This window comes from Paralichthys olivaceus, chromosome 19 (assembly GCF_024713975.1).
Source record: "Paralichthys olivaceus isolate ysfri-2021 chromosome 19, ASM2471397v2, whole genome shotgun sequence".
Classification (NCBI taxonomy): Eukaryota; Metazoa; Chordata; class Actinopteri; order Pleuronectiformes; family Paralichthyidae; genus Paralichthys; species Paralichthys olivaceus.
This window is the reverse complement of record NC_091111.1, coordinates 19200967-19334119: the sequence shown is the minus strand read 5'-3', so window position 1 is coordinate 19334119 and position 133153 is coordinate 19200967. Positions and strand designations below refer to the sequence as shown.

General features: G+C 43.2%; 5 protein-coding genes and 2 long non-coding RNA genes across 14 annotated transcripts in view; 4 read left to right on the top strand and 3 right to left on the bottom strand.

Annotated features, from left to right (window-relative positions):
- Nucleotides 1–13835: 13835 nt before the first annotated feature.
- Nucleotides 13836–85643, bottom strand: hivep2a (HIVEP zinc finger 2a). 6 transcript variants are annotated; one of them, XM_069515277.1, is made up of 18 exons: nt 85110–85539; nt 78151–78207; nt 63155–63208; nt 51222–51295; nt 31977–32038; nt 30639–31889; nt 28523–30405; nt 28021–28281; nt 27599–27767; nt 27428–27506; nt 25518–27237; nt 25253–25410; nt 20720–20895; nt 20104–20205; nt 18036–18906; nt 17746–17836; nt 16761–16880; nt 13836–16634 (listed from the first exon to the last, which is right to left on the bottom strand). In XM_069515277.1, exons 6-18 carry the CDS (start codon nt 31621–31623, stop codon nt 15945–15947), a joined length of 7305 nt encoding a protein of 2434 aa, XP_069371378.1. In that variant the 5' UTR covers nt 31624–31889; nt 31977–32038; nt 51222–51295; nt 63155–63208; nt 78151–78207; nt 85110–85539; the 3' UTR covers nt 13836–15944. The 6 variants fall into 6 exon arrangements, with proteins under 6 accessions (XP_069371378.1, XP_069371380.1, XP_069371379.1 ...); XM_069515279.1 differs by lacking the exon at nt 63155–63208 and having other exon boundaries at nt 85110–85643; XM_069515278.1 differs by lacking the exon at nt 78151–78207 and having other exon boundaries at nt 85110–85379.
- A 7626-nt stretch (nt 85644–93269) lies between these two features.
- On the top strand, nt 93270–102927 carry aig1 (androgen-induced 1 (H. sapiens)). Of its 2 annotated transcripts, none has more exons than XM_069515352.1 (6): nt 93270–93572; nt 95760–95915; nt 98262–98363; nt 101775–101890; nt 102106–102272; nt 102459–102927. In XM_069515352.1, the coding sequence occupies exons 1-6, from the start codon at nt 93432–93434 to the stop codon at nt 102476–102478; spliced, it is 702 nt and encodes a 233-aa protein (XP_069371453.1). In that variant the 5' UTR covers nt 93270–93431; the 3' UTR covers nt 102479–102927. The 2 variants fall into 2 exon arrangements, with proteins under 2 accessions (XP_069371453.1, XP_069371454.1); XM_069515353.1 differs by having other exon boundaries at nt 93284–93572; nt 102464–102927.
- adat2 (adenosine deaminase tRNA specific 2) lies at nt 101627–107845 on the bottom strand. Of its 2 annotated transcripts, XR_011239405.1 has the most exons (8): nt 107711–107845; nt 105537–105848; nt 105124–105228; nt 104853–105003; nt 104644–104750; nt 104482–104554; nt 102052–103420; nt 101627–101906 (listed from the first exon to the last, which is right to left on the bottom strand). XR_011239405.1 is itself a non-coding variant. In XM_020108315.2 (7 exons), exons 2-7 carry the CDS (start codon nt 105795–105797, stop codon nt 104337–104339), a joined length of 726 nt encoding a protein of 241 aa, XP_019963874.2. In that variant the 5' UTR covers nt 105798–105848; nt 107711–107845; the 3' UTR covers nt 104247–104336. The 2 variants fall into 2 exon arrangements, 1 of the variants encoding a protein (XP_019963874.2); XM_020108315.2 differs by lacking the exons at nt 101627–101906; nt 102052–103420 and adding an exon at nt 104247–104365.
- pex3 (peroxisomal biogenesis factor 3) lies at nt 106619–112118 on the top strand. Its single transcript, XM_069515350.1, has 12 exons — nt 106619–106846; nt 107741–107872; nt 108048–108129; nt 108418–108461; nt 108578–108699; nt 109022–109088; nt 109177–109231; nt 109435–109573; nt 109645–109715; nt 109795–109917; nt 110055–110151; nt 110479–112118. Exons 1-12 carry the CDS (start codon nt 106774–106776, stop codon nt 110560–110562), a joined length of 1089 nt encoding a protein of 362 aa, XP_069371451.1. The 5' UTR covers nt 106619–106773; the 3' UTR covers nt 110563–112118.
- Nucleotides 112119–116398: 4280 nt separating this feature from the next.
- Nucleotides 116399–117981, top strand: LOC138405615 (uncharacterized). Its single transcript, XR_011239410.1, has 2 exons — nt 116399–116741; nt 117169–117981. It is a non-coding gene; the product is annotated as an uncharacterized lncRNA (long non-coding RNA).
- Nucleotides 117982–121078: 3097 nt separating this feature from the next.
- LOC138405616 (uncharacterized) lies at nt 121079–123938 on the bottom strand. Its single transcript, XR_011239411.1, has 3 exons — nt 123801–123938; nt 121347–121451; nt 121079–121214 (listed from the first exon to the last, which is right to left on the bottom strand). It is a non-coding gene; the product is annotated as an uncharacterized lncRNA (long non-coding RNA).
- A 6120-nt stretch (nt 123939–130058) lies between these two features.
- atf3 (activating transcription factor 3) overlaps nt 130059–133153 on the top strand; it is a 4420-nt gene continuing 1325 nt past the window's right edge. The window contains exons 1-4 of the mRNA XM_069515356.1: nt 130059–130303; nt 131658–131916; nt 132034–132141; nt 132300–133153. The exon at nt 132300–133153 is cut by the window's right edge and continues 1325 nt beyond it. Of these exons, the coding sequence (XP_069371457.1) occupies nt 131659–131916; nt 132034–132141; nt 132300–132614 (681 nt within the window). The 5' untranslated portion in view covers nt 130059–130303; nt 131658 and the 3' untranslated portion in view covers nt 132615–133153. The remainder of the gene's footprint in view (nt 130304–131657; nt 131917–132033; nt 132142–132299) is intronic.

Here is a 133153-nt window from a genome sequence, read left to right as displayed (position 1 = left end):
AAACATCATAAAAGTCATCAAATAGTAACTGAAAAATATCATAAAAGTCATCAAATAGTAACTGAAAAATATCATAAAAGTCATCAAAGAGTAACTGAAAAATATCATAAAAGTCATCAAAGAGTAAGTCAAAAACATCATCAAATAGTAAGTCAAAAACTTAATCAAATAGTGAGTCAAAAACATCATAAAAGTCATCAAAGAGTATCTGAAAAATATCATAAAAGTCATCAAATAGTCAAAAACATCATAAAAGTCATCATAGAGTAACTGAAAAATATCATAAAAGTCATCAAATAGTAACTGAAAAACATCATAAAAGTCATCAAAGAGTAACTGAAAAATATCATAAAAGTCATCAAAGAGTAAGTCAAAAACATCATAAAAGTCATCAAAGAGTAAGTCAAAAACATCATAAAAGTCACCAAAGAGTGAGTCAAAAACATCATAAAAGTCCTCAAAGAGTAAGTTAAAAACATAAAAGTCATCAAAGAGTAAATCAAAAACATCATCAAATAGTAAGTCAAAAACTTCATCAAATAGTGAGTCAAAAACATCATAAAAGTCATCAAAGAGTTATGAAAAATATCATAAAAGTCATCAAAGAGTAACTGAAAAATATCATAAAAGTCATCAAATAGTAACTGAAAAACATCATAAAAGTCATCAAAGAGTAACTGAAAAATATCATAAAAGTCATCAAATAGTAACTGAAAAATATCATAAAAGTCATCAAAGAGTAACTGAAAAATATCATAAAAGTCATCAAAGAGTAAGTCAAAAACATCATAAAAGTCATCAAAGAGTAAGTCAAAAACATCATAAAAGTCATCAAAGAGTAAGTCAAAAACATCATAAAAGTCATCAGAGTAACTGAAAAATATAAAAGTCATCAAAGAGTAAGTCAAAAACATCAAAGTCATCAAATAGTCAGTCAAAAACATCATAAAAGTCATCAAAGAGTCAGTCAAAAATATAAAAGTCATCAAAGAGTAAGTCAAAAACATAAAAGTAATCAAATATTAACTGAAAAATATAAAAGACATCAAAGAGTAAGTCAAAAACATCATAAAAGTCATCAAATAGTAACTGAAAAATATCATAAAAGTCATCAAATAGTAAGTCAAAAACATCATAAAAGTCATCAAAGAGTCAGTCAAAAATATAAAAGTCATCAAAGAGTAAGTCAAAAACATTAAAGTAATCAAATATTAACTGAAAAATATAAAAGTCATCAAAGAGTAAGTCAAAAACATCATAAAAGTCATCAAATAGTAACTCAAAAATATAAAAGTCATCAAATAGTAAGTCAAAAACATCATCAAATAGTAAGTCAAAAACATCATCAAATAGTAAGTCAAAAATATCATAAAAGTCATCAAATAGTAACTGAAAAATATCATAAAAGTCATCAAATAGTTAGTCAAAAACATCATAAAAGTCATCAAAAAGTAAGTCAAAAATATCATAAAAGTCATCAAAGAGTAAGTCAAAAACATCATAAAAGTCATCAAATAGTAACTGAAAAATATAAAAGTCATCAAACAGTAAGTCAAAAACAAAAGTCATCAAATATCAACTGAAAAATATCATAAAAGTCATCAAATACTCAGTCAAAAACATAAAAGTCATCAAAGAGTAAGTCAAAAACATCATAAAAGTCATCAAATAGTCAGTCAAAAACATCATAAAAGTCATCAAATAGTCAGTCAAAAACATAAAAGTCATCAAATGGTAACTGAAAAATATAAGTCATCAAATAGTAAGTCAAAAACATCATCAAATAATAAGTCAAAAACATCATAAAAGTCATCAAATAATAAGTCAAAAACATCATAAAAGTCATCAAAGAGTAAGTCAAAAACATCATCAAATAGTAAGTCAAAAACATAATCAAATAGTCAGTCAAAAACATCATAAAAGTCATCAAAAAGTCAGTCAAAAACATAAAAGTCATCAAATGGTAACTGAAAAATATAAGTCATCAAATAGTAAGTCAAAAACATCATCAAATAATAAGTCAAAAACATCATAAAAGTCATCAAAGAGTAAGTCAAAAACATCATAAAAGTCATCAAAAAGTAAGTCAAAAATATCATAAAAGTCATCAAAGAGTAAGTCAAAAACATCATAAAAGTCATCAAATAGTAACTGAAAAATATAAAAGTCATCAAACAGTAAGTCAAAAACAAAAGTCATCAAATATCAACTGAAAAATATCATAAAAGTCATCAAATACTCAGTCAAAAACATAAAAGTCATCAAAGAGTAAGTCAAAAACATCATAAAAGTCATCAAAGAGTAAGTCAAAAACATCATAAAAGTCATCAAATAGTCAGTCAAAAACATCATAAAAGTCATCAAAAAGTCAGTCAAAAACATAAAAGTCATCAAATGGTAACTGAAAAATATAAGTCATCAAATAGTAAGTCAAAAACATCATCAAATAATAAGTAAAAAACATCATAAAAGTCATCAAAGAGTAAGTCAAAAACATCATAAAAGTCATCAAAAAGTAAGTCAAAAATATCATAAAAGTCATCAAAGAGTAAGTCAAAAACATCATAAAAGTCATCAAATAGTAACTGAAAAATATAAAAGTCATCAAACAGTAAGTCAAAAACAAAAGTCATCAAATATCAACTGAAAAATATCATAAAAGTCATCAAATACTCAGTCAAAAACATAAAAGTCATCAAAGAGTAAGTCAAAAACATCATAAAAGTCATCAAATAGTCAGTCAAAAACATCATAAAAGTCATCAAATAGTCAGTCAAAAACATAAAAGTCATCAAATGGTAACTGAAAAATATAAGTCATCAAATAGTAAGTCAAAAACATCATCAAATAATAAGTCAAAAACATCATAAAAGTCATCAAATAGTAACTGAAAAATATCATAAAAGTCATCAAATAGTAAGTCAAAAACATCATAAAAGTCATCAAAGAGTCAGTCAAAAATATAAAAGTCATCAAAGAGTAAGTCAAAAACATTAAAGTAATCAAATATTAACTGAAAAATATAAAAGTCATCAAAGAGTAAGTCAAAAACATCATAAAAGTCATCAAATAGTAACTCAAAAATATAAAAGTCATCAAATAGTAAGTCAAAAACATCATCAAATAGTAAGTCAAAAACATCATCAAATAGTAAGTCAAAAATATCATAAAAGTCATCAAATAGTAACTGAAAAATATCATAAAAGTCATCAAATAGTTAGTCAAAAACATCATAAAAGTCATCAAAAAGTAAGTCAAAAATATCATAAAAGTCATCAAAGAGTAAGTCAAAAACATCATAAAAGTCATCAAATAGTAACTGAAAAATATAAAAGTCATCAAACAGTAAGTCAAAAACAAAAGTCATCAAATATCAACTGAAAAATATCATAAAAGTCATCAAATACTCAGTCAAAAACATAAAAGTCATCAAAGAGTAAGTCAAAAACATCATAAAAGTCATCAAATAGTCAGTCAAAAACATCATAAAAGTCATCAAATAGTCAGTCAAAAACATAAAAGTCATCAAATGGTAACTGAAAAATATAAGTCATCAAATAGTAAGTCAAAAACATCATCAAATAATAAGTCAAAAACATCATAAAAGTCATCAAATAATAAGTCAAAAACATCATAAAAGTCATCAAAGAGTAAGTCAAAAACATCATCAAATAGTAAGTCAAAAACATAATCAAATAGTCAGTCAAAAACATCATAAAAGTCATCAAAAAGTCAGTCAAAAACATAAAAGTCATCAAATGGTAACTGAAAAATATAAGTCATCAAATAGTAAGTCAAAAACATCATCAAATAATAAGTCAAAAACATAAAAGTCATCAAAGAGTAAGTCAAAAACATCATAAAAGTCATCAAAAAGTAAGTCAAAAATATCATAAAAGTCATCAAAGAGTAAGTCAAAAACATCATAAAAGTCATCAAATAGTAACTGAAAAATATAAAAGTCATCAAACAGTAAGTCAAAAACAAAAGTCATCAAATATCAACTGAAAAATATCATAAAAGTCATCAAATACTCAGTCAAAAACATAAAAGTCATCAAAGAGTAAGTCAAAAACATCATAAAAGTCATCAAAGAGTAAGTCAAAAACATCATAAAAGTCATCAAATAGTCAGTCAAAAACATCATAAAAGTCATCAAAAAGTCAGTCAAAAACATAAAAGTCATCAAATGGTAACTGAAAAATATAAGTCATCAAATAGTAAGTCAAAAACATCATCAAATAATAAGTAAAAAACATCATAAAAGTCATCAAAGAGTAAGTCAAAAACATCATAAAAGTCATCAAAAAGTAAGTCAAAAATATCATAAAAGTCATCAAAGAGTAAGTCAAAAACATCATAAAAGTCATCAAATAGTAACTGAAAAATATAAAAGTCATCAAACAGTAAGTCAAAAACAAAAGTCATCAAATATCAACTGAAAAATATCATAAAAGTCATCAAATACTCAGTCAAAAACATAAAAGTCATCAAAGAGTAAGTCAAAAACATCATAAAAGTCATCAAATAGTCAGTCAAAAACATCATAAAAGTCATCAAATAGTCAGTCAAAAACATAAAAGTCATCAAATGGTAACTGAAAAATATAAGTCATCAAATAGTAAGTCAAAAACATCATCAAATAATAAGTCAAAAACATCATAAAAGTCATCAAAGAGTAAGTCAAAAACATCATCAAATAGTAAGTCAAAAACATAATCAAATAGTCAGTCAAAAACATCATAAAAGTCATCAAATAGTCAGTCAAAAACATAAAAGTCATCAAATGGTAACTGAAAAATATAAGTCATCAAATAGTAAGTCAAAAACATCATCAAATAATAAGTCAAAAACATCATAAAAGTCATCAAAGAGTAAGTCAAAAACATCATCAAATAGTAAGTCAAAAACATCATCAAATAGTTAGTCAAAAATATCATAAAAGTCATCAAAGAGTAAGTCAAAAACATCATAAAAGTCATCAAAGAGTAACTGAAAAACATCATAAAAGTCATCAAAGAGAAAGTCAAAAACATCATAAAAGTCATCAAAGACTAAGTCAAAAACATCATAAAAGTCATCAAATAGTAATTGAAAAATATCATAAAAGTCATCAAATAGTCAGTCAAAAATATCATAAAAGTCATCAAAGAGTCAGTCAAAAACATCATAAAAGTAATCAAATAGTAAGTCAAAAACATCATAAAAGCCATCAAGGAGTAACTGAAAAATATAAGTCATCAAAGAGTAACTGAAAAATATCATAAAAGTCATCAAAGAGTAAGTCAAAAACATCATCAAATAGTAAGTCAAAAACATCATAAAAGTCATCAAAGAGTAAGTCAAAAACATCATAAAAGTCATCAAAGAGTAAGTCAAAAACATCATAAAAGTCATCAAAGAGTAACTGAAAGAGATCATAAAAGTCATCAAATAGTAAGTCAAAAATATAGTACAAGTCAATGTATCGTAAATTATTGAAATATTGTAAAACTCATCGTTTAGTAAGTCATAGGACCATCAGGTTCCTCCTCATGCTACGAGCAGTGACGAGGACAAAACAGAACACAGAACTAGAATCAGAGAGAAACACCACACTAAAGATTCAGTGTGTAGAAGGTAGTGACCTCTAGCGGTGAAGTGTCATGTTGCAGCTGAACACCCCCACCCCCCTTTCAAACAATACAGAGAGCCTGTGTTAGCTTCAGTTGTCATAAAAACTCAAAAGACGTCATGTTGTAAATCAGACTACTGTAAAAAAACAACAACATGGCTGCCTCCGTAGAAAGGACCCACTCCCAATGTAAATGTAAAGAATTTAAATATAAAGTATTTACATACAAAGGGCTGATTCTAGAGTAAAGGAAACAACAATTTGTAAAAAAATATATATTTTAGATCTTTTCACCTTTAATAACTTGTATAATTCTAACCTCTGTTGTAAAAGTTGTACACTCTGGACCTTTAAAAGTTTCTGTTCCCTCCACAGCAGCGGTTCAATCATTTCCACTGATTTCCACTGAGCTGAGTTTAACTGTGACATTAACAGTTATTGTGTATAATAAGATTATTACACCTCTGGTGGAGCAGCTCAAACTTTCCCCGGGGTTAAAGAGGGTGAACTTGTTTTATACCCGGGTTATAAACTGGACCAGGTCACAATAAACCTGGGATATTAAACAAGATAGCCCTCTTTAACCCCTGGATAGTGTGGAGCTTCTGACATGTGGCGGCGCTGCTAAAGATACAATCAAACTAACTAACTAACAAACTAGAGAACTAACTGACAAACTAACAAACTAAACACACAATCTTGCCTCCTCCTCTGCTCCTCCTCCTCCTCCTCCACTCCTCATGGGATGTTCTGTCAAACCCGCTCACGGGGGCTCGAGCGTATGATATTACTTCCGAGTGGGTCACAGTGGGAGGAGGTGGAGGGGTGTATGTCAGGTCACTGGTTTAATTCATGTTAACTGTTGTTTAATTGTAATGAATTAATAATAATGTGATAATTATGATGATTTGTTGTGTTGACACATTTATCTTAATGTATTTTATCTTTATATTTTATATATTGTTCATATGAATCCATTATTATTATTAATAGTTAAAGTAAGAAAGAAAAAGTTTCTTATTCCTCATGTCCCCTCCTTCAGGTTCACAGAGTTCAAACCTTCATGTCCTCACACCTTTATTTCCTCACACCTTCATGTCCTCACACCTTCATGTCCTCCACCTTCATGTCCTCACACCTTCATGTCCTCACCCTGTGGACAGAGAGCTGTGGTGAAGTCTTGTTGTTTACTGGTTAAAAAGTGAAGAAAATGTTAAAATTTGAAATTTTTAAACCAAATTGAAACTTTAATCATATAAAATCATAATAATTCACTGAGGGACAAAACTAGAAAATGCCCTCAACTAAACCTGACAACACACACACACACACACACACACACACACACACAATCAATTTAGCTTATGTCTGCAAGACAGGACGAGGGTATGTTGGTTCATAAAGAGGTTACTTTTATAGCCTTGGAGTTTGTGTGTGTGTGTGTGTGCTTGTGGAGTTGACAGATTTAAGACTGCATCAATTTAAACTGTGCACACACACAGAAACACACACAGACACACACGTGGTCCTGAGTGACAGCGGTTGTTGCTGCTCAGCGAGGATCAGAGTGTTTGTGTCAGGATCATAAATCCAAACACTGACGTCAGCTCCTCTGCAGCTGAAGGTGAAAACAAACTGGTCTTCACACTTTAAACACAGAATTTGAAAGTTTGTTTTGTTCTTGTTGATCGAAGTGAGATTCTAGTCGATCAATTAATATGGTGGAGGCAGCGTTTAAGATCTACCACCACCAGGGGGCAATGCGGGTGAGTTGGCTTCACTTCAGAGGAGCTGTAATGTCCATCTTTAGTGACATGAATTATATCATTTGGCACCAGGGGGCAGTGACTCCTATAAACACAATATCTAAACTAAAATAAATAAAATTACAATATTGCTTAATTTTTTTCGTTTAGGTGGAATGAATAAATACTGGAGAAGACAAATTTAAAACCATCATTTACACGAGGCTCTGATCAGGGACCATATGTTACTCTGAACTTTAAATAGAGCAGCAGCTTCAGATATTTTTAAGCGAGTGTGTTTTTGGCCGTGACTCTGGACTGGCGCCGTTTTACCTCGGCTGTGATGAACAGTCTGGAGGACGCGACGCTGCCAACTGGAGGACGCCCAGATGGAGAGCGGCCGAGAGACACCACTCCAGTATATGGTCGTCATTCAAATGTCTCAGTAGAGACAGACGTCACAGAAAGACGTTCAGAAGTAAATCAGGAACCGTTCATGTTCACATGTGAGACCAAACCAGTGCTGCACCAACAAGCTAAAGTCTAAATTAGACAGTTTGAGTAAAGAGCAGTTCAGCAGAATTCTTCCCAGCTGCATTTTCAAACCGGCCTTCGAAAAATAGCAAACACTGGACCTCATGAAAGCAAATAAACAAAGTGAGGTTTCTGTGTGGTCAGCCAGAATCTTTAAATAGACTGAGAAGACATATGTTGAACGTGCAGGGGGCAGGTGCAGGCGCTGAGGAGACCCAGAGGGAGGAGCCTCCCAACAAGCCTCAACCTGCATCCTGCTGCTTTCGCATCGTCAGCAGATTATCCTGCTGCCTCCATCTCTGGAAACAGACGGAGATTCTATCATCTGTCTTTCTGCAGGAGGGAAATGTCACAATGAGCCCGATGACGTAAATCAGGGGAATAAAATGATAAGACAAACGTCCCCGTAAGTTGTTTTTGTCGCTGTGAAGAAGGGAAGGGGGCGGTGCTGAGGTGGGAGCTACTATTAAACTGAATTTATTGATTTCTGTCAAATCAGTTTATCTGTGAAATGATGAAACATCAGATAAAAATGTTTTTGAGACATCGTGTTCACAAGAATGAGACAAACAGACAAACAGGAAACTTGATGCCTCCGGCCACCGGGTGTCCTCTGCACGGAGACATGAAGAAGATGTTCAGTCCTTTAACATGTCAGAAATATGCACAGTGTGTGTGTGTGTGTGTGTGTGTGTGTGTGTGGTGGGGGGGTCGCATGCATTAGCTCTAACTCTCGCCACAAACAAGACGAGACGTTCCAGTAAACAACCAGCAAACAATTTATCTGTGCACACATCTGGTTCTGGTTTGACAAGGCTAACACACACACACACACACACACACACACACACACACACACACACACACACACACACACACACACACACACACACACACAACAGTTTTTCTGTCAGATTTTCGTGTTCTCAGTTTTTCTTTTGTTCTGATGAATTAAAGTTGATATCCTGTGTTTCTGTTGAATCTCAGTGTCTCGGGGACTCAGGCGTCTCCTCGGCCTCCATGTTTCTTGATGCTCTTCCAGGAAACGGAAGGAAAACATTTGTCATTTCTTCCAAGCGACCACATCTCTGTGTGCACTACCTCTGTCAGCCGAGAGGGGTCAGTGTGCAGCTGTGCTCGGCTCCTCTCCTCTTTTTTTCCCATCTCTCTCTTTTTCCTTATTAAAATCATAATAGACAGAAAACGTCTCCTCCTCTCGTCTTCTTTTGTCTCCGGTTAAAATGAACTTGGAGTTTCCATTCCTCTTCTTTTGTTTCCCCTCCTTCATTTTTCATCTTCCTCTTTATTTTGGAAAGAACAGGAGGAAGATTTTCTCCTTCTTCTCTCATCTCCATCTTTTATCCTCCCAAAGACATTCCAGATTTCTTCTCCTCTTAACCTGGACTCCACTTTTCTTTCTCCAGAATATAATAATATAAATATATGTATATTATAGATATAAAAAAAAATATATTAGACTCTAAAACGATTTTAGTTTGGCAAAGGTCAAAGGTCACTGTGACCCCACAACACTGTACATCAATAATTCAAGAGAAGTAAAACTTCTTCCTCGACTGACGAGGCTGACGTGGTTGGAGGGTGAAAGGTCAAAGGTCAAAGGTCGGTAGGATTTTACAAAACAGCGTGAACATCAGGATTAAGTTTGAAGAACGTTCTTCACATTAGGATCAAAATATGAACTGATAAGATTTTCCGGGCTTCTTCACACCAAGTTTATTTATCGCTGTCTCTCCGAACGTGAACAAAAAGAGTGAGAAGTGATTTCTGTCCTTTCAGTCTGCATCACATGTTTGAAAGGACTCTGGACAGATGAGGACGTAAACGGTTATTTGACTTTAAATATTAAGTCTGAATTCTGCTTTTTCCTCTTCTTTGTTTCTGCCTCTCCTCTCGTCTTCTGACCTCCTCTAAGTTTAGAAATGTTCCTGCTGGCATCTCCCATAAAAAAATACAAATTGAGCTATCTCACTTTCCATTTGGACACACACAAACACACACACACACACACACACACACACACACACACACACACTAATTGCACCTCTTTTTTCCTGGCTGCTAAAAATGGAAACTTGTTTATTCCAATGAACAGATGCCTCCATGACACACACACACATTTGTACGTGTGTTAGTGTGGACACTACTAGTCTGTCTAACTCTAACTAACTCTAACTCTAACCTGAACCAGGTGTTAACCCTCAGACAGCTCGGTGGGACAGAAAGTGAGGACCAGACAAAATGTCCCCACTCTTTAGGTTGCAGGCTCAAAACGGTCCTCACAAATGTATCTGTACAAGTACACACACACACAGACCACCCATGGCTTGTGTGTGTGTGTGTGTGTGTGTGTGTGTGTGTGTGTGTGTGTGTGTGTCAGTCAGCTGACTCGTCACTCTGTTTGACGCGAAGTCGTTTTTCTCTCCAGCAGCGGAGGAAAGTGAAGAATATTGTGCGAGCTTCTGCTGAGTGGGAGGAAATGTGCAGGTTTTTAAAGCCGCGGCTCGGTCGGGGACAGACTGAACCACTTTCAGGCCAAATTGACCCTTTGTCAAGTCTCGCCTCTGCTCGCTCTCCCTGGTTACGGTTGCTAAGTGGGACAAACAAATGGCCTCAGAGTCCGTTTCCACTGAGGACACCTGTTGATTTAATTGAGTCATATTTCTATTTAGCCTCGTTCGCTGGAGCTTGAAAATAATGTGGTTTCAGTGTCACCGGTCGCCTTGAAACACCAGCGACTGTATTAATATTCAGAGAACAAGTGAAAAAGCATGAAGAGATTTCACGTCTGCTGGAGTCGAGCTGGTCGACGTGAATCAGGCTCAGTTTTCTTAACGGATCAAACACATGTTACAACGTTCAGAGAAAAAGAGAACGTGTGCATGACGAAGGATCCGTCAACACAAACAAGAAACAAAGAGCTGAGGCCTGGTTCACTTCATCCACATGAGTGACCGAACGATTAACTTGACCTTCGACCTTTTGGATATAAAATGCCGTCCTTTCCCTCCGAGTAGAGATTAGTCAGAAAATATGTCTAGATATATTTGACAGGTGTCGTCTCGTTGGGTCGACGTTACCCGTCTGATATCATGTCAAGTATTTTTCACCAGGACAAAACTGAAGTTTTCTTTTCCTAGAAAACGTTTCTTCTTCTTCTTCTTCTACTTCTTCTTCTTCTTCTGGTCCAAAACAAAACATTAATGTCTCTTGGGTCAAAACTTAAACTTGAGTTTCTTAAAGCCTTTGAAAAGGATTGAGGCCATAAAACAATAATAGGAATCATCACTTCCAGAAAGCGTCAGTATAATCCACTTGTTAGAATATGTCCTAAAGTTAATTTTTCTAAATGCACTGGAGTCAGATCGTCCTCGGTATCGACTGATGCACAACAATGATCTCAGATCATCTCTGAGTAAAAAGGTGAATATGAAAGTGCAGCAGATTCCAGTTAAATGCAGAATGACATTTTCTAAACGGAGCCAGAAGAGTCTCAGTGTTGATTATAGCTCGGAGCAGCAGAGCAGCTAAATGTGGTGTTCCCTCCACACACACACACACACACACACACACACACACACACACACACACACACACACACACATAAACACGGGGAGTCCCACCACAGCCAGTTTGTTACTAACCATTAAGTCATGTAAACAAGTCGATTTGGGTGACACACGACCTGAAATGAGCTTTTTTTTCCCAGCATCCCTCTGTCCCGCATCCGTCGGCCTCCCGCCTCTGACTGTGCGGCGACCGTCGCGTGAGATCGACAAATAACTCCCAGTTGTGAAATGATACACTGAGGGACGTCGCTGACATAATTAGTGGCTGCTAAACGCTTCACGAGACATGATGGTCTGAGTGTGTGTGTGTGTGTGTGTGTGTGTGTGTGTGTGTGTGTGTGTGTGTTACAAGGAATGTGAAAACACAACCAGCAGAGAAGATATTTTTAGGAGTTGGTGATTCCCCATTCAGGAAACGTCTGTGACCTCCAACAGCGACTGGATGTTTTCACCTCTGTACATTTGTTGGTTTGTCTGTTTGTTTGTTTGTCTGTTTGTTTGCTGCAGAAACTCTGACAGTTCTTTCAAAAACAAAGTTATCAAGTTGTTAAAATGTACAAAATAAGTCTTTATGGTATTTAATATAATATTCATATTTTCAATCTAATTTATTTCTTACTAGATTTCCCATTTGTGCTGCTTTGTCAAATTGAACTTCGTCAACAGGGCGTCAGTACAGGTTTATCTTGTCTTATCGTCTCGTGACATGTTATGTGTTGACGTGTCTTTACGTGTCTCATCATGTCCTGATGCGTCCTGTCCTGTGGTCGTTTTGTTGAATCAACTCCTGCACATGAACCTTCATCTCCCTTCATCTTCCTCAAGCTCCAACAGATTTAGAAACTGAAATTAAAGATATTGAGTTACACTCTGTTCTCGATCTTCTTGATTTTTACTGTTGATATCAACAATAATCTTCTCAGATCTCAACTACAATCACAAATGGTTTTGAAGACATATAAATATATATAGACTGAATAATAGACAAGTAACTTACTGATTGATTGATTGATTGATTGATTGATTGATTGATTGATTGATTGATTGATGGGTGCTGGTTTTTCTTGAACCAAAAATGTTCAGTTACAGTCTGCATACTCTAAGAGTTATGCTCAAGAGTACACACATAGAAAAACAGGCTCAAAGGCAGTGACACACACACACACACACACACACACACACACACACACACACACACACACTCGTCTCAGGGGAGATTTCCATATGCTCGCATCGCTGAACCATGAAAACTACACTCACACCTCACACACCAGTGATGAAAGCGATTCCTCCGAAGACTAATCAGCACCAAAAATAACTCGCTTGATCACCGTCTAGCAAAAGGCCACGGGACTCACCGACTGGAGGACAGACTGACAGAGTAAATGTAAGATGACACCAACCCAGTTGTGTCAAAAAAGAAAGAAAAAAAACAGAAGAAGAAGTCGACAGGTAGACATATGTGGGACATGGCTAATGACAGGGAGTACATTAAAATTAGAAATGAGAGGGAGGGAGGAGGCAGAATAAAGACGCTCATACAGTCAGAGTCATATGTGCTGAAGACTGATCAGCTGACCTCGTTCAAACACTGTGATGAGAACACGTCTGACTCCATCATTACTGCAGCTTCGCTTTATTTCACACAAAAAACTGATAAATGTAAAAACATGGAGCGGAAAACAGATATGGTTTATATGAAAACCACACCCACAAGAAACAAGGGAGAAATGAAGTCTTCAGCACAGGTTTTATTGTAGTATAAAAATCTACTTCAAATACTACAAACTACAAGTATTTTCTAATAATAACTCATACTGTCAGTAAAGGTAATACTGGTATTTGATTTGCATTTATTTATTAAGTTTTATTTTCTTTTGATAGGAAGAAAAAAACCGAGTTAACGCAATAATTTCCGAGGACATGATATGAAAGATCAAAGCTAAGAGGATTCCTTTTGATGCGTGAACGTATTTAACGTATCGATGAACCTCCAGCGATCAGAAATATACAGAAAACTACTGATGTCTTTATTGTATTAAATGTAATATTTATATTTGGAATCTTTTTCATTTCTTACTTAATTTCAAATTGAATTTCTTCTTCAGGGGATCAATTAAGGTTTTGTAATTTCTTCATATTGATTAACACATATTAACGGCCTGTAAATTAAAGGGTTACCACATTGATTAGTGCTGTTTTAAAGGTCAAATCCTGATATTGCTAAAATGAAATATGAAATCAAAGCTTTATCGTCACTGAAGAATATAATCAAATGAGACCAGAGCCGAGAGCCGCTGCGTCCGTGCGCCACCATCTTGTTTTTCAGAGAAGAAATAAGCACAGACAGATAAATTACTGTATTTATATTTATTTGAAAACAACAATCCATTTTTTCCACTTCTACTGCGATTCCTTGTCGACTGGGGTCATACATGATATTTGTATTAATTCCACGGAACACCATCACAAAAGTTACCCTTTTATATGCACATTTACCTTTTTTTTGTCCTTTTTTTGTATTGTATTGTCGTCATTTCTATACAATGACTTGTGCTTTGATATTCTTGAAAGAGAGAAACAGACTTTTTTTTAAAGACATCGTTGCCGTCATGATAAGTGTATATAACAGAGGGAGGATCCAAATAGAAAAAAGTGGTAAGAATAAGAGGATATACTGGTCGAGTACACACCGATACAGAATACAGAGATACACACTCACATTGCACCTGCCCGACTCCACCAGGACTGTGAAGAGAGAATCACCACATCCCCTCCTCCTCCTCATCGCTCCCTTCTTCTCCTGGTTCTAGGATGGTTGTTAAGTACAACTGGTGTTGCCTTGCAACAAATACACTCCCTGCTGGTGAGCAGAGCTCTGGAGAAATATTGCTTAGCTACAAAATGAAATGAAGGAGCGGAGGAGGGAAAACGCAGAAAGACCCAAATGACTGTGAAATGAATTGTTCAGGGTTCAGAACAATTCACTTTCATTTTCAATGAAAGTTTGCTGCAAAATAAAAAAGATCAGCTCGTGTTTAGAAATATAAGGTGCATTTGTCAGAGAGTTTACTGAACGTGTTTGTCTCCAGAAACGAAGTGTTCGGACACGATGAGAAAAAGAAACGTGGGGTTCGACTGGATACTGGAATGTTTCCCCCTTTTAAAGAAACTGTTTTCATTCAAGCAAAAGTCCCGTGACGGAGATTGGAGCCGTTCAGCGGCTGGTGTCGAGGCAGGAGGGTTAGAGGGAGTGAGAAGAGGAATAAAAGGAGGAGGAGGAGAGCAGAATGCCACGGTGCAAGAAGGCATGTTCGTTCACTTAATGCTGAGTCTGTGCCTCGCAAATAAAAAAGAAACAGAAGAAATAATACCACGAAAAAAAACTAAAAAACAAAAAGAAATCACAACCAGGGACGAGAAGAGAGCAGCAGAGAAAATGTACAAGCTCATAAATACATAACCTTAATGTGAATGTCATTCTATATGATAAGTGCAGGGAGAGATAGATTCTATATGTTGTATGTATTCATATGCTGGGTAAATATTCATCTTACTTCTATGTGTATATACCTCCAAGCAGAGGGTGCTCACTTAGACGTATATAAATAGGTCTAACATATAAAGCCATATTACAGTGTATATATATATATCCTCGCCCTAATTTCAGCGATAGCAAAAAACCCATGCTTTACATAGAAAAAGGCATCCACGACATTTAAGAAAAAATTTACAATTTATGAAACATGGTAACAATAATAAATAGTATTATATAGAATTGCCGCTGTACACAAAAAAAGCCATTTTTTTAAAATTTCACTCATATAAAAATATGTTTTAGTGCAACCGTACGTAATAGTAATATCCATAACTTCACATCGCTTGTCCAGACTTTTTAAGGTGTCCAAAAAGAGAGGGAGAGAGGGACAGAGGAGGAGGAGGAGGGAGGAGGTGGAGGGAGGAGTTTGCATTATTACAAAGCTGATATTATTGTATTTACATTTACCTTCCTGCTTCGTTTGCTTATCAGAATATAAGCAAAAAAAAAAAAAGGTTGAAAGAAAAGGCACACACGTAGCCGTCCAATCTTTTGTTTCTGACGTACCGTTTTTTTAACCCGACTCCTTTCTTATCTTTTATTTTTTATCTCGTAGAGCTCATGTTGTTTCCGTACATGTGTAACCGTTTGCAAATCCTCTTTAAATAAGAAAGTGTCAGATAGCAGGCCCCGGTTAGAACAGACATGTGAACAGCATGCTGCAGAAGTTCATCCATGTTCTTTGTATGTATCTGAGAGAGAGAGAGAGAGTGTGTGTGTGTGTGTGTGTGTTGAATTAGAACAAATGTGTGTGTAAAGTGTGTAAAGGTCATTTTCTCTCTCTGTTGCACTTCATCCCTTCCTATTATCCAAAAACAAAAAAAGAAATCCACAGCTCCTCCTCCTCTCCTTCTTCCTCTGCAGGTCTACGACACGTCTTTGCTCCTCTTTGTGCTTTCGACCTCTCCATCTCGCTCCAGCCTCGGAGGTTTGGACGCCGCCGAAGGCTGGAGGGCGTCGGCCGCAGGGCTGTGAGGGTGAGGAGAGGAGGTGGAGGAGTGAGGGGAGGAAGGGACTGAGGGGTGGGGAGGCCTGAGCTCCAGGCCGCTAAAGTGCTGAATCCCAGGAGGAGATGGCGAGTGGTGAGGAGACGGCGGCGACATGGAGACGGAGGGCGAGCGGCGCTGCTGATGCTGAGAGTCGGGGGACGACGCAGAAGGGGAGGAGGAAGAGGGAGGAGCCCTCCCTCTATCTTTACCTTCATCCACCTTCAGTCCTCTCTCCGCAGGCTCCTCGGAGTCGATACAGAGTGACGCGATGGCGTTGGTGCATGTCCGGATGCCCTCCTCCTGCTCCTGCCTCACTCCCCCGCCGCCCCTCTCTTGCGAGGACGGGTGAGGTGACGACGCCTCTCTTACCCACTCTCCTCCTTCCTTCTCGACAAAGGAGGTGAAATGTGGGGGAGCAGCCTCGCTGGTGGTGGAGTCCTCTGAGGTGCTCATCTGCAGCATCAGGCGCGGTGCACCCTGCTGAGCGAGAGGGGTGGTGACGGACGTGTGGACGGAGTGTACCATCTGGATCCCACCGATGGGGATCATCGGGTAGGGCGAACGCACCTGGAATCAAAATTAAAAAGTTACATGATTGAAACTAAAAAGAATCACTCACACACACACACACACACACACACACACACACACACACACACACACACAATATAAATAAGATGTGAATGAAATAACCTGGAGTTGAGAATGAAGAGGGAGGTGACTGAACAGGACTTGGTGAGGTGGGCTGGACTGGTTGCCATGGTTACTGGCCTGGCGCTGTTCCCCTGGCGATGGCGAGTCTGGACGATGTTCCTGGAAACACAAGAGGAGAAATAAACCGATGAAGCACATTTGATTTAATAATAAGTTAATTCTTCCACAAAAAAACTTTGACGAAAACTCAGATTGACTTTTTAAATCTGACGTTGACATTCAAACAATAATTACACAAACTTGTTTTGATAAAAAAACGGTATTTTTGGCTTTGTGATAAAAAATATCATAAAAATGAGTCTCGATGAACAAAAGCAGAAATGTGTGGTCGAAGGTGTCGGGAGAAAAATAAACAAAAAGAACGAAGCCTCAGTCGAACTTTTTGAGTCAGAGAAAAGGTTTTTAAAACATGAATTTATTATTTGAAGAGCAGACGATAATCAGTTGTTTAAAGTCGGGAGCAGCAGCAGGAGCCAGAGTTTGAAGTGGAGCTCTTAAGAAGAAAAACAGCCGCGTTATTAACCACACCACCGCCGGCCAAGATCCCATTACCACCAGAACCCAGCAGCCCCATCTTCAATCATCCCTTCGCTCTGACGCTCTATCTCGCTCTGACTCGTTCTTTATTCCCTCATCCTCCCTGAATGTTTCTGCTCCGTCTGCCAAACGCTTTTCTTCTCCCCACTTTGTCCGTCGGTTTCTTTCTTTCCGTCATCATTTTTAAATTTTCTGCATCGGCGCTACTACTTAATGTCACAAAGTTTAGAGGATCACAGCTAAGAACTGAACATTAACGAAGAACATTTGATATTTTGATATTTAATTCTCTGTCGTTCTTTTCTAAAGAAAAAAAATACACATCAATTATGGTAAAATAAAATAAAGGGATGAATAACAAGAACAGAGAAGAGAAAGATGATAGAAATGGAAAGAAAGAAAATCAAACGAGTGAACTGATTCTTACCGTCTCCATTTCTGCGCTGGTTCTGCGACGTCCCAGAGAAACGAAGTCTCCCTGACCCAACGTCCTCAGACTCCTCGCTCCGCTCTGCTGGCTGCTCAAAGACACAACGAGTCTGTTTGATCATCTGCTAAACTTTACAGGAATTAAATAGAATCATAGATATTTACAGAAATACTGCAGCCGCCATTTTAAATAAAAACAACAAAACAGATTGAAGGGGTTCAAAGTACAGAGGAGAGGTCTTTGGTGCAGATTAACAGTATTTATTCAGTCGGTCAGGTCGTCCTCACCTTTGCGGGTGAAGGTGTTGGTGGAGTCCTCTGCGAGGGGACAGAGGCCGGAGCACCCCCCTGTGGCGGCCACGTGGTGAAAGGTCACGCTTAAAGTCTCTTCCTGCCGGGGACGTGGGTCGAGACAGAGGGGAGAGCAGCGAGAGGTGTCCCCTCCTGGGGGACAGGTCTCTACGGTATCCACCCGCCGCCCCCAGGTCTCTCTTGGGGGAGATGTGTCGCAGAGGGGAGACGTCCCGCCGGGGTGAGAGGTGTCTGGCACGGGGCGAGAGGTCGCGACGTGGGGAGAGGTACCGGCGGGCTGAGGGCGAGGAGGACGGGGAAATGGGGGACGGGCAGCCGGAGTGGTCCAGCCCGGGTGAGGACAGGCGGGAGGAGGGGGAGGAGAGGTCAGGGGAGGGGAAGGACAAGTCTTCATCCATCGAGGAGGAGGGTGGAACCAGCAGCCTACTCCCCAGCGTCCTCTGCAGGCCGCGCTGGTACTCGTGACCAAACTCCCTCGCTGCCGGGTCACTGGGCGGAGCCTGTGATGTGATCTGGATGCTCGGCACGGTGGTGAAGTAGCCGAACAGCGGCGGCTTGTTGGTGTTTCCCAGGAGGTCGGACGTGTGATGAGACAGATGAGGAGATGGGTGGGAGGCGGCCACGGCTGTGACGGACAGGGCGGGGAGGCTGTACGGCTGCGGGCTGGTGGAGCGTGAACGAGTCTTTGGAGTGGAGTCGCCGTCGTAGTCGTCCTCTTCGTCGTCTTCATCGTCCACCTCATCGCCATCCTCCTCGCCGCCGTCTGAGTCATCAGCATCCGAGAACTGGTGGTCCGCCATCGCCCCTCTGGAAATCTTCTCTGACCTCTGACCTTCGTCTCCGCCATCTACGAGAGGACAAGGAGGGAAAGAGAGGAGGAGGAAGAGGAGGAGGAGGAGACAAAGGGAAGAGGAGGGAAATAAAAAGTGATGGATGAGCAAAAAGACGAGGGGGAAAAGAATGTTGAGGAATTTGAAGTGGCAGAGAGGAGGAAAGAAAGGCAGGGAGAAAAGAAAGATAAAATAAACAGAAACAGAAAAAAGAGAGGAAGAGGGAATGTGATGAATGAAGGAAAAGAAATAGGAGACAGCCAAAAGGAGAAGAGAAGGAAGGGAAAATGAAAAATAAGAGAAAACATGAGCGAGAAAGAAAAAGAAGTTTAGACGTGAAATAAAACCACATTTTCTCTCCAGCTCCAAACAATAAAAAGTAAAAGACAATAAAGCTGCAGCCAAACGTTTGTGTTGGCAGAAGAACAGCGTCACTTTATTCTGAAATAAAATAAAGCTGCTCGTCTGAAAACTGAGGAACAACAAAAAAAAACCATTTGTTTGTTTGTTGCCTCCGAACAGAAAGAGTCAAAGGAACAAACTGATCCAGACCCGAGGATTCATCTGGGAACTCAAAGCTTCACGGTTCTTTTCAAACTTATTTACTTTTGATTTTATTTTCTATTTCTCCTCCAGCCGCCACTGACAACTGTTCACGCCTCAGGAGCTTCGCACCAAATGAAATCTGGAAAGAAGCCAAACGACTTCATTTGTCTTCAGAGTCTGTTCGGTAGTCGAGTTTGTATGAATTTATTATTTGTGAATATTTCATGGGAAATCCCGTTCATCCCTCTCAGCCCACAACATCTTCCCCAGCAATCATTCTCAGATTATTTCCATATCAGCTGATTAATGGGATCCTGGAGTCCGCGAGCCTCCCGCTGCGTCTGAGGCGATGAGCGATGAATATTCCTCTCGTCTCTTGATGGAAAATAAAATTGTGGCTTCACAAATTGTTCCTTGGAGATCATGGAAATATTTTAATGCTGAATAATGAGAGAGAGTGATGCTTTGATTGATTGATTTTTTTAAAGCTTCTTATGTGTCGAGCGTTTGACACAAGAGTTGTCAGGATGAGCTCTGCTTTCCATTTCACTTCCTGTCCCCGTACGACCGCACTGAGCCTGGAGGCTGCAGATCCCGGAGTGTGTGTGTGTGTGTGTGTGTATGTGTGTGTGTGTGTGTGTGTGTGTGTGTGTGTGTGTTTTATTTACCTCCATCGTCCACCTCTGTGTCCTCAACCGACGACATTGAGACTCCCAACTCCAGACACTTTTTCATATGAGCCTTTGACTTCATGTGCTTCGTCAGGTTTCCTACAACACACACACACACACACACACACACACACACACACACTTTAATGACTCTTGAGTGACGACTCTTACTGGAGAGACGACAGAGGGTGAGATGGAACTTTTGAAAAAAACAAATCACATATAATTTCTTCATGATGTGATTTAATGACTCAACCTGGTCTGAACTTCTGAAAAGTCGCTGCTCGTCAGATAACGGCTTTTTAATAACGATCAGATATCAGCGCGTCGGCATCGTCAGCCTCCGGTCCGACCACCACGAGCTCTCTGCATGTTTTATTCACTTACTTTTATATTTCTGGATTTTATTCTTCAATTAAAACCTCGATAATGAGTTTTTTCTACTAAAAATAGCTTCGTAAAGATGCTATTCCTCAAGAACCTGATTAGTCTTGTTCAAAAGAACGTTTCAGGGCAAATTTATGCGATGATGGATCATTTTAATTTCCTGAGGGGAATGTAAAACTCATGTTGAGACACGGTACTGGGCATGGGCCGGGGACTGCAGCCCTACCTTTCGTCTTGAAGGCGAAGTTGCAGAACTTGCAGACGTACGGCCGGACGTCGGTGTGCGTTCGGATGTGTTTCTTCAACATGCTCGGCTTCTTGCAGCGGATACCACATTCCTCGCAGATGTACTTCCCTCGGCCGCGACCACGAACGTAAACATAGTCCTCGTTGGATTTGTAGCTGGAAGAAAGAACAGAGGACACTAAGTTTTTTAAATGTCTGTTTGATTGTCAGCAGAATTGCACAAAAACTACCACACGGGTTTACACAGAATTTGGTGAAAGGATGAAACATGGTGCAAGAAAGAATCTGTTAAATTTCGGGTTTGATTCCAGGAATTCTAATAACACATTTTAGAATTTACACCGTCCATTGTCCTTGAGTTTAGTCACAAAAAGTAAATATGTCCACTTTAACGCAAATTTCTAATGTTTTAATTTAAAGAAATAAAGATTAGAAACAGACCAAACTGAATTACAATGGTTTGTTAGTGTGTATATACTCTGGATATGTGTGTGAGTGACGGCAGGAGGGATGGGATGTATGTTGAGGGGTGTTCTTTTAGGTTTGTGTGTGTAAATTGTGAAATTCGATAAAAAAAACTTTGAAAGAAAGAAACAGACCGAACTAAAATTAACCGAGTTCTGTTTCTTTATCTTTATTATTCGTTTCCCTTCATTATTATTGACGACTGGAAACAGATTTAATTGTCTGAGTCTAATACAGTCGGCAGCTCCGCTCCAGCAGTTGGGAGTCATTTCATTTCACCAGATTTTATTCTCTCCCTAAAGGTGAATAAAACACAACACATCCTCAGCAGAAGCACCAACACAGAAAATAGACAAGCATCATCATCATCAGCTCAGGTTGCTGATGGAGAAAGAGAGAGAGAGAAGCTATAGATCCTCATCTCTCTCTCTCTCCGCAGAGAGGTCAGAGGTCAGGGTCAGAGGTCAGAGGTCAGCCGCCCTGCAGCTGGTACAGATTCACAGTCATGCTCTGGGACTCAGATACTTGCTGACGCAGAGGTTCTGCTTTAATAAAACTGAAAGCTGGTTTTCTCTCTGCTCGACTGCAGCGAGCGTCAGAGAGAAACGCCGTGAGAAATATCTAACTCAGAGTTAACTAGCAGCAAGAGAACGCTAAAGGAGGAGAGGAGCAGAGAGGATACGACAGGAAACGCCCTGAGATGAAAGTTGTGCGTCTTTAAAATGCGATGTGACGCTGCTGAAGTTCAGACACGTCGTCGGATGCAGGATGAGATGAACGAGGGAAGAGAGAGAAACAGATTAAAACGTTTCCTACTGAGAGTCTGAGAGGAAAAAGTCTGTAAAGGAAATGAAACAGTTTTATTACAAGAATATTTTTAGAAATTACATCTCGGAGCTCATGGTAACAATTCAAATAACCAATTCAAATTAGATGCAGGTATTTATTGTATATAAATCTCCCTGAATCTCCGGTGAACACACAGAAGTTCAAATCCTATGTGTGCATCTTATATAAAAATAAATCTATTAATTCTACTTATTGCTGAATAACTCTGAATAACTGTCTTTAGTTTTCTTTATTTCTACTCTGTGTTTATCCTTCTTGTCTAAAATAAGAAAGAAAGTCTTCCTTCCATTCCCACTTTTTATTTTACAGGACTTTAAAAACTAAAATTCACCATCAGACATGATTTTCTTTCCCAAATGAAGCTTGAAGTGAAACTGCGTCTGAACGAGTCTGTCTGTCGTGGAGCGAAGTTACCACCGGTCAGATCCTGCTTCATCTTCTCTGTTCTCCGCCACAGAAGCTTCACTTTTCTTTTTAAACGCATAGAAAAAAAAGGGATATTTCCTTTGTGGTGAAATGGTGAAAACGGCTGGTGAATTGTGTCGTTTCCTGTCCTGTCTGCAGCGGCTGGAGGAGAGTGTCTGTAATGGCGAGGTCGGGCCTCGTGTGTTATAGGAGGTGGAATATCAGGTACATCAAACGAGCCGTCTGCACCAGCGAGGGGAAACTTGTGTTTCAGCTGCGCAGCCGAGTGGGAAATGCCTCTGAACCAGTCGAGACGTTTACACAGCTGCGACCAGTTATGAAAATGAATTATGATGATGATCATTTTGTTTTATTCCGTTTTGTTCACAGCACACGGTAAAATCATGAAGCAGATTCGCTTACCGATACTTTCAAGGCCGGTAATGGATTTGGTTTCTCTGCCAATACTTGTACTTTATGGATTTCTGTCATCTGAAGAGGTTTCAATCCTGCTGTGTGTTTTTTAATGAGCTTTAGTGTGTGTGTGTGTGTGTGTGTGTGTGTGTTTATTACTGATGTGCATCATGTTTATGTAAGTGTGTGTTTTCCTGTTTGTATGCTTTTATCCACTTATTGCTTCTAAAATGTCCTTCGGGGACAAAAGTGAATTACTTCACTGTCTGCTGCATTTAATAACGCCCTGTGTGTGTGTGTGTGTGTGTGCACCGTCTGTTCCATTCAGTAGCCTTGCTCTCACTGGCTCAACTGTAAGACTATAAAACATTACGATGCAGGAGGAATCTCTCACTATGGAGGTTTGTAGATTTTACTCCCTCATAGCTTTTATTTTATTTTATTTTATTTGACCATATAATGAACATTTAAGGACAAAATATGTGTGACTTTAATCAAATCACAGTTAATATTCAGGTTGCCCTGAAACGTTTCATGCTCTGATGTTATGATTATTAGTATGAATGCTTGATGCACAGTCCAATGACGGAGTCGAGGAGGAGCTAACAAGAGGACAGAGACAAAATATTCCAATAATCAAATCACCACAATCTGAGAAATAAAGAATAATATTGAATGATCTAACCGTATAAAGAAGTCTTTTTGTCCTGCACCACAGTAAATCAACTATATACTAATATAAATAATAATGAGATGATCCTCAGACTCATCAGTCATAAAGCAAGTTAAAGGTTAAATTGAAGTTATGGACCGAAACTTTAATAATGCTGATGTCACTCTAAAAAAAAAAAAAGAGGTACATAAAATAAAAACCAAGTCCAACGCCTCCGTCCCTCTTTAAACATTAGAGAAACAGTGTGAACAAGCTTTTAAATGCAACTAATGAGGGACAGATCCACTTCACACATGTCTATAAATTGAGAGAAGAATAAACGTCCAATTACAGCGAAGCTCAAGTCGTCAGCCTGCAATGGGTCTACCAGCCTCAGACTCTTGGCACATTCTGATTAATCGTCATTAAAACAGATGTCGTAAAACTTCGTATGCAGGTCACGGACGTTCGTTTTTATTTTGTCTGGCTGTTCGGATTAAGAAAGGGACTGAAAAGTTGTGTATGTTGTGAGTCGGAGTCGGAGCAGCAGCTTTAAAGGTCCAGTGTGAAAGATTTAGGTGAAAGGATCTATTGGCAGAAATTTAATGTAGAATAATCCTCATGATGTTTTCACTAATTCGTTTCATCTAAATTGTATGAATTGTAGTTTTCTTTATCCCAGAAAAGACCCTTTATATTTACATGGAGGGGACCCTCTCTACGGAGGCCACCATGTTTTTTACATTAGTCCAGACTGGACAAACTAAACATCGTCAAACTATCATGTTTGGAAGGAGAGGGTGAGGTGAGGGGTGTTCAGCTGCAACATGCAATTTCACCACTAGATGTCACAACATTCTACATACCGTACCTTTAAGTTCAGGTAGCTCAGGTTCTGATCTAGCGTCAAGTTGATTTCATTGTGATTTATTTCTGTCCTTGTTATGAACTGGATTTCTCTGCCTATCACTGTTTAAATGTTTTCCTCTTGTTTTAATGTTAAATTCTTAATTCTCCCTCGTGAAGCATCTCGTTAATCTGCAGCGATGAGTTCTAGATGAAAATCTTTCAATAAAAGATGAAACTGAAGCTACCAAAAAATAAGGAGGAGTAAAAACTTCTCTCGATGCTGAACTGGTTGTCTGATTCAGATATTACTTTCATCATGGAGCTGATTGATTGACTCAGTAAAGTACCTGTAAAGTTTAGAATCAGATATCTGGCTTTCTCAGTTTCACCTTGTAATCGTAACAATGTCAGATTTCAATCACTGTCAAAATCTGACCAGTTAAAAAAAGTCTTTTTCCGTGCACCAGATGTCACTGAAGCTCCTTTTAAGACCTGGTGCTGACACCATACGAGAGAAAACTATTAAAACTAGAATGTCACTTTAACCTCCATCAAGGACCAATAGTCCTATAAATTCAATCCACACTCATAGATATTAGTTTCCTAAACATGCGTTAGTATTTTTCATCAAGATCCATGAATGATTTTCTGAGAAAATGTCCAGGGTTCTTCTCTGACCCACACCACAACCTTCCACCTCCAGGTTCATGGTATTTGATCCGGTAGTTTTTGTGTGATCTTGCTTACAAACCAACAAGCAAAGGGACCGGGGGGGGAAAATAACTTCCATTTGTTTGGAATTAACGGGGACAGTCTTTGACCTGGATAACCGCGATTTAGCATTTGAACTCAAATAAAAGTGTCTGAAATTGAACGTACCCTCCTTCGAAGATCTTGATCCGGGAGGGTTCGGTGGCGGACTGTTTGGCTGAGACCTCCTTCTCCACCTGCTCCTCCTTCGAACGGTCCCACGACACCACTCCCTTCATCTTCCTCCCGAAGTTACAGACATCAACAGGCATCAGCTCTGGTTTCAACTGCAGAGACGGGAGAGGGAAAAGAAAAAGGAGGGAGAGGAGTAGAAAGGTAAAGATTCTTTCTCACTTGTGTGTCTCTGTGTTGTTTTCTCTAAATTTCTATTTACCTGATCAAACCTCAGCTTCCAGGCCACAGACGACACCAGCTTTCCAGAGCTGGGTGGAGACATGGCTGATGTTGTGTAAACCAAATCTGTGTTCCTCCTCTGTTTGGACCTCAGCAGGGCCAGTGCAGCCTTGGTGCTGAGATTTAGAGGATTGGGATTGTACGAGTTCACACACCATGAACTGTAGACAGACCCTCGCAAAGCAGCCTGGGTGCTGTTGGGTTTGGTGTATTTCAGGAAACACCAGCTAACTCTGCTCATAGTGCGCAGACTAGGGAACTGGAAATACTGCTGCACATCAGCCATGTCCGTGAGTAGCAGCGTCTGGCCCGCTGTTCCAGATAATCCTGCACTTTGGTTAGAAGCGAGCTGAACCAGCACGCTGACAGGTGTTTTACTGGATGCACATGGCTTTGTGTTGTCACTATCTTCTGCATCATTTGAGGAGCCCATAGACTGTGGGCTAGAGTTGGGCTCTGGAGCTGAATCATCCACATCAAGTTCCTCTGGGGAGTCACGGCCACCTGATCGGTCTGTGACAATCTGGAGAGGAGGGGTGAAGCTCTCGGCTCGGGGTACATCAGGGAGGTGGGGGGCAGAGGAACGGACGGGAATGGCAATCTTTGTGGCAAAAGGGTAGTCGCTCGGTGGGGAAGAAGACATCCTTTCAGAGTCATCCATGGAGCCATCACTCTTCAGATGGGCTCGGCGACCTCCGGTCTGCCCTTTATCGGTAGTGCTGTTTTCAGTTCCACTTAGCTCCACAGCGCTCATCTCCTTTACAATCTGTCCATACATCCTCTCCTCCTTCACTCTTTTCTGCTGCTTAGTCTCAATGAAGAGCTCCAGAGAGCTGGTAGGGGAGAGCATGCGCTTGCTGCCGCCAATGCCTGACCCCGAGGCGTCTGTGGTTGAAATGGTGCCTGATGTTAGTGACAGTGGTATCCCTGTGTTTAGCCGTTGCTCCGGCAGAGAATCTGGAATCTTCCAGGGAGGGTAGCGCAGCGCTGAGCCTTCCGTCTTTCCCATGAAGTGTGACAGGTTGAAACCTCCTCCAATTCCTCCTGGTGGTTTGCCGGTGCTCGCAACACCAACCGGGGGAGACATGCTGCAGTTGTCAGCACCGCCTGGACTGGTAGCTACCAGCTGACTAACACTTGTGTACATAACACTACCAAATGATGGCACATGGGTTTGGATCCGTACAGGAACCAGCATACCAGGCAGCGAGGCCTGTGATCCCAAGTTCTGGGTTGCAAAAACAGGTTGGATCTGCTGCAGAAGCATGGAGGTGGTGGTGGTGCTGGGCAGAGAGAACTTAGAGGAGAGCAAGCCAAGGTTTTGCTGTTGCTGGGACAGAGGAGAGTTTCGGGATGAGAAAGAGGCAGGGTACATTTGAGAGCTGTCATTTTCGGATTTTCCATCATGTGACTGTTGATCATGGATTTGCTGCTGGGAGTGGAGTGGTGCGTGTTTGTGTTGTGGGTGTCCAGCGAGGCTGCCTGGTGATCTGAGGTGGAGTTTTTGGAGTTGCTGCTGGGCCGGCTGCTGTCTGGGCATCTGTCCGGCCTCCTGAGTCCAGTAGAGACCTGGTTGCTGGAAAGAGAGGAAGGGGGGGCCACTCTGATACTGCTGCATCATTTCTTTGTTCATGACCTCATGACCTGGATGTTCTCCTTCAGATGACGAGCCCTGGGCATGAAGACGGTGCTGTTGGGACCTTTAAGGAAGAAAAGGTGGAATATTCTTAGTATTATACTAAATGTAGCTAACAACATTGTACTAATTGAACCAGGAGATTATATAGTCCAGGGAATTGTTGAAATGGTTGTTGAATTTTGTTAATTCTTCCACAGCTCAACAGGCAATTAGTAATTTAGAATTGCATAGGAAAACCCAGACTTTCTTACCTGCCATACAGTGGTTCATCCTGTAGACTGTCCTCACTGATACTCTGATGGAGGAGATGCTGGTGGTGTTGATGAGATCCTATACATGTAAATAAAACATATTAATGGGAAAATTAGATTTTAGTTTTTTAAATAATCAGATACAATAGATAATGAGATATGAAACCTTACCACCAGTGCTACTGCCAACTCTCTTGGTCCTGTTGGCTACATCAGTGCTGCTGTGGGGGGATCCTGTTGGTCCAGACCAAGCCCCATGTTCCAAACTCTCCTGCTTGATTGACATCTCTGTGCCCCCTGGCTCATGAGCGACTGACTCTGGATAAACACTCAGTGACGCCTGTCAAATGTGGGTGTAAAAAGTAGTATGTCAGTTGTGAAATAAAATGTTATGATACTAAGTGTGTAAGACAAAGAACGTGCGGTCAGGATGTCACATTGATATTATTATTAATATTATTATTATATAGGAAGTATGGATGCAAGAGGTGGAGTTGCTAAGAAATTAGAGTATAGAGGCCAGACTCCACCTTGTCCTTTATGCTCATATTTAAGAACAATAATCCATACAGCATGAAACGTTTTTATGCTACCTGTCGGACAAGATATCCACGTCGTCGTTCCTTCATTGCAGAGGCACTGGAGTAAAGTTCTCCCTGTCTGGAGGACGACAAGCTTCCATAGTCAAAGGACTTGCTACGCATTTCAGGCAACTCCGTGGGCAGTGTGCATGGTGCCTGCTCTGATGAAGACCTCCTCATCTCTCTCTGCTGGTGGTGGCTGGAATGACCACTGCCGGGTACTGTCAGGAACTCAGACTGCTTAGCTCCGCCACTGCAGGCCAACGATTCATCCTGGTTCACAAAATTGCAAAGAAAAAAATTAAGAATTCCTCCCATTTTCTTTGGCCTATTTGTCTTTTACAAGTGCCATATAACAACATAGTGATGGAATCATCGAGTCTTTACAAGTACATAAAAGTAATCATAATGAACCACAACCATGGTGGGACCAGTGCAAGGAAAGTTTGCCAGAAATAAACTGTACTAAAACTGCTGGTAAGGCAGTTCAAATACTATACACATAACAAGTTACCTGTTTGATGGGTGAGACAGACTTGAGGCCTTCATCTCTGTCAAAGGACATGGAGAAGGAAGAGGAGTGGGATAGGTTGCTCTCCTGACTGGGGCTGCGAGAAAGGCTGGTGCAAGTTGACTCAAAGCTCGATTCCCCAGATGAGTGCTCCATGTCCGTCAGACGCAGCCGCTTCTTCTTGGGTGGGAGCTTTTCTGAGGGCATCTGGGAGAGCGTGTCACTCCTCTGTGGCAGCTGAAACTCCTCAACATGTTGGGGCTGCTTATCTGGCTCCTTGGTTATTGGAGCTTCTGTGTCTTTCTCAGGTTTGTCTGGCTCCTCTGTCACCCTGATCTCAGGAACTTGGATGTTGGGTTGTCGGACTAGTTTGTGTGGGATGTGATAAGGCTGACCAGGGGAGGCTGCAGCTGATGATGATGAAAGGGAGGCCAGGTCACTGTCACTTTGCAGCTGCTGCTCCATGCTCTCTGCCAGTAGGGCAGATTCAGGACTGAGAGCATCTTCAAAAATCTCTGTGTCCGACTGCTCAGAGTACTGGCTCGGTGGACCTTTCTCTGAAGTCTGATATCCTGGATGCTCAAAGGACTCCGACTTCTCAAAGGAATTTGGCCGGCTGAGGGAGTTGGTGTGTTGGATGACTGATATGACATTCCCAGCTGCCTTCCTGCACTCAGAGTCAGTAAACAATGCAATGTCCTCAGAGCACATGCTGGCACAGGTATCAAAGCTATCCGATTGGCTGTGAGCACTGAGAGAGCCCTTCCCTAGTGGAGTGGCTCTCGACCCATCAAAACTACTTTGCTTAAACTCATAGTCCCCTATCATCTCCACTGAACCACTACAGCTACTGTCACAATGTCCAGGGCTGTCCTCCTCATCGCCAACACTTGTCTCTTTCCTCCTTTTTCTTGTGGCTATTTCTGACATGCTAACTTTAGTACCATATGGGCTATAGGCAATGTGCTCTGGGACTCCTGGGCTGCGCTCACCAATCTTAATACCTAGAGATGAAGCTAAATTCTTGGGCATGTGTCCATAGCCCTCAGCCTCTCCTACATGGGCTTCAGCAGCTGAATGTTCAAAAGCAGCCTGTCTTCTGAGTCTGCGAAGCCCTTGAGGGTAAAACACATCATCTGATGACATCATCTCATCAAAGGAGTGGCTGCCCCGAATACCTGGTGGGACACTGAGGTTAGGCGGGGAAGAAGTTGGCATAGAGTTACTCCTTATTAGGGGCCCAGAATCGGATGGAGGCTCCAATAGGCCTGTGCTGCTTTGACAGGGTCCTGTTGGATACTGCTTGGGATCTCCAGAGATCCCTACATCCCCTCTGAAACAGATATGATCCTCAGCTATCTTCCCCATCTCCAGAATAGCACCAGATTGTTTTAAACTAGCCAGGCTAGCTGGGTCTGCCCCTGCCATGCCTACTGTGATAGACTGTCTGGATCTGGAGTTGGGTCGGTAGTACCAAGTCCGACCAAACATAATCTCTTCGTACGTCTTGACATTAGAATTTGGAGGGCTTATCTGCTGCTCTGCACTCTCAGAGCGGGAAAAGTAGCCAGAGTCTGTGCTGCCTTTGCTGTGAGGACTGAGGAGGTTAAGGGACTGGGACATGGCACACTCAGTGTCCTGGCCTTTTTTCTCAGTCAGCCTCAGGGCCAAACGTTGTTTGATGGTGGGGGAGTCGTCCAGAGAATGCGCTCTTCCGCCAACCTGTGATGCCAACATGTGATGTGACCCCTTGATGTCCTGAAAAGGTGGGCACTCCATGCCTGTGGAAGGGACTCCCCCAGACTTGGGGACAATGAGGATAGGCACTTTAATAGATCCCACAGGCAGCTCTTCAGCCGAGTCTGCATATGCTGGTTCCACACCACCTATGCAGTGAGAGTAAGAGTGGAGCATGATAGAGAATAAAGTAAAAAATACAAGGTAAAGAATGAGTTAAGCTGCAGTCACAGAGTATTCAGTAATGCAAAGAAAGGTCCATATTGAGCAGTACTGATGCATCAAAAAAAAATTGACTGAACATTGATTTCACTCAAGTGAGTGATACTTGCTAGAAATGTGGCTTTATTGATTTTTTCCTAATTTGTGTTGTTGAAATTACCTGTAGTCTTGTCAGCCTCAAAGGAGATCTGAGGGATGGGGCTGTCCTTGTCCATCAGCATGGTGGAGCCCTCCACACATTCCTCGTCAGTGTCGGTACTCTGCTCTCCATCTGAGTGGACCTCTGTCTCACCCACTGGCGAAGCCTGGTCCATGTCCCCACTGCGGGCCACAGCGAGCTCTGAAAATGGTACGAGTCCAGCCTTGATGGCGTGAGCATGGGACTTGCGATGCTTGTAAAGGTTGCTCTTTGTTTTGAAGGAAAAGCCACAGGGTACACATGGATATGGCCTTTCTCCAGTATGTGAGCGGATGTGTTTCTTTAGGACGCTGGGCTTGGCGCAAGCTCGACCACAGTAGTGACATATGTACTTACCAGGCTTTTTCGGCTTTTGCTCTTTTTTGCTGTACCCCTCCTCTCCAGGTTCAGTGCCTGACTGAGAATACTGTCCAAAGGAGCTGGGTAGACTGGGAGATTTCTGTCGGGGAAACCTCCCAGCCCCATGAGGGTGAGTATGTCCCGGATGTCCCACAGGGTATAAGTCATCTGAGGGCAACTGGCCGGCAAATGGCCAGGCATGTGGCTCTAGGCCAGGTTGAGGTTTGGCTCCTGAGAGGAAGCGCTCAGTTTGGGGGTGCTGAGGGTATGGCTGGCCCAACTGGTAGGAGTATCCCCTTGGGAACCCCTGAGCAAAGGGTCCTTGGGAGTCTTGAGATGGTGGGCCTCCTATAGCTCCAACTGCAGAGGGTCCAGATAGCAGCTTTCCAGAATTACCTGTGATTGCGTACTTCTGCTGAGGTGCTGATCCCCCGGTGGCACCACACGGCAAACTCTCACGGTGTTTTGCCTCTGGGTCAGCAAAAGTGCTTCGTTTGGTTGTTGCAGAGGGCTCGGACACCCACTTTCTTTGCAGAGGCACCTTCTCCTTCACTGCTTCCCTATTTGAGGATTTGTGCCCAACGGCAGCTGATTCACGTGCCTCCATTTTTCATGAAGCTCTTCTATGGGTGAGAAGAGGGAGAAGAGAGGGGATGGTGGGGGAGTTGGGAGGGCAGGTTCTGGAGGGTTACCAGTTCCCCAATCTACCAGACATGATAGCTTAACCTGTGAGGGGTGCCGGCAAGTTCACAGAAACAGAAAGGACCCATCCATTGACATAAAAATGGAGCTTTGGTGGCATCAGAAATATTTCTCTCTTTTGGCCATTTTGTGAACCGGCTAATGTTGTGCGCTGAAGGATCCTTGAGTGATCTGGAGAAGATAGAAAGACACATTTGAGGAGTTTTGCAGTGGAAGAGTGTAAATGAAACACAACATCATCAAAGTATAAACACTAACCTTTCTTTAGGTAAAGGTGCTTGTCGATAGTCTTTCTGCTGCTTCATTCACTTTTCAGAGACCTGCAGAAACACAAGAGAGAGATACTTAGTTTTGTTGTCAAAAAAATCACCCGTTCAGAAAATAATCAGGAGATGGCACAGTAAAAGATCTCTTTTTATTTTGAAGTCATTTACAATAACATGATATATTGGAGCACACCACCTCACACGACAACACACCGAGAAGTTGTGTGAATGTAAATGTCTTTGATTGCTCAGTTAGTTCCTTCACACTGGAATCCATCTGCGCTTTTTGCCTTTTCCATCTATTCCTCCTGCCTCTCTCCGTCCCCCCCTCCTTCCTCCACTCAGTGAGTCACCAATGCAAAGCAAACCCACGCTGTTCCTAAAAAGACACAAAGGCTTATAAATAGTTCTGTGGAAGTGACGTGTGAGTGTCATAATGTGTGTAGGCGTCCAAAAAGGCCAAGTCGAAGTGCAGTCATCACTGCAAGCACCTTTCCTTCCTCTCTGGGTGTCACAGCTCTATATAACTTGGTTTGCACTCCGTCACACACACACACACACTTCATGCAGCACCACACACACACACAATAGTTCAAAGCATTTCAACTGCACTGTGAACATGTAGCAGATGCAGTGTATATGTGTGTTTCCATTGTTTAACGTTTCTTTACCACACCAACACCTGAAAGCAAAAGCGCATTCACACACGCACACACACACACACACCTGCTGAAGTTGCAGTTTTACTTTTGTATTTCCTCATCTCGGGGTTTAAACAACCTCCCTGGCATTCTGATTGCGACACACACACACACACACACACACACACACACACACACACACACACACACACACACACACACACACAATGTAGCCTCAGTGCTGGTAAGCAGGGCTCAGTGACGTGTGTGTCTAGGGGCCCAACGTGCGATCTATAAATAGCGGTTGAGGAAAACATGCTGTATTCTTAGCAGCAGGAACACTTACTTTGGGCTTGTGTGTTTTTTTTCATGTACCTCCCACCCACACACACACACACACACACACACACTCACACACACATGCACATACTGTACACACTCACAAACACAGACCACAATGATTATCTCAGACCTGGGTCACATTTCTATATTTTCCATGGTGTCGAGAGTGCAAGAATGTGGTATGAAACCCAGAGGAGTTTGTTAGAAACAATGGGTTTCCAGTTCTGGAATCAAACTCAGCATGATGCTGATTGGTTGTTCGGAGGGTCAGCTGACATAACTACATAAAGACAACCTGCGGTGAGGACCTGGAGGTGAAGTAGCTGCTAAAACAAAGTCAAGGCAGCCTCCAAACACAGACGTGATTCAATAACATAATTGGATTCCTCAGTATCACAGAGTCACGGCTTATGTGTCCTCATGAGGCAGCAGAACAAGCAGTGGTGCGGTAGCCAGGACGAAGATTAGCATCAGCGTTTGGGGTAAAAATGAGGCCAGGATGAGTTGAGAGTGAATCCAAGTTAGATTAATGTCAACATCTACTTTTAATCACCTGACAGCTTCATGATTCTCAGTCGAGTGTTTTTACTTCAGCTTTGCATAATGCCAGGTTTCACATCGTCCCAGAGGAAGAAAAGTGAAGTTACAGGCGGAACATAAAACCCCAAGAACATTTCACCTGACGAACTTTACACGTCTATCCTCTGACTCAGGATAATCATCGAGGCAACATCAACAGTTTGGTCACGCTGGGATTTATAAAACAAGTAACAGGAAGAAACCTAATGTGCTGATTCTGATAATCAAAACATCCTTTAATCCAAATTCACCGTTATCTACACTTTCGTGCTCCGATTCCAGATTGGATCAACTGGAGGGACTCGATGTCTGTGATTGGTTCTGCTGCCGTTACTCACCTGCTCCAAACCTGAAATCACCAATCGGGACGATCTACTACCACAGAGACGTAAAGACTGTGCTGGGCCGCAAGTCCTCCGGCAGCAGTCGCAGGTTCCCGTTCTGACCTGGCCCCATTCTACACTGTCCTCATAATGAAGGCAAAGTATATATATTCAGAGACAGAGTGAAAAATCCAGTTTGAATATTCATTCAGTGTTTGGGCCTAAGGGGGGGGGTTATATTAAGGTTTGTGTAGGTTTGCACAAGTTGTAAAGACTGAAAGTTAAACTCACATATCAAACTTCAACCTCTTGTCATTCCTCCTGATTTGTTGATGCTAAAGTCCTCAAACCTCTTATTCCAGTAATGGATGAACCAGCTTGTTGCCAGTTCTGTCATCGCTCACATCAGTACGACTATCTGAGCTCCCGAATCACAACCCAGCAACGAGTTGGACCTTAGAGCAGATAATTACAGGTTAAACTCCAGAGTAACCTCATGTAAAGTGACTGGTTTTGTAATGAAAGTGATGAATGGTCGCAGTCTGCAAAGTGAGTGGGAGCGTGCAGTGAATGGCTTACATAAATTTGTATTCATTCGTGCACCGACACAACCTGCCCCAGTTTCTGTGCGTAGGTGAGACGTAGCTACCGGCGATGTTTCTGTGTGCGAGTGTGTGCGAGCGTAGGAAGCGAGTGTGTATGGGAGGGGGCCGGCAGAGGGCATGACGAGACACCCAAGTTGTAGGTAGGTCAAAACAAGCAGCGTTCAGAGGCTGCGCTCAGAGGTAAATATAGTGAAGCACACAAACGCTTGAATACTCGCACAGAGGGACGTATGAGGACGTTTTAAATAACCTGAGTTACTTAACGTACAGGAGCAGAGATCAGTTTATTTTTTGTTGCGTGTGTGTCACTATCATGTGTCTGCAGTTATCTAATCACAAGAAGACGACATTACACAAGTTGGGATTGCATTAAAAACAACCCGAGGAGGCACCGGATTCACATTCGTGGGTTTACTGAGACGCAGATCGGTGACATTGATGCAAAACCTACAGGAATTCAAACTAATTAAAAAATAGCCCAAAGATTATATATATATATATTATAATTAAGAATTCAGTGCGATGGTCATAGACTTGTTCTAGGATCCGTTTTGTGTGGTTTACTGTGGCGGCCGTTCTGCACCTGTCCTGAGACACATTCATACAGTGTCTCAGTGTCTCAGTGTCTCAGTGTCCCAGATGTTTACAGATGTTCAACAGTGATGATACCGTTTAATCTCCGAGAACATTTACACAGGTATGTACCAGTACACATGTACCCAGACCCTGGAGGTATGAAAACTGTGTGGGCATTAATGATGCACTCAGAAGGCTGTGAGAGAGAGTGTGTGAGAGAGAGTGTGTGAGAGAGAGTGTGTGAGAGAGAGTGTGTGTGTGTGTGTGTGTGTGTGTGTGTGTGTGTGTGTGTGTGTGGTGCTGTATGAAGTGTGTAGGAGGCTGTTGAATCCTGAGGGCGGTCGATCTCTCTCTCCCTCTTCATTTCATCCAGCTTCACTGGGATGACGTTTGGGAATAATGTTGCCAAACGATGAGATAATAGATCAATATTTGTGCAAATCCCCTGTTCTCTTATTATTAGCATGTGTGTGTGTGTGTGTGTGTCTGTGTGTGAGTGTGTGTGTTCCACAACAGGATTGTGATGCATTCATTTAACACACACACGACAATAATCCCTCTCTCCTACAGTGTCTTGTTCAGATATGCACTGGATAAGCCTCTCATTTGCTTTCAGTGAAAGACCCAGACGAGGGCAGAGCTGGATTCTGGTACGACAGTGTGTGTGTGTGTGTGTGTGTGTGTGTGTGTGTGTGTGTGTGTGTGTGTGTGTGTGTGTGTGTGTGTGTGTGTGGTTGCTAGTTATTCTTAAATTGCCATGCCGGGGTGCCACATACCAACGGGAATGGTTGGAATTCCTGCGACACAAAAACAGAGGGAACATATCTTTGTGTGTGTGTGTGTGTGTGTGTGTGTGTGTGTGTTTCGTGTTTGTCGTGTTTCTCTTTAACAAATGCAGCATTTTCTACTTATGAATAAAACCACGAGCAGAACACAGAACAACTGTGTTTGGGTGAGATGATATTTTCTAGGATACAGACCACAACAGGAAACGAGAACATGAGAACACGAGAAAACAAAAGATGACAAAGGAAAGAAAGAACTAAAAAAGTAAAGGAAATAACAACACATATGAGGAAGTGAGTGTACCCTAAAGGAGAGAATGAGCAATGTGGAGGAGTGTTATCGAGGAAATATTGAGGATTTATTATGGTAAAGGTGTGTCAAGGTGTTGTTTAAACATTCTAAACACATGTTAATTACAGCGTCCACACAGATAGGATCAGGTTTTACCACCATCTTCATTACTCTCACACACACACACACACACACACACACACACACACACACACACACACACACACACACACACACACACACACACACACACACCCACACACACACAGAAAGGTGGGGTTCATATTTCTGAGTGGTAGGCGAAGTGTTCTGCTTCTTTGGGTGGTCAGAGTGTAAATTATTTAAACATGTTACTAATGGTTTCCATTCAGTGATTAACCACTTTATTCAGAGAGAGAGAGAGAGAGAGAGAGAGAGAGAGAGAGAGAGAGAGAGAGTGGGGAGGGGAGGGTCTTTGTTTGATCAGTTTCTGTTGATTTTGTCGCTCAAACCAAATCATCCCTTGTGTGTTGCAGTGTTTGACTGTGTGTGTGTGTGTGTGTGTGTGTGTGTGTGTGTGTGTGAAGAGGCCCCAACTGCAGCAGAGTTCAACTTAAAACACTTTAAGAGCGTCCCTGTGCCAGGCCAAATAAAACTCGAGGCCAATCTCAGCGGCCGCCACAGGTTTAATAAATAAAAATGCACTTGCTCAGCAGTTGCTGCTTTCTTACTTCAGGCCAGGTACGAGTTTAACGCATCTTTGTGTACGAAAGATTAAAAAATCATGTGTGAAGTATGTTTGTGTGGAAATTAGAAACAGCGGCGCTGTACAGCTACTCTGCCCTTGAGCAAGGCACCGGAGCTCAAGCGAATGCAACAGCAGGAGGTTGTGGTTTTAACCAGGAAACTCCCAGCAAGACACGGGGGCAACTTTACAACCCTGGTTTTTACAGAGGAGCAGCACATGTGGTTCTACCTGTAAAAATAAAGGTTCTCCAGGGAATCCCAGTGGTTCAGTGTCAGGTGTGACCCTGCGTCGGTGCGACTCCGTCCAAACCAGTTTTTATTTACACTCTAACAGCGTTTACACAGCAGGTAAATAAAACCCTCTCTGCTCCTCCACTTCTATTCCTGCTCCGGGCTTCCTACATATCCCACAAAGATTTTTCGACAACCACCGAAGAATGAAAGTAGCCGGCTGCCGTCACCTGTGGGTCACATGTGTAGGTGGAGCTCAGTTGAAATTCAGTGAGACGCTCCCATAACCCACTCTGTCTTTTGCCCGAGCTGCACTGAATTCTGGTCTATTTCTGCTCTCGTGGGTTCAAACATCTGCCTCTCAGCTCGAGAAAGACACAAGGACCATCTGGACGATTACCTCCGAGACGGACGTTTCTCAAGTTAGGAGAAAAAGCACAGAGTCCTTTTTAAATGAGGAATTAAACATAATATAACAAAGCAGGAGAAACAGCCCATTAATAATACATGAACTGTTGTTTTATCTGAAAAAGAAACAGGAACATCGATGAAATAACATTATCATCACATAAAACTCATTATTTCCCGTCTCGTCTCAGAGTCAGTGTAGAAGCATCGTCGCTCTGCCGTCGCAGGACTTAACTCGCCCGCTGTTCACGCCGAAGCTGCCGTGTTTTGTTTTAATTTCGAGCTGTCAATCGCGTGTTGAGCCGACGCATCACCGCAGACCTGAGAGAGAGCGAGTGTGAAGGAGACGGAGAGAAGAGGCTCTCCAGAAACCAGTGAAATGAAATCCAAGAGCCACAGAGATGAATCAAAAGTACTTCATGTGAACTGCACACACACACACACACACACACACACACAGACACACACACATACATACACACACTCTTACAGAAATATCCAGTAGCAGTAATTGACTTCCTACCTGCTGTAAATCACTGTCTACAAGCTGTCTGCTGTGTGTGTGTGTGTCTGTGTGTGTGTCTGTGTGTGTGTGTGTGTGTGTGTGCCCTCGATAGGGTATGTGTGTGGGAGGTGGCAGCACAGGCGGCTTTGCTGAGACAGGACGAGTGAGAGTGTGTGTGTGTGTGTGTGTGTGTGTCTGTGTGTGTGTGTGTGTGTGTGTGTGTGTGGGAGGAGGAAGTTGTTGGTGTGCCAAGGTTACAGTTCTGCTGCTGCTGCTGTTGAATTGCTGTTATAAAATCCACGGTTACACAACATGAAAAACTCAAACTTAACGCCGCTCTGTGACGGAGACGGGATCAAACTTTGGGATCGTTCACAAACTGTATTCTCGGAAAAAAGTTCAATAATCTCCAGATTAAGTTTGAGTGGTAGAATTCCCAGACGAGCTGCCGACAAAGTTGAAGAAGGTAAAAGTCGAGAAACAAGTCAAACTGCACAAATTCAACTGTAAACAGGACGATTATCATAATGAGCCGAAGCCAAACGAATCCAAACTTCAGGCAACTTGTGAAAAAAACTTTTTCAAAGTTGACAAAACAAAAAGGAAATTGAAAATGATTTGTTGAAAAATAATAGCGCCGTGATTTTTCCTTCCCACAGCCTCAAGTTTCACTTCTGTCACGCACAGATGCAAATACTGTCCCCTGCAGGCTTCCATAGGTAATCTGTGTCTGTAGCCAAGAACACAAGGTGTGGTTTCCAAAGAAAAGAGAAAAGGAGGAAAACTGCTGACTGACTGAAAACCACTGCAACAAACCCAACCAACAACTACGGTTCGAAAGAAAAGAAAGTTTGGGTTACAATCGAGGGCGGGACTCAGTTTAATTGGTCAATAAAAGCTCCAGAAAAAACAACGAAAATCTGATAAAGAAGGAAATATGACTTTTACACTTCGGCTGCTCTGAGAAAGAAAAGAGTTTTACTGTGCAGAATAAATATCACAGATGAAAGTCTATTTGTTTGTGGATGTTTTTACCTCTCGGACCCACCAGCGTGTTTTTCATAATGAAGACAATACAACTGAGCGAAACCACAGAGAGATGACTGGGTTCAATTCCATGTGTGTGTGTTTGTTTGTGTGTAGTTACAACTTTATACGACACACAAAACTCGAGCGTCACAAATAATTAATTCCTCTTTTCTTTCGGTGAGAATTAAATGAAAAATGTGAAATCCCCACATATAAAACACAGCAAGTGCACAAACCACGACCTCTAACTGCAGCGACTTGAGTGAGTCTGTGATGTTTGTGGTTCTCTCGTTACGCTTCGTGCTGTTAATGCAGAGTCGACACTTCCTGCATCTGCTCACACCAGCTCATCGGGGATTTACTCCCTTGTTTCTCCAGGAAAACTTTAATTGTGACACGTCTGAGGGGAAGTGTTGAGTTTCAGTGACGGAGCAGAGGTAGTCAAAACAGATGAATCAGTGTAAGAAGAGTGATTCTGTCAAACACAAAGAGGAAAACTACTGAAAGGTCGAACTCTGTGGGAATGAATCAGCTGTTGGGACAGAAATACCAGTCGCTGTTGAAATCATAACTTTTCAGTCAAAGTCAGCAGCAACAAGTTAAACAACAGTTCATTGAGCAGCTGTTGAATTAATCCATCTTCCAGAGTGAAGATGCAGCTAATGAATATTTTCACTCTTTATTCATCCGCTGATTATTTTCTTGATTAAATATGAAAACACATGATCTCTGTCTTCTGATTTTCCTCTTGTTCTATTATTGTATATTATTTATATATATAGTTGCAGGTCTGTTCTTCAGGAGACTCTTTTTTATTAAAGAGGTTTTTTTTTATTTAAGAGTGCAAATAAAAATAAAAAATAAAATCAGACACCTGCAAACTTCATGTGATGAGAACGATCATGTGATAAAAGATCCGGAAAAGTTGCTAAATGGACAAAGTTCTGATTCAGTCGACTCTTTCATTCATGTTTCTTCTTTCATCTGTTTGTTCCAGTGCACGCACACGCACGCTCACGCACACACACACACACAGACAGCAGTTAACATGGGAAACGTGATGTGTCCCAGTGCCAATTCAGACTTTAAAAGAATTCCATGTTCAATGTCGTGTCTCTTGGCACACACTCTTACATACAATACACTCTTACATACAGTACACACACTGTACACACACAGTACACACACTGTACACACACAGTACACACACTGTACACACACGGTACACACACTGTACCTACAGAGTTTTCTTTTCCAAAACAGCCGTTCTTCTGCAGCTGTGGCTGTTTGAGCAACATGTTTCCATTTAACACAGAAAGCAAAAAGAGACAGAGGAAAAGATGGAGAGAGGGAGAGGGAGAGGGAGAGGGAGAGAGAGAGAGAGAGAGGGAGAGATGGAGTAAAAGAAACAGAGGGGAGGGGGTGAGGAGGTAAGGAGGGGAAAAACAGGCGTCCTGTTGGTGTAAATTGCCAGTGGAAAAGAGAAGGCGGTCATATTTTCCACAGGCCGTTGAGCCAGCCTTGAAACTATTACTGAGTTAGCCCTGTGTGTGTCTGTGTGTGTGTGTGTGTGTGTGTGCGTGTGTGCATGTGGGGGGGGGGGGGCTTCATTACATTTTCCACAACAGTTTGCAAAATACACCAGGAAGCACGATGGACAGAGGAAGGAGGAGAGGGGTTTGTTTTGCGGAAGGTTTTCTGTTCTGCAGAAGTTCTCCTGTGATGCACCATCATCCAACATGTGTGTTTTCATCCAGCTGCTTTCAGACAAACGCAGAAGTTTGGGGTCTCTGAGCTGATGTGACTTTTATTTTTTCAGAACACGTTGTAATTAAATTCTTCAGGGAGTGATCCTCTCCTCTGGGATGTTTTACTGGCTGGCAAACACCCCTGGGTTATTTTAATTTGTTCTCCTGTTATAGGTTTAGAGATGAAGTGCCCTTGAGCAAAACACTGTGTACCTGTAATGCATCTTGTTTTGTTCAGACCTTCAGACTTCTCACTTTAGTCTGAACCTAAATATCAGTCTGTCCAAAAGAGTCTGGTTTTGTGTCTCAGACCTGTTGTGGGTCCAGGTTCCTGCAGACCTCCAGCAGACACTGGGGCAGTGTGTCAGAGTCACATTAACAAATAGAACTTCATCAGACTCTTCATTGTTCCCTTAGAGATCCTGTTCTGACCCGAAGTCGCGACCACAACAGTCTCTTCTCTTTCCTGGCTGATATAAATTTAGCCTCGATGCCTCTGGCTGCGGCCGCAGAGACGTTCGTGACGCAAACTGCAAAACCTCTGCACACTGGCGGCCATTATAGGACCTTCTTCATGCATTCATCCTGATTTAGCATTGTGCACAGTGGTGTTTGTGTTTTTACAGATTCTGAGTGTTTGAATGAAAGATGCACTCGAGTGGGAGCTTCCAGCCCACAGCCGCTCGGTGAAAGTTTGAGTCAAATTCAGGGCACAAGACTATTCCTGGTATATACGTGTGTGTGTGTGTGTGTGTGTGTGTGTGTGTGTGTGTGTGTGTGTGTGTGTGTGTGTGTGTGTGTGTTTACAGGCATCATGCTCACACTTACATAAGCTGTTTTCTTTTATCTGCATCCCTCTTCCCAGCATGCCTCCCCTTGTTTCTCCTGCTGTCCTTGTTGCCTCGTCTCCTTTGTTCTCTTGCCTCCTTTTTCACTCTTTTCTCCTCTTGTTGTCTCCTTTACTCGTCTGTGCGCCTCCTTTTCCTTTCCCTCTTTTTCATTCATGTTTTCCCGTTTCCGAAACCTTCTTTTGAATCGACTTTTTGTCTCTCATCTTCCTTCCCTTCCTCTTCTCTTCTCTCATTTCCTCTCCTCATTGAATCTCCTTTCCTTATCCTCTCCTCCCCTCTCCTGTGCTCTCATCTCCTTTCCTCTGTGCACGCCTCCCTTTCCTTTATTCTCCTCTCAACTCCACTCTTCTCCTCTCCTCCTCTCTTCTCCTCTCGCCTCCTTTCTTCTCCTCTCTCCATCGTTAATAAAACCCCTGCAGGCAGGTATTAGCTGCACTATAATGCTGAGTTAGTTTTCCTCTCCAGACCCAAGTTTTCCTGGAGGACATTTTTTCACAGAGTTGCATCAGAAATGTGCAATTTGAGACTCGCAGCAGCAGCGATAAGATAACTCAAGAACATGTAGGGCGGGTAATTACCAAAACTTTCACTTACAGACATCACAAACCAAACAGGATCCAATTAAGGCCTGTGTTACCAGTATTTATGTCAGGAGGGTCGACAGAGAACAGCAGCATAACCAGCGTTTCTGCCGCCGGGCACCGGGGGGCGCCCATTACAGAGGGTAATAAAACATGTATCAACTGTGGAACCAGTGTGTGTCATCCTGTTAAAGCTCTCAGAGGAAGAGTTTGGCACCAGCAGCCTCAATCACCTCCGTCACCTTCTTTTCATTCAACCTTTTTCATTCAACCCTGCGTTTTCAAGACGAGCGCCGAGTTCATAATGAAATGTTTTCCATTGAGATATCAGCACGAGAAGAACTCTGCACGGACGAGTTCAAACGGCTGACGCACAGAAATGTTAAAGAGGCGTTCGGCTCAGGAGGTAGAGCGGGATTTCTTTAGGCAACGTGTCGTCACATTGTCTCGAAATGATTTAATGTAATGTAGGAGAGATTCAAACGTTGTGTACAAAGTCATTATTGAGTAAATACGGACGACATGAAAAAGAAAAGTGGAAAAAGATTCATGAAAGATTTTCAATGAACGACGGAGCAGCTCGGAAGAAAAACTCCTCAGACTGGAACACTTACATGATTCCAACATCTTGTCTCCTGGCTCCTCATTTACAAGCAGGAAAATACACAGTGTGTGTGTGTGTAGTTTATTCTCGACACAATGGAGGCGGGTGGTTCAATGACTACTGTCCCCAACACCCGTCACACACACACACGCACACACACACACACTGACTGTCCACCCACGCCACACGGAGCTAATCTCTGTCCCCTCACATCCGAAGAGCAGCAGGTAGGTAGGAGGTGTGTGTTCTCTCTCTCTCTCTCTCTCTCTCTGTGTGTGTGTGTGTGTGTGTGTGTGTGTGTGTGTGTGTGTGTGAGACTGTAACTCGTACACTTCACCTGCACACACACAAAATGTTCCTGTTCCATTTCCTGCAGCAGTAGTTGCTGCTGATTTGCATCTCGCTCCTGTAATTTCCTCCTCTGTTTAAATTCAGCCTCTTTATTGTTGCGACATGTAAAACACATTTATGTCGTCAGAGCAAATAAACCTTCAGTAGAGAACTTTTTTCTAATGCAATGGTTTGAAATGTGCACAAAATGCATAGAAGGAAACGCGGCCACCGTTTATGTGAATGAGAATCTGACTGAAATCTTTCTCTACGTGAGGTGAGAGTTTAAACAGCGTCATCACTTCCAGTGGACGTTGTGCAGCAAGATCAGATGTTTTAGCAGAAATTAAACGATTGCTTATCAACGTGTCCTCATCAGGTTAAGTTGCACAATTTCGAGGCGACAAAGCTTCACAACCAACAATCTCGACTACAACATGAGAAGCAGCTCCAGTGTCACGTCCGTCACGTGTTCGAAACCTAAACGCCACGTCCGCTCGCTCACCGGGAAGTTTCCAGATGTTTTCCTGCTGTTTTCTCACACGGACTCACTCTGACATTTCACAGGAAAAGATCCAGAAAATGTCCAGAGACACTGACTCAGACATTTGTTCTCACATACAGAACCTGCAGAACACGTCAGGAACACGTGAGGAACACGTCAGGAACACGTCCAGACTTCTGTGCAGAACTGAAAGCAGCTCGTTTCAGAAACTTGGTTGCAAATGATCAACAGCAGCTTCATGTTGTTGATCTCCACAGACGCCATGGTAACCAGCTGAGCATCAATGACAGTGAATTGGAAATGTATTGATTTCTTCTATGATCAATGGTCACAATACAAAATGAAAACAACCAATTTATTCATCAATAACTTCTTCATTCACGTTTCATTACACAAACACACAAGTGAAAACAGACGCGCGCGCACACGCACACGCACGCACGCACGCACGCACACGCACACACACACACACACACACACACACACACACTGCTCTCTACCACAGTTCGGTCTCTATCTGTGAGGACACACACTCGGGGTGAGGACGCCATAGGAACAGATGAAGGCGCTGTCAGCAGCACCTGCTCCTCCTCCACAGCCTGCACTCCTCCCATGATCCTCTCTGCCCCTGTGTCTCCCTCCTCTCCTTTCCTCATGGACCACTGACTCCATTTATAAAAAAACGTCACCTTCACCTCATCTACTTACAAAACATGAAACGCTATAAAAAATATTCAGGGGAGACATAAAATATTAACATTCCTCCTTTTTTCTTTTGTTTTGAGCCGTTTCTTCTCAACGTCACATGTTCAGTGAGAGAAACGATCACATGACTCGGCTCCACATCGTCACACAAAGAACCGTCATTCAACACTGTGTGTGTGTGTGTGTGTGTGTGTGTGTGTGTGTGTGTTTCAAGCCTTTGTCTTTCTCTCTACAATCCTCCTTTGTTTTAATGTCTTGACCTCTCTCTCTCTCTCTCTCTCTTTCATTTCTTTCCTTCCTTCTTCTTCTCTGCTCACTTCTCTAAATCCATCTCTCCTCCTTTCTCACTTTCTTTTCTGTGATCTCTTCTTCTCTTTTCTTTCTGTTTATCAACTCTTTCAATTCCTGTTCATCATCCATCCCATCCCCTCTCTCAGGTTTCTGTTCCCTCCCTTTTTTCCTCCTCACCTTCTCGTCCTCTCCCTCCTTTCCGTGGCGGTGATCATCCCTCACCTTTCCTCCCATTTAAAGTTACACTTTTCTGTCGTCTCTAGTTTTAATTAATCAGTCGACTCGTTAACGAACTCTCCCCCTCGACCGTTAATTAATCAGGTTTCTGCCTTAATGAACAGTCTAAACTTGTTAAACCTGTTTCGCTCTTAATTAGCCCGTTAGCTCCGGGGCCCACGGCCCCGACAAGACTATTAGGCACTGTACTACGCCTCGATGGCAGTCTCCGTGAGTGTGTGCGTGAGCGTGAGTGTGAAGATTACCTCACTCCCTAATGGGGCTGCTCAAATATTTATAGGGCAGGAAGCTGAATGGGAAGAATGATAGAGCTCAGGGAGACAGCAGACACCGAGCGAGCACACGAGAAGACTGATGCTGCCTTCAAGTGCTGCTCGTACGCCTCCGACTTCCGACCAGGGAAGATGTAAAGATGTGGAACGCCCGAAGGGTCGCGACACGCCGCTCTTTCTCCTTAACCGTGAAAATGTGTCCACCTGCTGGATGTCACCTGAATCGTTGACTCACGGACAAACAAACATCTCATTGACTAATTGTAAATTTCTCTATACAATATATAGTATGACAAAAATGTATGTCTTACAGAAATATGACCATCTGGGGTCTGATTCATTCGACCCCTCAGTTTGTTTGTGTTCCGCCTGCAGAGAGTTCCTGTAGGTTAGTGAGGAAAATGTTCGGTTTTGTGGCCAAAAACTATGAAAATACGTTTATAGAAACTCAAATCATCCTTTATGAACACAGACGTTCAGAGCTGGAGCCGCTGAAAGGTCTCACTTTCCCTCCGACGCCATCATTTCCGACAATTACTGTCCCTCAACGTCGCCTGATTAAGTGTTAGCACGAAACCCCTTCTCACTCGACGCGGCGCACGGCAAATTGACCGTCAAACACTGGAACGATGTGCTGGGGACCTTCAGGGTGATTCATGTTCTCGCCGGACACCTTGGGGAAGTTGGGAAGTTTACAAAACACGAATGACGGTGATTTGCTGCAGTAATTTACTTCAAATCTGAGTGGAGTTGTTTTTTTCTCTTCCTGCAGGCGAGTGAAAGCCCTCTGCCAACAGAGTGAGCTCATTCCACTTGTTTCCAATTCTTTCTCACTGTGTCAGAAATCCTCTGGCAACACGTGTGAGGATCTTTAAAGAAACACAGGACGATACAGGCTACATGCATGTGAAGAAAAGGAAACAAAACGTGTGAAAACTGGAGCACGACAAAGAAACCGATGGTGAAACAGATGAAATGATCTCACCTCCCCCTGCTCCATTTGCAGATTTCCCTTTATCCTAAGACAAATGGGATTTTTAAGACTTATAATTAGATTAAATTACATGTTGATGCTTATCTTCAGGAATTCAGGATGCAGAACGACAGGAAAGAAACGAGAAAGGAGAGATGGAGGGAGGATGACGGCATGGATGTGGTATCTCGCCGGGGAAAGTTCGGGGCAATGACATCAGAGCGTCGAACACAAACACTGGGACGAGCACGAGGTCAAGGTGTTGTGTTACCGTGAGGAAAGTGGAGGAGGTATGGAAGGATGGAGGGAGGAAGCCAGAGTCAAGAGAGGGAGAGAGAGAAGAGAGAGAGAGAGATACAGAAAAAGGAAAAACAATAAGACGATGAATGATAAAGAAAGAAGGGACAGAATGAAGGTTAGAATGAAGTCAGTGTTGAGGGACTGGGTGGAACCAGATGGGAAACACATGCTGTGACACACACACACACACACACACACACACACACACACACACACACACACACACACGCTCCAGTGTGGGTGGAGTCTTGTGATGACCTCCTGACACCAGATGGAAGGATGACGCTCTTTCCTCTCACCCCCATGATTCTGTCATTCACGCCGTCACCGTCACCTCCTCGGCATTCTGGGAGTTTGAGTCCCCACAGCAGTGAGGCTGTGACTATAGGACGCTGCATTCAAGTCACACAGAAGAGGAGGTAAATAAAAGCTTCACGCAGGAAAGCAGAGTTCCTCGCGTGTGATCAGTTCAACTTGTGTGTCCGAAAATAATGAAAAATTCAGACTCTACCAGAAAAACTGCTCCTCTGATTATAAATACTCCACAATCTGACTCTACAACGAAAATGCTTCCAGTTTCATTTTACATTATTAAATTAAAAAGCAGAATACTTCCAAACTGGAGATGGGAGATGACGCAGCATGACACCAAAGCTCCCCCGCTTCCCAGGAAGCTGAAGCGTGAGCGGCAGTTTGTCTCCATGGCGATGAGGAGCTTTTTGACGCCTGAAGTTGTCACACCCCGACGACAACGTCAAAGAAATCTTCTGTTAAAGAGTCAAAGATCAAAGCAACGTTTATAAAGCAGAACGTTTTCTCTGCTGATGTGATGAATCTCTGGAGACGGTGTGTGAGCCGGTTCGAGACTTTATGGTCGACATATGAACGAAGGTCAGCGGGTAAAGCTGCACCGAACCATGTGGGCGTTAAAACAGATTCAATATGGACCATATCATTCCAGGTGAGGTATATATGAGAATTCACAGAAACCAAGGGTCAGACTCTGGGGGCAACATCTTCCAGAGAAGACAGAGGGTATCCAGGCCGAGGGGATAAACTAAAAAAGCTGATAGACGATGTATTTCATGTGAAGTGTTCAGCCTCCGTCTCCAGTTACCAGAAGCTTCCCCACACTCCCTCCAGAGTCTGAGTATTCACATGTTAAATCTGTTCATCGAGATTCAACAGCCTCAAACTGATCAATGCTGAAGTGACACATTTGTGTTTGAGGACTCAAAGACAAACTTTCTATGTTGGTTCTGCCCAAGGACACTTCAACATGTCAACAGGACGATCATCGAACCAGCAATTAGCAGTTGACTCATAGTCAATAATCTGTTTTTTGTGGGATGTAATAATCCACAGCAGGAAATTACTCATTGAGATTCATGTGAACTCAAGCGAACGATGTCAAACCACCGAAACAGACGCTTCTGCTGGATTCTGAGGCGTTACATCAGAAAACATAATTGACCGGACACGATATAAACCATGTGATCCAGTATCATCACATCAGGGTGTGTCTACATGGTGGAATCTGGGGTTTCCACGCGCGGCTACCGCTAACTGGGATTGTCTGGGTCGCTGCCAGCTGCTTCCTGCGTCAGGTGTCGTCACGAGAAGCCTCGAAAACCTCGTTTATATTCGGGAGGATTTTCCCCAATAAAATGTGGTAATTGAGGTTTTTCCTCAGGGAACTTTGCATCACTGCTTCTTCCTCTCTTCATGCTACACAAACGTAACACACAAAAGCAAGAAAGTTGAGATTGTCGTCTTTCCAGTTGTGCAGGTGTGAGCTCGACAGGTGTGACCAGCTGCGACAGGACGCCATGTTTGTTTTGACACAATTACAGATGTAGTTCTCTTTTGTCTCAATACGGTTTTTAAGTCAAACAGCTGACTCGTAATTTGTTTCAAGTGAGTCAGCGGTGGATTCTGGGAAAGGGTTGGGCGAAGATGACCAGGGCTGATGGGAAATACACACACACACACTCACACACACACACACACTCACTCACACACACACCAGTTCCAGATTGTTATGCGTTTTATTGCTTTGGCAACACAGCAGTGACAGTCGTGCCAGTGATGGATGTTTGAATGTAACCGAGGAGAGTGAGAGCAGAGAGCAAACACACACTCGTATAAAATATAAGTACTTTTCAAGAATCTCAGATTTCAAAATAAAAGCACACACAGAATGGGAAATGGAGAAGGAAAAGAGGAAGATACGAAGAGTTCAGCAGCTGTGTGGCCGTTATTTGTATTCATAACCAACCTTAACCTTTACCCTGAGCCCAACGTCAGGCCGGGTCAACTCCCAGAATGCCCTCACTCTCTAAAAATGTCCACAAATATGTTAAAAGTAGAATAAATACACGCTGTGTTTACAGATTTGTTACCTCATGGAAAAAGTGAAATGCAGATTCAAAAACATCATTTTCTGCTGTTGTGCAAACCACAAAGCCAAAGTGATATTAGTGGTATAAGATTATGATTACTACATGCTGATGCTGAAACCGTATACATCTCTAGAGTTCAGGCTCGGAGGTAATGATGATGAAGATGAAGATCTCCTGCCAGGATCCTGCCTCAGCTGCACGTTCATTTATTCATGTTTTCACCAGGGTGCAATAACAGAACTTAAATCAAAACCCGGGACTTGAAACTGGAGAGTTTCAGTTCTGATCATTTGAACTTGTGAAATAACAGATTGTTTCCTTCACGTCAAGAATCGTCACAACAGGCTGATAATGGGAAGTTAAGGGTCAAAGTTTATCACCTCAACAAAGAACACTTCAAAAATTAAAGTCCTGACCTGAAACGTTTGGTAACAGCTCCTGAAAAACTCCGAAACTTCACCACCATCTGGTTCAGGATCCAAATCACTGACACACTCAGCACAAACACACGGGAGGAAAACTCCCCTCCTCATCTTTACCACAGAAAACAGAAGTTGATCAGTTACATCATGTTGCATCAAGGTGTCGTCCTTTAAAAAGCTCACACAGCAGTTTTACCCAGTTGTTTCCATCGCTGTCACTTTTTCTGGAAACTTAACCGACAGCAGACGTCTGCTTGTTCTTCATGCGCAGCAATCTGCTGCTTTTTATGAGTTAATATTTTCAATGCTCTGAGCCAGTTTGAAGTTACCACCCCAGCTGTTTGCCACCTGTTTGCTTTGCGTGCATTTCCTGCTCCGCTCCGCATGCAAACATGTATTTCCACTTTACGTCGCTGCCCTGCACGGGGCCGCAAAAAGAAAACTGTATTTTTGCCCAATGATGTTTTCTCCCGTTGCCTCAGAGGAGAAGTCGCTGTCAATCACGAAACGTGCAGAGTAACTCACGTTCGCCTTCACCCCAGAATCATTCGGCTGTTCAGCAAACACTGTGGTGATTTGTAATTTGAAACACTTCAAACTGTTTGACATTCGTGTTTATTCGACTTTCAGGGGCACAAAACAAACTCTCGCGCTGCATTTCAGTGGTAAATAATTCTGTCTATTGTTTCATTTGATCGCATGTTTATGAATATGCAGCTCATTGTGAGCGTGGGTTGCGTTGATAAAAGCCACATTTCCCACCGGGGAGAGTAAAAAATCCTCGAAGCCTCACCCCCCCAAACTGAGTGAGTGCACGAGCGTTACCCAACTGGAGCGAGACAGCTGCAACAATATCAGACTGGAGAGAGGGAGATGGGGGGGGGGGGGGTGAGGAAGAAAGAGAGAGGGGGGGAGAAGAGGTCAGCAAGGTTCTATTTTTATCTCCCGCGAGTCGTGTCTCAGCTTGAATGGAGGCAAAGAAGCAAACAAGAATTGTGTTGAAAGGCGAGAGCAGGCAAATTATTTCATAACCTTGGCACACAGCAGGCTGCTGAAAGCCAGCGTGTGTGTGTGTGTGTGTGTGTGCGTGTGTGTGTGTGCGCGTGTGTGTGTGTGTGTGTGTTATCATGCTGCACTAGGACATCATCACAACCTCAAACTTCTCCAGAACTCCACATTATGCATCAACGAGAAGATGCAAAATTTACTGCTGCCCTAATTTGTTTTTCATGATATCTTTTTATATTTTGGCTCGAACCACTCGTTTGTTTCATTGTGTGTGTGTGTGTGTGTTTGTGTGTGTGTGTGTGTGTGTGTGTGTGTGGGCGGGCACGTACTTTATTCAGTTACAGCTTTCTAACAACGTTTTTTGTCCCAAAACCACAATGTCTGCGTCAAACCAGAATCATCAGAGTTGCTCAGATCAACTGATGGTGATTTAGTTCCCTGGAATGTGTGTGTGTGTGTGTGTGTGTGTGTGTGTGTGTGTGTGTGTGTGTCTGTGTGTCTGTTTTACAGCTGTATTCTTGCTCCATTTGTGGCTGTGGTCACATTGAAATTCTGTCCTCTCCTGCAGTTGTAACTATTTCAATTCAAGGAATTCTCTTTACAGCATCCTGGAGGCTGCAGCCGTCCTCCAGAAACGACAGTGAAAACCAACACGTGATAAACTACAGTACCGCGGACGCCAGCGTGACCAGGTCTACACAACACAACAAATACAACAACCCGTCCTGTGACAACAAGAAGCCAAATCCCTTCAGAAACTCCAGCACAGAGAAAAATACTGAAAATACCAGTTTACCCACCACAGCAACAGAAAACCTTGAAGTCAGTGTGCTGCAGGTTAGACACCGAAGTGACTGTATTTCCACTTAATCAAACAACAGCATCTGAACTGGGATCAGCAGCTCCACAGTTTGATCGAGACGCTCCTGTGAGTCGTATCAAAGGGGGGGGGGGGGGGCAGCTTACCTGCAGGTCCGCACGTGTTCAGGTGGATTTCAGCGGGAGTCCCGAGTCCCTGAATGTGGGCTCACGAGGCCGTCCTGTAAAAAAAACGTGAGAGAGGGTGAGTGTGACTTTTCTCAACACAAACAATGCACACGATTTAAACATTTTAAATTCCAGAAGATTAGAAAGTCTCAGCCGAAGGTATTACAGTACATTTACTCAAGTACTTTACCAGTTACTGCTACTTTACTTTCTACTTGTACTAAACAACATTTAATTTGTGTGTTTCTGAGGAAGCCCGGTCACTATCGCAACAGGAAACAAACAGGATGTGGTGGAGGAAGTGGTCACTGGGGGTGTGAAGCAGAACCCTCATCCTCACTTCCCACACACACACACACACACACACACACACACACACACACACACACACACACACGAGGAGGTACACAATGCATATTTTCTTGATGACATGAAAATAGAAAGACAGTGGAGGTGAAATAGAGGGAGGGTGTGAAAGGTAGAGAGCAATAGGTGGAAACCACAACTGCTATTATCATTATTATTATTATTATTAACAACACTACTGATTAGTAATTCATTATTAAATGAATTGTTGCTGCTCTCATTAATAAGTGTGAGAGAGGGGAAAGAAGAGAGAGAGAATAAGGGAGGAGAGGAAATTGTAAGGAAAACTGAGAAGGAAAAGAGGGAGTGAAAGACGGAGGGATAGAGGAGGGGGGCAGAAGGAGAAAATAAAGGGGGGGTTGAGAGAGATGAAGAGAGGAGGTCGAGATATGAGGCAAAGGGGAAACAGAGAAAGAAAGAGACGTGTGAGAGAAACGACAAGAAGAGGGGGTGAGGAGAGAGAGGAAGGGGAAGAGAATGAGATATAGAAGGGTGAGAGACAAAACGGAGACGGGGGGAGAGAGAGAGAGAAAACGTACAAGCAGGAAAGTTCCTTCAATTCATCAACATTTCAGACCATGTGGCAGAGAACGGAAACACACACACACACACACACACACACACACATACACACACACATACACACACACACACAGACACACACACAGAGACACACACACACACACACACACACACACACACACACACACACACACACACACACACACAGAGGTGATTTTTCCCCGAGTCGTCCTTTTGCTCGGGTCTGGAAAAAATATGACCCTGTTTTTCTGTTGTTATTATGTCTGTCAAAACTGTGTGTGTGTGTGTGTGTGTGTGTGTGTGTGTGTGTGTGTGTTTTCCGAATAGGAAAATAAAGTTGTCCCATTTTTTAATTGGTTGATGCCAAACAACATGATGAGACTTCATCTACGACGCAGCTTTTACCCATGAGTCAGTTCTGCTGATGTGAAACTGATCAGGTCTGATTATTGATAATAATTCCACTGATGACCTGAGGGTGAAAGTCATTGAGTCTAACGTGAGCGTGACATGCAGAGTATTTGTATCATCAGCGTGTGATACACGATTTAAAAGATCTGAATCAAATATTTTTTTAAAAACCAAAGCAACATGTTCTTGATTCATCAGTTATGTTTGTAGTTTCTGAAAAGAGCGAAAAATCTTCACAGTTCAAACCAAAAATTGTTGATTAAAAGTAAAAGTGTCGTTAAACAAGAGGTTTTCTTCTGGGGGACACGGACAAAACGTTTTAACCATCTTTGTCGATGAATCTAAAAACCTGAAAACAGCCGCTGTCTCTCCTCCCGATCGCCCGCTCGCCCTTTAAATGATCCATTAAAACCATGTGACTTTGTGAGTCACTCCTGCTGATCGCATTTCTCTCGTTCGTCGCAAAGATCAAGGTGCAGCGGAGACACAAGAGAGCAAAGTCGAAAACAAAGCGTTGTGGAATATTCCTCTGTTGATTTTCCGTTCACTGTCGTCTGGGAAGTCAAACGGCCTCCGGCTGAGGAAAAAACTGGGATTCTATTCTCATGTCTTCCCTTTTCCTCTTTGTCTCTGGTCTCTCCTGCAGTGAACTCGTCTCTTACAATCATCGGACTCATTCTGACCGTTTGATTCATTTATTCAACAAATCAGATCCTTAAAAATCTGGGGGGGGTTCATGTCCAATCTGCTAACATGGAGGAGGCTAGGTTTATGATCTATACCGCAGCCAGCCACCAGGGGGTGATCCAGATGTTTTGGCCTCACTTTTGGGATACAACACAGTGTGTGCATGTAATGAATGAAACAACAATTAACAAACTGATGCAGCATTCTGAACACTGACCGACAAGTCAACCAACGCTAACGTTTCCAACAAATAACGTCCACTCGATTTTCTCATCGTGTCTCTGTGGCCGCTTCGCTCGGACCGAAAAATGTCAGAGTGGCTTTTTCGGAGTTTTATGGTCGTACTGCAGCGTAAAGGAGGCGGAGCATGGAGAGGAAAATGCCCCGTTTTTATTTCACTGTTAAGCTGCTCATTAAGGAGCACACACACACACACACACACACACATAACCTCCCACCTGACACAAACACACACACAAACACACACACACACACACACACACACACACACACACACTGACCACAGAGGAATTTCCTAGTTTCATATAAAACTGATAATGGGATGTGTCCCAGCAGGAGTGGAAAATCAGAGGTGACTTACAAGCCTCCACATTCCAACCACACACACACACACACACACACACACACACACACACACACACACACACACACACACACACACACACACACACACACACACACACACACACACTGAGGTTTGAGAGAGCAGGAGACAGACAGAGAAAGTTTGGCAGAAGGGAAATCGTTAACTCCTCTAAGTTTCCATGTCTTCGCAGCAACAGGCCTCTTTGCCGTATTTCTTTGGTTTTGACGCAGAGGGAAGTGGAGGCAGATGGTCTGGAGGAGGCCAGAGGAGTCAGGAGGAGTCAGGAGGAGCCAGGAGGAGCCAGGAGGAGTCAGGAGGAGCCAGGAGGAGCCAGGAGGAGCCAGGAGGAGTCAGGAGGAGCCAGGCGGAGTCAGGAAGAGTCAGGAGGAGTCAGGAGGAGTCAGGAGGAGTCAGGAGGAGCCAGGAGGAGTCAGGAGGAGTCAGGAGGAGCCAGGAGGAGTCAGGAGGAGCCAGGAGGAGTCAGGAGGGTCTGAACATGTTGCTGCAACGTGCAGGGCAGTTACAGTTGGATTCAGACGGAGGATAAGAAAAGTCAAGAGGGAATGAAGAGAGAGAGATGGAATGAGAAAGTATAGAATAGGTCCAAGGAAATGAAATGAGGAGGAAGAGGAAAGGACGAGAGGCAAGACGAAAGGAGAGACGTCCATCCTTTATTCTCTTTTTTCAAAACATTTTCATGAATTCTTTACTTTTATCACTCCATCTTCCTGCCATCCCTTCATCTCTACCTCCTTCACTCCTCAATCCCTTCATTTACTTATCCCGTCATCCTCCCTCCATTTCTGCCTCTGTCTCTCCTCCATCACCACATACTTCCCTTTAATCATTTCTTTTTCCCCTTCATCAATTTCATCATCTGCACCTCTGTCACTCATCCACCCGTACACAAAATCATCATCCCTCCCTTTCTGCCTCTATCACTCCCTCTCCGAATCATCCTCTCGTCCATCTGCTCCTTATTTCACTTCTCTCGCCACATCGTGTTTTCATTTCTTCCTCTATCGCTCGGGTTACGTCTTTCCCTTCCGTCGCGTCACCTTCCATCTGTTTCTCCCTCATCACACCGTCCCTGATTCTCCTCCATCGCTCCCTCTTATCACTCACTCCCATTCCCAGTCACCCCTTCATTCTCTGCCTCCGTCACTCCCCATAACTCTTCTGCCCTTTTCCTCTCCTCCTCCGTCGCCCCCTCCTTGACTCCCTCGCTCCGCCTTCGGTTCATTAGTCTTTGATCGCTCTTTTAATCCCATCTCTCATTCTTTACCTCCACGGTCCCCTCTTCACTTTACTCTTTCCCTCCATCCATTCCGTTTCATCCCTCCTTACTTCCTCCCTCCCTCCATATGCATCTCTTCTTCTTCTGTCATCACTCCATCATGAAGCTCTGTTTGCCAGACGACCAGAGGCTATGATATGCTGCCACTACCTGCTGTGTGTGTGTGTGTGTGTGTGTGTGTGTGCGTGTGTGTGTGTGTGTGCGTGTGTGTGTGTGTGTGTGCGTGCGTGCGTGTGTGTGTGTGTGTGTGTGTGTGTGTGTGTGTGTGAGGTCCTGGCAGCGTCTGTAGCACAGAAGGTAAAAGGAGCTTATACCTGCAGCGAGAGAGAGAGATGAATGTAGAGTGTGTTGTAAAAAAATGGACGTCAAGTTGATACAGCCACCTGTCCTCCTCAGGTGTGTGTGTGTGTGTGTGTGTGTGTGTGTGTGTGTGTGTATTAAAGACAGAGGAAGCTTGTGTTCAGTAATGTAGGTCAGATGGAAAGATGGATGCGTGTCAAAGATGAAGAAGAAAACAAACAATGCAAAAAGCAGATTTTGACGGAGCGGCTGACGTCACTGTGCAAACAAATGAAAAAAGCAGGAGAAGCACATTGAAAGATTGAACCGTGTAAAAACACTGAGCTGCTGTTTGGTAGAAAAAGGAAGATAAATAGAAACTTAAAAAGTCATACTGCTTCACACGTGTCCGAACAATTAAAAGACTGAATCCTATTTCTTAAATGTCACATGTTTTGTGGCGTCACATCGACCTTTGACCTCCAGTCAAGATGGTCGCTGACGCGGAGGAGGAAGAGTAATGATGCTTTCAATGTCTCTGTTCACGGCTGCAGCTAATGAAGTAAAACATATAATCAATCTTTACAGAAACAGTCGAGTCGTCTCCGCTGCAGAGAGCGACGGACCGAGGTCTCAGACACATCTCAGCCGACTCCAGAACATCACACAGCCGTGCACGTTAACACACACACGTGCACAGCAAACACACACGTGCGCATACCAGGGGCAGAAGCAGCACACTTCACTGTCTGAGAATTTGTGAATGGAAAAATGGTTTAACACACTTGGCTGACCAGCAGGACTTCCTACGCTTCTCTCAGGGACGACTGGAGGGACAGTCTGTCTCCGTCTGTCTGTGCATCTATACGTCCACCTCTCTGTCCTTTGTCCATCTGTTCGTCCACTCGTCTGTCAGACTCCTCGTTTCTTTATCAGTCTCATCTCTCTTTTTTTACTGTCTCACTATTTTCCTGCATGTCTGGATGTTTTTCTGTCCGTCTTCCTCTCTGTGTATATTTCTGTCTCTGTATCTTTTTCCAGATTTTTCACTCGTCCATCTGAACGTCGCCTTGTCTCTCTGCCTGCTTCAGATCTCCCTGACTTCCTCTCTCTGTGTCTGTCTGCATGACGGCCTGTCTCATGTTTGTGTCTGTCTGTCACTTTATTTGTCTTTTCCATCGACAGTGTTTACTGAACTGTCTGTCAGTCTTTTTCCAGAGAACCACACGGACTGCTGCATTTTTTCCACCGTCTCTTTCTCTCCATCCGTCACAGAATCCAGAGCACCAAAGTTTTTTCAGAAGACATTCTTATCAATTAGAAATGTACAAACACATTCAAATGAAAAGTCTTCTGGTAAAACATAAAAATACAAACTTCTCCAAAGGTTAAAGGTGACGGATGATTGGTGAAAAAGAAAGAATTCAGGGGAGGACAAAGTATATTTTTCAAAATAAGGTTTTGATTCTTTCTAAGGCTCAAAGGTGATGAGAGAGAAAAGGAAGAAAGACGAGTGAGAGTAAAAAACAGAGAGGAAGCAGAATTAAAAGAAAAACTATAATATGTCAGACAAAAAGACGAACAACAATAAGGATGAAATGAGATTACACACAGTTTAAACTTGAGTGCGTGTGTGTGTGTGTGTGTGTGTGGACACTAGAGTTGGTATGCAAGGAAGGTCCCAGCAGCGAGGAGACATGAAACATAAACACAAACACACACTCACACTGAGTTCAACCTGCTTTCTTGTAAATCACTCTGTGTGTGTGTGTGTGTGTGTGTGTGTGTGTGTGTGTGTGTGTGTGTGTGTGTGTGTGTGTGTGTGGCACCCCTCGGTTAATGGAGGGAACTGACACCACTGTGTGAGACACTTAGCTGTCCAGTGTGTGTGTGTGTGTCTCCTAGGAGAGAGAGAGAGATAGAGAGATAGATAGATAACTAATGAAGTTGTTCATGTTGTTGTCACCCTTGTCACACACACACACACACACACACACGATTAACCACACGCTGTCACTCACGGCTGCTGCATCGCCACGACAACAGCAGACGAGGACATCCCCCCTGCCTGGTTGCAACAAATAACACACACACATTCATATAAACACAATCACACACAGACACACACAGGAAAGCACCCCCTTAACAGACTGAAAAACAGAAAGAGAGGAAGAAGAAACAGACAGCAAGACAGATACAGACAGATAGATGGACAGATAGACAGAAGGATAGACGGATAGATAGATAGATAGATAGAAGGAGAGATAGATAGACAGATAGATAGATAGATAGATAGATAGAAGGATAGATAGATAGAAGGATAGATAGATAGAAGGATAGATAGATAGACAGATAGATAGATAGACGGATAGATAGATAGATAGATAGATAGAAGGATAGACAGAAGGATAGACGGATGGATAGATAGATAGATAGATAGATAGATAGATAGATAGATAGACAGATAGAAGGATAGACAGAAGGATAGACAGATAGAAGGATAGACAGAAGGATAGATAGATAGATAGATAGATAGATAGAAGGATAGAAGGATAGACAGAAGGATAGATAGATAGACAGATAGATAGATAGATAGACAGATAGAAGGATAGACAGATAGATAGATAGACAGAAGGATAGATAGACAGATAGATAGATAGACAGATAGAAGGATAGATAGATAGATAGACAGATAGAAGGATAGACAGATAGACTGTGGACCAACCTGGCCAGCTCTCTCTGTCTCTGTCAACGAAAGCATGTCTCCGTTTTCTAACTCCCTTCTTCCATTTCCACGGTAACAGACACACGGACCGGCCGACCCACTCACACACACTTTCACACCTTATTCTGCGACACACACACACACAAACACACACACACACACACACACACGCACTCAAGTTTAAACTCCCATGATGTCCAGTCCTTCAGCAGCCATCCATTCATCCACCCATCCGCTCTCTGTCCGTCCGCCACTCTGTGTTTACATCTGAGTGTGCTCACTTGTTCACCAGGCAGACAGTCAGTGTGTGTGAGTGTGTGTGCCTGACGGACGCTGCTTGTGTGTGTGTGTGTGTGTGTGTGTGTGTGTGTAGCTGAGTGGGAGCCCTAGAGAAACACTCCTCTTGCCACAGGAGTAAAGCCCAGGCGTGACGCAGAGCCAGAAATAGATGGAGGGGCCCCGGCTGGGGGGGAGGTGCCGGGACAACACACACAGCACTTCTGCAAGGACTCGTACACAAACACACACACACACACACACACACACACACACTTATACTGTTCATATATATGCTGTATACATTACACATTTGAGAGGTGAACCAGCACTGAGACATGAGAAAGCTTTGATGGTACCAGTTGCATGTACGACAGTAACATGAAGCAGTGATGAAGATTGTGATTAACTGAAGTATTTTTACTGCTCACGTTCTGCTGGTAATATTTAAACTGCACACTTATGTACAGTAGGTGAATATTGATATCTGACAGTTAGCAGCATTACACAAAAACTACAGGACGGACTTCCAGGATCTTGAAGGATGTGGTACAAGTCAAAGAAGTTTCTGAGTTTCCCGGGAATATTTCACGGACCTTGATGAAAAAAAACACATTGCAGTATATTTGTGAACCTCATCGCTTTGCAGCTTGTGCCTGGTTAAACTCTGATGTATACACTATGTATTATGTATGTCTGTACTCACATATACACAGAGTATCATGAATTATGTACATGTGCAGCCTGCTCACTATAAATAGTCTTTCTACTGTTTACCCTTCTAAGACAAAAGTATTTTTCTTCATTACTTTTAAATTTGAATTATCGGTAGCGAGCGAATCATGGAAACTCGTCTTCTGTCAGTTTCTCAGTCAGCGTACGTTCATGTGTTTTCGGGGCGGAGCTTTGATGAGAGGGCCAGTCGGAGGAGGAAGGACGCATCGTAAAGTTTTCCGGGATTAACCAAACCCTTTGATATCGCATCAGCATAAATCCACAAGGTTACGGATCTAATAATTTCATGAAGCAGAAAACAGCCGTTTATAAATTTAAACAACAGACATGTCTGTTCTCTCCTCAGCTTTAACTGCACCTCCAGAGCTTTTCCTGTTGACGCTCTGCTATCACACAACACAGATTCATTAGCGTCCAGACACACACAAACACACACACACACATTCACACACACACACACACACACACACTGCTGGTTACGAAACAGCTGTTGAGTCGAAGGCTCTGCATGTATCTGAGCAGCGAGAGAGCAGCTTACATAAATACTTGATAATATCTGGATTGCTCTCAGTCTGAAAATATATAATCCTCCTTGTTAGACTCACTCAGCATGAGGGTGGAGCGAGGGAGAGAAGAGAGGAGGAAGAGAGGGATGATGGATGGAAGAAAAACTGTCAATGTGAAATGGATCCGGAGGCTGAAGCACGTCGTGGTTTTAACCAGATGAAACAGTGTGAACAGCTACAGCTCTGACAGCGCTTGTTATCTAATGTCACGTCATGTTCACGTCACCTCAGCAGAATAATCAATGAGAAGGTACAGAGACTCTTCCAGGACGGTCACCAGTTAGTTCAGCTCCTTCTTATATAAATACAACTTCCGTTGAATGAAACAATTGTACAAACGTTAATATTATCATTATGTGTAACACTGACACAAGTTTGTTGACATCAGTTCTCATATTGTGAAGGAAAATATATAGTCGATGTCAGAAACTCGTTCACGTTGGCATGGCCGTTAGGCAACACACCCTCTGGAGGGCAGCGCAGAGTCGAGAGTTTCTGATAACAACAAACGTGGCGACGGTGAACCAACGATTTAAGTCGATGAATGTTCCTGTGACTTTAGTGTCAAATCTGTCCATCAGAAATGTCGGTCTTTATCTTTTGCACGCTCTGTGTCATATCTATTTCCTGCTGAAAAGGAAGTGATGCCTTCTATGTTTCCGGTGTTTAAAAAGGGAAAGAGAAAGCGGGTCAGTGAAAACAGCGCCACCTACAGAAAATCAGAGCAAATGAAACAACTTTTGTCTGAACAGTGAAGGGTGCTATAAAAACAAAAGAGCAACCAGCTCTGAAACGAAGGTTTGTCAATTTAAACAAAATGACGTAAAGAGTCAGAAGGTCGAGGTGCAGATTTGGATCCTGAGAGAGAACGTAAAGAGACGTTTGTCTTTTGTAGCTGCTGCGTCCTCCTGTACTCACTTCTCTTCTTCTTTGTTAATGGGGAATATTAATTTCCTGTATTCCATCTTTACTGGATTAATATTTGATGATTTAATATGAGTCGGAGCGTCTCTTCCTTGTCTCCAGCCGGGCTCCGCTTCAGTTTTTGTCTCTCCACTGTTTTAAATGTGATTTCCTTCTGTCTTCTTTTCTCTTTGTCTATTGTTTCTGTCAGTCTTTTTTCTTTACTCCTTTATCTTCATCTCCATTCCTTCCTTATTGTTCTTCCTTTCCTTGTTTATTGTAAATATCGTATATATGTTTTATTTTCTTTCTCCCTCTCATCTCTCTCGTTCAGTCTAGGGTGGGTGACCATAGTGTGGACCAAAGGACAAATGCTCGAAGTTGAAGTAGACTTTTCGCACAATAGAAGATTTTCCCAAGAATTGTTTGTGGTACTTTAGAAACTTCTTATCTCGCTGCTGTACAATCGAGTGTTCAGCTGAGATTGACTCAGGATCTTTTACCTTGTATGTTCAGTCAGTGACTATAACCGGACGTTAAGGGCAGTTAGGTCCTCATCATACAGTTTGTTAGTCTCATCGTGTCGTTCCCTTCTCTCTCCTTCTGCACAACATTCAAAACTAAAGTCGTCTTATTCTACAGCAGCACTTCACTAGTTAACTGACAAGCATACACGAGTACTTGTGCAGACATTAATTTACATGCACGTACACATACCTGCATGCAAACAACCGTGAATGCCTGCAAGTGCCCACATGTGGAGCCTTACAGACACACACACACACACACACACATATTCAAATGCCCCCCCCCCCACACACACACACACAAGTGTAACAACATTCAAAATGGTAACACACACACATCTTCACATGCCTGCAAGCTTACTCATAAAATAACGAATAAACACACACACACACACACACACACACACACACACACACACACACACACACACACACACACACCTGTATAGACAACAGAGAGCAGCCGGTATAAGTGAAGCAGAGAAAATGCAAGAGTTGTTCTTTCCATAGCAAAGTTTCCCTGCAGCAAAGCACCATGGGAAACAGTGTGCTACGAAAACACCTGAGAGACCCTCGCCCAAAAAAGTCTAAATTGAAATACTTTTCTTCTTGTTGTATTTGACAGCGACTGCAGCTGTGGTTCATATTTATATTTTTTCAGGTGAACGTTGAGCTTCGTCTTTGTCGTTTACTTTTGTTTGACGATGTGAAAATATTTAATCAAAGTCAATAAAGCTTCATTTGAATGAAGAGAGTGAGAGAAAGGGAGCGGGACCACTTTAGCCCCTAAGCCACAGGGGGATCCAGTCAAGTGTTACGCAACCAAGCCATGCCAACACACACACAACCACACAAACACACACACACACACAGGCCAGCTGTCCCTGACTCCAGCAGTGAAAAATATCTCTCTTTTTGTCCATCTCTGCTTCCCTGTCTTTCTCTCTCTTCCTTTTTCTCTTTATCTGCCTCCGTCTCTATCTGTGTCTTTGTCAAAGCTTTTACACCACATGACCAAAAGTATGTGGACACACACCTGCCCCATTTAGTTCAAGTAAAGACACGGCTGTAGGAGTTTGGTGTGGACGGTACAGAGCTCGGACCTGAACCCATCCAAGACCTTTGGGACGAAGTGGAACCCCGACTCAGTGCCAAAGCTCATCCCTCAACATCAGCGCTGGACGTCACTGATGCTCTTGTGACTCAATGGGAGCGAATCCCTGCAGCCAGGTTCCAAAATCTGGCAGTTAAAGTGAAACCAGAGGAGCCGAGGCTGATTCAGCCGAACAGTCATCGGTTTGGACAAACACATATGTGATGTGTGTCCGAATACTTTTGACCGTACAGTGTATCTCATTTCCTTAAGTTTTATCTCTCCTCAGTTCTTCCTCTATCCCTTCACCCTCTTTCCTCATCCACATCTTCTCCATCACCCAGCACTTCACTCTCTCTCTCTCTCCCTATAACCATGTCACTCTACAGGGTCTCATGTAGCCAGCGGCACCTGTCGCCCCCTGGGGGTAACACACACACGCAGACAAACACTTGACTCGACTCTGTGTTCGTTGTTAGAAGTCGTGCAGTGTGTATAGGGGGCTTCCCACTTTTAACAATGGCAACACACACACACAAACACGCACCCGTATGCCAGCAACCTTCCCAGCAGGCCGAATGAAGACTGAGCACAATACCTCGAGTTCACCCTCATTAAAGACAATCCTGCCAGCCTCACACACAGACACACACACAGACACACACACACAGAGCAGTAGCTGGCTGTGCAGGTACAGCTGACAACAGCGGCTGACGTCAGCTCTTAAAGGTTACCATAAACTTCCCTCAGTGGAAAACACAGCAGAGCCAGGCTGATTACAAAAACTACAGTGTTTACCCCAAACGTCTGTTCATTAAAATTAACGAGCCAAACCTCAAAACACAAAGGTTATACCGGACCTTTAGTACAGACGATCAACACAATAATCCCACATACCTGATTCCTGGACCAGGGAAGGAACACCTGTGACATGGTGCCATAATCTCAGCCCTGAGGAGACAGAGAGGAGCAAATGAGGACAAAAGTTAATGATTCCTGTGTTCATGCTTCTGTTTTCATTACAATTGCCCAAATTTCCCCAAAGCTTCAACAATCACATCGCCGTTCTTAACATAAGATCGATGGTAAAAAGTTTACGGACTAAAGGTACACAAATCTCATTTTCGTTGATCTTGACAAAATTGAAACCATTTGCGCCATTTGAAAACTGGCACCAGCTTCTTTTGTACCACATTTAGATTTAGTTAAATTAGATTGATAAGTCTCATCATATGAAGCCTCACACGGGGCACCAAAACAAATATGTAGCATTTTGGCAGAGGCACCAGCACCTACTGGCAAGTTTTAATGAATTCACTAGTTATCAGTCTCAAACCCTCCAATGCGCTGATCAAGACATGACATATGGATCCTATGATCGTCAGTGTCAAAGGCAGCAGTGGGTCTGAAGGCACCAGGATAGTTTCCTGAATGAAGAACTGTCTCTGCACTATGATGTGGTTTAGAACCAGATGGGAACATTTCATAAATGCCATGGTTATTTAAAGATGTTTGCAACTGAATAAAAAAAACTCTTTCAAGGTGGTATGGAATTTGCCCGAGGTTAGATTTGATTTTCTTTTTGATAAGACGTTTAAAAGTAGCTGTAACACACCCCAACATCAGAGAACAGAACTATTGACCTGAGTATTAAACACCTCTTTGAGTATGTGAGAGTGAACTCCTCCTAGAGGGCGAATTGTAGGCCTCTGATAATAAGGCTAACATAAGATAATAAGAATGACACAGACTCAAAGTGATGGAGGTCAGCTGGGCACAGAGAAAGTCTATAGGGCGGAAAACTAGCCAACTCTTAAAGTTCAGAATAGGATAATCTCTGGGTAGCAGGTCAAAGTATAAATATGCATATTTTACCCTTTTGTTAATGGTGTTTACTTTTTTACATAATCCCTTTAAACACAAAAACAGTAATCATCTGATTATACAACATTAATCTATTATTATCAGTAATACGAGGTTGGACCTTGGTGATAGCCACCTGTCTCCCCCTCTATCTGTTTGTATTTCTGTCTGTCTGCTCAGCTGTTTGTCTCTGTGTGTCCTCCAGTTCAGGCTTGCCCCATGAAGCTAAAATTATTCGGGGCTGTCCCCACGGACGCTCCAGCTATGTGTCCGTTTCAGGGAAGCATACTTTGGTCCCAGGGACATCAGGAGTATCCAGTTTAGTGTTACAGAAGCAAACTACGCCAGTACACACAAACACACACACACACACACACACACACACACACACACACAGCTACTAGGTCTGTGCCAGGGTTAAGGGGCAGAGCCGTCAATCACAGCTGACTGAGCCAAACTAACCCACCAGCCTAAATCTGTGAGTCATTTTTACTGATTCACGAGCCAACTACATTCTAAAAAAAAAATGGTGCATCACATGACTGTTGGAGTCCAGGAACTTTACCAACATAAGAGTGTTAGATCAGAATCACAGTGAATAATGATCCTCTCCAGCCCAGATAAGTTTCTGGAAGGATTTCTCAAAGTACCAGCAAATTTCAGCCTCATTTGAGTCTAATCTTTTCCAACACACCCTGGCATCACACTCAGCACCACTTCCCTGATGTGTTTTCCAGCAAATTCTAGTAAAACTGCTTTTATCCATTTTAAAATGTGATTTGGGCGTCGTTTGTGCCTGTTCATCATTCATGTGTCATTTCGTCCACCTGCGAAAGAGAAGAAGATCCGTAGATCCGTGTGGAAATAAAGAAAAGAAGCTTTTTCTTATTTGAATCTGTGTTGAGATCCAGGAGCAAGATTTACAACTTACCAGGAGCTGTCCAACCTGGGCGGAGGCGCTCTATTATACCAGTGTAATGACATATTTGGGTCAAGATTGTGCTGATGGGATGGTTACGGTCCAACACCTAACTTGGCTCTGCCCAGAATGAAATAAATACACCTGACAACACCTTCAACGCTGAGTTATTGATACCGGTTTGGGGCCATCACACCTGCAAAGAGACCGAAGTTGAAATCTACGCTCACCAACCATATTTTGCTGCAAAGAATTTCTTGAAAACCACTGTACTTTAAGAGGTGGAAACAGCAGGGAACTTCATCGAGAACCTTAAAATTTACAAAATACAGGAGAATGGAACCCATCATTTCAAGAAACTCCAGGAAAGAAAGTAAATATCTGTGGAAATGTGTTTTATAAAACTGTTTTCTTTGAGGTCACCAAGATTTTATTTGTGCTGCCACAGAAGAGGAGGAGTGTCACAGGGAAATTTGTTGTGACAAAAACAATAAAAACACTAATCAATGAGCTAAATAAGCTTCATTAATCCAATAAGACTGGATTACGAGCGTACTCTCCCTTTAGAGACGGAAGAGACGCAAACATAATCATTTCCAGGACATGTGACTTATGAAATACATAATTATTTGCTGAAAAACTTGTGAGATAAGTGAAATGCATTGTGGGGAATGTAGTTTGTTTGTTGGTGTGCTCTTTGATGAAAACAATGAAAGAAGATTCAGACCCAGATGACGATCCGCTGACCAGAGCTCATTCTGTCAGACGTATATATTTTGAGGAGGAAGAATCTTTTTGGCTTCTTTAAAAAAAAGTTGCTGAGAAATTCAGTTTGTGTTACCTGTTGTAAATTCTGTCAGCTCTTCAGAAAAGCCTCAGGTTTTAAGTAATTGTGTTCGAACAATGTTGAGGTTTTTCAGCGAGTCCTTATTCGGCGTCTTAGGTCTTAATGGGTTAAGGTTAAGATAAAAACGTTCAGATTAACATCAGTAGTATCTGTTGAAAAACACGAAATCTGCAACGGAACCACGGTCGATGTAAAACTTCTATAAAAATGAAGCATTCAGTCATAACTGCAGCTCTGATAAAATCTAAAATGGAAATGTAATGTAAAGATCAAATTAAGAATCATTTTGTTGAGGAACTCTCCCCCTAAGCTGACATGAGAAGCTGCCAGCCTGGCTCTGTTTGTGTCAGTCCGTCAGCCAGCGCTTCGTTAACTAATTAGTGAGCTCGTTTATCTCATTAGGCTCTGATTGATCTGCCAGCTGATGGACTGGCAACCGAGCGCCCTGTGTGTGTCTGTTTTACGTCAGATGGAGCGAGCTAATCGATATTAACAAAGCAGGGAAGAGTTTAACTGTTACGCAACCTCATTATCTGGCAGTGACTGTGCAGGAGGGGGGGAAGGATTCCAGTGTTACACCAATGTCAGCAGAAGGGCAGCCTTTCCTGTTAGCTCAGATAGCACGGCGAGCTGGTCATCGGGTGATATCTGATGGTCAGGGCATGGCTGGATTCACACAACGTTTAACTGTGTGTGAGCCTGACACACACACACACACACACACACACACACACACACACACACACACACACAATGTCAAACACTGCAACAAGATGAGTGTCAACATGTTGATATATTTATTATTATTATGAATTTCCTCTGTGAATTGACATTTTCCATCATCTATGAACCTTCAGCTAAATCTGACTTCCATTGTCTTAATTTGTTGTTGCATTCACTCATTTTTTCCCTAAGTTGTTTTTGCAGCTCTTATTTTTTCCATGAAATTAAAAGAAGGAAAAAACAATAAAATAAAGGAGTTGCAGTCAGCAGATGAGTCAGCCTCCGCTTCCCGACAAAAACAAAACAGAGCAGGTTGTTTACCATCAGGACGCAGACTCGGAGGAAAACTTAAAGCGTGACGGGAAAGCTTCATTAAAGCAGCGTGGGAAATTTGTTGTTGTTGTTTTTTTAATTCAGTCTTTATTTCTCTGGGGGGGAATTCCACACATTCCCACCTGGGAGCTGCCCCATATATCCACCGCAGACTGGGACCTGAACCAGGAACCTTGAGGACAGCAAGCCTGCTTCTGTCATCTTTGCCCTTTACACAGCAGAAAATGGTGCCAAATAAAAAAGCTCAGTATCCACTGTTAAATAGAAACTTGAATTTAAAGATTCCAATAGAGAAAATACTCTTATTATTACTCTACCTCCTACAGTACTGTGTTCAACAGTCATGATCACAACATCACAAGACATTTCCCAGACTATTATCCATCTTATATATAATCTATGTTGAGCTCATTTTCTTTACTCATGTACTTTACACAAAACTAGTTTTCACTCTGTAAACGAACAGAACCATGGTTCAGTTTGATCCAGATCCAGAACTCCTCTTCTGGTCGGATGAAACTTTGGTGCGTTGGTCTGAGGAACCTTTTACACCTGAAGTCTATGTTCAGATTAAACTCTGAAGTCTGAAGGTCTGAACCAAACAAGGAGTGAAAGCCGGAGCTCAGCAGCTCAGCAGGAAGTCGATCTTGTTTGAAAGCTACCCCCCCCCGCTCCATTATGGTGCGGTGCCCTGAGCGTGCACACTTCTGATGACGTGCACTAATGAGGCTGGTCCAGGTAAACGCCATCACCCTTCATTATTACATCTGTATTGACTGCGGAGGAGGACGAGGAGCTTGAGGGGAAGTAGACGGGTTTTTAAGTATAAGACTTTACAGCAGAGGAATGGTTTGTGGATTCTGTATTTATACACACACACACGCACACACACATGCACGCACGCACGCACGCACGCACACGCACAGTGTAGTTTTGACAGCCTGTTCACCTTTAGATTTCCCAGTGACGCAACAGCTTAGGGAGGGCAGGGAGAGGCCAACTGTAAAATTCTGGCTCCTCCACACACACACACACACACACACACACACACACACACACACACACACACTTTCTGCATCACCACTGCACCATTCAGCATCAAATATGCATCAAATTATATAAGAGAAACTCTTATGTAACAGACTCGATCCCCTTCTCCAGCCCAGTGTGTGTGTGTGTGTGTGTGTGTGAGTGTGTGTGTGTGTGTGTGTGTGTGTGTCAAGCTGAGGTCTGTGGCTAATGAAGCCATCTTTGCAGGAGTAAAACACAGAAACAGAGAGGAGGAGGAAGAGGAGAGGAGCCAAATATAACTCCTCTGGTCCTGAGAGGCTACTGAGAGGAGAGGAGGAGACGAGACGAGGTGAAAGAAAACGAGGTGAAAGAGGACGAGGAGAGAGAGGAGAGGAAACGAGGGGAGAGGAGATGAGACGAGAGGAGAAGAAATGAGAAGATAAGGAGGGGAGGAGAGGAAACTAGAGGTGATATGAGGAAAGAAGGAGAGGAGACAAGATTCAGCCAGTTTCAAAAGTTCAACACACACACACACACACACACACACAGGCACGCATGCACAAACACGAACGCTGCCCAAAGAAATCCGCACCCCAACATAAACACAACACATATAGCATAGCAATCTGCCACCACACAGCCGCCTCTCTGCCCGACACAGCTCTGACATTTCTGCCCACAAACCCAACGGGAAACCTTTAATGGCCTGAGGTCGGCCTGAGAGGGAGATGGAGATAAATTACAGTGTTTGGTTTGGTGAGCGGAGAGAAAACTAACTGGGAGTGTGAGTGGGTTCATGTACAGCGTGTCTGACTCTGTGTGCGTCTGCATGTGTGAATGTGCGTCTTTGTGTGCGAACATGTGCATGAACCAAGCGTGTGGTGCTTCACCTGCGACGTCTTGTTTCTACATTTAACGTCTCCAGCTACATCTCATGTTTTCTTAAACCAGAAGTGACCATATTTGGAGGAGCAGGAGGTGGAGCCTGACTAATATGGAGGTTTAGAAGCACATACAAATATAAAGTCAAAATAACTTGTTTAAACTACTGACAGAGTCAATTAAGTAAATACATCAACAAGAAGATGAAGAAGCAAACACAACTTAAATATTATTCATTTACCTCTTTACTTAAGTCAGTGTAACTTATTCTACTAAGTAATTAATTTCACTCACTGTCTTTGAGTTGAATTTAAAGCTCTAGGTAAACTTAACAAGAAGATATAAAATAAACTTATATTCAGTCTATTGGTTATATAACATTTTTGAGAAAAATCAGCTCGTCATGTTTGTTTGTGACATTTTTGGTGCGGATCCAGAATTTCTTTTCCATTCCAAGATCTGTTGACTTCTCAGAGAATATGTTGATGAAGAAAATCAGTGAGTGATTTAGTGCAGATCCAAATAAAAAAGTGAATCTAGTGAATTTGAATGTGGTTTCATAAGGAGCCTCGTGGAGGAGCTCCAAGTTTAAAGTGTGGAAACAAAAACTGCATTTCCTGCTATGACAGGTCAAAATATTTTCCACGGCTCTATGAAGTCCCCTCTAAACTTTCTATATCAGGAACACATTTGTCAACGTGCCAAGAAAATGATCATCTTAAAGCCACTTCAGCCACGATTTAGTCTCTTAAGATGCTAATTGCCGATAATTTGCATATCTACCTGGCGTCAGTGGGTATTTTACAAATTTGTTTGCAATTCTGTCCACAAAGTAAGTGGACTCGTAATGTGCTTTACTTTCATGCCAGCCATCACGATTTTGGAAGGGACATCTCCTTATTTACATTTTCGACTTATCTGAATATATTTGCATAGATATTTCTGGCCCTCAGCTGAGCGCAGACGGCTTTTAACATCCAGTGGGAATTAGATCCACGGAGCAAATTTTACTGATGACATTAAGACTAACGAGAGAACACACACGCAGACGGCTGACAGCTGCTTCTGATCCTCCTTCAGTTAACACAGAGGTCTGATATCAGCCGGTTGTCAGACAAATCCTGTCACTGACACCATTATAGTGTGTGTGTGTGTGTGTGCGTGTGTGTGTGTGTCTGTGTGTGTGTGGAATCAGGTACGTTCAAAACTAACTGAATATATTTAATCTCGACTCGTTCTTCATCAGTTAAACGACTGAAAGTGAAGAGAGACCACGCAGCTGACAGCCGGGAGAAAAAGGAGGATCTGTTTTGAATTTTTGGATTTTATTTTGGTGCACGGGGATGAAAGAGGAGATGAGGAGACGAGGGGGAAGATGACACAGGAGAGGAAAGGGGGAGAAGAAGAAAGGATGAGGGGGGAAACGGTGGAGTGGAGGAGGAGATTGGAAAGGAGGAGGAAGTTGAGAAATGTGAGGACAGCGGAGGAAGAAAAGGGAGGAGGAAAAAGAAGATGATGGAGGGAGATATCGATGAACAAGGGGGGAGAGAAGAGGGCGTGAGAAGGGAGGAGTGAAATAAGAAGAAAGGAAAGGGCGCATGGGAGGTAAAAACAAAGCAGAGAAAGAAGGGAGGAGCAGAAATGTAAGACGAAATGAAAAACAGAAGAGAAAAACAAGAGGAAGAAATGATGAGATGAGAGGGAGAAGAGAAAAAGAGGATGGATGGCAGATTGAGAGGAGATAAGAGAAGGAGGAGAAAAGGGAGGAGGAGAGATGAAAAGGAGAAGAAGAAAGAAAACAGTGGCGAGGAGGAGAAGAAGGGAGAGGAGCACATCAGAGAGGAGACAAACAGGGAGGAGACGAGTCGAGACGGGAACAGAGAGGAGAGAGGGATGAAAGAGAGGAGAGGATTGAATCCAGAGACAAATAGACAGAGCTTTGAAGAAGAGGAGGAGAGAGCGAAGGATGAAACAGGAGTCGAAGGGAAGAAGAGGAGGGAGGCATGAATGGGGGGATGGAGAAAAGGAGAGCAACACTGAGATGAAAGAAAGAGGGAAAAGTTTGTGAGGAAGACGAGGGAGAAAAGAGAGGGATGAAGAGAGGGATGCCTCGAATGAATTTTAAATTTATGTCACAAATAGAAAGAAAATCTATCTTTTTTTATTTCAATGTGGAAAAATATGTTTATCATCTTTCTGTAAAAAGAGGAGGAATTTTTAAAGGCACAGCTCTGCATTAAAATATATTCAGATATAAAACCTTGATGTACTGAATCGAACGGTTCAGACATGATTCAGAGATCTGATTCTCATAGTTGTAAAGTATGAAAACTTTCTTTAGTAGTTTCTTGGACATTCACTCCTTTTTTTTCACGTCTCTAACCATTGAAATCTAAAGCAACTAAATCCAGATTAAAGCGTAAGAGATTTGAATGAGGGCTTTAAATTCAGTAATTGTTTGGGATTTTCCTTAAAATACTTCTTGTGGAAACTTATGTAGAAACTTTTAAACCAGTTTGTCTTAAAAAAATAAATACCAGAGACTTTGAGAGTTTATCCACTGAGAACTGAGACGGTTTTAACGTACAAGATAAACGTTGGTCGGGTTTCGTCAACGTACAGACGAACATTTAATCCTTTGACTGGAGCAAAAGTAGGAAACTAAACACAGTGAATTCTTCTGCAGCCTCATGGTCGATGTTTTCAAACTAAATAAAGTCAAACCACATGATGTTGATTAATGTCTTCACTGAACGCTCCCTCGCTCAAAGCGTGGGCAGGTGTTAGACGAGAACTCTTCCCTCCTTCATCCAGGTTTTATCTGTATAATATATGTTTCTTCACACTTAAACACTTACGACTGCCGCGGAGACAGACTGAAAAAGACAAATTTCAGCGAGAGTTTGTTTTCAGGTCACGTCAGATTTACTTCCCCTCTAATTCTTCGCCTGCGTGGCCACGCTCAGCGCAAACCATCGTTAGCATGTGCTAATCCCCTGTCGTATGAAGGACGGGAGGCGCCAGGTGCTAGCCAGCTGTGCTAGCTTTTAAGCCCTAATACCCTGAGAGTGAGTGAGCTAGCGCAGAGCTAATCAGTCTTAATGCCATGCATATGGGGTTAGCTGCGGAGATGGCTAGCTGCTGTAGCAGCGGCTAATCCGAGCGGCTACAGGAGCGAGCCCAATCCCCCATTTCCCCCAAAATATGTCAATTTCAGAAACTGCAGCGTGGGATTAAGATTAGAGGAGGAGAATAAAAATAGAGCGGAGGAGAAGATAATGATAAAAAAAGAGGTAAAGCTCTAAGCACTTGTAACGGGTTATTTGGGAGGGATGCACTTTTGATTTTTGATGGCATCACTTATTGTAATTCTTTAAGAAAGAATGTGTTTCATGTAAAAGAGACGTAAAGAAGGACAAGAAGGAGGAGAAAGAGATGGAAGTAAAGAGAGAGAGAGAGAGACAGGAAAACAAAACCATTACCTACAATGTCACTCAGTAGAGTTGATCCTTATGAAACCTTACGTCAACGGAAAATAATGAGTCATTTATCATGATGATGATCTGATATGAAATGTTTTTATCTTGATGAATCATCCCGGTCTGTTTGATAAGTTAAGACATGAAGATCATTCGGCTGATTGTCGGACTAAAAACACACAAACTCACACTCACACTCAAACAAACACACCGCAGGCTCTTGAGTGTGTTGACTTCCTGTGTGAGGACAGGATGTGATGTCACGCCGCTGTGTGCTCAGAAATATCTCGGTAGCTCTTATCTTTAAGTGCGAGTGAGCGTCGGCACAAGTGCTTGAAACTGAAGCGCCTGCTGCTCTCTGTCATTCTCAGTGTAGAAAATTATAGCCTTCGCACGGGCCACTCCTCCTCCTCTTCCTCCTACTCCTCCTCCTCCTTCCGCCCGTCACATGTAACCAGCCTGAGAGCCAGGGCACTGACACAGGCCACACTCTCTCTCTCTCTCTATACCTCTCTCTCTCTGTCTCTCTCTCTCTCTCTCTGTTTCGGGCAGGAAGCCACCAAGTGGCACAGCAGAGGCGAGCCACCTGTTCCTCATGGCAGAGGAGATTACGGAGGGATGGAGGGAGTGATGAAAAGACGAGGGCACGAAATGACAGGAGGGGGCGAGCGAGGTGAAGAGGAAGGGCGCGAGGGAGTGGATGAGTGCAGGAAGACGGAAGGGAGAGAGAGAACATGTGGAAATAGGAGGAACAGGGGAATAAAAAAGAAAAGACAGAGGTACTCAGGCCAAAGCATGACAATGAAGGAGGGATGAGGAGACGGAGGGCAAGGATGAGAGAGATGTGAGGGATCTAGAGAGAGAAAGTACGAAAATTAAAAACAGGGAGAGATAGAAGGATGACAAAAAGCAGAGGTGGAGGGAAAAATTTGATAGAAAGATGAAGGAGGGATAGAAAATTATGAATGGAGGGAGACAATTAAAGACAACGATGGAAGAAGAGCAAAGGAAAAAGGAATAAGAAGGGGAGAGATCGAGGAAGGGGAAAAGAAAGGGAAGACAGAGGCCAAAAGATGAAAATGATGGAGGGATAAGGAGAAGGAGGGTAAGGATGTCAGGGCAATAAAGACAAAAAGGAGGAATAAAAGAAAGGAGGGATGAATGGGGAAAATGAAAGATGACAGCGTGAAGGGTGCTGAAAGGGATGGAAGAACAAAGACGGGTGGCTGAGGTGACAGCGGCCAATCACAATCCCTCCTCCCCTCTCTTGACCTTGTCCTCCCTCCATTCATCACTCCTCTTCTCCTCCCACAGACATCCTGTCTTTCTCTGAACGAGTGTCCACCTGAGGCGTCTCCACCTCATCCTGCAGCCACGAGTGACCCTCGGACTCCATCGTCTCTCACTGACACACGTTTAGATTTATGAACGAAGACGACGGCTCAATTCTCACGCTTGTTTTCCATCCTACGTTTTCACGTCACATTCTAACGTTAACATTTAGAACATTAGCCACAAGTGAGTTTGGTGTCGACTGCTGAGACTCGTTGTTTTCAGCCTGTATTGTCTTGATCGCCCCCTGGTGACTGCTGCAGTATAAACCCTGCCACCTCCAAAAGATCAAAGCACATATCATCACACATGTTTTCATTATTCTGGAAAGTTTGGTTAAAATTATAATCAATCTATTATGCTGACGTTAGCTTTTAGCCCAAAGCACGAGTGCAGGCCTCAGAGAAGACGCTAGCATGGCTGCAGACGCTCAGTCTTGTTACTCGTGTTTATTTCGGAGGTTTATCGCTGTTTGTGCGACCGTGTGTAGAAACTGTGGCTGATTAGAGAAGCAGATAAAACCCTCAAACTACCAGAGAACACACAACAGCTTCAGAAATGCAAACACATACAGTTTCACTCGGATGAACAAGCACACAGACACACACGAGTGCTCTTTCTTATCACTGACGTGGATTAAACAAGCATGGACCAATGCAAATATAGACACAGACACACACACACACACACATAAAGAGCATTTACAGGAAGTGTGCAGGCTGCAGAAGCAACCGTGATTTGCATGAGGAACGATGCGGAAGTGAAACCAAAGCTCCTTATTGAGCTGCACGGTGCTTAGACACACCACTGAACACACTCTCTCACTCTAACACACACACACACACACACACACACACACACACACACACACACACACACACACACACACACACACACACACACATACATACACACACACACACACATTCATCTGGCTTGACAACACATTCCCTATAAACTTTAGAGTTATTAATTAATTCATAATATTAAACTAATCAGAGTTTTAAAACACATATATGAACTCTCACATACACTCTCTCTCACACACACACACACACACACACACACACACACACACACACACACACACACACACACACACACACACACACACACACACTGCTTTCCCTGTAATTTGAATTCACAAACAAAGAGCCCATTGGACTTCTGGGTACCTGCAGGAAATGGGAAACAAGCTAACTGCTGTTGTCTCGGCAACAGTCGTATCCCATAATGCTATTCAAATTCTGCAGCTCCGTTATCTCTTACATATACACACACATTTGTACACACACACACACACACATTGAAAGAGAGGAGGAGAAGCTGCTCACCTAAAGACCATTCATTTGGACACAGCTGCTCAACAATGCATATGGTCATCATTCACCCTGTGTGTGTGTGTGTGTGTGTGTGTGTGTGTGTGTGTGTGCATGCGTGTGTGTGTGTGTATGTCAACTCTTCCTCTCCATGTGATGTTGTCAAGGGCACAGCTTGCATTGCATCCATCGTACCAAGCCGTGGTCACCATGGCAACAGAACATACACTTTCTTCCTCCACTTCACATCCAACCATTTTTTCTTTTACTTTTTTTTTTATATTTGAACATACTATTGTGTGGGGGTGGAGGAGGTGAACGTATGCCTGTGTGTGTGTGTGTGTGTGTGTGTGTGTGTGTGTGTGTGTGTGTGTGTGTGTGTGTGTGTGTGTGCGCGTGCTTTAGTCGCTTCCTGGTTGGGCTTTAGCCAATCAGAGAGCAGGAACCCATTTTTTTTCCAGTGTTGGCCACTTCTTAATGTACCAACTCTCTGGTTACCATGGCGTCTGTATCCATTTGGGCTCCCATCCCTCTCTCTCTCTCTCTCGTTCTCTTCATTTTCTTCCACTTCATTTCTTCCCATTCTTTTTCTTTTCTAAATTCAGCTGAACATTTATCTCTGTCTTGTTTGTTTTTTTGGACGCTGTTGTTTTTTTATAATTAATATTACAAATTATCCTTTTGTTTGTTTTCTTGTTTCATCGTTGATTTTATTCGGATTAATGATGAATTAAAGGAAAAACCTGAATTAATGAGCAGAGAAACACGGGCGGCTTCCACACAGGGTTCAACGTCTCACTGGTTTATGAATGTTGTTTTATTTATTCATTATATTGAATCTTATGCAGAGGCCTCAACATTCACCTGATCTCAGCCCAGTTATTATGAAACATCAAAAACAGGAATATTAATTAATATCACTTAATGGAAAAAGACGAGGAAGAAGACTAAGAAGACGATAGTTCCCATGTGGAATTTTTTTATCAGTTTATCAGAATTAATGTAAATGTTGTTTTTACAACAGAGAAACAAACTGAGAGGAAAAAAACTTTCATCACATGTTTTCTTTATCGAAACTCATCTTTTCCACATTAATCAACAACTCATGTTTCAGAGTTTTTACTCACTGTTTCTTTTTCATTCAGTTTTTATCGATGTGTCATTTCAAACTGCTCAAAAAAAAGGACGTGCACTTTCCAGCTCTGCAGCAGCCGTTGACATTTGTCACTTTCTACGTCCTCATAACCCAATAAAACACACACATGCATCTTAGAGCATGTGCACTTTCTGCAGGCACCGACGCACATCCTGTGCATGTGTCGTGCTGTGTGTGTTTTAACGGCGATGACACTGTGTGAAGTCTAAATGCCCACATGTCTACGCTCTGAGGTGCAGATAGTAATCTCTGCTTTACATGATCTATTTCTGTGCACTGTCTGACTGCACCACACGCTAACACACACACACATTCACAAAGTCGTGGGACTGATGTGAGAGTGAGGGGGAGATAGAGAAAGACAGAGGCTGTTTGGATGACATAGTTCATCTCATCCTTGTCTGTTACACAGGAAGAGGAAGTGATACTGCTCACACACACACACACACACACACACACACACACACACACACACACACCCTATCCACTACATTTGCAAATACAAGATGTTCGAGAGAAAAAAAAAAGTCTCTAATCTTCATTCTTAATCTCCCACCTCTTCACTCTCTGATATTATCTTGTTTTGAAATTCTAAATTTAAAACTTGCCTTTCCTCAAAGCCTCAAGATGCTGAGGCCTCTTGACCTTTGACCTTGGTGCTTGTAGTAACGATGGTGCGCTTAGAAAATGAAACGATAGCAAACGTTGCTGAACTTTATAAAAGGTTCAGCCTGGAGATATAAATTAACGACCATGATTGTTTGCTAGTGTCAGTATTAATCACGTGTTTTCAGGCCATGTCTCCAAAAGGTTTTTTGTGTCTTGTTTTTAACAGATAAATGTGTTTAATTTCAAATTTCACTCTTATTTTATTCCTTAGCATTTAGTATTTTCCTTAAATTTCCTTCTGGGTATTGTATCGTCTCTTCTTCTTGCATCGTGTTTTTCTTCTGTGTGTGACACGACAGCAGGAGATTCATTTCCATCAATGTCATTAGCGGCCGAGTAAAAGTTTTGAATCATAAATCTTGAAAAATCAACCGGTCAGAAAAAGTAGAATCTTGTGACGTCTATTTCTCAACAAACACGAGACCAGAGACGACGATGTTGGAATATTTTGTCGTCATCAGCTTTTGTGAAGAAACCACAGCTTCAATCCATGAAACCATCTCCACTCGTGTCTTTAATCTGTGTCGGCTCAACAGAATGTTTCCTTTGTGATTCCACCGTCATTTTTTTTAAATGACGGAAAAGGCGATGCGTCACGTTGAAATAAAGAAATACTTTGTTTTTGTCCAACAAAAAAAAACAGGGACACATTTTACAAAATTTCAATGAGATCTCTTAAAATTTCATTTTTCATGTTGTTGTCAACATTGTACCTTGAAAAACACTGCGTCTTCAGTTTGACTCATTTTAAAAATACAGCAAAGTGTATTGTGGGTAAAGAAGCAGCCGTGGGAACACAGAGCGGAGCGGTCGTCGTGTACAGCGAGGAGACAGAAACTTTACTCGCTGGCAGGCGGCGCCGCCGTTAACGTGAGCTTTTTCATTTACACTCCCGGCTGAGGTGACACCTCCGGTAACGAAGCTGGCCGGTTGCCCCGACAACCAGCTGGGAAAAAGCAGCGAGAGTAATTCTGGGTAAATGAATGCAGCTCGAACGTCTCCTCGTCTCTCGCTCTCTCTCATGACAAAAGCTGCGGCCATTTTAAATCATAATGATGCTTATTATCACAAAAGGTCTTTTCCCTCCATTTTCTCCTTGTTTTTCAGGCACTCTCACTTCCTGTCGGGAGGTTTCACCTCGAACGACTCATCTACTTTCATCTCATTGATTAGAATTCATCTTATCACGGTGAGATGCCTCCACATTGTACTTTACTCATACTGTATTTCACAATCATTTAAAAAAATCAACCTTTTTCTTCCACCTTCACTGATTTTTTCTTTCTGCAAACACACACACACACACACACACACACACACACACACACACACACACACAGTTATCAGATGCAGATCCTACCTGGTGAACTGTCGGCCACCTGGTCCGCTTTATTAAGTCCGACACTGGTCACAGCCGCTGCAGGACACAGAGACAGAAAACATATTTAAGACCATGTGCAGCCTGGTGCCGTCAATAAATATCTACATGTATTAAAAAGTAAAAAAGGAAGTAGAAATAAGAATCGAAAGAAAACTCAACATGACGTCCAGACTGAAGAAAGGAGAAGTTTGTAAACGCTGCTGGTCCAAGTTTTAGTTTTACATATTTATATTATTTTGTGCAATATTCAGGTGTCCACAAACCTTTGGCCACGTCATTCCAAAAAACAGAAAGAAAAAAAAGTTAAAGCGAGGACTGTAAAAAGATTTCCGAGTGTATTAAAGGTCAAAAGGTCACGAGACGATCTCTCTTTTGTGAAATCTCCCTGACGACGGCAGTGACGGGCCGAGGCTGCGCGTTGGAATCCTGAAAACACTCATTCCCCAAAGTCTCAGTTGTTTTCTTAACGGATCTCTGAGCGTTTGACATTTCAAACCCTCCGATAAATCCAACGACAAACACGAACACAGCAGACGCACGGTTCTGGAGTTTCAGATCGCTGCTGTCATCCGTTTGTCATCTTGATTCTCACTTTTCTTCTGTCACTTTTCTTTCTTTTGGGTGCGCTGCTTTAAAAGCCCGTTGGGGTTTCTGTTCTGCCTCACCCGCTGAGATCGGATTTCTTTTCAACCCCTGATATTGTTTGAAGTGTTATTTATCTATTTCTAATATGCAAATAACTCGATTTAAATCTATAGCAGTCACTGTCTCCGTGTTTTCATTGTACCACAGTCAAGAACAGAAAAACAACCCAGGTCAGAAAGTGTATCGCAGTGTCGTTTACTTTCATTTTGAATTTAATCTTTTTGAAAATAAGTAGTAAAACCTGCTTGGTACAATGACAGCTCTGGAAACATTTCCACCGAGAGAAAGTGAATAAAAAAAATAAGGCATAAAATAAAAATACTTTATCTCAAAAAATTAAAAGTCACATTTTTAAAATCCAGTAAACTTTATTCTATATTTTTTAATTAGAATTATTTTTACAGATTTACACAAAAAAGACAAAGTTCTCTTTTTGATAAAAGGTCACAGATTATATCTGTTCAGTTACTGTAAACAGAAAGTCCCTCAGATTCACTCGGCCAGTCTTCAGTGAACAAGAGAAACCCCTGAGCACTGAGCAGGTTCAACTAAAACATGACATCGAAAGATCCACAGTAAAGTCAAAACCTGCAACGTGCGTTTCTGGTTTCGTTTCTGTGGCGGCAGAACAAAATTCACCAGATGACTGTTGAGCGCGGAGCTAAATAGCGTCGGTGGATTTTAAAGTGAGTCACATTTAAACTGTTAAAGTTTCTGGTGATTGAGATTACACCTTTTTATTTAACTTCATTTGACTTCACACTAAACCAGAGCTGCTGGGAGTTATATTCATGAGCAGCTATAAGAACTGATGATACTGTAGAATACTTATTGTGCTCGGAGGTGCATCTCCTGAATGAATGAAGCTCTACATTTATTAAGAGCAGCTGCGTTGCCAGGAGGTGGACGTGGTGGATAACCGGCGTAGAAAGCACATGACTGTCACACCAGAGACCGGAGTTTGAGTCCCATCTGTGGTTTGGGCAGCAGAAGCTCTTTGGTTGAGGTTAAGCAAAGATTGTGGACGTTTGTGGAGCGGAGAGTGGAAACCACAGAGCAGTTTAGTGTCGCTGGAGTCGGACGTTGTACCACAAGTTTGGATATTTTGACAATAAATCAGATATTTGGTCGGAGTATCAACACACTGTGAATCAACAGCTTATCGTTAACGTCACAGAAAGTTGAGTCTGGTCACAAATCAGTTCTTCTAACCGGCGCAGGATGATCATTGAAGGTCACGGATCCACAGTCGGATGTAAAATGATTTTTAACTGCATCAATCAATTCTTACTGTGAATTCTGTTAGTGACGTGCTAATGGTTTCACTCCCGTCAGAGCAACGTGATTGGCTGGCTGCGTTTCTCGTTCAGCTGTTTTTTAAGCGCGCGATTGGCTTATCAAGGGAAGGGGGAGGGGGCGGGGTGTGGGTCAGACGGCCGCCATCTTCGGCCTCGTTGTGATTCCTTGAGGGACTCGTCTCTATCTTAATGTTCCTGGTGAAATTTGGAATATTTCATTAAAGCGTCAGGAGTTTGATGAAGAGCTGCCGGAGGTTTGTGCTGCGTCAGTATATCACCGTGAACGCGGTGTTATTCAAATGGGAGAAAAGCTTTCGCGGTCTCGTCTGCTGACAGCTTGGCTCGGCGGCGAGTGTCCCCACCCATATGGAAAATCAGTGTTCCTCTGCGTACAGCGTGTTGACTGTAGAGTTACATGTGATTTATAATCCGCTCACACAGAACTGGCAGCGCACAGGAAAAGGAAAACAGGGCGACGGCAGCTGCAGTTGAGATTTTATGATCACAAAACATTGATTTAGCTCGACTCACTGATGCATTAATGAAGTGAGACTAATTACAAGCCCATGATAGAGGAGGCCAGTTTGGGGAAAGGTCTCTCTCTCTCTTTTTCTCTCACTCCCTCCATCTCTCCATCATCTCCTTGTCCGTTTAAATACCTGCACGCGCACACACACACACACACACACACACTCACACACACACACACACACACACAGACACACACAGACACACACTGACACACACCTGCCAGCCCGTGCAGTTCATCCCTTTGAGTAATGACAGGTTGGGTTACAACATCAGCCACACACACACACACACAAACACACACACACACACACACAAACACAAACACACACACGCTCTTTCCAGCGAGCTAAAAAAAACGAACGATCACATTTCCCTCCTCGTTGAGAAGCTGTCACGTGATTGGGCGATCGCTGATGAAAAGATGTTCTTTGTTGTTTAGAGACGAAGAGTTTTATGAAACTGACGAGAACAAACTGATTCAGCTTCCACTCATCTCCTCTTTACTTGTTTCCGTCTCTCGTTATCTTGTTTCCTCTCCTTTCTTTGTTTCTCTCTCTTTCCTCTTCTTTAATATTTCCGTTTTCATTATTCCCCGCTGTCTCATCTCCTCCCCTTTACTTCCATCATTCCTTTCTCTCGCCTGTTTTCTCGCCTCTCCTTTTTATTTTTCTCTCTTTCCTTCTCTCCTCTCCTCTCTTCATTCATCTGATTTCCTTTCCTTGTTTTCTTCCCTCTCCTCTCATTTCCTTCCTCTTCCTCCATAATTCTCATATTTTCTTTATCGTTATCTTGTTTCCTCCCTTTTCCTTGTTTCATCTCCTCTCCTCTCCTTCCTTTTATTCCTCTTTTCTCTTCTTTTTGTTTCCTTTCTTTCTCTCCTTCCATTTATTGTTGATTTATTTTCTCCTCTCCTCCTGTTTCCTTCCTTCTCTCTTTACATTTTGTTCTTTTCCTCATCTTTCTCTCTCCTCACTTTCCCCTTTTTGTCCATCTCCTCTCGTCTCCTTCCTTCCTTCCTCCTCCATTCCTTCCTTCATTCATTCATCTCCTCCTCCTCCACTTTTCTCCATTGTTGTTCCACTGTCAGTTTCTCCTCCTCTCCTCCAGGTGTATATGTTTTCGGACGGAAAGAAAACCAAACCACAGAGGAACAATTTGCAGGAGAAGCCAGTGAACCAACTCATTAGGCTACATATGTGTGTGTGTGTCTGTGTGTGTGTCTGTGTGTGTGTGTGTGTGTGTCTTAATAATTTAGCCGTCGCTGTCAGGACCATGGTCACCAGAGCGCTCTCATGTTCCTCTACAGCTCTCAGGTAATATCACACACACACACACACACACACACAGCTCAGCGTGAAACTTGAAATCCTCCTTGAAAGCTCTGAATTCGTCGCTTCCTTTCCGTCACACAGACTCACTGAGCTCCGTGTTACTGTGTCGCAGGTGCGTCCTGTAACAATGCAGCTCGTCTTTGTTAGAAATAATCCACACGGAGGCGTCAGATACGTTACAATAACAAATTGAATGCTACGACACGGAGCGGAGCCACGTTTCCTCTGTCAAAGGTCAAATCTGTAAACCTGGAATCATTGATTTTTTTCAAATAAATCACACACTGAACCATAAAGACTCACAACGATTTTTAGGGACTTGAATTTCCACTTAATTTTCAAAGCTTTCAGTTTTTTTTCAAATCTCATTATTTCTGCCAAACAGGAAATGTTTCTGTTTTGTTTGTCTGTCTGTTATTCGTTAGCAGGATTCCGCAAAAAGACGACTGTTGGAATGATGCGGGATGGATCGGGGCAGAGATGCAGGAATTCAGTCTGCGGTGGCAGCAAGTTGCAACAGATTCCCGGTGACAAGTTCACAGACCCGAGAGTGAAAGACAAGTTCTCGCAGCTGAAACTTTCTGCGTGGATGGTAAAAACTTTATGAACAAAACCACAGCACATAGGTTAAATATCGACAAAACGTGAGGATGATGCTTGAGATTTAACCCAGCAGCGACTCAAGGCCCAATGTTTGTGTGTGTGTGTGTGTGTGTGTGTGTGTGTGTGTCGCTGCATCACGTCGCACCATACATCTGTATTCATTTCATATTCTCCAGCGATGACATGTGTGACAGCAAAATACGAAGTTATCACATCTGCAGCGAACGAACAGTCAGAGGAGGGGGGGGGGCTGACGAGTGCCCGAAAAACATTCAAATGATTTAACACACACATACATGCACACAGACACACACAAACATGCACACAGACACACGTGTATGCAAACACACAAAGAAATCCCACAAGGCCTTAGTAATAACTAATTGAATATTTGAATGCAAATCCTCCGTCCACCCTGGTAACTGTGTGTGTGTGTGTGTGTGTGTGTGTGTGTGTGTGTGCGCATGGATGCCTGCTCCTACGCAGTACACCACGATGGCCATCTGAGGTGACAGTGAGACAGATGGTATGTAGGTCGGCCTCTCTCCATGCACACTCACACACACACACACTCACTCACACTCACACACACACACACACATCTACCACAGACACGTGCACGCTCACAGTCAGCAGCGTGTGTCCCGACAGCAGAACGAACGCCGTCTCTTCAGCTGCAGGATTAAAACCTCGTCACCTCCACACAGATGAATTCATCTGTTGTTTTCTCTTGGATTCACTCTTCACTTGTTTCTTCACTGTTCTGCAGAGCTCACTGATTTTCATTGGTCCTAAATATCTGTGTCTGTTTTAAACCTGCATGTTTGGAATTAGCTGCTACTTTGACCGGTGGTGATGCTGGTCGCAGCTTTTCTTTCAGAAACTGTAAAAGTGACCTGCAGGATTTTTTTTTCAAATAAAGTTCAGTTTTCCCGATTGTTCAAAGTTCAGTGAAGCTTGACTCGGTAGAACCTGAACTGGAGAATCATTTGTCGTTAGGTTGATGAGTCTCAGCCGTCACTGCTACTGAGCGCTGGCCGAGAGTCCTCATAGTAAGTTTATCTTTTCATATGCTAGTCTATGTAATTTAATTTCATTGTGTAGTTTTTATTGTCCAGCACTTTGGTTGGTTTTAAATCTGCTCTATTACTAATCTTGACTTATTTGTGAAAAATAATTGCACAGAGAGCAGAGCACACAGCATCCCTCACACATCCTCATATCCTCCACTCTGCCGTAGTGTCCTTGAGCAACATCTCTTTACCCCCCCCCGATGCATGCAGCGGGTCGACCCTGACCTTTGACCTCTGACTGGTAGCCTGAGAGGTGCAGGGAGGAAGAACTGGAGCTTTTCCTTCACACTGAGACCAGGAGATTATGACGAGCAATAACACAGGACGTGCCTGTGTGATGAGGCTGCAAATCTCTGCTCGGAAAGAAAAATGCAGCGGAGGAAAATTCTGAGAGCAGAAGAAAAGCAGAGACAGAAAGAGAAACAGAAAGAAGGAGAAACAGAGAGAAGGAGAAACAGAGAGAAGGAGAAACAGAGCAAAGGAGAAACATAGAGAGAGAGGAAGAGAAACAGAGAGAAGGAGATACAGAGAGAAGGAGAAACAGAGAGAGGGAGAGGGAGAGAGAGGAAGAGAAACAGAGAGAAGGAGTTACAGAGAGAGAGGAAGAGGGAGAGATAGATAGAGAGAGAGAAGGAGAGAGAGAGAGAATGGCCGGGTCGTGCGTCGGAGTCTCCCCGACCAGGGCCCCTCTCTAGACGGCAACACGTCATGGAACATTCCCGGAACCAGCCAGCGCACCACCCACCATCTCTCTCTCTCTCTCTCACACACACACACACACACACTCTCTCACACACGCACACGCACGCACACACACATAAAGGACTCAAACGATGAACACTAGATGTGGAGTCGTTGCCTGTTTGAACATCTACACATGAACACAGTTGTCGTGTTCGGACACAAAGTGACAACAACACAAAAAGCGGATGTGCCACCGTCTGACACTGAACAAGGAAACACCAGAGCGCGTGAGCTAAGGTCACTGTCTCAACTCGCCTCGCGCGCTGCCCACAGATCACAGGGGCGTCATGGCAACACAACACAGATTCACAGGTGAACTTCTAAGAATCAAACCGCTGAGGCGCGGGCACGTCTGCACAGCGCGCACGAACGCAGATGATCGACCTTCCAGACACCATCATCATCCTCACACCTCTCCCAGCTCCAGACCCTCCAGCAGCCCGGCTCCCTCCCTCTCTCCCCCCCGGCCTTGCAGCCACCCTGGTCGAGCAGGCTACTGCAAATTCCTCAGGATATTACGCAACCCGGGTAATCTGCATGCAATGCAATGCGTGCCCGGGGTATTCCCCGTGCACAGCCTTGCCCTTATAAGCTAAACAAAAAGATCCAGAGCCGTGAAAACAGTCCAGAATGTGCGTCATGGCGCAGAACAGCTCGCTGTCACTGTGAAATGTGTGAGAATGTGTCCGGGTTTCGTTTCTCGCTCCTCTTACCTTCAGTCTGCGCTGCGCTCCGGCTGCGCGCCTCCGTCTCCGAGCGAAAATGACAACAAGCAAACCCGGTGACAGGAGATCCGATTCCGGGCTTGACACCTCGATGGTTGTCCGCCGAGAGGCGAGGAGACGGTTGTTAGAAATCCACAAGAGTCGAGGGGCAGCGGGAGGGAACGTCGCGGCTGAGACGGAGCAAAAGTTGCGCGTAAAAATGGAAGGAATCCTTTCCGACCGGATTCGTGCGGCCGGAGCTCCGCGGCTGCAGACAGACAGTCAGTCAGTGTGCGCGTCTCGCTGTGTTGTGAGTGTGCATGTGTGCGTGTGTGAGAGGGTGAAATCAGGAGAGACACACACACACGCACACACACACTCATGCGCACACGGGGGTTATTCCAAGCGCCACTTCCCAGAATAGCAGCAGAGAGGAGAGGGAGAGAGACGGAGTGGCAGAGCGGTGGAGAGAGAGAGAGAGAGATAGAGAGAGAGAGAGAGGGCGTGTGTGTGCGTGTGTGTATGTGTGTGTGTGTGTGTGTGCGCGCGCTTGTGTGACGTCGTCGGATCCCCCAGCGCGCAACCAGGGCAGAGGGAGGGGAGGGGAGGAGGAGCAGTGGCCGAGGAGGAGGCTCTGTCTGCAGGCTCAGAGAGAGCAGGATTCCCCGGTCACCTCTGGAGCGACCTGTCTGTCTGACTGTCTGGAGGACTGCACGTCTCCCCTGCTTGCTGCCTGTCTCTCCTCTCAGCTCCATGGAACTGAACTGAATACTTCCATGTACAGTTTGCAGTAAAAACGAGCATGAATAAATATTACTACTACCAATCCGACTTTCTATTATCGTTTGTGTGTGAGTTAAATAATAATATCTCCAGGGTAACGTGCACCAAACTCATCGGGACAATATTAAAATCTGCAACATTATTAACCCATCGATCGCCGGATTTCGACTCATATGTTGTGTGATTTAGTGGCATCTAGTGGTGAAGTTGCATATTGCAACCAGCTAAAGACTCACCCTCCACTATCAGGCAGGTAAACTGTACGTGGCCTCCAGGTAACGTCAAAATGCAAAAAGGCCTCTCGAGTTGGGTTTGTCCATTCTGGGCTACTGTAGAATTATTGTGAGAATGTAAACGAGTCTGTCCCAGAAAATGTCCTGCTGCTTCTTCATATGAGAAACAAACTCTTTCACCGAAAACATCGTATTACATGACACGTTCACATTCAAGCAAATGTTCTTGATGGGCGGGCTTCCCACTGGAGGAACAGTGGGTGGTACAAGACAAATATGTGAAATATGTTTCCAGACCATTCATTCATTTCTGTTTCCTTTATCCTGACAGATTTTTAGGTGGATCCTCGGTCGTCGTGCGACTCGCCCACTCCAGCTGATTCCCCTCATGGAGGAAAGTCTGGAGTCTATAAAACCCGTCCAGTTCAGAGCACAGACCTCATTCACGCTGCTAATAAATGAAATCCTGATGAAGTCGGCTCTTCTCCTTCAAGCAGGTTGGACAGGTTTAAAAAGTGACTGGACACAGAGCAACTTTGCACCTGAGGCATCACAGGTTTGATTCCTCTGACAGTGTGAAACGCAGCGAGCAAATTCTGACGCGAGGCTCCGCCGCGATGAGAAACCGGTCAGACTTTTGCACAGCCGAAACTCAAATAGCTCCCATTGTACCTGGGAACAGATAATCACACATAATGGTCCAGTAATTGTCTCGATGGCACCGTCCACTGAAGAGGAGAAGCTATCTGAGGTGAGCGTGACTGAGGGGGGAGGAGGAGGAGGAGGAGCTGCGGCTCTGCAGGGACGGAGCCATCGATGGAGCAGTCAGAGAAACTGTGACCTTTTGTGACTGGATTGTCACTTTCCCCCTCAGGCTCCGTCTACGCTAACAACTAAACTCAAACTGAAACAATCACGTCGCACTGGACAGAGGAATCATCGCAGATCGTCCGTGATCATGTCTGGAAGCTGTCCTGAAATGTTCTACAAGTGCCAGAGTGAGCTCTAGATGGACGCAAAACTGGAAGAGGACAAATATCTCAGAATGAAAACAATCAGATAGAAGCCGACAGACGTCAACTTAGAAAGACGACGAGATTTCAGAGCTTATGGCGATAAAGGTCAGCGCCAAACTTCTCAAACAACATCTGAAATAGTTTAGTAATCTGACAAAAACAGCGAATACGAGCAGCTGATTTCAGTTTTTTCCTTCGCACCAGCTCGGACACAAGAGTTGAAATGACTGAAGTCGTAGAAGTAAATAAACACAGCGAAGGTAATTTCAGGAGCTTGTGCTGCCGATTCTGTCGTGTTTCCTGAGTCTTTACAGAAACGGTGACCAGTCAGAGCAAATAACCTTTACAGCTGCGTGGTTCCACACATGTTGACATTTTTCTGCTGGAGTATTTTCCGAGATAAGATCGTGTATGGATGTGTTAGAAGAGCTGAACTCCGAGATGGCACCGATTCAGTGGAATGAAAATTGCTCGTCCAGGCCTGGAGCCAGAGAAAGTTTTCCCGCTTCTTGTTTTGTTTCCAAGTTGTGCAGTCGAGTGCGTTAGTGTTTCTCTCTCCGGCCTCTGACTGCACTTTACATTCAGATGATGACATGTGCATCAAACTGCTCCTCTAATTTCAATGTCGTGTCTGTGGTAAAAATGTTTTTTTATTTCTCTGCCGAGGTGACGAGACCACAGCTCTCACACGTCTGCGACACCACAGTGTTTCTCTGACTGGTGGAAACAACTCAGTGGAACAAGTTCATTAACTCCGAAGAGCAGCGGCAAAGTGTAGAGTCAGAGAAACAATGACTGAGGTCAGGTAGTGATTTAAAGAATGTCACAGGTTACTGTAGGATGAGAGGATGACAGAGTGAGATAAATAGAGAGAGAGAGAGAGAGAGAGATGGTTGAAAGTCAGATCACTGACCTCAATCAGCAACACTTCTCAATGAAACACCTGCTTGTGTGTGTGTGTGTGTGTGTGTGTGTGTGTGTGTGTGTGTGTGTGTGTGTGTGTGTGTGTGTGTGTGTGTGTGTGTGTGGCAGCACGATAAGTGAATTAAGGTCTGCCATCTCCCCTAAGAGGCTCATCGGGACGTGATCTCATCACCAGTGACCTCGGAGTCCCCATGGCGACACCGTGGCAACACAGCACCATGGCGACAGAGAGCTGCTGCAGCTTCTAATGCAGCGAATCTGCATCTGCTTTTCATACACAGTCCGGCAGCAGGAGGGAGCGTGCAGCTCTGCAGCTCTGCAGCTCTGCACATAGACGACGCTCTCTTCTGACATGAACTGTGCATGGAGGTCAAATGTGCACGGAGCTGCTCAGCCATTAGTCAAACTCTGAAAAGTGATTTGACCAGCAAATGTCTCCAGATGACTCATAATTTAAATAACGTGCTTTGCTTTCAGGCCAGTTTCCATTTAGATGAAGTAGATGTGAGAGTTGCTCACATATTTCAGTTTCACTTTGTGTAATTGCTTAAATTTCTTCTTTTTAAATGTCAGTTCTGCACAATATCAGCGTTAAAGCATCTTTATGGATTGTGTAAAGCTTAAAATCCATCAGTAATATTACAGCAGGCTCTTGATTAGAATCTTTCTTCCTACGTTTACACCAGAGTGCAGCTCCGGCTCCCAAAGTAACTTACAGAGCCCGACCTGACGTGCATTTAGTTTCTGTGTCCAAACTCTTTTGTGTCTATGTGTATGTGTGTGTGCGGAGAGTTGTGTAACTGTGTCTCAATCCATATGTATCTGATTCATACATTTGTACAGGAATCTGCAAATGTGTATTCAGTGAGTGTGTAATCAGATTTGTAAACGTGTAAAACACATTCAAAGATTTGCACAAACGTGTTTATACACAGATCCCTGTATGCATTCAGAATTCTCAGCACGCTTTAGCAGATTCTTCTACACAATCACATATCTGACACTACAAGGACTGAGACACACACACACACACTAATAATCTTGCTCCATACATATTCTATACTGAGTTGTGAAGCCTAAAGGAGACTGAGGTCATCACACGGATGACTCATAGATAATCATGCTCCTTAGCATTAGCATGCAGCCATCCCTCTATGACACAGATGTGAGTTTGGTGCCAATCCTCTAAGGGTGAAGTAACGAGTGCGGCCACAATCCCATGATGTGAGTCATGTGTCACGCTCTGAAGTCCCGCACTGGAACCTAAATCCTCTCTATTCACACTTTGCATTCAGTGTTTAAAGAAAAACAACCATGAACAAGGAACCTGCTGAGTGGTTACAGGAAGTTATGAATAATCCATTACATCAGACACACACACACACACACACACACACACACACACGTGTACACACAAACAGCCGAGCAGTGGCCTCAGGCTCTTGTCCCAGAGTCGAACTGTAAAGCTCTGCAAGACAAAGCACCTCTGTGACAGCTGACTGATTACTAATGCTTAGTCACACACACTCACACAGACAGACACACACACAGACACACACACTCACACACATTCACACTCACACCGCTCCCCATTGCTACCACTGACAGTTACCACAGATTGACAAGTGAGCAAGTTGTGTTCCTGTGACACACACTTCAACATTGTGTATCTTTCCACCTCCTGGTCTTTGATTCTCCTGCTGCAGCATTAATCACTGACACTGTGTGTCTCACACACACACACACACACACACACACACACACACACACACACACACACACACACACACACACACACTGTTATCAGTGTGCGAGGTGTGGCCCAACTGTTGCATAAAGGTTCCAGGATAAAGGTCGAACTACCTGAGAGATAACAGTTCCATCTTCAGAGGGTGTGTGTGTGAATGACGGAGAGAGAGAGAGAGAGAAAACATGTATACACACGCACACGCACACACACGTCAACACTCAGGTTGTTTGGGGGCTAAACTCTGCCCCTTATTGGTCAGTATCAGTACTGACACTTCATATTATTAACAACATTCAACCCATTTCAAAAAGCACATTTAAATTCACTAGATGTTTTATTTCACAAATATGTCTGAGGTCTGAGATCAACATCCACGAGTTAGTCTCTGAGAGATTTGGGAAAATGTTGCCAAACGTCCGATCGCACAAATAAAGTAATAAAACACTTTGAGTGGATTCAATGAGTTCGTTGTTGATCCACATCTCATCACTAAGTTTCTTCTGTTCACTAGTTTTTGTGTATTTGACGAATTAACAACAAAGAAACGTTTTGCTCAAGGAAAAGTACAAATAGAAAGACGAAAGTGTGCAGAAGTAAAAGTACCACATTGACTTTTCTACTTGTATAAAAGTACACATGGAGTGTAGACTGTTCCCCAAAGATCTACTGAGACGAGGAGGAGGAGGAGGAGGAGGAGGGGGAGGAGGGGGAGGAGGGAAAGAGGAAATGTGTTGCTGCCACAGAGACCCCACAGAGCTGGCAGTGTGTGTGTGTGTGTGTGTGTGTGTGACATCCTGGTAGAGAGGCTTATTTCCACAATTGGAAACTTTTCTCTCTCTCACACACACACACACACACACACACACACACACACACACACACACTCATATGGCCGACAGACTGTTCTCACTCAGTCAGTGTTCACAGCGGAGGAGCCCTTTAGCAAGGCACTTCTGTTTGATTAACCTTCCCAGTTCACATGTCAGGGAACAAACAGCTGCTGCACAGAGACGACAAATAAAAACAAGACAACAAGCTCGACCACTCAGTGTCCATTCAACTTAAAGACTGAACGTTCAGGTGACACAGTGACTGATCATCAGCAAACTCTCTCTGACATTTCTGTACTGACCTCGTTCTTTAGATTTAAACCAACCCAGTGTTCAGACAAGTTGAATCCACTGGTTCAACATGAACGACATGTTTCGTGTGTTTGAGTCAGAGGCAGAACTCACCTGAGCTGCAGGTGAGTGGATCAACTCGAGGTCTTCACGGGTTTTTTTCCCCAGAAATCTCCAAATTAAACCAAAAAATAAAACGTAAACAGATTCAATCAGCGTTGGTGTTTCAAGATGCTCAGTTTCATTCAAACCTACAAACTACGCGACTTCCGTGTTGTGAAAACGGGCGCACCGTCACTTCCTGCACACGCACAGGTGCGTGTGAAGGGTGCGTTTGATTTGTTGTCCCTGAAAACCTACTTTGGAGAAAAAAAAAATTCAATTCGAACTTTATTGATGTGATTCTCTCCGGACAAGAACGAAGGATAGATGGTTCCTTGAAAATTCCAAAATACCTGCACATTGGTTTCATTTGTGAGAGTTAACGGTTCCACTGCTTTTGATAAACTCAGTCTAATGGTTTTGTCAATATTTCAATAATTCATTTGCTGGACATGTGTGAATGTTTGTGTTCATGTGAAGCAGAGCGAGGGGAAGTCGTCATGCGTGAGGCTTTTTAGGAGAAGATGTCGATTACTACCAATGACGCCATTTAAATCAGAAACTCAAATAATATGTGTCAGTGATTTGAAGATGTTATCAAACCATAAACTGTGACCAAAACAAAACACAACCATCGTATTGAACCAATTTATCATGGATATAAAAACTAGAGATGATGATGAAAACGTAATTTATTATGGATAAACTTCATAGTTGAAAGTGTTTATTCTGTAAAATAAACGGTTTCATATCAGCACATATCATCAAACATAAATATCCATAACTACGTATCTATGAAAGAATATCTGTCCATTCTGATCACCCAACTCTACACGTTGTCCAACTGAACAGAAACTCTTATGACGCAGGAGTCAGAGTCGTCCCTGGTGTGAGGACGACAACTTGTGTGGTCTTTTCGATTTGTCTGGAAAAGAAACAGAGCAGGTCCATCAGGAGAGCTGGAGGCACCGCGGTGGAGATTTACCCAAATGGATTGTTCAGCCATCTTCATCGGACCAGTCTGACCACTGTTCCTCACCAGATGGTAGAGGTGCCGCACCATTGCACCGTCAACCAACCGCCATTGATTTACCAGAGGGAAGGGGAAGAGGAGCATCAAGCTGGGGTCCAATGTTTTCGCAGAGAGGACACTCATGTGATTTAATTAATTTTTGCTGGTTAGAACTCGTGCAGGAACCAAACAAAACAGGCCCTGTTAGTTTTATTGGTTTTAAATACCACAATGTATTCCTGAGCACGCTGTAGGCTCATGTTTATGGGGGTTAGGTTCACTGGGAGTTTGGTTGATCATTTCAGAATTTAGTGAATGTCTGAGCAGTGATGACGGCAGATTAGAGTCATTTTATCTTAAAGATTATATACTGTAAGTACTGGAGTCGGTGGAGTGTTGTAGAAATTGTGAGAAAACTTTCAGAATGTTTTTGTAAATTACCAGAAATAAACTGTATATTTTTGGGCTCATTTACATTATTATTGTAAAAAAATATCTGTCATGTTAGACTTGTGTAACGTGTGTCCGTCCATCCAAATCAGTAAAGCTGTTAATTGCAGGAACAGTGCGAGACACTTGCGTCGCCATGGAAACAGCATCACCTTTCTTCACTCGCTGAAGAATTTGTTGTTTTTTTTCTACTGATGTGATAAAATCCCTCAGCTCTCGTGTCTCTGCTCTCTCCACTGAAGTCACTTCACTTTCATTTTAAACGGCTGCTTACTTGGCACAGCGCTGCTTCTTTCAATGTGTCATCAAACCAGGTGAGGGATTATAGGACGTTATCATGCGATACACATAAATAGATATAATAATATATAATAATAAGGTTCGACTTCATTAACGTGTCATCAAGACATGTAACTGACGTTTCAGATCCACATCGTGAATGTGTTTGGGATTTGGCCGCAGCGCTGTCTACTCCTGAAACTCCAGAAGTGTTCATAGTGGTGAGTAGATAACGAGTGAACTTTCATTTTTGGGTGAACCATCCCTTTAAATCCAATGAGACAAACTGTGATTTGTGAATAAACACGAACATGTGATGGATTCATTGGATTCTCCACATGTCTTCACTCTGTCAGTGGTAATTCAGAGCAGGAACTCATTTGGGTTCAATTACTCTTTTTGTTTTAATCTGGTTGATGTTGGTTTCCATGGAAACCGGGTCTCGTTGGACATCAGAGACCCGCCCCCCTGCTCCTGCTCCGCCCCCCCCCCCCCCCCCCCCCCTGACATCGTCCCCCTCCCCCCTCGTCGTCATCACAACAGGAAGCAGTGGTCGGACCGAGCAGCGGAGACACCGCGGCTGGAGCAGGTTCATCCGTCAGACAGGTGGCGGGAGGAGAGGTGACGGAACACCGGGGCTCAGACACTCTCAGCGGGCATCATGGCGCTGATCCCCTCGCAGGTCCTCCGGGTCGCCATCCTCCTGTCCTACTTCTCCATCCTCTGCCACTACAAGGCTCTGGACATGCCCGCGCACCAGACGTACGGAGGCAGCTGGAAGTTCCTGACCTTCATCGACCTGGTGAGAAAAGAAGCCGCGGCCGAGCGGGGTTAGCCTCCGCCGGCCAGCTAGCTCCGTGCAGCCCGGGGGAGGAGGAGGAGGAGGGGGTGGGGCAGCACGTTTAGATGAGTGTTCATCGCTTCCGGTCCCCTGCCCTCACTGCTCCGGTGTTTGAGGGGGTGGAGGAGGAGGAGGAGGAGGAGGAAGGGGGGTTCCGGTATTTTTACGTTACACCGTGAGAGCTGTCGGTAACGGAGCCTCCACCGGGATTCACCGGTGAACTCAGCGTGTCATAATAACCCGGAACTGGTGGAGGGAACAAACCGCGTCTGCAGGAAAATGGTTCCCCCAGAGCGGGAGCGCGCCGCGCGTACACTCCCAATTTTAAGGGCTACACAGTTGGAAGGATGAAAGGATTGAAAAAGATGGAAGGAATGAAAAAGATGGAAGGGTTGAAAAGATGGAAGGATAATTACAGATGGAAGAATAGATACAGAAAATTAATTTGATTTTTACATTTAGTTTGTTCTGTTTTTGTTTAAATTAACTCCCCTTTGTGCCAGTAAACCAAAAAATCAGCATTTTATAAAAAAAACAACTCTGGGTCCTCGATCCCAGTATTGACTGAACCTCACATATTAATGGAACTACCTTTAGTGGGACCTTCTTTCACATGACGGACACTGATCTTAAAGTCAAATTGAATTGAGGACATCAGGACGCTGTGACGACCGGCTCAAATTAGAAGAAGACACAAACGCACACAGCCTCCATTCATACTGAACAATGTGTGTGTACGAGCGTTCACAAAGAGGCCGTTCAGTTAGAGACCGTCCACACGTCAGCTTCAGGGTCGGACATGAACGAGCTGTGACAAGCTGGACAAATGTTAGCGAACAGAGGAAAGATGTTAGTGGACAGATGTTAGTGGACAGATGATGTTAGTGGACAGATGGCATCTTTAAAAGATGTTTCTTTTTTAATTACCTCACGAAAGAGGTTATGTTTTTATCCGTCTTCGCAGGATTACGCAAAAACTACTAAACCAATTTCCACCAAACTTGGTGGAGGGATGGGGCCTGGGAAGAATATTTTGGGGGATGTGGATAAAGGGTCATATATTTTATGACACATAAATAATTTAGAGTAGACATATGTAGGCCGATAAGAAAAGATGATACAAGCCTTTTACCAACACGTTGGTATCAGCAGTGATGTTTGCCGTTATTTGCCAAAATGAAAAGTTTTATTTTACAGGGAGTAAAACAAATGTTATTCCACTTATATATGAAGGAAAACTTGACAGATGCATAAATAAAAATCTTTTATGTGGCTCACAAATAATCTAACTTTAGTTTAAAAATATAATTTAAACAAATTATTCCATCAAATTATTTAAAACAAGACAATCAACCTGGTGTTCCTACAAATGCATCCAATAAAATACTGATTGATTATAGGCCCCAAAGGCAAATAAATGTTCTAAGAGTTGTTTTAGTGTGCATGCGTGTGTGCGTACACATGTGAGAAATAGCCGTGTCATATTTTCCACATTAGACCTCTCCCCCTGGTTAACTGTGCTTTTAATGACCTGTACACACCAGCAGCCAGGAAACACACACCACTTCAACATCTGGATCTTAATCACTGTGTGTGTGTGTGTGTGTGTGTGTGTGTGTGTGTGTGTGTGTGTGTGTGTGTGTGTGTGTGTGTGTGTGTGTGTGTGTGTCATACATATAGTCGTGCACATGTGTTGTTTTGGGAGATGAGACGCTCGTTATCTATGTTTATCTATATTTTACGAAAGGATTTGGTTTTAATTCCATATCCCTCAGCTCTTATCTCTTATCAAACTGTCCTGACGTCCTTCTGTTGTTTCTAAACGATGGTGACGTGACTGATGATGGATTTTATTCTGACTGAACTGTGGACAGAAAAACATTAACCAACATCAAGTGGACTTGAAAAGGAAAAGAAGCTGCTCCATGAAATGTGAGACAGGCTTTTTAATGGCGGTGCAGTTTGTGCTTCTAGCTCTCGTCCTCTCTGAACTCTTCTTCTTCCTCTGAACGTTTTTTACCTTCTAAGCTCTTTTTCCGTCTCTCACTCTTCCTCTGTCCATCTCTTTTAAGTGCGTGTCATGTGAAAGTGCTGTAAGCAGCTGTTAAAGGGCCCCGCTGAGCTGCCTCCCTCTGCGTGTCTCCGCAGGTGATCCAGGCCGTGTTCTTCGGACTGTGCGTCCTGATCGATGTGTCCAGTCTGCTGACTAAGGGAGGCGACAGCAGGGAGCAGGAGCGGCAGCTGAGGAAGCTGATTGGCCTGAGGGACTGGATGATGGCCGTGCTGGCCTTCCCTGTTGGAGCGGTGAGCGGATGGATGCGTCCAAACACACACACACACACACACACACGCACACACACACGCACACACACACGACACATAATAGCCTGCGAAAGGATCAGCCTGGCTTGCAGGAATCAGAGGCTCGGGTAATGGGTTTGCAGTATAATCAGCTCTCTCTCTCTTTCTGCCCCTTTTCCTTCTACCTCTCTTTCCCTCCTGTTCTCTTGAAGGGTGGTGACAGCAGTTTTCTACAAACTCTTGATGATGATGATTTTCACTGTCAAGTGGCCTAAATGTTGGTTTCAGGTTTAAATCCTTGTCTTCTGTCTGATTCATTTGGACGTTGGTGAGACAAACAAACATTTTTAATGATTTACAGCACGTCACGAAGCCTCTGGGTAAAGAGCACGACATCCTCAACACGCAACACACACTGGGCTTTTTGGGCGGCGGGCCAAGAAATAAAACCGAGCGTTTCTTGGGACCTGATGTTACTGATTCAGTCACAAGTGGATAGTTCAGGTCTCTCGCTCGTGCAGACTCACACAGACACATAAACATTTTGATTGGACACATCTGTAAACTCAAACTGGGTAAAAGCATCATTCGGTCCTCGGGAACAGAAATTACATCTGTGATACTGAGCAGGGAAGTGACATCCGAAGACGACTTTTGTGTGTGTCCGAACTGATAAAATAAAAAGTGTTTCAGAAACAGGACCAACCCTGACATCTGAATCTTCTCTGGAGTTTAAAGCTGCTGCAGATGAAATCTCTCAGACGATCAGTGAAGGGGAGGAGAGCGTAAAAGCATCTGAGTCGAGTAGAAGCTCCAAATCCTCAACGAGCCACAAAAAGCTTTGGAAAGGAGTCTGGAAGATCAAGAAGCTTTTGGCAAAGTTTTTCGCACTAAAGTTCTGTCTGACAGTTTTACAGATGTAATTATTCACTAGATGAACAAATTATTAAGACACAAGTGTTGCTCTAATAAATGTGTCGACTGAGTTTCATACATTTCAAGGGCAAAGTATTAGTAATAAAACAGAAACCGCTCATAATGATCACGTCTGTCCCTGTAAGCGTTTGATTACACAACCAAATTGTATAGCTTGAGTACGCTTGCACGCACACGCACACACACACACACACACACACACACACACACACACAGTTGGCAAGGCGCCCCAAGCTGCCGCACAAACACATTTTCAGTTTGGATGCATAACACATACACACTCATGAATATGCATACTTCACACCTACAGACACATATCACAAACACACACACAGTTGGTAGCTAACGGCCTCAAGCAACCTTAGTGCCAGTCAGATCACAACAACAACAACACACACACACACACACACACACACACACACACCCCAACGCCTATAGAAGCAGTCAGCTGGCATCGGGCCGTGAGTTGGGTACAGAGTTCAGTTTACACACAGAACAATAGACATGATTATCATCACAGCTAATGTCTGGAAACCTAGTCTGACTGATAAGGAGTGTGTGTGTGTCTGTGTTTGTGTGTGTGTGTGTGTGTGTGTGTTTGTGCGCTGTACACATGCATGGAATGTAGGTTTATCTTGCGTATGTGCGTGTACTTTCCACAGCATTATGGAAAATGGTGCGTGTGTGTGTGCGTGCGTTGAAAGCAGAGAACATGCCGGTCAGGGTACAATGGTGGGGGAGTTGGTTCAGATGCCTCGAACTGGAACCCAGATGACGGTCAGGTAATTCCACCCCCGTCCTGCAGAACATGGTCTGGCCCGGGTCCAAAGCTGGAGATACATTAGACCACAGGTTTGATATCTTATGGTGCATTCAGGACGCGTGGGACAGAAGGTGGTTTACCGTGGTGATGCTCTGGATCCAGGGACTAAAAATACAATATTTATTATCCAATGGCCATTTCTGGCTTTGTAGACTTTTCTGTTCTTCTTTCAGTTTCTCTCTGTTTAAAGCTTCACGTCCTGCGAGCTCTTTTTAACGCCACAGTCTCACCTGTTGACAAGAAGTTACCTGTCGTATCAGGGACCTGATGTGGCAACCGTCCAGTTCCTGTTATCCAACCACTGAGCCACCACCACAGAGCAGAGGGATCAGAACACGGTTTCATTTAGTATCGTGAATAAAACATTGTACGCAAAACTTCCTCTGGAAATGTCCCAGTTTCTCAAATTTCACTTGGTTGAGTTGCATCAACACGGTGGATAAAATAACCTCTGTATGTTTTCATCTGCGTTTGTTTAAGAATTATTTCTCATCACATAACAACAGAGAAGATGTTTCTTAATTTCCGTGTTTTTCCAACAGACGTGAATTGTTTTCTAACGTTGTGCCTTTTTCTCTCTCTCTCTTTAGTTTGTGGTCTTTACATTCTGGTCTCTCTACCTGTACGACAGAGAACTGGTCTACCCAAAACTACTGGACAACTTCATCCCTCAGTGGCTCAACCACGGCATGGTGAGTGGATCGTTCTGTACGACACCGTTCAGCTGCTTTCAGACCTGCACTGAATTTTCTCCTCAAGTTTTCCTGAGGGGCGGGACATAGGAACGAAAGTGTCGGAGTCCGCTGCTCCGTCAAATCTCGTGTTAAAACTCTGGATAACGTCCGAACGAGCACACGTGAGAATGAAGCAGGAAAATGTTCAAATAATTAACACAAAACTGTTCAAACAAAACGAAATATGGGCTCATGTATTAATGCTCAGGTCGCAGCCTGACTCGTATCAATGCATCATAAACTCCATAAAGTACTTGACATATCTTGACAGCGCTGGTGCTGGGAAACGTCTGAATTTTAATGGAGCCGTTCGCGGGTCGTTGGCTTTGATTTGCCGTCTGGAGGAAGCGGGTTTAATCTAATATTTAGACAACGACTAACGCGCTGATAACAGCTGCGTGTGTGTGTGTTTTTAAAATCAGCCTGCTCGATTATCTGAAATTGTTCCAGCGCTGTGTCTGCAATTTGCAAAACCATGTCATGAAACTTCCCTCTGCCAGAGCACTGTCCGCAGAGCAGGAGTAGCGTGAGGTGACGAGGGTTGTGTGTTCCCATAACACAACCCTGAGATGAAAAAAAGACACAAAGACGGCGTGTGTGTCTGTTCGGTGTCTCTTCTCGTCCTCCAGGAGCTGATGTAATAGCTGAGTGGTTGCTAAGGCGCCGTCGCCAAGGACCAAAACAACCAGAACATCACCAACGGCTGTGTGTGAGACTGAAATTGTGAGGAAGCTTGTGCAAGTGTAACATAATTTGTGTGTGTGTGTGTGTGTGCGTGTGCGTGTGTGTGCGTGTGCGTGTGTGAGACAGAAACGTGAGGAAGCTTGTGCATGTGTTACATATTTTTTCTGTGAGTGCGTCCAACGCTTGTAAATATTTTGCGGTATTCCATGGTATCACTGTTGTTTATTTACCCCGGCTTCCACGGCAACCATGTCGCCATTCCCATCGGAGGAGGGAGGGGTCGAGCGATGTCGAGCGAACGAGAGAAAAAGATGCCGAATTTTAATAACGAGTTCAGCAGCTTTGCCAGCGGAGTCATCGAAAGAGAACAAGCGGAAGATTAACTGCAGACTTGTTATTGCTCGACTGATTCTTCATTTCCACCAAACTGCTGCAGCTTCACTTTACTGAGTTCAGGGCTGAAGTTAAACATCTCCTTCGTCTTGATGCATCGACACGACATCAGATGATTCACACTGATGGTAAAAGCTGATATGATCTCGAAGGTTTGCGATGGAAACAGAGCTGGATAAACACGAGCTAATTAGTTTGACCCCTCGTGCTGTCAAACTGAGTGATGGAGGTGATCTTAGGATCTGGTTGGACGATAGTCGCTGAACATTCTCCAGGTTTTATATTTTGTTTTCACTGAGTCTGAGTTTTAAACTGGCTGAGCGACAAATTCACACTTGTCCTGATTCTTCTTATCTTTAAAGTTTGTACGTCAACTGAACGGTTATTTAACTCCGTCCCTAGCCGGACAAGTAGTGTATCCAAGACGTCCCTCTCCATAGCCACGCTCTTCCTGAGGGATCCAGACGTGTTCCCAGGCCTGATGGGATACGTGCTCCCTCCAGCGAGTTCTGAGTCCACCCCGAGGTCTGATCCCAGTTGGACATGTCTGGTAAACCACCAACAGAAGGCCCCCTGGAGAGTCCTGACTCAATGCCCCAACCTCCTCAACTGGCTCCCTTCGACATGTCGGAGCAGCGGCTCGCCATGTCGGAGCAGCGGCTCGCCTTGCTTAAGAGCCCCTCAACATCACGCACTGATGCAGCCGACAAGTTTCAAACTCACTTTCTCCGGCTCATTGTTTGAATTTGACTTTTGGATTAGAACCCACGACTCTCAGGTCAGTCCCAGTGCATCTGTGTCCCATCGCATAGTTTCAGCCGTTGACGGTGGAGGATGTTTGACCCGTGAACGTGCCCTCGGCCATGTGGCCCGCCCGCCCCCGGCTGTGCATCTCTGTGTGAAATGGTTTGTCCTGTTTTTAGCCCCAGACCAGAGGATCCAACCACCACTGTTTGTGGAAGAGGGGGGTTTTTCCACAGAGGCAGAACGCTGGCTTCTCGAGCGAGACCACAAAAACCTCAGAGAGAGAGAGAGAGAGACAGATGGGGGGGGGGACAACAAAGAGAGAGACCTAGAAATAAAACTAGAGAGAGAGAGAGAGAGAGAGGGACAGATGGGGGGGGGCAACAAAGAGAGAGACCTAGAAATAAATAAGAGACAGAGAGAGAGGGACACAGAGAATAGAGGGAGTATTATTTACGAGAGGCGACTCCTCTCAAAAGTGACTAAACTTAAACACGACCAGGAGACTGGAATTCCACTGAGGCACTCTGGGTAAAACTGCAGTGTCAGGACGTGTGTGTGTGTGTGTGTGTGTGTGTGTGTGTGTGTGTGTGTGTGTGTGTGTGTGTGTGTGTGTGTGTGTGTGTGTGTGTGTGTGTGTGTGTGTGTGTGTGTGTGTGTGTGTGTGTGTGTGTACAGTGTAATGATGGAGGTAAACCTATAATTTAAGACCCCAGGGGAGAGAGAGAGATTTTGTCCTGATGTTAGTTTGAACACAACTCGAACTTGACGGGTCAAAGTGAAAAGTGAATGAAACTTTCTACGTTAACATTCAGATGATTTTGCTTTAAATTTAAGACCTGAACTGTCACTTTGGGTCAAAATTTAAGGGAATTCATTGTTTCCCTGCAGATTTTTATTCTTCAGACACAAAGTTTGGATCAAGATTTGAGGAAAAAACGTAAAGAAAGAAGAAGAACTCACCGACAGAAGCTCGTTCTCACCTCGACGGACAATTTCCAATAAAAACACAGATTAGGACCAAAGGAAAAATAAAACAGAGTTGATGTGACAGGATTGATTTCAGACGCTTCAATCCATCTTCATAAAGTGAGATCCTGAATCTCGCACCTCACGTTCACACGACTGAATCTCACAGCGTCAAACTGAACCGTTTCAAACGATCTGACGAGAATTCACACATCGAAATATCCCAGTTGTTGTTTTTCTCACTTTAACATGACGAGCAGAGTGAACACACACACACACACACACACACACACACACACACACACGGTGTAAATGAGGTAAGAGGTCTCGACTCTGCAGAGACACTTAAAGCTTAACGCCTGTTGTGTGTCTGTCTCTATTTTGAGTGTGAGTGCCCCCTAGTGGTCAAAGACAGTAAGTAGTTCACTTGAAGGCCTTTAAGTTGAATGGTTGATTTATTTTCAGATTTTCGATTTGAACACAACAGATGTCAGTGAGAGACAACAGTTCTGTCTGAGGATCTATATTTTCATTATTTTCATCCTCTTCAACCCCCCCCCCCCCCTGTCTTCCTCTCAGCACACCACCGTTCTTCCCTTCATCATCATCGAGATGCGGACCACCCACCATCGGTATCCCAGAAGGCTTTGGGGTCTGGCCGCAGTGTGCTGCTTCGGCATCGGATACATCCTCTGGTACCAAACGTTTTCTCTTTAAAGCACACACGCACGCACGCACGCACATGCACACGCACGATGAAACAGCAGGTTCTGGATTAACCCTGAACTCAGGTTTGACTCTTCTAGTTTAGGTTTAATTTACTAAGTCTGGTTTAAATGAGTCGCGTTCAACTTACTTCTGTTTTGACCTTCACGTGAACTTCCTCTCTCCGTTGGCCCCGCCCCTCCAGGACATGTTGGGTGCACCAGGTGACGGGGGTGTGGGTTTACCCGGTGCTGGAGCGCATCGCTCCGCTGGCTCGAGTCGTCTTCTTCAGCGTCATGACGTCGGTGATTTGCATCTTCTACGTTCTCGGAGAAATCCTCAACAGCTACATCTGGGACCAGTCCCACACAGGTACACAACACACACAGACACAAGCACTACACAAAACTATGACTGAACTTTACACCGACTCACAAATCTCACGTTTTCACTCGTAGAATAGAAACTGCTTTAAAAAGAGATTCATGTGTCAACGTGAAGCTGACGCTGACGCTCCGCAGGTTCACTCTCCTCACTCTTTCTCCGTCTTTCTCCCAGAAAAGGTCAAAGGTGAGTGATCCTCTCGCGGCCGTGCGGACATCGACGCCTCCGTCGGACAGAAGAGGACGAGTCGTGCTCCGCCCGTCCAGGACATCACAAGAAAGAAAACAAGTGACTTTGAACTGTATCCATGACAACCACCATGAAAAAACATTTGTTAGATGTAAAAAGAGAAAAAAGGCGACGAAGCGTCATCTCCTCTGTTTCGTTTCACATTTGACTTGTTTTGTGAAGGACTGAACATCATGTAACACACACACACACACACACACACACACACACACACACACACACACACACACACAGTGTTTGTCATCTGCTTTTCTGGAACAAACTGTTAAAACAATGTGAATGAATTCCATCATAAGCTCAAATGAAACATCGATAATGTGTCGAGCATCATTCCTCATCCTGAGTCACGTCATGAACTAGATGTGAGTTAATAAAGTTTGGTGGAAAATCTTCAGTCGCTGCAGTTTGGATTCTGAGTGAAGTGTTTTTTTTTTTTTTTACGTGGAGAAGCTTCAAACACGTGAGTGACATGTGACAAACAGCTGCGGGTTCTTTTCTCACTTTGGTTCTAGTTCAAGAAGGCAGAAGAACTTGAGTTCTATCTGGATCTGCGACGTCGTCTTCTACCAGAACTCCAGAGGTTCAGAGATCCAGAAGGATTTTTATCTCCTGTCAAAGACAAATTGATCCAAACCGTTTTCATGTGTCGTGTTTAGACACAGAAATCAGCAGTGAAACCAGATTCTGCTTATTTTACTACGTCTCTGCCTCGGTAACGATCTGAGACGTGAAGCTGAACGTTTTCACCAGATGTCTTTTTCTTTTTTGGATCTAAAAAAATGAAGATGTCTGTGCAACACTTCCTGTCAAGACAATCAAAGCCAACTCCCCCCGTCTGCTTCCTCCAGGAACAGAAACAAACGCCTCCCTCCTTCCTCTCAGGTCGTCTGGTGGAGAAAGTGATTTTTTTTAATAAATGAAAAGGAACTTTGTTTTTTTTCTGGCACAGTTGTTCTCTCACGTTTACACAATATGACATCTGATATTATCACAGTGTGTCTGTGTGTGTCTGTGTGTGTGTGTGTGTGTGTGTCCTCGGCTCGTCTCACTGTCAGTTTAGAAACAAGAGTCTGACACAACACACCCTGTTCATTAGCACTTAGCAACTGACTCTGCACCTGTGTGTGTGTGTGTGTGTGTGTGTGTGTGTGTGTGTGTGTGTGTGTGTGTGTGTGTGTGTGTGTGTGGTCTCTTCATTAACACGTCAGCTCTGAGGTGACACATTTAAACATTCAGGAATATTCTGAATTCATTAACATAGATTAACATGCTAACGAGGAGCACCAAGAAAAGATAGAGGGAAAAAAACACCAGGAGGAGATGAGGAGGGAGGAAAGGAAAGAAGAGAGAAGATAGAAGGATTCAGGCCAGGAAGGAAATCATAACAAAGCAATGTGACGGAAAGAAAAGAAAAGAAAGGATTTATAAATGAAAAAGGATCAAGTGGAGGGAAGGAAGTTTTCAACCATCGTGTGAAAAACTCACTTTCACTTACAAATGTTGTATTTTTACACATTAAGCAACAAAAGATTCTGATTTTTAATTTGATCATTAAAATATTTTTGTTTCAATCACGTCACAGTTTCACGTTGTGATGTTTTTACATATTCAGATTTGTAAGTTTCATTTCTGATGGTTAGTTGACTTACAGCGCCCCCTGCAGGCGGACTGACTGACTGACAGGCAGCTAATCAGAATAAAACCAACAAAACATTATTTATCAAACAATTTATTAAATCACAAAAATATTTTTAAAAAAAGGTAAATTCAAGAAAATCTACGACTCATGAGTCTGAAACAACCTCAGTCCTTCCTGGGTTTAGGTTTCGGGGCTGAAACAGACGGAAAGAAAAAAAGAGAAGCTGATTTAGGAAAAGTAAAGAAAACAACAGGAAATTGGAAAACAAATATCAAAATAAAGGACGAAGAAGAAGACATTTCTAATCACCATTTGGATTTTCCTGTTTGTAGAAAGTCTTCAACATCTCAACAGCTTCTTCTGCTCTGTGACCTGAAACACACTAAACACAAGATACACAGTTACACACACACACACACACACACACACACACACACACACACACACACACACACACACACACACACACACCTTGAACTTGGTCCCAGTTTGAGGTAAGTTTGCGGAGGAGACGTCCAGAACCGAACCACAGCCTCCGAACCTCTCGTTCCCGCAGCCGTACACAACCACAGGGATATCTAACACACAGTGAAGGAACAAAAAAAACACACACATACACACACACACACACTCTCTCTCTCTCACACACACACAGACTCACACTCAGGCTGGGAGGATACTGAGCAGGCGCAGGGCTGACGCACACATGATGCACGGCTCCACGGTGACATACAGAGCTGTTCGCTCGCACACGCTCCTCACATCCAGGTTGCTATGGCGACACCAGTCCAGGAGCTGGTCCAGAGCGACCATCTCAGCGTGACGCGTTGCCTGGGAAACACACACACACACAGAATCACACGGTAGTTACAACATCAACACTGACACGTCTCATATCGTCTGATTTTCATCAATCGCTCAAACTCTCGTACAGAAAAAAAAACGTTCTACATTTTTGCTGTGGTTGACTTCGTTCCGTCCTTTTCCAACGACCTGGTCGTTATGGACCAAGAGACATCCGACAGGAACTTCTCGGTTCTCCAGAGCATCTCTGGCCTGAAACCACACAAAGCTGGAACCATCAGGTTTTTATCTTCTCTGGAATATTTCTAAAATAAGATGAATTTGAAATGTTTTTATTTCATCACGACTGTCGTAGCCTCTTTACTTTCCCAGTGACGGACTCCAGATGGTACACACACACATACACACACACACACACACTGTTCATTTTAAAGACTTTAAAACACAAACTTTAATTTAAAGGACGTTTTTCGTTGATGTCTGATCTTGAAAATGTCTGAATATTAACAGATCATTGAGTCGCTCTTCGTTATTTATACATCAGTATTTTTTTTACTCACCATCTTGAACGCGTTGAACATCCACTTCTCAATTTCTTCACCACTCGGATGAAAAGCCCCAGCTTCACTTCCTGTCTGCGTTCCCATGACAACAGATACTCCTACATGTAGTACTTGTACCACTACAACTAGTACTACTACTAGTACCAGTACTTCTTCTGGACTTGAGTAAAATAAAACACGCTGCAGCTCATGATCCGCACAGCGACCACGCAGGAGGGGGAAGATAATATTGGGTGCACCGCTTCCGCCTTCAGACATGAGCAGTCGATCCTCGATATTAGACGTGGACAGGAAGTGAGAGAATAATTCCTATAAAATAAAAGCATGACTCAGTGAATCTTCAAGTTCACACATGAATTCAATGGTTGATATCAATGATATTTTAGATGTAGAAAGATATAAAGGTTGAATGATGATTGTCTTTCACTGTATAAACACATAATGAACAATGCAATTAAAAAACACTCATTAATAAACACTTGGAATGTTTTTTTTACATTGTCTTTCTGTCATTAATGCGTCACAACTAATTCATAAAATATTTGTATAGAAGTTGCAAATCCTGATTAGCTGGAATGAAACTGAAGCCGCGTGTTTTGTGAGTTGGGACATGACCTGATTTGTTTTTATAGAAGATCATTCCTGTCTCGATTATATTCTTTATAATATTTCTGGAGCTCAGTGTGAACACACTTGAAGCATTTAGTGTCACTCTGAGTTTTTACTGTTTGTTCTGTTTAAGGCGGTAAAATAGATATTAATAAAAGACAATAACTAGATTATAAATAGACATTTGTAACATGTGTTATTATGCAATAATCATTTAAAATGTCTGAGTTTAGTAGCCTGAAATCAGAGGGAATAAAAGTAGATGAAGTAAATACTTGTAATTTGGAAAATATGAAACACAAATGCATCTTTCTATGACGTATATGAATTCATTATTATATATTATATATCATTAAACATGTATTATTATTTATTATATATTATTTATGATTGGATGAGAATTTGGGGACAAACATTTCAGTTGAACCACGCATGAGGGTCAACGTACGTTTTATTTTGAAATCTCCAACGGGAAGTTGCGTCATTCTGTCCTTCTTTTTTTGACAGCTAGCATGTAGCAGATGCTAACTAGCGAAACTCCAGCGAACATGTCCGAGAAATAGTTCGTGGAAGTTTAAACCTGACGCAGAGTTTCCGCAGTCTCCGTCGCTGGATCTCTCTGACGATGTTTTCTTCCGCCTGGAATTTTATCAAACGTCACAAAAAGAAATTTATTTTCTCCGGAGCTGTAGTTGGAGGTAACTGCTGTTAGCTTCGGTGCTAGTAGCCATGCGCCAAACTCCGTCAAATTAAAGTAGAATAACATTTTCTTGTCACCAGTGACACTGGAGGTAACTTAAAAAAACAAATTTAAATCATCCATCAACTAAAAATGTTGTCGTGATTAATTCGTCTTATATTTCCCTTCACTCAGCTGCAGGTTTTCGGCAGATCTTCAGTCATCGTGTTTATTTCACTGGGTCAAATCTGTGTTAAAAGCAGATGACAGAAGTTGTATTTCAACAAAACTAATATTGTGTAATGAGTCGTATGTTTGCCGAGTTTTAAAAATGACTTTCATCGATTCGACAAACCGGTTGATTTGCATTTAGTTTGAGGTTTTGCTTGTAAGAATGGCATCTTTAAATGTCCGGAAAATTGAATGCAGCTTGGTCTTGAAGTTCCACGCATGAGATAAGCACTCACGGATGCTAATGGTTAGCATGTGAAAGTCTGAGTTGTTGTTAACCGTCAAGAATAAAAGTGTAAGAGTTGATGTATCATTAAAAAGCATTGATTTCTAGTGAAGGAAAAACTGATAATTAAAGTAAATGTAATCAAAACATGAATTACTCCTTTAACCATTAGATCACATATATTCTTTTTCACAATACTTAAAATCTCCATATTAGCAATAAATTAATTTTCTCTATAAGTGTCACGTTATTATTTCTTCATAGTTTAAAGATTTGTGCTCCTGAGTGAAGGTTGAGGTGTTATAACAAAGTATTAGACCTATATATATATATATATATATATTGAGACCCTTTGTTAGGTGACAATTGTTGTTTCATTATTTATTGTTTCAGATTTATATTTACCTCCTGTTTGATTTTACTCACCACTGCTTCCTGTTTGTTTCTGACCGTCAGGGGTGTACCTCCTGGGTAAATATGCCCAGAAGAAGATCATGGAGCTCCAGGAGAAGGAGGCGACGGAGTACATCGCTCAGGCCAGAAGGCAGTTCCACTTCGAAAGCAACCAGAGGACGTGCAACATGACGGGTAACCACGGTTACACACGTGTTCTTCAGAGTAATAACGTCACAGAAATCCCCGGGACGAGCCGCTGAAATGTCAAATTACCAGTTAAACGTTGCACATGTGATTTTCGTGTGTGTGTGTGTGTGTGTGTGTGTGTGTGTGTGTGTGTGTGTGTGTGTGTGTGTGTGTGTCACAGTACTGTCCATGCTCCCTCCACTGAAAGAAGCCATCGTCAATCAGCTCAACTCAGAGAGTCTCACTGCACTTCTCAAGACCAAGTGAGAAGAACCTTTACTGTCAGAATCAATGATTTCTAAGTATTTTTAAATTTACATGCACACAATTCTACACAGTTTGATTCAGTAATCAACATTATTACATTTAAGTCACTTTATCATCTTTCTAGATTATTTTAATGGGCCTTCACATCCACGTTGAAGTATTTCATTATTTCACATAAGCTGTTTTCAGGCATGAACTCCGGGAACTGTCTGGAAAATCGTGTCTGGATGTTTTCTGGAGTTAGTGTTTCTCATGGTGTCATTTTCCTCCTCATCATGTCACAGACCAAACAATAAACTGGAGATCTGGGAAGATTTAAAGATCATCAGTAAGTAATCAAAGCTCAGTTGTCAATAATCTCATTAATTACTTTATGGGCAGGATTGGTCATTTAAATTTTTTAGTTTTGTGATTCAGGATCTGACATCGTTTTGTTTTCTTTAGGCTTCACTCGCACCGTTGTTGCCGTGTACAGCACCTGCATGCTGGTGGTTTTACTGAGAGTCCAGCTGAACGTCATCGGTGGATATCTGTACCTGGACAACTCTGTGGGAAAGAACGGAACGGTGAGGAACACGAGGATGTTTCATAATCTCCTCTCACACAGAGCTGAGGTTTCGGCTCGTCACACTAAACCTCCCCTGAGGTAGAAGTTTGTTCAGCTGTTAGAACAAGAACTGCTGAACCGGGCCGGACCAAAGGAAGAATCTGTGGACTAAACAAAGTAGTCGCCAGCTGAGGTGGGATCACTGGGTTGAGTCACCTGGGTGAGGGTGTCCCCCCCCCCCGTGGGTTAAGATTCAACTGGACATGTGTCTTAGAACCAGGAACAAAAAGATGACACAGTTAATTCTTATTTACGTTTTCGTTCTGTGTTTTCTCTTCCAGACACCTCTTGCTCCTCCGGACATCCAGCAGCAGTACCTGTCCAGTATCCAGCACCTTCTGGGAGACGGTAACAAACGCACCGCGATCACAAATGATCGCCGCTCCTCCTCTGTCCGTCACTAACACGGTATAAATCCTCCTCTGTCTCTGGGCAGGTTTGACGGAGTTGATGACGCTGGTGAAGAAAGTGGTTCAGAACTCTCTGGGAGGGTGAGTGAGGGTCTGGACCTAATAATTATTTACATCGTCCATGTGTCCACAGATGATTTTCATGTCTCTGCCCCAGCAGCAGTTGTGAGAACGTCTGTCCTGTTCTCATGAACACGATATCTCAGGGGACTTTGTCCCATTAAACACAAAGATTCACCTGGAACAGCTTCACTCTGACAAAATGTCTGTGTTTGTGTGTCCAGCATGTCTCTGAAGCAGAGTATGTCTCTGCTGGAGTTGGAGCAGCAGCTGAGTTGGATTCGAGCTGAGGTGGAGGCCAGCTCCGAGCGGTCGCTGTCCTGGTACATGCTCTCTGACGACGAGAACGCGCTCGCTGACCAGGTCGCTACACAAACAGAGAAACGGTATTCGTAGACACACAGTGTTCTTAACTAACGCTCTCGTCCCTCCAGGCGTGCGGGTTGACAGGGAACGATTTAATGACCATCCGGCTGCTGAACGAGACCAGAGACATGTTGGACAGGTAAACGCCGTCGACGTCACTGAAACTTGAATCTATTTGTATCTGTGAACTTTGAGTGTGACGTGTTCTGTGACGACAGTCCGGACTTCACCACCGTCCTGAACGCCTGTCTGAACCGGGGTTTCTCTCGTCTCCTTGACAACCTGGCGGAGTTCTTCCGGCCGCCTCCTGGTGACTGCACCTCCAGCTCTGCACCTGATAGGTGAGCTGCTTGAATGACACACCCACCGAACAGTGTGTCCCAGTTTCGTATTAATAAACATACAGATCATTTGTTTTTCAAGATGCTGGACGTCAACATGTCTCTCTCTGTGTGTGTGTGTGTGTGTGTTCGTCCAGTCTGTCTGCAGTCAGTCTGCCGCTGGCGAAGATCATCCCCATCATCAACGGTCAGATCAACACCATCTGCAGTGAAACTCCCAGTCACTTCGTTCAGGTAGAATCAGACGTTCTCTGAGTGAATCCTGAATTCTCCTCAGAGTGAGACACTTTCCTCTGTTGATGCTTCGTTTCGAGATAAAACGAGTAGTTTAATCCTTCAGCAAATATTCTGACAATCGATTGAGCCACAAAACATCTTCATCAGCCCCTGGTGGCTGTCTGCAGTTCAGTCCATTAACCCTGCCTCCTCCATGTTCACGGCTTGGACATGGACCATGGAAAGTCCAGTGTCTCATGTGCTGACAAACACAACACAAAGTTAACATTACTCACCCGCAGCACAATAAACGTCCGTCTCTAACTTCCTGTTTGACGCCTGCAGGAGCTGCTGCTCAACGACCAGGTGAAGGAGTTTGCCGCCAACGTGTACGAGACCTTCAGCACACCGCAGGAGCTGCAGAAATAACACCATGGACCACTCATGAGGAGGAGGAGGAGGAGGAGGAGAAGAGTGTGGTCAAAAACAGATAGAAGATGAAGATGAACCTTGTTGCCCCTCCCTCCTCTCTGTGAGACGATTTCCTCCTCGCCATCGCTCTGAGGTGAAAACATTCACGGGAGCGTCTGCTCTGTGAACAACGCCATGACGGATTATTGAAGCCCTGGATAAAGCACTGCATCTTGGGAATTAGTCTTGAATAACCAGGTAACGTCATTCTAATCGACCCTGGGGCGGGACAACTGTCTGCGAAGGACGAGACAGTTCCGTCAAGAGCTGAACGCCACGTTTTCCAAACGAGTTGTTCCGGAGGCAACTTCACTTCAATTTGTTCATGACAGATTTTACATGATTTTTCTATCAGCTGTGATTTTACGACTGTTCACGTCTCGAGATCTGAAGGATTCACAATGTGTTGGGTTTTTAATTTTCATAAGGTGGTAAAGGGATGTGGTGATATCAAGACTTTTTAAATTGGACTTTTTGATTTGAATTTTTTTGTCACGGTGTTTAAAGAAATCTGCAGCAGCTCCGTCCTGGTTTAACAGATGTTACAACTTCTAAACTCACAGTTATCACGATGAAGTTCAAGTGATTAAATATAAATTATGTCATAAAACGCTGTAAACAGAACCGGAGGTGCATGACTCCCAGTGACTCTCAGCTCTTTGTGCATCTCTGCCCATGAGTCACCTTCTCTGCTGTGGAGTCAAAAAACACATTCAAAATAAAAGAACATTCATAGTTAAAGCTGAAAAACACTAAGAATAACAACCTGATTTCAGAAAATCTCATGTTTCTGTAGTTTGGCCAGCAGGTGTCGCTCTTCCTCTGCTGTTGTGAAAACTCATCCTGTCACTACATGTAAAGAAATTTATTCCCTTTAAAAAAAAGAACAATCTGATGAACTTAAATAAAAATGTATTTGTGATTCTATTCTCAACAGTATTGTTATCACCTCCTGGGTTTTATCCTCAAATTGGTAACAGCAGTCATAGTGTAGGCGTGAGCATTACTATTATTTATATTATTATTAAGATCATTATTACAATTATAGAGTAAAGTAATAGAATAAAACCTTTTTTCTTTCTTTTCGCTAACTCCTGCAGCTTCACGTCAGGAACTCGTTCAGCATCAGTTCTGTTGTTTGACAAAACAAACCGTCATGAAGCAGGAAACATTTTTTAAAAATCCCCGTGTTTATTGGAGTGTTGTTGCCTGGTGGGATTTAAAGGGACTCCCCCCCCCATCCCCCGACTGCGTGTGTTTGCACGGTAGTTTTGTGTTAACAGATTTTCACGTACACCCGTCAGATCTCAGCTTCCTTCTCAGGAGACTAGAAAAACACCAGGTGACGGTTCTCCTCACTTACTTCCTGGTTCCTGGGTTAGTGAACAAACAGGCGAGAATGTAAAAACACTTCTGTCCTCATCAGCGATGAACGACAGCGGAAATGTATGTTTGTAGAAAATGACTAAAGAGATAAATAAATAAACCTACAATGTGATTTCGTAAACACTGAACATGTTGTTTCTTTTCTCTTTGCAAGTTTTTATAAAAATCTGTAAATGAAGATAGATGACGTGAAAAGATCCAGAAAAGTGAAGCCAAATCGTCTTTACCGTCCCCTGGTGGCTGGTGGTAGTACACACAAGGCAGTACGATAACGCAATTAAATAGAAGTAATAAAATCCAATGGTTAAATGAATTCAGAAAATAGTTCAGTTAAAGTCACTAAAAAAAAGTTTTCAATCTAAATCTTAAAGGTCATGAAACACATCGTCCATCTTTATTTACAGTCACACTTTACACTGACTGTGTCAGCAGGGGGCGCTCTACAGCAGCAAACAGGAAATCATGAGTGTGTTCAGAGCTCTGACTCAACACATTGAAAGATTGATGCTGTTTTTTAATTAATGAGTAAAATAATAATTAACAGACGACCTGAGACCAGTTCAGTTTCTGTTGTGGTTTTTAAAGGAGAAGCTGCAGCTGAATAACTGGAAACACCAACAAAGATCGAAGAGAACGGAAAAGTCGACAAGTTTTTAAATCATTTGAATTTCAGTCGACTGCTCGGAAACTTAATATTTTACTTCACAGGTTGAAAAAGTGAAAACACCTGAACGCTTCATTTACACGAGTCACTGTTCGATTCTGTTCATCTGAATCTTCACTGGATCAAAGATGAAGTTTTGCAGAAGGAAAAATCAAACACACAAAATAATGTTTGTGTGTTTGTGTGTTGACTCCACCTCAGACCTGAGACAGATTCCACCGTCAGTCGTGTCTGTGGTGACGAATCGTTCTCAGAAAAAACATCTTATCAGAACCAAAAGAGTCTTTGCACACGAGCGCGAAGGTCAACGCACAATAACACAATAACACAATGACACAGAACAATCAAGGTTATTGGTTCAGGAATTTAAAATGTACAAGTTTGAAATGAAACTGTGTGTGTGTGTGTGTGTGTGTTGATTTTCATTTTCTTCCTGGTGACTCAAAAGATGACTTCATCCTCTCTTGTGACCTTATCAGATATTTTACCTTATAAGGACGACTGAAGGTAAGCTGCCCCCCCCCCCCCCCCCCCCCCCCCACACACACACACACACACACACACACACACACACACAGGCCCCCTAGTGGTTGAGAGGACGAGATGGTTTGAAGAATAAAATGATTGACTGATTCGTCGATGAACTCATTCATCAGAATCTGTGGACCTCAGGTGCGACGACAGTTTCTCTGCTGATGCGACGTGAATTCGTTCTTCGTCCAAACATTCTGAGGTAAAGACGTTTTCTCTCCGAAGCTTCATGTGTTTGTTGTTTCATCTGATCTCATAGTTTTAGTTTCACATTGTAGTTTAGGGACTGAAGAATCTTGTCTGACAGACGGACGTCCTGTCCTCATCGACCTGTGCTTGGTTGCCATGGTAACATCTGGATTGTATCACTGGCAGCATCCACACCTGCGGTCACAGTACTACAGTACTCCACAGTACTACAGTACTACACAGTACTACACAGTACACTACAGTACTCCACAGTACTCCATAGTACTACACACTAGTTCAGAAGCACCAAATGAACGTCCTCGTGGTTCAAACATATCGTCGGAGGTGAAGACCGCAGCTGCCTCTTCTTCTTTTATGGACTTTGTGAACTGATGAGATTGTGGAGGTCAAAGGTTAAAGGTCACTGTGACACAGAATCTTAAGAGTTCTGTGAAAGAATCCTCAGATTTGGCAAAAATTTTCAAATTAACTGATAAGATTTGTGGTCGAGGTCAAAGGTCAAAACTGTCATTACTGAGGTCAACACACACACACACACACACATGGTATCATCATGGGTCTGAGTTTCATCAGCTGCAGCCTCACGACCTTGTGACCCGCTCGCCTCCACAGATGCTGAAAACAGAAAACACTCCTCCGCTGATTGTCCCACAGTCGTGTTCCACACGTCCTGAAATAGAACGCCGGCCTCACGTAAACATGCCAAATCACTGTGAGTGGCAGAATGGACGCCTTGTGCCACAAAGAGAGGCCTCTGTTTGCTGAGTAACTGTGTGAGTCAGTTTTCCATGAGAGCAGCAGTCACGTTCAGCAGAAGCATAAACAGGTTCAGCTCTTCCTGCACCACATGACTGCGTGTCACTGTTCGAACCCTTCTGTTGTGGCTCCACTGCCACCGATCGTCTGTGGCAGCTGGAAATCCCCCGGTACGATGGTCTGTTATCAGGGGCCGGCTGCGTGATGCCGCTCACGTCTGACCCTCCGACCCGTTTTAAAAATGTAAGAAAACAAAATGAAACAGGTACTGTTTCCCCCCCCCCCCCCCCCCCCCTCCAATAAAGTTAAAAATAGAACACGGAACAATGAAGAGTCGGCTCCTGTGTGATATCAGCGTCACTTCCACCAGGACAATCAGCAGCTCTGCTTCCTCTGTCAAACCTGCTGAGCCACAGACTCAGGTCACGTGATCTGCTGGCAACAGGGGATTTAATCACCTGGTATGTGAACCCTGTCTCGATTCAGCTCTTGAAACTTTCCCCTGAGTTTCTTCTTCCAAAAGTTCAAGTTTCGTTCACGAGTCATGATGACGAGCAACAAAATCCCTCTTACGACCACTGCAGCTGACGGGGTCACCACCTCCGCTGCGTCGCACAGAAAACACGTCCTGGCTTCACTTTCACTGTGTTTTCTGATTTCACGCAGAAGCAGTGAAAATGATTTCTTTGCCTCAACTGCTGCAGATGGAACCACAAACTCTGACGGGGTCAAATCCATCCCACTGTCTGGAATCCTCGGAGTCCTCTTGGCTCACTCCTGCAGCGAGACGACACACGATGAAACTAAAACTCCGTCAGAACTCTTTACTCTATATAAACTCTTTCTATCCAGAGTTCTCCACCAAGTCTCAGGATGAAACCACATCAAGATTCACCAGACGTGTTTTCATCCGGATACCAAATACAACGAGTCCCCTTCTTCCACCAAGTGTCATGTGCAGCAGTTTTCAATATCAGACAGTGAAACAAGTGAAAACCTCTTCGACGGAGACGACAAATCCACAGAAGAACCTGAAAACAAACGGAGCTCGGCCTCGACGCAGAAAAACAAAGTGATCAGAAGCTAAAGAGCGAAAATGAGGCGTCAGCTCCGGTTTCAGTTTGTTGTATCAGAGCTGACACAGGATGAGAACGACAGGTGAATTAACTGGACTCCATTACGCTGAGTTCACATCGCTGTACCACGGTGACTCACAGCTACTGGCAATGAATCATGGGAAAATAACACTGACATCATCCTCTTATTTTTCACTACTGTTTTTCTCCGTTTGTGTCTCGTGTCCTTCTCTTTCATCTACGGCAGTGGTAGTACAGTGTGTGTGTGTGTGTGTGTGTGTGTGTCTACATTATTGATTCCCACTGAGCCACTACAGGCTGTGATCTGTGTCCTGAGACCTGATTGGCTGCTCGCACTCAGGCCTCGTTACCGGATAATCCAGGCCTCTGCTGATTGGACGACGTGAGATCCCTCGTTAGGAATTCACGATGACACAGACTGAGGTCACACTGCCGATCGGAGAGGTGATGTCATCACCTCACCTGAGCGAGCGGACTGGACCAGAGAAAGAAAGAGAGAGAGAGAGAGAGAGAGAGGGAGAGAGAGGGAGAGAGATGGATGAATAATACCCTGACGCTAATAGCCAGTTTTAAGTATAATATATTTTAAATATATGTTTATATTTCTACTACATTATTTGTATATTTCTATTTGTGGTAGTAAGACTTTTTTTTCTTCCAAATAAGAGATTCTGTAAAAGGCTGCTAATAAAAGACCATCAATGTTTTTTCTTAAATCAGTTCTTAAAAAGCATTTAAAACATATTTGAATGTTTTATTTCTAAATCATTTTTATTCCCTGATCTCATTTGCTTTAGTCCTCGAGTCTTTAAATCCCGTTTCAACCTCGTAGAGTTATTTTGTATCTGTGTTTTGAAAAGTGTTCTTTAAATAAAGTTGTATTATTATAATTTTTTACTTCCACATTCATATTAGAGTTTCTGTGTCTCGCTCGACGACACTTCAACACAAGCTAGTTGGGTAGAACTTCCAGTTCAAGGGGAACCTGAGCTGTTGAACTTTTCCATGAAGTACTGAGGAAGTTTGTGTTTCTGCTTCTACTTTAAATTCAAACACACTCAAGTCTTCTGGATGAGAATTACTGATGAAATGGAAATGTCATGAAGTGATGCAAGATTTCATCAACTGTAGAAAAACGCTGACGTGTGATGACTCACGGTTTGTGGAGCCGAGGTGAAGCCGTGTTATGAAATGAGGAGGTTACAGACACACTGGGTCACGTGTGACCTCGCCGTGCTGCTTGAAACCTGCTGCGTCATTTCAGAAAAGGAAGGAGGAAAAAAAAAAAACAACAACAAAGGAACCAAACAGAATCTGTTTTCTGCTGCCGGGAGAGAGTGAAGACAAACACGCTGAGTCATGGGTGGAGACACGGCAGCGAAAAAACAAAGATGTGACTTCAGTGTTATCACGAGAAGTTAAAGTTTAACTATAACGAGGGAACCGCAGCGTCAGACGGAGGACGACTGATTCCTCTTCGTCACAGAGACGGAGTATGTGTAAAATATTAACTGTGAATAGAATCTAAACTTTGAATTTGTATATTTTGAGACCTTCACTTCCTCATTTCGTGGACGTGTGTCTTTGAGTCACGTCGACCCAACGTGACGTCTCTGTGTGTTAGTGAGACGCAGGTTTCAAGCCTCTGTTTGACATTTTGTCCATTTTTGTACGTGGTAGTATGTGAATGTTTAAATATAAATACACGCACGCTAACATTAGACAGCAGCCATGAAATGTCATCTATGACTACGAGTCTATTTACACGATGACAGGGTAACTTTATAAATATCCACGCAGTGATGTCACGTCTTTTCAAAGCTTCTCGTATGAGACAAATTAAAACCAGTGTTCTGACGTCACTGATACCTGAACCTGGGTGTGTGTGTGTGTGTGTGTGTGTGTGTGTGTGTTTTGCAGCTGCCAAGGCCACAAAAACCAGTGTACACATGATCTAAAAATATCCCCACAGAGCCGCCGAGGATGTGACGCCACGTCCAGAGCGCCGAGGCCTCGAGGGCCCGGGAATCCTGGGAAACGTCCGGTTCCAAAGCAGCGTTACGTCTCCTTGACTCCTAATCTGCAGATATTTAACATTCGAGTGAGTTCAAGGAGGAAAAGAAAACTTTGTTTGTGTCGGACTTGAGAATAAAGGTCACAGGGAACTTTTCCAATAATTTATTTATTTTTTTTTTTTTTATGACCAACTTACCTTCCAAGTTAAATTCCCTTATAAAACTTAGATTTTGTAAAAAAAAAAAAAGTGAATTATTTTGTAAAAAGTAAATTATAGAGGAACGTGAAATACACTTATCGGGATTTTAATGTTTCCAGAGTAAAAAAAACGTGAATATTGTGAATTAAAAGTTTCTTTAACATTTGAAAGTCAGAGAAGATCAGAGGAAAGAATCACAGACGCAGAGGATGTAAACTCTTCAGAATGGGACGCGGCCCCTGCAGAGGTTTCCCTTCCTTTCTTCCTTCCTGTCTCTCTCTCTCTCACACCCTCTGTCTCTCCCACCCTCCCTCTGTCTGTCCTCATGCCAGAGGTGGAAGTCCGCAGGGCGTGAAGCTGTTGTCGCCATAGCAACAGCCGTGTAAACATAAACACAGGGAGTTAGTGGAGCAGACTGAGCAGAGATCAGCTTTCACACAGTGAACGGGTTCAGCTGTGCAGAGGAATCATGGGAAATCCATAATAAAGCCAGTGGTAACATTCACTCACACTTTGCATGAATCTAAGTGTGTTTGTGATTTATTTGTTTGTCTGATGTCAAAGTATTAAAAAGTGGGCGGCTCAAGTTAACCAGCAAAACTCTCAAAAAGTTCTGCACAAAGAGTTGGACGAAAGTGAAGCCAAACAATCTCGATCGCCCCCTGGTGGCTGGCTGCACTTTAAGTCTTAAACCCAGTTTCCTCGTAGCCGTACAAACACCTAGCATCCGGTTGGTGACGCTCTCACCGGCTAACGCAGGTTTCTGTCGGAGCTGATTATCATAAAGATCCAACATGTTTACGATCCGAGATCAAGGAGGCTCCGACTCATCGTAGCATTAAGATATTTTGTAAACGCCTCACACGCCCCTGCGATTATCGAAGGGGGAATACAAACAGTCAGAAATTGGTCCAATTATCTCCCAGGGTGCAGCAGCTCTGACAGAGTCTCAGTCCAGTGCCGTTCTTCGACCTTTCGTTTCAGGTTTTGTGTCAGAGGATCCCAGTCGTGATCTCAGGACTCACACTTCGACAGCTGCAGGTTCAAAAACCCCAAACTCCTTCAGCTCAGCTGAGGAACAACGTGAAAGAGAAACGTCCACAGATTTGTCTCATGTTGATTTCCTGCCGCTGCTGAGACAAAACTCAACGCTGCAACTTCACAATGTTCGGTTTCTGCGGAACGATGGGACACTTTCATCGTTCAGTGTTTTCCATGACCGAAGCCACATTCCTCTGAGGATCAACCCCGACAGGTTTTCATTCCACAGATGCTCTGCAGGCTTCTCGCTTTGTTGTCGCTCTGACGTCGACGGCAGCGCGACACGAGATGACGACGAGTTGTGTAAGTGAAAATACAACGATGAGTCATAACTTAAACTATTAAGAGGCTGGATTCCAGCTGCAGCCCAACATGATGCACCTAACCAAACATGTGCAACCTGTATATATCTTTTTAAAATAGGTGTTAATTAAGGTCTTAATATTTTCCTTTGTCCACTGGTGTCTCTGGATAATTCGTCGCAAATTACAGAGAAACTCTGTCTCGTTCCTTCTGAAATGTCCTGTGCTTTTGTTTTCTGTGTGTGTTCGTGAGCAAGATTTCGCAAAAACGTTTTCCAGTTAACTGGGTGGAAGCGTCAGAGATGAATTGTTGTTGTGAATCTGGATCACGAGGCTGCGGAACAACTTGTACAAGCTGAAACTAGAACGTGGCTCAACAGAGCTCGCATCTCTGCCAAGATCCTCCTCATGAAACCACAATGAAATTCACTCGTAAATATCTGTCCCCGTAAACGTGTGTGATTCTTCTCATCGAGATCCACGAACGATTCTCTGAGAAACCAAACTTGAAGAAGTTCTTCCCTGACTCATTCCACATCCATCCACCAAGTTACGTAGAAACCTACAGTTATAGATAATCCTGCAAACGAGCAGACAAACTCAAACTCGTCTGACGGAGATAAAGATCTTTCAGAGAATCAGGCTGAACACACGACAATTAAAAGGAACTGATGCAAAGCACCTTCAAGTGAAGTAGGTAAGTGGTTATAAATAACTGTGACTGGAGCAGCCCGAGCATGTTGGGAGAGTAATGCACCGGAGGGAGGGAAGGATGGAAGAGGGGAGTGAAACGAGAGAAAAGAGGAGATGTGAAGGAAGTGAGAAGAGGTTGAACAAGTAAGGAAAGAGAACAAGTGTTGTCTGAGTGGAGGAAAGAAAGGATGCAGTGAGAGCCGAGGGAGGAATGTAGGAGAGGCAGAACTATTTCTCACGACGTGGTATCATCGGTCCGAGCTGCGTTCCTTCACCATGAGGTCGACGCTCCCAAAACCTCCACGTCACAGACTGCGTCACCGAGCAGCTATATTTACACCGTGGTGCTAAAGTTAGCTTCAGCTGCAATAACACAAACACGACCCTGACACAGATCTGGACCAAAACAAACTGGAGTGATTCTGGAACTGAAACGAGTGAACCTGGTCTCACACCGACTCGATTATCGGATCTGTTCAATCTTTCACCAAACGACACAGAAACGGGTGAAAACATAACTTCTGTGGCAGAGGTCATTTTGATACTGGAAGTTTTTAATATGCAACGTTAACCACAGTTGAACTTTCCACCAAATTACACTGCACCGAGACTTGGGGGGAGGATGTGGACTGGATCGGGAAAGAACCCACCACATTTAGATTTTCTCTAACACGGTGAGAAAAGACGTTTTTCCACATTTCTCAGAGATTCACTAGATCCACGTGTGAGGAATCTGAGAGATCAACAACATCCGACCCCTGTACCGGATCCTCCCCCCCCCCCCCTCCACAAAATCTCACAGATATCGGTCGAGTAGTTTCTGTGAAATCTTGCCAACAAACTAAGGAACAAACTTACAAATGCTGACGAAAACATTTCCCTTTTACTACAAGTGAAACTGACGGCTGACGGCGCCCAAAGCAAATTTCCCCTTTGGGACGATAAAGTACATTTTATATTATAACACACTTATTCTCACTTCTTTCATTTTCTCTTTGTTTACCTTCAGGTTTATTACTTCAAAACTTAAATCCATATAATATAAATTCAATAAACCGATGATCCACATCGTGTGCATTGAAAACATCGATGTGTCACTGATCTGTGTATTTACAGATTTCAGAACTGGTGTCTGTGCACACAACGCTCACACGCAGCAAACACATGTGCCGATCCGTGTTTGCAGAATGAGGTCTGATCCCAGAGCAGATCTGCTGAGCAAACACGTTGTGAACAGCTTGTATCTGTTGAACCAGGAATCTCCGAGCAGATTCCTTTGACCTGAACTGACGGTAAACTCGCTCTTTGTTGCTTCATATCAGGTTTTTACGGCCACGTTGGCAGAATCGATTGTGACAGATGAAACACACTCGACTCCTTTCATCACTGTCACAGGGCCAGAAAATACCAGAAGCTGTTTCCTCATCCACACACACACACACACACACACACACACACACACACACACACACACACACACATTCTCAGTTTCCTTACATTTCTATTTGTTTTCCTGAATCTTAAATTTGAATAATTTTCCTCCTCTCCAGTCGTCTCAGTCAGAACCTCGTTGATGATGCAAGTGTCTAAATTTGCTGATTTCGCAGTGACAGAGGTCGAGTCCACACAAATGACGTCCACTTTCAAAACGAAACCACAGATGACGTTAAAATCCAGCGGTCAACACGTATGATGCTGGTTCCTGTTCTCTGCTTCTGCTCACACACACACACACACACGTACACACAACAGGATGCATTCAGGTTTTGTAATTTCATGCTGTGTTGCACAATCTGAGCGTAAACATGTAACTGTGGTTTTCTCTTTATTGAGAAATCAAGACTGACCAACATTTTGGATTCTGGGAACAATCCAGCGCCATCATCAGTCGCTGACACAGGTTCCCTCAGCCCCGGCTCGTGTGTCTGATCACTCTGCCTCAAACCGCTCTTCTGAAATGCAGAACAAACTTGTGTGAACCTGCTCGTTCTGTGAAAGCGATGCTGAAACTTTAATTATCCCTGCAGGGGGAAAAAAAAAAAAGTTGCTGCAGCAAAGAGGAGATGGAACAAAAGAGATGAAAAGTTCACACGAGGTTTGTTTGTGTCACTTTGTTAAACTGCAGCTGTGAAGGTGCAGAGAAGAAGAATGTTTCAGAGAATAAACCACGTCCACAAACTGTTGCTGGCTTCAATCAATCATGAATAAACTGTGAAATAAAGAAACTATATATTTTCTCGCTCACGGTTATCAGAGAGAATCTGACTCAATCTGCAGCTTTAAGATGAATTTGTAAACCCGACACTTCAACACGTCCTTCCACCAACTGATACAGACAAGTGTGAACACATCACTTCTATGACAGAGGTGAGTTTGATACTGGAAGGTTTTTTTAGAAATGTTCAACAAATGCAAAATAAACAGTGATAACAAACACTAGAACGTTCCTGGATCTGCAACATAACTGAATAACCACAACTGAACACTCCACCAGTTTACACTGGAATCTTTGGCATCTTTGTGAAATGTACCAAAGACTCAGGAAGAAGGAAACAGAGAGACGGGAAATCAGCTGCAGAAAGATGAAGGTGAGATAAAAGCTGAGCCACTACTTTACTTTCTGGTAATAAATTAACCTCTGACATTTAACGAGAGGCAGCTGGAGCGGGAAGTCATTAACTATAATGACTATTCATAATAATACTTACTAATAATAATGACTAATTATGATTTCTTTGTTTGAAATGATAAACTTCCCCCTGAACTTCTTCCTGCTGATGCAGATTGCATGTTCTGTCCTGTGGTTAGAAAGCAGTGAGGAAGTGTGTGTGTGTGTGTGTGTGTGTGTGTGTGTGTGTGTGTGTGTGTGTGTGTGTGTGTGTGTGCGTGTGTGTGTGTGTGTGTGTGTGTGAGATGAAACTTGAATGAAACTTTAATGTGCCCTGGGGGGGAAACTGGGTCACTGCAGCAGAATTCCAGTCAAACTCAAACAAAGGGAAAATATTCAGATAAGCTGCAGTGACTTCGACGCTGAGATCAGATGAACATGAACCAGGGAAGACACTTTATTTTGAAACAATGAATCTTCTGCAGAAACTTTGATGGAGCAGCTTTTACATAAACTTAAAATCTGACGTCATTTTTCTGTTTATTTCGTTTTATTTTTAAGATTTTTAAAATCGGATCTCAACCAGTTTTCTTATGAGTCCGTTTCATCCACGTCGTTAAACTTTGACTCTGTACTTCATCAGTTGTATTACTGGTATACTACTTATACTACTTTAAATTCTTTCTAACCAGTTAATTTGCTCTGCATCACAACAACAAGTCTATTTGATGTCCACGGTCACATTTCTAAAATACAGCAGCAGATTGTTTGAACAGCACGAAGCTGCAGGATCAGTAACTTTAATCCAAACTGCTCCGAGCTGAAAAACACACGTCACTGAACCAGGAGAAGAGATGAAGGGCGATGGAAATCAAACAGTCTGAGACAGAAACACTGAGTCACACTGTTTACTTTTCACATGAGAGCACAGTGTGTGATCTTTGACCCAGTTCACACCGTTACACACGTCTAACAACGCATCAACACAACACATCAACACAACGCATTAACACAACCACACACTGTAGCAGGGGAAAGATCTGACGTCAGGAAAAGACTTTCATATTTCAGTTTTGGAGTAAAAGTGCATTGAGGTCACATGTTTTTCAGTGAAATAAAAAAGAAATAAAGGAAGCTATGTGAACTATATAAAAAGTCAATCAAATACAAAAAGATGCAAAACTATTATTAAGCGTGAAAACAACAAAAGAAGCAAAGCGACCGACAGAGAAGCAAAAACCAAAGTGCCACTCAGACACAAGAACTGGAAAAGATGCAAGATGTCGACACGGATACGCAAAAACCCGCGATAATGATCATAAACCTGAGGGAAGCTTAACGACAAGCGAGGTTCAAAACTACCGCAAAAAAAAAGAACGGAATCTTAACGATTCAAACAAACCACAAAAAAAAACTTTAACGAATCCTCACATAACGACGAAGGCAAAATGGCGACAGATGGAATAAGATCATAAAGCCAAAGAAAACTTCAGGATATTACCCAGAGTTCAGTGCATGTGTGAATGCAGCGAGAGAGAGAGAGAGAGAAAAAGAGAGAGAGAGAGAGAGAGAGATGCAAAACGACCACAGAGACAGGAAACAACACCTAGCAACCGTAACCATAACAAAAGATGAAAACAACCAAAGAGACTAAATAAATAGATAAATAAATCCCATCCAGACACAAACAAACCTGAGAAAGATGCAGAACGACTGAGCGACGTCTCCGGATCCTCGAGGTCAAAGTTCATGAAACGTCTCGTGAAGCCGTCGATTGTTACTTTCTGATCTCAGGCCTGTTTTCAGATCTGAATCATGAATCTGACTCCAGTCGACTTGTTATTATCAGTGAGGGGGGGGGGGTCAAGTGTACGACCTCTGTTTGTGTCCGTCAGTGTCACGACCGCGGAGACGAACCAGTCTGGTCACTGATGAAACTTTAACTTCAAGAAACAGAGAGAATAAATAAAACCAAACGAAATGAGGAGCAAAGTTCAAGTGAGTGAATCACATCAAAGTCCAGAGTTCAGGTTTAATCACAGTGATGATTCCTCATGTTCGACATCACAACCTGTCAGTCAGTCTCAGATATTACAGCCAAAGAAGAGCCTGATACTTCTACTACAACGACTGTGGACAATTACACGGTAAATCTGAAACTAAATCCTTCTCTGGTTCCAGACTCACTCGTGTGTTCACGTTTCATAACCAGCTGTGTTTTTGTTCTTTGTCAGAATAACAGATTTTGTCTTTTGACTTGTTCACTGAGCAGTTACAGCAGGTTGATGATGTATTTAGGACACGATACTGTGATACTGTACGTGATACTGTCTTATGAGAACATAATACTGTGGTACTACAACAACAGAGCGCGGTTTATATTTTATGATTTTAATCAGAGTTCTTGTTTTGTTCCAGCAGCAAAAACCAAAAGACCAAATTTAATCTGATCGACGTCGCTTAAATGTCAAAGGACTGATTCATTAATCAGATAATAATTTGACATAATAATCTGTTATTGGATATTATGATGTTATTCAGTATATATACATCATTATCACGTCCACAACAGGATCACAGCCACAATACACCGTGGAAAATAAAAGAAAGCAGCATGAACCTGCAGAATTACTGCAGCGCCGTCATCGGCTCCGTTTACAGGAACGAGATGATTCACTCAGATCGAAAGTGCAAATGATCCGCGACCGTTTAGCACATTGACATGTACAGTAAAGAGCTGCAGGACGAGGAAGAGGAAGATGAAGACATCCATCAGTGTTTCACACCCTGCAGCATCATCTGTGGCGTGATGCTGGAAGCAGGGAGGGAGGGGGAGAGAGAGAGGAGGGGGGAGGGGGGAGATAGAGAGGGAGGGGGAGGGGGGAGATAGAGAGGGAGGGGGGGGAGGGAGGGATTTCCCGGTTTCCCCGTGTTGGAGAGGAAGAAATACAAGAGGAGGAGGAGGAGGAGGAAGAGCTGCTGCTTCCCGGAAGAGATGACGTAATCTGAAGCGAGAATAAGATGGTCAATAAATAAATAAATAAATAAATAAATAAATTTAACTATGTAATGACAAATCAACAAATAAGATCAATTCTGTTCTATCGTAATAAAACATAAAGTCTACTATAATAGTATAATATACGTATGTAGATTGTATTGTTTTCTTATTTAACAGTATACAACAAAATATTAAAATGTTATCACCATTATTTTATTTATACTGATGATGATTATTAACTGTTCAATTATGACGGTCGTATGAATATTGTTTGTATAAATCAGTTTAAATTATCATAATTATAAAATGTTGGATTTTATATATATATATTTATATATATATATTCACAGTTGTCTATATTAATTGTATGTGAACATTAATACACATAATATAAATAATAACCTCCATAAATGTTCAATATTATTATATAATATATTCATATTTTATCATATATTTTTACCCACGTTGCATCAGGACAAGTTACAACTTTTCTATAGCAGCAGAGTCGTGAACAACAGCTCCTCCACCTCCCCCTCCCCCTCCTCCTCCTCAGCAGGGGCAGATTACGTCACCTTCTTCCTTTCCGGGAAATAAACCCTCTCATCCTCTCGATGGATTTACCGGGCAACCAGCAGGGGACCGGGAAGAGACACCACCTGATGATGGGGAACCTCCAGCTCCTCCAACTACAGTTACCATCAGCTGGGAAATGAGAAAGTTCACTTTCTCAAACTATAATAAAACAAAACCCTTTCCCCCCAAATCTGAAAACCCTGACTCGACTTTACTGAGGTTTTCTAACAACAGACGATGGAAGCTGAGAGTCGAGGTTACGGCACCCGAAACAAACAAAATCTGAATAAATGCGGAATTTGTTTTGTTCTTTTCACACGACTCGGGGGGGGGGGGGGGGGGGGGGTTAATAATCCAAACTGCTGAAAATACATTTTACACATTTAAATTACATTTTAAATGTGATTCATCATCAGCTCAACATGACGCTGGGACTTTAAACTGAGAGAAAGAGAAGAAATATAAAATAATCTCAATCACAGTCAAAGATTTAAACCTGAGGTTGAACTTAAATCAATGACAGAAAAGTGGATCAGGATTCATTTGATCACAAAGTTTGAGACGATTGTTGGAATGAAAGTGTTTTTCTGAAACCTTGCAGACTCTGACCAGTGACTCAAACTTTACAGCCTCTTTTTCTTTTCACTTTCTCTTCTACGGAGTCTCAGAACGAGAAACTCCCCGACAACCCGATGCTGTTCTCTCATAGTGAAACTCACAGCTTATTTCTTCATCCCTCGTCGTCTGAGGTCGAAGGTCCACGCAGCGGACGCACTCTGCAGCTCAGCAGGTGAAAGTGAAATCTTCACAGCTGATATGAAGCCAACATTCGCTCTGCTCTGTTTGTCACCTGATCAGTCGTCACGACGTTCACCTGCTCAGGAAGTGAAGAGTTTACTCAGAGAGGAGGAGGAAGAGGAGGAGACGCTGCCTCTCGGCCTCTGAGTTTCTGCTGTGATTTGATTTTTGTATCTCAGTTGTTTTTTTATCTGTCTCGTGGATTTTGTTGTTTTAAAAGTGTTTTGTAATTTATTGGGGTCAGTGGTGGATTTATAACTCCCAGAGGGCCGTGCAGGGGCGGAGAGTAACACATGACTTCTTTTAATGACCGAGCTTTTCTCCAGAAGCTCTGCGGTCGTCACATTGGGTGTTGTCCTACTATTGGTAATTTAAAAAAATCTTCCTCTCGCAGAGTTTTCAACTTTCTTGTTTTTACTTCAGTTGCTTCACCATGTTTGAAAATCACTTTGTTGTTTTTAACTTGTCAGCCATGAATAAATCTGACTTGATTTAAAATGACACCGACGGACATGATTCAATTTCCTCGACAGGAAGTTTGATTTTCCACAGCAACGACATCCAGAGAGAGAACAGAAACACTCAAGGTCGCCTGATTGGTTTAACCCAAATCCGGCAGGCCAGACGAAATAACACAGATCAAGTTCGGTTGCCAAACTTGGGTCAAACCCCAGGATCGGCCCAATCAGACCAGTATGGTATTAGTTTAAAGACAAGACTTAACTTATCCCTGTTCCATCTCTGACACTCAAACTGTTACAGACTAATCCCACTGGCTACTTGTGAATCCTTAATTTATTGCTGAAGTTCAGGTTAATTTAATCTGTTGTTTCTATAAGTTATGATTCTTGTATTTAGCTGATGTGTCAGTTAACTCATCATTCACTGATTATGGAGAAATACATCTTACATCCTGTTGTAGACATTTAAAGTCATCGTGTAAAAAGATTTACGAAATGAAAGTGTACGAAATGTAAATCTCACAGCTAAATATTCAGAAGTCTTCAAAGTTGTAGGTGCTTTTTAAATGAACGGCACACAGCTGCACTGGCACCAAACCCTTCAAATATAAAAATAGAGAATGCAATATTTAGCCGGCGGGTTAGCGCTCCGATCATTTGGTATTAATAGTCGACAGGGTCAGCAATGACTTCACAGTTTAGCATCAATCTGGATCACCACACTGACCTCATAAACTTTTCAACACCTGTGTGTCTGCGGCCTGAGAGAGACGCTGTGGGGGTGTGTGTCTGTGTGTGTGTCTGTGTGTGTGTGTGTGCGTGCGTGTGTCCACAACGCACACATGTTCAGTAATGCAGGAGTCATCTGCGTCTTTTTACACGAATCAAAACCCCCAAAAAACAGAACTAAAACTGTGAAGTGGGGCTCTGGGCTGAGCTGTCACGTCCGGACATGTCACATTTATGCTGAACATATTGCACAGAGGAAGCTTTTAAGGAACTCAAGCCTATAAATGTATTTTATATATCAACCAAGCCTGAAACTCTCAACAACATCCAGGCTCGAATCAGCTCATCCGGGAATTCTAGTGAATTTTGGTGCCTTGACCTTTTTTGAGTCCAAGCTGACTCTTTCAAAGAATTACCTCACGGCGTTCTTGAGAAATAGCCGTCATAAGGGAAAAATGTGCTTTGTGAGTTCACTGTGACCTTGATCTCGCACTTCTGACCTCGAATCATTTTGTCCTTGAGTCCAAAATAACATTTGTACTGAATTTCAAAACATTCTCTCGAGGATTTCTTTAGATTTCGCACAAGACAACGTGAAAACGTGATAATGCCTCACAATTAGTCCCATTTTCAGTTTTCACAACGAGCCAAAAATAACTTAACCCGAGAACAGAGCTTTTGTGTTTTCATCGCTCCGCCTCTGTCCACACTGATTTCATCTTATCTCTGAACCTGCTCAACCCTGAGGCCCGACGAAGAAATTCCACCGACAACAAAGTTCTTCAAAGTCGTCTGAGCAGGGAAACACCGTCTGGTTGATTATTTACAGCAGACACAAAAACACAAAGTGGAAAATCAACATGGACGTGGCTTCAGCTCAGTGTGAAGGCTTCCCTGGAAACAGTGTGTGATCCAGGGTGAGTGAACACACACACACACACACACACACACACACACTGACTGCAGATGTAGAAGTTTCTAGATCAGTCAGTGCAGTCACAGTTCAATGTCATGTTTCCTGTTGTAATGTTCACTTCGGGTGAAGCCGAGATATGAGCTGATTTCCACATTCCATGAACGCTGTTTTGTTTCTGAGAAGGTGGTGAAAGTCGAAGAATCAGGACGTTTCTAGGATGCGGCCGTCACAGGCTTTGAACTGGAAATGAGGAAAAAGCGGTGGAGGAGCGGGAGGAAGGTGAAGGTCTGTTTCACCTGAGTTACTCTCATTGTGCAGCTTGTCAGGGTCGGAGGTCACGATTAAAGTCAGCAGGTGACCTCAAACTTCTAATTTCTGAGGTTTAGCTAGCGTTAAGAACTGATCTGTGGGTGAGACATTTAAAAAAGAGCGTTAAAAATATATATTTTTGGTCGCGTAAACTACCAGGAGATGAGTTTGAGCCTCAAAATGACAAAATCGAGTTCAGTAGAAAAAATACTTTTGTTTGTAATAAGGCTACTGACAAACTACCTCAGTAAAATAAACTTCACTACCAACACTTCTGTCACGTGCTCCATCACAACCTTCGTAACTTCTACTTCCAGTAAAATAAAGTTGTCCCATCTCACTGCGGGTCGCAGGAAATCCTCCATCTGTTTCAGCCGGCGAGTAAAGAAGATCAACCGATTAAGACTCATTAAGAATGTGGTAGATTACAGCGAAGCCACTTCACGGTCGGTTTTTGAAGAGCAGCTCGGAGACGGTGAATGAATCCGTCAGCGGACGAAACATAAAAGGTTTGTTCAGTTTGAGGCCAGTGAAGCGTCAGGATGATTCGGTTTGAGAAACAGTTTGAAAATAATGTCACGAATCAAATCCCCCATTAAAGTGTCTCTGTGAGGAACCGGGTTTTATTCAGCTGAGGCGTAACCACAGGAGAACAAGGAGAGATGAGGAGGGGAGGAGGGGAGGAGGAGAGGAGGAGGAGGTGAGGGAGTGAACAGTGAGGAGGAAGAGGCAGAGGAGGAAAAGAAAGAAAGAAAGACGGGAAGATAAGTGTAAGAGTGAGAAAGAAGAGGTCGAGGAGGAAAAGAATCCGGAGAGATTGAGGAGGGGAGGATGAGGGGAGGAGAAGAGGAGGTGGATGAGGGGAGGAGGAAGAAGAGGGAGGAAGGGGGGAGGGGGATGAGAGGAGGAAGAGCGGAGAAGGAGGAAGAGGATGCAGGAGGAGACGGAAGAGGAGGAGGAAGAGGAGAAGGAGGAAGAGGAGGAAGAGGATGCAGGAGGAGAAGGAAGAGGAGGAAGGAGGGAGGGGGGTGAGAGGAGGAAGAGTGGAGAAGGAGGAAGAGGATGCAGGAGGAGAAGGAAGAGGAGGAAGGAGGTCTCTCCCACTGTAGCGCAGACTCCATCTTGCTGAGTTGCATCATCGCAGCCACAGCCGTCTATAAATAGGATGACGTCACCCCTCTGCCCTCCTCCCTCCCTCACCCCTCCCTCACCCCTCCCTCCCTGTAGGCATTCCTGGTTGCGTCAGCACGCCCCGCCCCCTCCACGCTTCTCTAAATACTCGTGTGATGCAACGCGTCAGGCACAAGCGCAACTTTTACGCACGGAGCAGCGAGAGGAGCAGAGCGACTATAAGAGGAGAACTTCCCCGTCTGTGCTTCGTCTCATCCGGCCACTGAAACCTCCAACAGGTAGGATCCTGTTTTACTTCGCCGGAGTAGGGACGCCGGTGTTTCCTCAGGTCTCAGGCCGCGGGGAGGCTGTGTTGTCCCGGGGAGAGGAGCGGAGGAGTCCCGGTGCGCTCTCGAACGTCCCGGGACACTTCAGCCAAACTTTTCAACTCGCTTCTCTCGTTTCATTTCATTCCTACAGAAACACGGAGACTTTCTCACTCACGTTTCAGACGTGATCTTTCACTTGAGAGATTTGAATCCGATCTATCGCAGTTTTTATGGATGTTTTAACAGATATTTGTGTCTTTTACTTGTTTGACATCACAATAATTTAGATGAAGAGAAAAAGAGCCTGTTGGCTTTTCTTTAAAATGACACAGATGTGTTTAGAGCAGTGTTTTTATTATTATTACACATTTTAATCACAGCAGAGACTTAACACAAATCACAAGAACTTAAGAACATTATTATATCTCAACCTCATCAACAGAGCCAACAAACGAATCAGGGGACAAAGGAAACATTAACTAATAAATAGGTAAATAAAAATATATATTACTGAAGTTTATTCAGCAGTTTTTCTTTGTCGATAATCGACATGGAACACAACTGTGTTTATTCTGATCTAATGATAAACTATTGAGATCATACAAAACCCGATGAACTATAGAGCTGATAAAAAACTTAATCTGAAAATCAACTTCAGATGAATTGTAAAATCCAAATAAAACAAATGTTATTATAATAAAAACCAGATCTGATTATAATCAACCTTTGGGTTTAATCAAGTAGAGTTCCTTCTGAAAACCCTACAGGAAATAAAATAACTTAATGATATGATTCCTCAGTTATTTCCTTTATGATCCAGACTCTGTTTTCTTCTCGCTGAGCTGAAACCTCATAATCATCTTATCAAACCATTGGTCATAATTCTCCATGAGTCACTGCTCCGCTCACAAAACAAACAGGTATAAATGATTATCTCCAAGTATTTATGACTTTTGTACTAAAACAATATCCAGATATTTTTGCTTGTTGCCCTGTAGAAGATACAATCTTGACTTTTAAACACAAAACTCATCCAACAGCTTGTGTTTGAATATTTCCAGATTCTCATGCAGCATTTTTCTTATTGCTTTATTTTCACATATATACATAAAACACGATTGTTACGATTAATCTCAATAACTTGTGGTTTAATTGTGACCCTATATTTGAATACCTACAAAATGATTACTGTAACTAAGTGTGTTTTGGCCTCTTACACTGAGATAAGTTTTTAGTTTTAGTTTTGTTTTCCAGTAACTTCAGTTTTGTTTCTGTGAGTAAATCCAAAGTATTTATAGCGACTTATCTGCTTGATTCTTTCCAGAATGATGCTGCAGCACTCTGGTCCCTCGCTGGCCGACATCAGCTGCTCCGCCCTGGTGCCCAGCCTGTCCCCACCGGGCACCCTCACCCTGGACGACTTCACCAACTTCACCCCCATCGTGAAAGAAGAGCTGCGGCTCGCCATCCAGACCAAGCGTCTGTCCAACGGGCTCAGCGTCGAAATGAGCTCCGACGGGGCCAGCTCCAGCTCGGACCGGGCCTTCGAGCAGCCTGCCCGTGGATCTGGGGTCAAGAGAGAGGTACATGAGTCAGAGAGGAAACCACACGACAGGCGGTGGCGTGTTTTTACCAAATGAGTGCGTTGAGTTGTCGCAGGGTTAAATGTTAACGTGTGTGTGATTCTCTCTGGTTTTTAGATGACGGGTGAGGAGCATGACAGGAGGAAAAGGAGGAGGGAGAGGAACAAGGTCGCTGCTGCAAAGTGTCGCAACAAGAAGAAGGAGAAGACCGATTCTTTGCAGCAGGTAGTTTTTAACTTTCATCGACTTCGATAACTGAGTTCATATCCTATCATCTTTTTATGATTTAAAATATTTGTGTTTCAACAAATCACAAAGACAAACGATTTAACATCAGATGAACATGAGATGAAAGTATTAACTGATCTCCGTCCTTGTCTCAGGAGTCAGAGAAGCTGGAGTCGGTCAACACCGACCTGAAGGCTCAGATCGAGGAGCTGAAGCAGCAGAAGCAGCAGCTCGTCTACATGCTCAACCTGCACCGGCCCACCTGCATCGTGCGAGCGCAGAACGGCCAGACGCCCGAGGACGAGAGGAACCTCTTCATCCAGCACATCAAGGAGAGCACCTTACAACTCCACAACATCACCTCCTCCTCCTCCGCCTCCATCACCACCTCCTCGTCCTCCTCCACACTGTCACCCCTGAGCGGAGGACTCCTGACCCTCGACCACATTCACTGTCCCGGTCACCTATGAGCAACTCTTACGACTTTTCTGGGGACTTGCGTCGCTTCCACCTGCCGTCTCTGATGTGGCGCAGACCCCCCAGAGCCACGGGTGGAGCTGCTTAGACTAACGACCTGAGAATGACTACGAACAAGACGAACACCAGCTTCGGACTCATTCAGCATCCACATCGCTGCTACAGGGAGTGACCCCCCCCCCCACTCTCTGAAACCTGATGGGACAGGTGAAAGACAATGGACAGCACCTTGACATTGTCAGGGACAAGGACGATGCTATAGCACTAAAAACAAAATTATCATTGATTGTTTTTTTTTTAATTACAGGTATTTTGAATAGATGAAAAGTCTGATTTAGTGTCTGAGTTTTGTACCAAAGTGATTTCATGGTGATCATGGCACACGGTTTATCTGTTCACCCACAAAGAACGCAGTTACAGAACGACATGTGAGTGTGCACAGACGCACGAGTGACTTTGAGCTGCGAGACGCTGACTTTAAAAGATCGGTTGTTTGTGCTTGTTGTATGAAAATCAGTATATTTATTAAGAA

Coding starts and splice junctions, on each gene's coding strand:
- hivep2a (XM_069515279.1), bottom strand. CDS start 31,623: ATGGAGGCACGTGAATCAGCTGCCGTTGGGCACAAATCCTCAAATAGG. Junction 27,238..27,427: donor GATGAACCACTGTATGGCAG/GTAAGAAAGTCT, acceptor TCTTCCTTAAAG/GTCCCAACAGCACCGTCTTC. Junction 17,837..18,035: donor CAACACCTTCACCCGCAAAG/GTGAGGACGACC, acceptor GTCTTTGAGCAG/CCAGCAGAGCGGAGCGAGGA.
- aig1 (XM_069515352.1), top strand. CDS start 93,432: ATGGCGCTGATCCCCTCGCAGGTCCTCCGGGTCGCCATCCTCCTGTCC. Junction 101,891..102,105: donor GGCATCGGATACATCCTCTG/GTACCAAACGTT, acceptor CCGCCCCTCCAG/GACATGTTGGGTGCACCAGG. Junction 102,273..102,458: donor CTGGGACCAGTCCCACACAG/GTACACAACACA, acceptor TCTTTCTCCCAG/AAAAGGTCAAAGGTGAGTGA.
- adat2 (XM_020108315.2), bottom strand. CDS start 105,797: ATGTCTGAAGGCGGAAGCGGTGCACCCAATATTATCTTCCCCCTCCTG. Junction 105,229..105,536: donor TGTTCAACGCGTTCAAGATG/GTGAGTAAAAAA, acceptor GTGTGGTTTCAG/GCCAGAGATGCTCTGGAGAA. Junction 104,366..104,481: donor CAAACAGGAAAATCCAAATG/GTGATTAGAAAT, acceptor CGTCTGTTTCAG/CCCCGAAACCTAAACCCAGG.
- pex3 (XM_069515350.1), top strand. CDS start 106,774: ATGTTTTCTTCCGCCTGGAATTTTATCAAACGTCACAAAAAGAAATTT. Junction 108,700..109,021: donor CTGTGGGAAAGAACGGAACG/GTGAGGAACACG, acceptor TTTCTCTTCCAG/ACACCTCTTGCTCCTCCGGA. Junction 109,574..109,644: donor AGAACGCGCTCGCTGACCAG/GTCGCTACACAA, acceptor TCGTCCCTCCAG/GCGTGCGGGTTGACAGGGAA.